General features: G+C 34.7%; 2 protein-coding genes and 8 non-coding genes across 14 annotated transcripts in view; 3 read left to right on the top strand and 7 right to left on the bottom strand.

Annotated features, from left to right (window-relative positions):
• Positions 1–63,367, bottom strand: part of LOC138702989 (titin homolog) — a 914,774-nt gene extending 851,407 nt beyond the window's left edge. For 2 of the 5 annotated variants that reach the window (XM_069830459.1, XM_069830463.1), the window contains exons 1-2: positions 63,204–63,367; positions 52,601–52,766 (exon numbers count right to left, since the gene is read on the bottom strand). In XM_069830459.1, coding sequence (XP_069686560.1) covers positions 52,601–52,766; positions 63,204–63,222 — 185 coding nt within the window. In that variant the 5' untranslated portion in view covers positions 63,223–63,367. Of the gene's footprint in view, positions 1–9,677; positions 9,755–9,825; positions 10,023–52,600; positions 52,767–63,203 lie in introns of those variants that run through there. The other 3 variants (XM_069830460.1, XM_069830461.1, XM_069830462.1) reach the window with 3 other exon arrangements.
• A 6,184-nt stretch (positions 63,368–69,551) lies between these two features.
• Positions 69,552–112,169, bottom strand: MnM (myomesin and myosin binding protein). The gene is made up of 9 exons (XM_069830458.1): positions 111,988–112,169; positions 96,558–96,674; positions 89,246–89,514; positions 84,682–84,904; positions 82,000–82,287; positions 80,054–80,181; positions 77,636–77,808; positions 74,769–75,307; positions 69,552–72,017 (listed from the first exon to the last, which is right to left on the bottom strand). The coding sequence occupies exons 1-9, from the start codon at positions 112,061–112,063 to the stop codon at positions 69,661–69,663; spliced, it is 4,170 nt and encodes a 1,389-aa protein (XP_069686559.1). The 5' UTR covers positions 112,064–112,169; the 3' UTR covers positions 69,552–69,660.
• Positions 112,170–119,302: 7,133 nt separating this feature from the next.
• TRNAL-CAG (transfer RNA leucine (anticodon CAG)) lies at positions 119,303–119,385 on the bottom strand. Its single transcript has one exon. It is a non-coding gene; the product is annotated as a tRNA-Leu (tRNA).
• A 69-nt stretch (positions 119,386–119,454) lies between these two features.
• TRNAL-CAG (transfer RNA leucine (anticodon CAG)) lies at positions 119,455–119,537 on the bottom strand. The gene has a single exon. It is a non-coding gene; the product is annotated as a tRNA-Leu (tRNA).
• A 69-nt stretch (positions 119,538–119,606) lies between these two features.
• On the bottom strand, positions 119,607–119,689 carry TRNAL-CAG (transfer RNA leucine (anticodon CAG)). The gene has a single exon. It is a non-coding gene; the product is annotated as a tRNA-Leu (tRNA).
• A 195-nt stretch (positions 119,690–119,884) lies between these two features.
• TRNAL-CAG (transfer RNA leucine (anticodon CAG)) lies at positions 119,885–119,967 on the bottom strand. Its single transcript has one exon. It is a non-coding gene; the product is annotated as a tRNA-Leu (tRNA).
• A 69-nt stretch (positions 119,968–120,036) lies between these two features.
• On the bottom strand, positions 120,037–120,119 carry TRNAL-CAG (transfer RNA leucine (anticodon CAG)). Its single transcript has one exon. It is a non-coding gene; the product is annotated as a tRNA-Leu (tRNA).
• Positions 120,120–135,678: 15,559 nt separating this feature from the next.
• On the top strand, positions 135,679–135,761 carry TRNAL-CAG (transfer RNA leucine (anticodon CAG)). Its single transcript has one exon. It is a non-coding gene; the product is annotated as a tRNA-Leu (tRNA).
• Positions 135,762–135,831: 70 nt separating this feature from the next.
• Positions 135,832–135,914, top strand: TRNAL-CAG (transfer RNA leucine (anticodon CAG)). Its single transcript has one exon. It is a non-coding gene; the product is annotated as a tRNA-Leu (tRNA).
• A 69-nt stretch (positions 135,915–135,983) lies between these two features.
• On the top strand, positions 135,984–136,066 carry TRNAL-CAG (transfer RNA leucine (anticodon CAG)). Its single transcript has one exon. It is a non-coding gene; the product is annotated as a tRNA-Leu (tRNA).
• The last annotated feature ends 8,113 nt before the right edge of the window (positions 136,067–144,179 follow it).

Here is a 144,179-nt window from a genome sequence, read left to right as displayed (position 1 = left end):
GTTTTACATGAAGTACTCTTATTTAATTACACAATCACGTCAAGGAGAAACTGAGCTTTACAGGAACGTTGAAATAATACAATAAACTCTGAGTCTGTTCGTAACAGGAACAAATCTTAGTTTAATCCTTGTTTATGTTGAACATTTTTACTCACAAGGGAATTAGAGGATGAATATTAAGCACAAACACAGCAAGCTGAAGTTACTAAACAGTGGTTTCCGTCTCCGGAACACGTGTTGGTTGGCTAAAAGACTCTATTTTGAATGCTAACAGGCAGTTTCTTGAAGGAACTGACGCATTACCACTGCCTCCCACATCTACACTGCCTCTCGTTTCATGCCTCGGTATAAGGAAATGCACAGACTTGCTGATTTAACTCACTTTTAAGACGAGAATGCGCACAACAGAAGGAAAATGAGATCGAAAATGTAAGTTGAGAATGCGGAGTTACTGTTACTATCGACATACCACGAGCATTGCGACAAGGACGAGGTAAGGACAAGAAGCAAGAGAAAAAAAATAGAAATATAAAGTAAAAGGAGGAGAAAGACAGTATTATAAAAAGGAAAAGGAAAATTAAATAAAGAAGAGAGAGAAAGAAAATTAGAAAAAGGACAGAAAAATAAAAACAAAAATAAGAAGCTGAAGAAGAAATAAAAGAACATGGCGAAGAAAACGTACAAAGGAAGTGAAAGATAAAATGAAAGACAAGAATAATGGATGAGAGAGAGGAAGAAAAAATGAAGACAAAGAGGATAAAAACGGGAAAAGAACAAAGAGAAGGAAATAAGATGAAGGGAGGAAAAATAAAAAGAGATAAAAGATAAAGGGACGAGAATTAGAATTTAAAGAGAAGGAAGTAGTCTGACAAGGAGGAACCGAAGAATATGGAATAGAGAGAAGATTCAAAATAAAGGGGGAAAAGAGGGAGAAGAATATGAAAAAGAAAAGCTAACAATAATGAAAGTAGAATAAGCGAAGTGAAATAAAATGAAGAGAAGTGAAGAGAAAAGGGACCGAAAATAAAAATAAAAGAGAAAAGAAACTCGAAAATGTGAGGAGAAAGACAGAGAGGGAAAGGCACGAAGAAGAGAGTATGAAGCATATGTAAAGGAGAAAGAGAGTTGAATAAGAAATAAAGTGAAAATAAGGACGAAAAGAAATGGATCGAAAGACGGCGAAGATGAATAATGTTGAAATAAAATGAGAATAGAGAAGTAACTAAAAGTGGGAAGAAAAGGAGAAGATGAAGAAGAAAGGACAACAAGAATTATAAAAAGAGAATAAAAACGTATGAGAGAAAAAGAGATAAACATGGCATAAAGGAAAATAAATGGCGAAAGAGAAGAGGAAGAGAAATATAGAATAAGAGGAGGAAATGTATGTGGGAATAATCTAAAATAAGCAGGAGAAAGAATGTTGAGAGGAGAATAAAAAGAGTTGTAAGAAAACGAAGAGAAGGGGAACAAGAAGAGGACAGAAAAGAAGAGTAAGAAAAAAGACGAAAGAGAAGGTGAAAGGGAAGACAGAATAAGAAGGGAAAGGCAAGAAGAAGAGAATCTGAAAAAGGGCGATGGATAATGATAGGAGAATAAATAGAAATAAACGAAAACGAAGAGAAAGAGAAGACGAATGAGACAGAAATGAAGAATAAGGAAAAGAGCAATACGAAAGACAAGATGAAAAGAAAGATAGAATAAGAAGACAAAATAAATGAGAATGGAAATCTGCAAAAGAAAATAACAAGAGCAAGGAAACGTAAAATAGGAGGGCCAATAGAAGACGAATAAGAGGAAAATTGAAATTAAGGAAGGAAAAATGGAGCATGAGGCAGTGGTGATGTGTGAATGAAATACAAGGACAATAGGGAGGTAAAGAAAATGGGAAGAGAAAGAGACAATGAAGAAGGAAAAAAAGAGACTAAGAAGTAAAAGGAAAACAGAAACAGAAGTAGATAAATGATAACAAAGAAAGGAACAATAATTACGAATAGAAATTACAAGAACAGATTGGAGAAATGGGAAATAAATATTGCAGATAAAGAAATGTAGAAAACAAAGAAGCGGTGTCAGAATAAATATCAAGATAAAAATGGAGTAATATGAAAAAGGTGGAGGAGGAGGAGGAGGAGGAGGAGAATGACAAGACGGGGGAAATACAAAGGCTGAGGTAAAGAGAAAAGTTGGCAAAGCAAATAAGCAGAAGAGATGTCTAAAACGGGGGAAGAATAAAGAAGACAAACAAGTAGAGGAAGAAATTAAAAGGCAGTTGAACAGCGGGGTAAGAAGTAATGATATGTCGACATAGATTTTGAGTTAAGTGGACTACTTACATTTAGAAGATTGTAAAACACAACCTAAGTGCAGATGTACACAGGCGTTCATTAGAAATCACAGACAATTTTTAAATCCCAGTAAAATTTCATTCTTTCACGGCTGCTTTGGCATGTAAACAAATGGAATGCCAATATTGAATATTTGGTACGCCTCAACATGTTTAGCTGACATCCGCTGATGTTTACCTTCCACTCAAATCAATACTTAAGTTACAGCATTATTTCAATTTAAAAATATTTAATTATATTACATTTTAATTATTTTTATTTACTTCGCTTGTTAAATATAAAGTGACAGAGGATTCAATGAATTCTTATAATTAAGTGAAGTTTTTATACTGTACGTGACAGTTATTCTGAGCATGTTTGGGATTGTAAGGATGTTTGGAATTTTCTTTTCATTTCTGTCTTCATACTCCCCGCATTTAAATTTAACACGGCTGAGCCTTCTCGATAACTATTCCATAATTTCTTCTTCATTCTATACCGCCTAATCTCGATACAACAATACAATTGGTAGTAGAAACGATTCACACATCAATACGATGTGAATGAATTATTTGAAATTATAATGAATAAGCAACTACTCTTTCAGTGTGAAAAATTGTCTCGTTCGGAGATTTATATTATATACATATTATTATAATCAGAGAGATAGTGACTTGAGGTAAGTTATGACATGTTTAGACTTGAACATCACGTGACCATTTTGGTCATAGGTAATGAAAGTTAAAATAGAACCATCTGCCGCGTAACGTGAGTTACGAAAATTATTTATATCATTACAGAGAATTGAACTCATCTGAAATTAATACCACATTTAAATACTTCACAAACTGTGTTAAATTAACTATTCCTGTCTTTATACTCTCTGCCTTCTCGTTAATTAAGCTTACTTCATAATCGTTTCCTCATTCCATGAGATCTAGTCGCGAGACAACAAAGCAACTGATAGTCGAAAGATTCACACATCTATATGACGCCAATGAGTTGTCATTACAGAGAATTGAATTCATTCCAAAATCAATACTACAGTTAATTACGTCACAATTATACTACGTTGAATTAAGTAGCATATATTTGTCTTTATACTCCCCGCATTTATTAATTACGCCTATACGCGTACGAATAATATGAATTCATTAAGATTTCACTTTCATTTGTTCACCTTTTATCTTTTATCTCGGTTGGCTGGATTCGAAGTTAATTTGTTTTAACCTTCTGAGTCCAGAGAGTATAGTATACTATAATATACTTCATACATGATTATGATATAAGCTGTATGAGCTGAGACTCGAAGTATAGTATAATATACCTGCATTTGTGTCCTAACTGTAACCTACAGAATTTTTTCAGCATATTTCCTCATGTCAGTGATTTTATTTTGAAGTGTAAAATTATATTGACCTTTAAAAATAAAACAACAAATGTCTCAGGACTCGGGAGGTTTTAAATCTCAGATCTCGGGGAATTTTCCTGAAGAAGAAAAATTCCCTAGGTGTCTAGGCTGAAAATTTGTATGAATGCGATTGTGTCGGGTTATTAATTAACGAATCTTCAAAATAAAATGTAATTTATCAGGAATATTGCTGTTCAGAAACCTGAACACACATTTCAACGTCACATTATTGACAAGTAACGCCATCAGTGAGGAAAACCAGAAAGCACTCAGAGATGCTAGATAGTTAAAAATAAATAAATAAATCCTAGGCCTACTGTAAAATTAATAGTGCCACCATATTAACAGAAAATGTGACTAGATTTCTCGAATATTAAGCTCATAAACATTTCATGTTAAAAGTAACGTTCCATTTTTTAATTTGTTGTTAAGTTTATTTATTTACGTTTTAACTAGAGTCGGGCAGACTGCCTCATATTATCGCCCGTTCTCGGTTGCGTAATCACCGCAGTCTCGCCCAGTGCGCGAGTACCTAACGTAGCCAAATGACTCATTGATAGAGAACACGAGATTCTCTTGCTCCCGAGATTACCGATACTAGATCACTCCCGACAGTCTCGGACGTCTATGCGGGACTGTTGTACTGATAAGCAAGCAATATCGCTCGGGCCGTGCTCCTATAGGAAGCATTGGCTTATGCATTTCCCGGTTCTTTAAATATATATCATGTCGTAGCTCCTATAATACTTAATCAATCGCGCTGTAATTTTTTGGATTGATAGCTCAATGTCTAAGGAAAACATAGGAAAAAAATCGAACTGAAAATATTTTTTGGAAAGTGAGAAAAAAAATATTAACTTCGATGGAGATTGATGTGTTCAGAATAGACATTTGCAACTTCACCTTTCACCTTTGAAAACTTTTTTGTTTTTCACGTTAGATGGGGGGTCAAAGCGAGAGAAATGTTGAGAAAGGATGGAAATTACTTTTAAAAGTGATGGCCACTCAAAATTTTTACTGGTTCTCGAATAACTGCGAGTTAACCTGTTAGCGCACGACTCATGACTCAAACGTTTGTTCCGTAAAATTTGTACGGAACCTTTCAACGCATGAAAACTCGTTATTGGACGGATAGTATTAATTGATATTTTAATAAAGATAGTTGAAAATGAGGCTATATAGTCCAAGATGGTTTACACTTTATAGTAATTAGGCTATCTTTTATAGCAACTAAATAAAAAAATTGTTTGTAACACAATGATATGAAACATGAAAATATTAAAAGCTGGTTCACAATAAACCGAGAACGGAAACGGCAACGAGAACTAGAACGGAAATATTTTTAAAATAAATGTATTTAAAGGTAAGCATTCACAATTAACTATTCTGAATGCTCACATTTAATACTGTACATTTATTTTAACATTATTTCCGTTCTCGTTTCCGTTCCCGGTTTATTCTGAACCAGCCTATACTATAGAAAACTACACTTTCTATTGGTGTGCACGTTATAAATTATTGTTACAGAACAATCATTATCGTATTCTAGCCATGTTACAATATAAAATTATATAGGCCTATATGATTTACAATAATTATCCTATGTTATAGGAACGAGAATAACAAATTAAGAATTAATCAGATTTCTAATACTTGTACCTAATGATAACTTACAAGACAGTAATAAATAATAACCATCATAATAATCCTGATAATCATAATCTTAATCATCCTAATGATTACGATAATGATGATAACGGTAATACTACTAATAATAATGATATAATGATAATAATAATAATAATAATAATAATAATAATAATAATAATAATAATCGCTGTAGAGTAAACGGTTAGCACACCTGACTGTGAAACGATCGGCTTCCGGTTCGAATCTTGGTTGGGACAAGTTAAGACTGGTTCACAATAAACCGAGAACGGAAACGACAACGATAACGGAAATATTGTTAAAATAAATACATTTGAATGTGAGCATTCACAATTAACTTTCACGTTCCCGTTAATCTTCTCGTTAATTGTGAATGTTCACATTTAAATACATTTATTTTAACACTAGCTGTACCCGTGCGCTCCGCTGCACTTATTAGAAATAAATATAAAGTAATTACATAATTAAAATAGAACATTGGGTCCAGGGAACATTCGTGTTTGATAGAAGAATAAATCGTTTAATATGTTACTTAATTTAAATTGTATTTAAATAATTAAAATGCTATCATTTTGATCCAGAGACCACTCATTTGGTGCAAATATAACTCGTTTAACATTTTTCTAAATTAGTCTTGAATGCATCCTTTAATAAATCACTCCAAATTAATAGAGTTGATTGTGTAAAAATGTAAAAATTCACGATCTTCTATGCACTACTGCCATAGAACGAATAAATTTGTTTTTCTTCCTACTAAAAAATTTAATAGTTTGCACATAGCAGTTACGGAACAACGACGCTACAATCTGAGGCGGCGGTGGAAATGTATTGTTATTTTAAAACTCTTTTATATCCTTAAATATCAGAGCTATCAAAATTTTGCCTGGAATAAAACTTATCGAAAATCATTTTTGAAGAACCTTCTGTTATGTAACATTTTTCACAAAAATCAATAATAAGCGAGATATTTTGGTTTATTTAATTCAGGCACCCTTACAACCGCCCTTTTAAATAAAGTATTTTGAATGCTACATAGCCTAAAATCTAAGTTACAACGAACTTAATTTATATTCAAATTTTCACTGAAATCCATTCAGCCATTATCGCCTGAAAAGGTAACTAACATCCAGACAGACAGACAGACAGACAGACTTAAATATCAGTCCTATCAAAATTTTGCCTGGAATAAAACTTATCGGAAATCATTTTTAAAGAAAGTTTTGTTATGTAACATTTTTCACAAAAATCAATAATAAGCGAGATATTTCGGTTTATTTACTTCAGGCCCCCTTATAACCCCCCCTTTTAAATAAAGTATTTTGAATGCCATATAGCCTAAAATCTAAGTTACAACGAACTTAATTTATGTTCCAATTTTCATCGAAATCCGTTCAGCCATTATCGCGTGAAAAGGTAACAAACATCCAGACAGACAGACAGACAGATATACAAACAAAAATTTCAAAAAAGCGATTTTCGGTTTCAGGATAATTAATTAATTATATATGTTAGGACCAATTATTTTTGGAAAAGCGAAAATTACCAGAAAAATTTCGCTTACAGATTTATTATTAGTATAGATTATTTCTCGTTGTCGTTTCCGTTCCCGGTTTATTGTGAACCAGCCTTTACCTGGCTGAGGTTCCTCGCCTCAACCCATTGAGAGCAAATTCTGGGTAACTTTCGGCACTGGACCCTGGACTCATTTCGCTGGCATTATCATCTCATTCAGACGCTAGATAGCTATAGCAGTTGATAAAGCGTCGTAAAGTAACTAATTTAATAATAATAATAATAATAATAATAATAATAATAACCCTCATTTATTCTCTGTTGTTATGATAAAGCAAATATAAATTACACTCAGGAGGAAACGCAGAATAAATATGGGGGGGAAATGCCTGTTATTATTCGGTTGAGAAGCTTTTGTCACCCAGCCTGCTCTCAAAAAACTTGAAAGTTAGAATTTATAAAACAGTTACATTACCGGTTGTTCTGTATGGTGGTGAAATTTGGACTCTCACTTTGAGGAACAGAGGTTAAGGGTGTTCGAGAATAAGATTCTTAGGAAGATATTTGGGGCTAAGAGGGATGGAGAATGGAGGAAGTTGCACAACGTAGAACTGCACGCATTGTACTACACCTGACATAATTAGGAATATTAAATTCAGAGGTTTGAAATGGGCAGAACATCTAGCATGTATGGGCGAATCCAGAAATGGATATAGAGTGTTAGTTGGATGGCCGGAGGGAAAGGACGTTTGGAGAGGCAGAGACGTAGATGGGAAGATAATATAAAAATGGATATGATGGTAGAGACTGAATTAATCTTGCTCAGGTTAGAGACCGATGGGGGGGCTTATGTGAGAGCGGCAATGAACTTCCGGGTTCCTTAAAATGCATTTGTAAGTAATTATGATCAATTTGTGAAAGGATCTACTCTATTTCGTAATTCTGTCCTTCCTCTTGCAAAAGTGTTTCCATTTCACATGCAGCATTTTATCAGTTGGGAAACAAAAATATCTTTTGTCAGAGTCTTTGGTCCTTTATAATATAAATAAGTATTAATTATTTTATTTCGTCCTTACACAGCACAATAATTACCCATGCTGATGAAGATGCCGTTGCATAACAACCAAACATCCAGATGTGAACGCGCAATATAATAATACAGTCGTGTGTTATCCATTACTATAGCGTATACAAAACACTTCGAATGATTAAATATGCAATGTCAACGAAATGCTGATAGCGAGAAAGTATATCATAGCTCCAACCATAACGTGTTATTGTTTTAGACTAGCTTAGGATTAGGTAACGACTGAAAGTGCTGCATTATTTTGCTTCTCCAGAAAGGCAATAAGTAGTTCATTAAAATAGTGTGACTTCTGTAAGAATGTCGACAATCATAATGTGCTGTATTATTGCATACCACACTGCTGTGCCTTCTTAAATTACTTTATGAACATTAATATTTCAGAAAGAGTCACGAATTTCAGTGATGAGCGGCAATTAAGTCGGCAGTCAGTGTACGCATTTCGTAACGATAAGTCGGCCGTGCGATAACAGGCCGGGACCCGGTATTCCTCGTTCCCGAGAGTGCCAATCTCGAGATTACGATTCTCGGAACTGGCGTTATCGGCCAGCCAGTCTCGCCTACGAGACGAGCGGGAGTAAGAGGCTGTTTGCCCGACTCTAGTTTTAACATCTGTGGTTATATCGCGTAGCATCTTTGGGTATATCAGTAGGCCGTTTTTTACTATTTTTGACTTCCTTTTTCCATTGTTCTGTGTTATAGATGGCTTGTGTTCATGTAACTCATTTAGATTCTAATTAATGTTTATGACATTGGTGACTGAGGGGGTGATAGTCATGGTAAGTAAATTTCCAATTTGGCATTTGCCTTAGCAACGCATTTGCTTTTGTGACTGAGGAAACCCATGAAAAACCCTAGTCAGATTGGCCAGCCACGAGGTTTGTTGTTTTGTTATTTTCAGTTGATCATTTTATTTGCATAATTTTTAATATATCGATCTTACTAATAACAATAAATATATTTTACTATTCATTATGAAATATTATATAAAAATAAAAGCTTAGATGCATTATAGATACCGCCAGCCTATTTGATAGTATCGGCTCATATTCTTATCTGGAAATAGTACATTATCGATTGTTTTTCTAATATAGCCAACTTAATAAAATTAATTCTTTTTTTATATATTTCAATAATACGTAATGCCACTCCTTTCTTCAAACTTATTCATTATTCATTACAGTTTTTTATGCAAATATTTTCCCTGCATCTTTTAGTGTTTAAATACCCGCCATGGTGACTTGCAAACAAACAAACTTTGGTTCTCAATTATTCAAACAATAGGTATCGATAATTTAATTTATCGAACTGCTATTTCCGTTGACATTTTTAGGAGATATATTAACTGGCGGTACTATAATGCATCTGTTCCAAAATAAACAAGAACAATTAATGAAGTTGGCATTTAAACTAATCACATTTCGGATAATTCTTCATAATTAATAATGAATTCTGGCCCCGCCATGTTTCCTAGAGTCCTCGAAAAACGATATAAAAATTTACCGGGATTTCTAACGAGCACCAGTGTACTACTACAACAAGGGAAGAATGTTATCCCGAATCGTGTGGTTGTCACTGGGGATTGCTTGCTCCAGGCTGCGACATGTGCCGAGAGCTTGCGTTCATGCTCATAACATTGACTGGGTTTGACGTGAAACAGAGGCATCTTACGAATTACCTTAACAAAGCGGCACGGAATGCTGCAAAACCAAGAGAACAAAAATATATAACGTGAAACATATTATTCTTGCAAGCTTCGCAGCCAAGGAAACCATCACCACAAGCATTAGAGGTCCAGAGAACGGCATGCTATTGCAGACACCTACAGCGGTTCTCCGAAATAAGAAGACGCCGAAGAGGCGGAGGTGGGCTTGTTGTTGGACGATTGACACTTGCAGCACTGACTGCCCATCCTCAGCACCGCACCGGACACTCACGCACCAGGCACCTCGTATGCCTCACACCTCGCACCACCATCTCCTCGCTACAACTGCCTGCCTGCCGGCTCTCTGCCCACCCCAGCACTGAACCCGCGTCCGTGAACGGATATTTTTGTCGGTCTCCTAGCAACAGAGATAGAGAGAGAATCTCCACCAGCGACGCCATCTCTCTGCCTCCGTTTTCATTGCTTACATGGTGCTATTTGTGTTGTGAAGCCATCTTAAAAAGTCTGTCCCGGTATGTACTTTAAGGTCACAAAGTGAGCTATGCGGGCTACATACTGATAGGAGGCCCATACGTCTAGCCTCGCTTATAAGAGGGATTTCTTTTTGTTCGCTATAATTTCAATAATGCGAACAAAACCGGTCATTTCCAAAATAGTATTCTTTTTTCAGGAAGTAGAAAAAACTGTACTGAGCCTTCATTTTACCCCAAAGTGAACGATAATTTTGTGTCGTACATGTTAGGTACGTCCGTTGTTCTAATGGTGTCAAGAATCATGATTTTAGTCATTTTCTGTGCATTTTATAGACAAAAATATTTTGAAAATGTCCAGTTTTGTTTGGAAATATGAAGGAAATGTTCACTTTTGTTCGAAAAAAAGGTATTTGACATTTATAACAGTAAAACATACATATCTTCCTACATATTCGTTTTCATTCTACTGTACCATGGAAAAATGAATTATGTTATAACACATTTACAATAATTTTAATTAGCAATAAAATATTATCATTCTTGCACATAGAAGTGGAAATGACCGATTTTGAATGAATTGGTAATTGCAACACAAACTGAATGTTGGAAATGTCCGTTTTTGATATAAAAATTCAATTAAAATATTGGTATTAGTATGATATGGAGTTATCAGATTTTTTTTATTGAAAATACAGATTTTACCATACTGTTCCTCATGAAAATGAACGAGTTGGAATAAACACAGTTAGCCTAACATATTCAGAAAGATGCCTCTTTCAACATTACCGAAACCTAAACAACTCATTTTTTGTTTTCGGTGGAATTCACCGATTTCGTTCGCAACCTCCACAATTATTCACCTATCTCTTTAGTTTTTAGAAATGCCACTGGAAACAAATGTTTAACCTGTTGACAATGTTAAATTATGTCTTACATAAGAAAATTTTTCTCAAAAATTGTTGACATAGACAGCCAATTTTATTACAGCCTATGAACACATAACTTGACTTTATGCAGAAATAGTTTTTTTTTTTTATTTAGTTAATCGAGAAATAATTTGTTCCATATTCATATATTTTTTCAACGATTTTCAGTGCATTATCCCCTGTAACATCTCCAAAATTTAACAAATTGAAAGAAACATTGTTTCTATAATATGTAAAACATCCGAATAAACAATTCATGAAAATTTCAGCTTTTTAGGAAGGTTCGTTTTTGTATGAAAAGACTAAAATTACGGAAAATAAGCGTTAAAGTAACATATAGGCCTACATATATAACTCCCCGTGCTAAGAAAAACGAAAAGTTAACATGGATATAATTTCCGTATATATTAGCCAAATGTGATATGTCATTTTAAAGATAAAAAATAAAAGAATAAATTGAAAAAATAAAATAATATATAATTTTCCGCTAAAAATCAGTAAATTTATAAAAGATAAGGTTAAAATTAAAACTTGTGCATCTCTTCTCAGAAAATCGAAAAATTAAAATGGATATAATTTGAGTAAAGTAATATAGGCTGCCATTTTAAAGAGGGGAAAACCAAATAACATGTTGAAAAAAAAATGTTAATAGACATTTTCACTCAAAATCCAGTTCCGTTATCCCTTAAGAAGAACTGCGGACTACACTAAATTAGACAAGAAAAACATAGATATTTTGAATGGTTTGAAAATTGAAACCTATTTCAGAAAAAATTAAAAATTATAGACAGAAATGGAAATCTCATGTACTCAGAATGGCACCTGCAAGAATACCACGCCAAATAATAAACTGCCGTCCGTTGAAACGATGAATTGAGACAGTAACGGACCACTAGACCTAATAGATGATAGGAAGAAGAAGAAGAAGAACAAGAAGAAGAAGAACAACCAGTTTTTGGACATTTTTATCTATTCTTTAGGATAATTATTTTTCCTGTATTTTATTTTCGTGAAAGTTCTGCATATTCTTTTGTTATCTCTTATACTAAATAGACTATAAAACATCGGCATAATTTCTTATATTTTTTTCAATTTTCGCAGAAAAAAAAAGTTTTTTTATAACGTTAATCAATATATTTTTGTTTTATTTTTTTATTTTTTTTATTTTATTATTGTAAATATTTTTGTTTTATTACTATTATTATTATTATTATTATTATTATTATTATTATTATTAATGAATTAATTTGTATTACTACCTTTGTATCATCTCCTTCACGGATATTCTATTATTATTATTTTATTATTATTATTATTATTATTATTATTATTATTATTGTTATTATTATTGTTACTATTATTTCTAACATCAACTTTATTATTGATCTCTTTAAAATTTATGTAGACTACTGGACTGTACCCGAGCACGAGCAGATGCTCATTTCGGGTATATATTCATATGTATCATTTCAAATGTAAATTGTGAATAAATTTGAATTTGAATTTGTTTATTTTTACGTGTAATGTCTATATTCGATCTATAATAATATAAAAAATTAAGAATTTTGTTGAAAAGAAATTTGACTTCGGTTTCCATGGAAATAATTACATCGTAAATATAACATTGTATTATAAATACAGATACAATGAATCTAATTTAAACATTTAACTACACATTTTTCTCCTTTGCATTGAATAAAAGCTCTTTAGAAAAATCAAGCCAGTTCAGAGTTTATATGCAATGCCTTCTGTGTATCTCTATTATTTCTATTGTTTCTTAAGTGAAGTCCTCGTAACGCGATAATATTTCAAATCGATAGCGACTTCGACTCAGCATTTCTTTTGCAGTCCAGTGCAACTATACGTTTTATTCATTGCTGTATGTTATATTTTCTAGAGCTTGACTTTTTCTTTGTGTTCTATATTTCATAAATATTCAATACTCTGCTACGATATTCCTTTCATCTACAATTTCAGCCTCCGGCGTGGCTCAGTCGGTTAAGGCGCTTGCCTGCCGGTCTGAAGTTGCGTTCGGGCGCGGGTTCGATCCCCGCTTGGGCTGATTACCTGATTGGGTTGGGTTTTTTCCAAGGTTTTTCTCAACTGTTAAGCGAATGTCAGATAGGTAATCTATAGCGAATCCTCGGCCTCATCTCGCCAAATATCATCTCGCTATCGCCAATCTCATCAACGCTAAATAACCTAGTAGTTGATACAGCGTCGTTAAATAACCAACTAAAATAAATAAAAAAATCTACAATTTCTTCTTGTAATTTTAAGTTCTAGACGTTAAATTTATTTTATCATCCCTTTGTTTTCTAAATGTCGGTTTTGTTGTTTCAGTTTTAATTTCTTACAGTTGGCTCGCTCTTGTTACGAATGACGCAAACTTTTACCATGGCAACTGTCCCATCTTTGTTCTAACTTTTGTGAAGATACCCTTTGTACGCACTAGAGGTCTCCAGCTTATAAAAATATATTTGTTCTGAGGCGCCTGATTAGATCCTTTCTCTTAATGATTTTTTTTTAAGAACAGCCAGTGAAAAATTCAAATGATAAATGCGGTATTCGTCAGAACTAGGGAGGCAGACTGAGTGGTCTATTTTAAGGCAGAATTCCTGAATTCGTTTCGAATGTTACACTGTAAACATTCACAATTTTCATTTTAAAACCGACCAGCTGACTGAAATTCTGGGCTAGCGAGAAAAGAATGCATGTTTTTAGACACTATACCTTATACAAAACAATAAAAATTATTATAAAACGAAACAATTGGATTTAATTAATGATGTGGCTTGCAATTCAAATTATTTTATCTTGTGTTTCGGATTTTAATTTAATTTCAACTTTATTTTGTAAGAAGAAACTGATGAAGAAGTAGTATTTGTATACTGCAAGATGGGTCTAAGTGGATTATGAAGATTGTTTAGTAACAAATTTTAATAGATTGTTTACACTAGCATTTTCTTACGATAAACTCACAGTGACTCAAGAAATGATACTATGAAACTATTCTCAACGGTTAGGGGAAACTCGGCTAATTCCGCAGTACAGGTAATTCTACAGTAGTGCATATATGATATTACTGCGGCTTTACAATAGCGTGAACGTAAGTTTTGAGAGGCTGTCAACAGGAGGCATGTCCTCTGCAGTGCTATAGAAAAAATCAAGGATATTGGTCGACACCTCTGTCGGCAATACAGTGAAACATCGAAAGTTGGCTGTTTTTCGTGTTTTGCTACACAGTTGTGAAGAAAGTGAGCATTGTTACATATAAATTATTCCTTTTATGTTACTTTCATAATGTATTTCATATTTATTTACGACTGCGGAATTAGCCAAGTCCTATTGCGGATTTATCCGCACTGTTGTGGAATTACCCGAGTTGTTCTTTTTCAACTGTAATGTATGTACAACTAAATATATTTGCATTTTAATAGGTCTCTTTATCTCATTTGGTAATGAAAGGTTTCGTCCATGTCTACATACCTTGATAATATTTTTCAATAAACATTTTGATAAAAATATGATAGATTTACTTCTTAATATTGCGGAATTAGCCGAGTCTCCCCTACATCTTATTGACGGATAGGTTAAAGTTTCACGGAAGAAAGATATGAGATAAGAACTTCTCTAGCGAACATTCTTATGTTAGCCTAATGGCTCTATGTTTGGGTTTATATTTCTTTATTTATTTTATTTTATTTTGCTAATAGTTGTAACATAAAATATAGTATATACAGAAAAAATTTTAGCTCACTCCTGAAAGAGTACAACTCATGCTCAGGGGCGGATTCCTGATTTTAAATTAAGAAGTACGTATATAATACAATAGTAGGCCTACAGTAGTATGCATTTATTGTACAAGTGAGAAAACAAAAGAATGTAGCAGACAATACAAAAACAGATAAAGTTAAAAAGAAATTTAAAACTAAAAATGAGGGACAACCTCCGTGGTCTGGTGGTCAGCATGCTGGTTTCCAGAGCTGGAAGTTCCGGGTTCGATTCCCAGGCTCAGCTCTCGGAGAACTTTCCTTGAAGAAGAAAGGTTCTGTGGATGTCTAGAGTCTGGAAATTTGTATGAACGTGAATGTGATTGCAAGTGTGTCGTTTTATTAATTAACCAATCTTCAAACTATGAAATAATAATATATCAGGCCTGTCGCTGAGCAGAAACCTGAATTTAAGCTTCAAAGTCAAAGTTGACAAGCAACGCCATCAGCACAACCATAAAGCGCTACCAAATGCTAGAGTCAGTTAACAATGATTTTTAAAAATGAATAAAAATGAAGAACCCGAAAGAAAATATAATGCTACGTAGGAGAAATTTGGAAAACCACGTAAAATGAATGGTTCAGAAGAAGATATTTAATTTCATTTAGTGTTCTGCCCTAGGGCAACTCTTTCATTGCAAACCCAGCTTTCTCCAATTTTTCCTATTTTCTGCCTTCCTCTATGTTTCCTCATATGATCCATATATCTTAATGTCGTCTATCATCTGATATCTTCTTCTGTCCCGAACTCTTTTCTCGTTCACCATTCCTTTCAGTAGACAGTTTCTTCTCAGCCTATGACCCAACCAATTCCTTTTCCTCTTTCTGATCAGTTTCAGCATCATTCTTTCTTCACCCACTCTTTCATTTCTGTCTGTACACTTCAAACGTTCCATTCTTCTCCATAATCACATTTCAAATTCTTCTTATCGGTTCTCTTTACTTCATCGTAATGTCCACGTTTCTGCCCCATACAATGTCACACTCCATACAAAGCATTTCACTAGTCTCTTCCTTAGTTCTTTCTCCAGAGGTCCGCAGAAGATGTTCCTTTTTCTATTAAAAGCTTCCTTGGCCATTACAAGCATTAAATTCATTCAGATTTAGTCCTGAACAGCAGCTTTTGGTGACTATTCCAACATACGGGTTTGCTTTCATATCTTCTTTTTGAATGGAGCTTATTTTTACGTCTACATTACAGTGCAAAGAAATCTCACCATGTTGAATATCGTTAGAATCTTAAATCATACAGCGGTAAAGAAATAGGTCGACCAAGAAAGAGGTAGGCGGATCAAAAATGCTGGAAGACGTAACGGACTTTCTAACTTACTAGTGCGTCATGTAGGAGAAAATGAAAAAGAAGACATTCCATGTCTGAACGCAGCTAGCAATATCGTTAATGTTGTGCGTGCACACGTGACTCCATCTCACCGTGAACTTGGTGTCAGCCGGGTGACAATTTTAGACTGTATATTTAGCATAGTTTAGACGTCATAGGAGAGTGAAACTAATAGTTTAAAGCGGAGGAGACAGAATTTCACATTTGACTTCTAGCTACAAAATATCAATTCCATAAATTAAATTTTTACAGCCCTAAAGATAAGCTTGCCAGGAATTTCTCATAAAAATAAGGAAAGAAGACAGAGAACGGACAATGGAAAGTTTTCTTTTCTCAATCGTACTATCAGGGACTGGAATGCTTTACCTGCAGACTTACTAAAGGCTTTACCAACAACCAAAAACGTATTTAAAAATAGGCTTAAGGACTTTACTAATAGACGATAATTATACACAGTATGTGAAGGATGTAAATTATATTTTGTTATTGAAGTGAAGAATTATGTTGTGTTAGTGATGTTGTGTCAGTGAAGTGTGTTGTGTCAGTGAAACGTGTTCCTGTCAGTGAAGCTTTATAGTTTATAGTGGCAGTGCAAAGTATTTGAACAGTGAAATGTTTTTGAAGTGTTAGTGAAATCAGGATAGAATCAGTGAAATGTGTCGTAGTTCCAGTGCAGTGAGTGAGTTGACAGCGAAATGAGTGTAAAGTTGAAAGGTACTTGTGCAGATATGAACATATCATACTCGTGGGTTTTAGTTCGAACTTAGATTTAAGATACAAATTAGATTTATTTTAAATGTTATTTTAAGTGATAGTGCTTCATTTAATTTAGGATATTTCCTATTATTATTATTATTATTATTATTATTATTATTATTATTATTATTATTATTATTATTATTGTTATTATTATTATTATAATTATTATTATTATTATTATTATAAATTATTGTTAGTATTAATTATTGGTATTATTAAGTGTATTTTAATTAACAAGTTTATTATTGTCATTATTGAGTGTAATTAGTTACCACTGCCACCGGGTATTACCCATTGCAGTGTGAATAAATACATACATACACTTTTACTACAGACTATTTTTCATGAGGTAATTTAAGTTAGAAGTTACTGTATAACGTAATAAGAAAGACAAAAACAAGAGATTTAACCAAAAATAAAAAGAACATATTGCCTTTAAGCAATGTTATTTATGTCAGTTCATTTATTTCACTTGAGAGTACTTTGAACTTATCTTTTTGTCTAATAGTAGCCTACTTTTCGTACAGAGTTCATTCATGTTTGCTAATTTAAAAATCAAACACTTAGAAACATTTATACAAACAAAAACAATAATTTAATATGCAATTTCGAAAAGGGCTCATATTCAATTTTTTGGCTTATCGGTTTTTTCACTGATATGTATGTATTTATTTACACTGCAAGTGGGTAAGCACCCAGTGGCAGTGGTATATACAATATAAACAATACACAATAAAATGATAAGCAATACACAATAAAATTTACAATACACAATACAATTTTACAATACATATACAATTTTATACACAATACAATAAGAATACACAACACAATTTAACACAATAATAATAAAACATAAATAAAATACCTAATTTTACAATACAACCTACATAATTATGTACAGGCCCTATATAAGTTTCAATAGTCTTTCACTTTACTCTCATCTCATTCCCTGTAGTGGCACCATGACGCATTTCACTGACACTCTCTAACACATTTCACTGACACTATAGAACACATTTCATTGACGCTATAAATTATCACTGATCGGAACTGTTCACTGCACTGTAAAACCATAACTTCACTGACTCACCTCGCTTCACTGATACAACAGTTCAAATAAGTCAAATAATTACATCCTTATGCATACTTATAAACAGAACTACATTTAAAGTAAACATTTCTAGTCTAAGGCCCTCTTACACGCTATTTTTAAATAATTTACAATTCAAACCAAGGAAGTAACTCGTCAGGCTAGATAAATACATGTCACCTTAAAAAAAATTAAATGTTAAATGTCACCTTAATTTTAATTTGCACTTTATACACATCTTTTTAAGCTATTCTTGAATCTCCTTAAGGAAGTACAGACCTCAAAGACCGCTGCAGGTAGGTCATTCCATTCATTTATAGTTCTATTTAAAAATGAGAATTTACCTACATCCGTTTTCTGTTTCCTACATTTGATTTTAAAATTTGTACCCTAATTACGTCTACACATAGTTTTGTTCGAAAAGGGCACATTACTAATATACGCCACTGTCAGAAATGCTTCCAATAACAATTGAATCGGGGATTACACAAACAACACATGTCAATACGCCACACACAGTGACATGTGTTGTTTCTGCAATCCCCGATTCAATTGTGAGAAAGGCACAGTATGTCAATCTCATGGAAAAATTCAAATTCCAAGCGAAAATTTGACATAATACAAATAAAAACAGAAGAGATAATCGCCTTCAAAAAATGGTTTCACCTCAACTTTAAAGCAAAATCCCTTTCTGTGAGAAGCTATGGAAAACAAGTACCAAAGGACCAGAAAGTAACATTTCGGTTATCTTCGTTCTATGAATTTGTATTCACCCCAGAAAAACCAGGTGAAGTGATTGCAAAAAAATACTGCAAAATAAAAGGTCGTTGCGCTCCACTATCTAACAACACAGACTACCCATGTTATAATGGCAGTTCAAACAACGAAAATAGCAGACATTGCAAAAGTGGATAAGTACATACCTTCAGAATTCAAAGAGTTTTATTTACTATTTTACTAGGAAATATTGCAGTTGTCATCTACGGCGTCCTGTCATGCCAAAAGAGTAGTTCTGATTGAAATTTTGTATGTTATTTTTCTTGAAATACTCATTGTCATCTAATATTTGTCAATGAATACAAATGATATGTTTTTCTGTATATTATACCTTGTGTTCTCTCACTCTGAGAGAGGAACATAGGTTCAGGGTCTTTGAGAATAAGGTGCTTAGGAAAATATTTGGAGCTAAGCGGGATGAAGTTACAGGAGAATGGAGAAAGTTACACAACACGGAACTGCACCATTGTATTCTTCACCTGACATAATTAGGAACATTAAATCCAGACGTTTGAGATGGGCAGGGCATGTAGCACGTATGGGCGAATCCAGAAATGCATATAGAGTGTTAGTTGGGAGACCGGAGGGAAAAAGACCTTTAGGGAGGCCGAGACGTAGATGGGAGGATAATATTAAAATGGATTTGAGGGAGGTGGGGTATGATGATAGAGACTGGATTAATCTTGCACAGGATAGGGACCGCTGGCGGGCTTATATGAGGGCGGCAATGAACCTTCGGGTTCCTTAAAAGCCATTTGTAAGTAAGTAAGTAAATTATTATACCTTGTGTTATTGTCTTAATCATTTTTGTTTTTAAATTATCGATTATTGCATGAATACCGCTTTGTTTTATTTTGCATTTTATTGTTAAATTCTGTTCCATGCTGTAGCATCGTAATATAAAGAATCATATCTAGGATACGCGTTACGGAATGAACAACGGTTCGAGTTCTCATGGAGAAGGAATTTTCTTATGAAATTTCGGCCAGTACATGAGACGATAGTTAACGAAATCCGGTTTCAAAAACCAGCTATAACGGCTGAGGGAGGGGTCATTGTGTTGACCACACGATACCTCTGTACCGTTTGGATGATCGTTTACCTCTGCTAAGACATGTGGACATGAGGCTAACAGCCGGCTGTTCGACCTTGCCCTACATGCTACAGATTGGATTGTTACGTTTTATCACTGAGGATGTTTTTTTTTTTTTTACTCTTTAACATGTTTGTTGTTTTTTATTTTTAGTTATTAAGGATATGATTAAGGGTTTCTTTTGTAAGTAAAATACAAATCAAAATATAAATGAGTTTCCGGATGCAGATAACGTTAGTTGCTTACTAGATAACATTTGTCACCTTTTTTATTTTAATTATTGTATTCCATAGATCTTACATTAATACTGAAGCTTTAAGATGTGGAACAAGTCAAAATTTTACAAGATTACAATTTTTTGGCGAGATGTAGTGAAATGAGGCCGAGAATTCGCCACAGATTACCTGGCATTTGCTTTATGGTTGGGGAAAATCTCGGAAAAACCCAACCGGGTAATCAGACCAAACGGGGGTGAAGTGAGGTGAGGCCGAGGACTCGACATAGATCACCCGGCATCCGCCACAGTGCTGGGGAAAACCTCGGAAGAAACCAACCAATCAGCCCAACAGGATATTATTTGCAAGTAGGTTACACAACACTCTACAGATGACAGCACTCGTATGTTTTGGCATGTGCAGCATCTAGCGGAGAATTTTTGAATCAAGGGGTCCCGGTTTTGATTCCCGGCTAAACCCAAGAATTTTTTCAAGGATATAGTGTGTGGAACAGGGTCCATCAAGTTTCGTGACTGAAAAATTAGGGAGTGATGATATTTTCTAAACTCCGGTTAAAGAAAACTAAGCCAACTACACCTACAGGAATCGCGGCAATGACCATGCAGGAACCCATCCCCTATTGGAAGTTACGCCGCTGACTACCAGATGGCAGACGCTCGGCTCGGACCTGTCCTTTGCTGTGCTCTTTCTTTCCATCAAATGAAGGAAAAATAACCTTGCCCAAACCCTTGGATTTCGAAATCTTCATTGAAATTAACGAAGGAGCTAGATAATATCTATTTTTTCTCCACGTGAATGAGACACTTGAACAAGAGTTGAATCATGGAAGTGACGTGTCACATTAAAAAAGTTCCGCAATCTTCCAAGTCTGCCAAGAGATCTTGGCTCACGATATCTGTGACGAAGATATGAGTCTGTTGTGGTAACGAGAATCTTCATCAAAATCTTTTATGAAATACACGGCAAGACAGTCGCCTAGTAACGAAGTCTGAAGGACATTTTGTGGATGAACACACATGCATTCTTCATATCTTTTTGACTGAAATTAGAGTAGCTAATCTGAACTGAAGATACAAAGGACCGATTTCACCAAACATACTTAACTTTAATCGTCACTTAAAGGAACAATGCATTTCACCAACACAGATTGTGCTTTAAGGTCTCATTAAACTGCATGTAAGTTAATTGGTCAGTGTTTGGTCATTTAAATAATTAAACCTGCATTAGCGACGATAATTTTTATAATGGCGAAGACAATGATGGATTTGATATTTGAAGATGCTGATTTCTTATTTGGAGGTGATTTCTAACCAAGGTGGGCGAGGATAATTTCCCAAAGAGAAGATTATATATATATAGTACACTAGACGAAAAAAAAGACTTTAAAATGCGGTTTAGGTTAAGTAAAATATCATAAATTGATATTCTGAATAGTACAGAAGGTGATTTAGAATGTTCAAGTGATAGCATCAACTGATAGTACTTCATATTTAAATTATATACATATTTATTGAAGACACGTTTAATCAATCTTCGGTTGCGTCAATCACAGCAACTAAAGTCATATGAATAACAAATTCATTACGCAATATTATATATTAAGGCATTAGAATAGTAACTAACACACTCTATATATTAATATTTTGAGACTATTCTTTTTATAATTGTTACTAAACTCATCTTCTATCATATCACCACATGTAATATAGTTTATACTTGTAAAGCTAATGTTGAAAAAACTGATTGACGTCAAAACCATTTAACATTTTCTCTTGATGATTTAGTTAATTTTTAGGTTAAGCCTATGTTGCAAAGATTAAACACTCCAGTAATAAATGTTTCTCAGTTTATGATATTTTATTGTTGTAAAATAACAAATGAACTCACTAAGTACCTACATAGATAGGGAATTTTTTACATGAAAATTTTACTCTGACATCACTCATGTTACCATGGAAACAGAACTGTAAGATTAACTACGTTGTTTTCTACGCGGTCCGTCCCGCTCCACTCTCAGTTTTTATGCGCCTTGAGATTTTTCACATGGCCATTCAAAACTCTCTTAAGTTCTTTCAACGGAACGAAGAAATGGAGTGAGAAAAGTGACCAAGAAGCTTACTGTATAGCTCACGCAAATCCACAAATCCCCTTGGAAGAACGCGTGATCGCGTACCTTTTAATTATTTCTCCTCCCATTTGCTCCTCTTTCGTAGCGTCAATCCATACAATCCATCTCGCTTCATTATCGAATTATTGGATAGGATGTACTTATCCAGCCTGTGGTTGTTTTTATTTTGTCCTTAAATCCATCCTTACCTAACGTAATAATTGAGGCACTGAGATCAAAAGCGGGACTAGTCATTCAGAGAAAACACACAAAAAAACTTCACAAACTGCATTGTGTTTGTTTTAATCCCCTGTTTTGGTAACTTATTCTTATCTTGCATTTTGTCACATCCGATTGTCTCACAAGAAATTAGTTTGTTACAGAAGACGGAAAATATAGCAAAATAGGCTTGAAAACTTCTGATATGTTCCCTTTTCTATCTAAAGAAACAAACTTTCGTAAAAAGATAATACATTAATTAAAAATGACAACCAGTTTCGCTATTATATTATACTGTATATATATTCTTATATTCTCCTGAGTTCTAGGAGTATAGTATACTATACCACAGTCTAGTAGGCCTATATACAGTCACGAAGCTTGAGTTGTGAGGGTACTAGGAACAATAGAATATGCCGGTACTATTTCGCATTGTCTGTGATTAGGCGATAGTAGCGATCCTAGTGGTTAGCAACTATCTGAGCTATGGGAGCATATTCCCTACGTATTGAGCTTCGTGACTGTATATACTAGACTGTGATTATACTATACTATACTATACTATACTATAGTATCCGCAGTTGTGCTCGTGCGTGGGTTCGATTCCCGCTTGAGCTGATTATTTGGTTGATTTTGTCCGAGGTTTCCCCAAACTGTAAGGAGAATTTCAGGTAATCTATGACGAATTCTCGGCCTCATCTCGCCAAATACCATCTCGCTATCACCAATCCCATCGACGCTAAATAACTTAGTAATGGATACAGCGTCGTTAAATAACCAAATAAAAAAAAGAAGATTGTTCTTTGCAGCACTCGACTCATTGCATAAAAACATTCAAGTTGGAAGTACAATGCGCGCCGCTCGTGTTACAAGAATTGAGAGCGCCTGTCGGAAAGATACCCTGCGTGCCAGACGATTTGTCTGCTCAAATCTCAAAAGATCATCCGCGGATGGAAACTTCATCCGTCAACAAACTGTCTGAAATATAATTAGGGCATAACATGTGATGAAGATATTGACTTTATATAAATATAAACCGTCTTTCATTGTACATTTCGGTCAGGAACATACCACAATGTGCCGTTTTAGTTTCGGCACACTATCTTCCTTTCTTTCTTTTCTTTTTTTCTTTATTCTTGTTGTTTTCTTTTTATTATTAGTAACCCTTACTGTTCATATGTGGCTTCCTTTCCCTCCATTTTTAGTCTTTCTTCCTCCTGCAGATAGCTTGTTTTATTTCCGCCATTCTTGGTCTCCCTTTTCTCACGTATAAGGAGCGAATTTAGTTATCACGTGACAGGGGCTTTGATTTTCATTGGCCATTTTTGCTTTCATTTTTTCTTTAGCGTCGGTTTTCCTGGGGGAGAATTTCGACACGTTAGTTTGGGGGGAGACTCTCGTGGAGTAAGGTTGGACGACAGCTGTGGAGAGCTGTGGGTTGGTGTAACGGCTATCCGTGTTGGGATCACGGATAACCCAGTTCGGGAGGGACGTGGACTGCTGTAGTCTGGGATCGAATGGGGTTTGTGACTTACTACAGGCAGAAACGTAGCCGAGCTGCGGTGAAGAATGCTGTGTGATTATGGAGGCGTGAGTGTTGAAGAGAGACCATTGTTGTTGTGGTTTCGAGACTGGCCTACCAGGAATCATAACAGGTTTTTAATAAGTCAGTAAGGTTAAGTTTGGTGTCATTAGTAGAAAGATTTTTTCTTTGTACCACTTTACCAAAGAGATAGTCGACCCTATCATACCTTTCGACGGCAGGGTAATACTTAATTGTTTAAGTATTGTTTGCTTATTATTTATAACAACTATTCAAAGCAGACAGAGGCCCAACGTTGCAACAACGCCGCGCCTGTCAGTACGAACAATGAATGTTGTGGTTTACCTGAGCTCTTCAAGGCATTGGCTATCGTAACGGCTTAAAAATAAACACGCCCGTCGCCATACACCACAGCTTAGCAATAGCGTGGGCCGAAGTTCAGTGCCTCTTTGAGAATCGTTACTGTTCGCTAAAAAAAAAGTAACTGATAAAGAAATTACTTGACAATTGATCTCAGGCACTTACGACAGCTTATAGATCGTCGTTACGTAAACGGCATGTAAGGTTAGCGTTAATATTCTCGATGGAAGAAGAATTCTCAGTATCCAATAGTGATTTTGGACATTTTAGAATTAATTCAGATTCCATCATCAAAATCTTTTCACTCAAGATCTGACGAATCGCCTACTGGATCTAGCACGTCTCGCTAGTCCAAATAACTGGACACTAATACTGTATTCTATCCTATGACTGAGGTTCTGGCTGATATGTACAGTAGTGGCAAAAAAACCGGACCGACCCTTGTAGCTGATTTCAGAGTCACAGATTCAAATTTTGCTAGTTACAAAACACATCCATCTTGTATAATTAATCGTAACAATGAAATTTATTTAATTTGTTCGATTCTTACTGTCTTTTGTTTCCTTCAGTGCCTAAAACTTACAGACGAAAAAACTTTGAGAGTTTTATTTTCATCTGGCATCAATATTACATTTCTACCTCTATTCGGCAAAGATAACTGCGTATTTTTACATCAAATAGCAATACATACCTGGCTTCATTATCCATATTGAAATTACCACAGTTTGACACAATACACAGCACAAGATTCTTTTGTATCAGCTACAAGGGTCAGTACGGTTTTTTTACCACTACTGTACATCTATTATTTATCAAGCAGTACATCTCACTTGACGAACTGACAGAGGAAGAACAATTGTTTGTATACATCTGAAGTCTGACTAGTGTAATATGTAGTTAGTCGGCGATGTATGCAAAGGAGGGGGAAATGAACTGACCACCCTACCCATTATCTCCTGGCCTAGTTGCCTAATAAGTGGTGCCTTCTTGGTTTCCCTTGTGAGGTACAGACTTGTCTTCGATCAGTTGACTAAACAACAACAACAATACTGTATTCATTCATACTTTTCTGTACAAGGGCAGGTCTTTCACTGCAAACCCAGCAGTCTATTGTAAAATATTCTCTTGTAAATATGACGTTCCATCACATATTTATGTAGTACTCTAAAAAATTTAAATAGTGTATTTTGGAAATTAATCTCACTCATGCGTCAAGCTGAAAATCTCAAGAAAGGGGAAAAAGCAAGCAAATTTACCCCCCGCCACAAACCGTACAACCGAGATGATACAAATTAATCCCATCCGATCTTTACAGTCTTATTAAGTACACAGATGATGCCTTTCTTGGAAATAATGAAGCCACGTTCTTTACAGGCTTCTATTATTTTCACTTAACTGTACTTGGCATCGGAAAGGATCGTAATGAACCCATCCCAGAAAGGCTCGATTTTCTTGGGCATTGCTGCTGTAAGACACAGTGCACTCTGACTATGAGATCACTCACTACTGGTCTGTCACCTCTCGCCACAGTTCAGCTGTCGTGTGACTGCTGATGCACATGACGTCATTCAAAAGTCTTTTCCAGAGATCGAAAACAATCCTCTTTAAAATCAACTAGAAAATATTACAACCGAAGTGCTTTCAATGCACTGTTTGTATAATACACAATTCAAGCTAAATTTTAGAACCTGTCTCGACATAAGGTTCTTGAAAAATACTGCATCCAGCTCATAGGCGGAGTTATGGGGGGACGACAGGGGGAAGCACTGCCCCCCCCCAAACTTATCTGAACTCTTTTTTTTATATTAACGTTAGAAAATATTGAATTCAAAAGATCTTTTTTTGCTTTTGTCTATGATAACGTTTCTATGCTTAAATTGATGAATTAATATCTTCAGATCATGTGTATGGACTATAATATTTATTTTAAATTTTTAATGTATAAGAATTGCTATTGACGTGAATATGTTGGGAGAAAAACCACAAACGATTAGGGAAAACACGGGAATTTTACTTGAAGCAAGTAAAGCGATAGGTTTGGAAGTAAATCCGGAAAAGACAAAGTACGTATATGATTATGACTCGTGACCAGAATATTGTACGAAATGGAAATATAAAAATTGGAGATTTATCCTTCGAAGAGGTGGAAAAATTCAAATACCTGCGAGCAACAGTAACAAATATAAATGATACTCGGGAGGAAATTAAACGCAGAATAAATATGGGAAATGCCTGTTATTATTCGGTTGAGAAGCTTCTATCATCCAGTCTGCTGTCAAAAAATCTGAAAGTTAGGATTTATAAAACAGTTATTTTACCGGTTTTCTTTATGGTTGTGAAACTTGGACTCTCACTTTCAGAGAGGAACAAAGGTTAAGGGTGTTTGAGAATAAGGTGCTTAGGAAAATATTTGGGGCTAAGAAGAATGAAGTTATAGGAGAATGGAGAAAGTTACACAACACAGAACTGCACGCATTATATTCTTCACCTGACGTAATTAGGAACATTAAATCCAGACGTTTGAGATGGGCAGGGCATGTAGCACGTATGGGCGAATCCAGAAATGCATATAGAGTGTTAGTTGGGAGGCCGGAGGAAAAAAGACCTTTGGGGAGGCCGAGACGTAGATGGGAAGGTAATATTAAAATGTATTTGAGGGAGGTGGGATATGATGGTAGAGACTGGATTAATCTTGCTCAGGATAGGGAACAATGGCGAGCTTATGTGAGGGCAGCAATGAACCTCCGGGTTCCTTAACCGCCAGTAAGTAATAGTAGTAAGAATTGCTACACCTCATTTGAGGCGTGTAGTTGCAAAATCAGATACATCATTTTTTTTTCTTTCGAAAATGAGTTAATGTTATATTTTATATCACCATATGATTCTATAACTGCTATACCACTGTTATGCTCCAAAGCCGGATACATCACATGGATTTGTATGATGAAAGAATAGTACTGGTTGCAAATCCTTGGTTCCTTGCAAACATATTTCCTTCATACTGAAAAATTATGTCTTAGTGATGTACCTAAACGCCTCATTTGAGGAATGGAAGTGCTGTATTGGTTCTTTTGTAACAGCCTGTATTCAAGTGTCAGAAGTCTGCAGGTGTTCAGGCCGACACTTGAAGATGTACGTGGTACAGTCATTAAGTTCTAATACTGAGCGCATAGTGGCGTTGTGGTGCACTATAGCGCATAGGTGGCGCCATGGTATGATACCTTGTCAGTTAGTCTCTCGACCCAACAAGAGACAGTTGAGTGCATGCACTGTAAGCAGAACTACGGTCTTTGTTGTGACGGTGATTTGAATGCGCACGTCGGAACCCGAGATGTCACAGTTTGAGCAACGGGCAAACATCAATTTCTGCCAGAAATTAGGCAAAACTGCTGCCGAAAAGTTTCAAATGATGCAGCAAGTTTACGGTGAGGACGCAGTGAGTCGCAGTGTTGTGTTTAGGTGGCACCGACGTTTTTTGCAAGGAAGAGACAGTTTGGAAGATGATGTGCGTACTGGTCGGCCACAAACAATTCGAACTGAACGCAAGATCCAAGAAGTTGCAACGTTGGTGCGTGCTAACCGCTCCCAATCAGTAGACGATATCGCAGCAACAGTAGGGGTCAGCCATGGTACTTGCTACAAAATTCTGTCTGATGACCTGAACATGTCTCGTGTTACCCAGCACAGTATGCCACGAATCCTGTCGCAAGACCAACGTGATGATCGCATGACGATTTGTGGTGACCTCATCAGTAGTGCTGACGATGATCCGACGTTTCTCAACCGAATAATAACTGGAGACGAAACTTGGTGTTTCCTTTACGATTCGCAACTGAAACGACAATCCGCCACCTGGAAAACGCCGTTATCACCACGACAGAAAAAACCGCGACAAGACAGGTCAAAGCAAGGTGATGCTTGAACTGTTTTTCGATTCAAATGGAATTGTTCACATGGAATTCATCCCAAAAGGTGCAACTGTGAACAAAACCCGCTACAAAGAGATCCTTGGCCGTTTACGAGATTCAATTCGCCGTAAGCGACCTGAGCTATGGCGTACAAAGAATTGGCTGTTGCTACATGACAACGCCCCTACACATCGCTCTGTTCCTTGTCCAAGAGGAACTTGCAAGACAACAGGTGACAGTTCTTCCACACCCTCCGTACTCACCTGATCTCGCACCATGCGATTTTTTTCTCTTTCCTCGCATGAAAGCAACCCTACGTGGGGTAGATTTCATTCTTCCGAAGAGGTCATGACTGCCACAAGAGAAGCCATACGGGACCATCCTGCCAACATCTTTCAACGGTGCTTCCAGCAGCTATACCAACGTTGGCAAACGTGCATAACGGCCAACGGAGACTATTTTGAGGGAGGATGTGGTTCTGTTTAAATGTACGCCGTGTTATGCGGCATCTTGTGATACATCCAGATTCTTGTGGGAGCCTACCCTCCAGGCGTCAAGTCTTAGAACTTAATGACTGTACCACGTATGAATAACATACTTCAAAACAATGCAGAAAAAAGAAAAGTGATCCCGGTATAATGTGTAAACTTAAAGACAAGATTAAGTAAATAGAGTTTACATTTCATATTCTTCAGGATCCAGGAAGGTAAGCTTAATGTAAAAAAGTTTCTGTTAGCACTGTTACATAGTTTTATTGATGCATACATGTGTTTCTGTACGAGAGAGAAAAAGAAGGAGATTGTTTTAAATTATGCCTTATGATAATTTGTAGTAGATCTACAGTTCAAGCTCTATTCAACTCGATCCGAAACATCGTGGATATGGATGTAACACTGTAAGAAACATGCCCCCAGAAAATACCTTTATTAAATTACCATATTCCGACATACTGTACCATGGTCAAGCTACAACGGGGGGAGGAGGTAAATGATGTACCCCATAAACCTGTTATATAGGGATTCTATGGTTTTGCTTTGCCCCCCAAAGCAAACGGTTCTCTCTCCGTCTATGATCCAGCTTTAACCTATACGCAGAACTAAAGGAATATAATTTATAATCTGCACAGGACAATGACAAAAACTTTCCTTTATTGTGTAAGAAAGATACTCTGGAATGTGCAGACTAACCTCGTTTTACGATTATTATATGTGTACTTATAATTTATTTATATTCCTTTTAAAATACATAAGAAAATAAGTTACAAATAATTACCTTACAATGCGAGCCGTTTCCAGAATCGTTCCAAATTTATTCACCGAATTGTGAATTCTGCAACATCTTTTCTCCAATTTACTATCAAATCTATGTAATAGCAGCACCATTAGCAATGTACTGTAATGGCCCGAATTTAAGGCGGGACATGAACAATTGAATTGGTAGCAGAGCATTGTTGCCAACGCGTTTCTTAAAAACCCACTATATAACAATGGAGATGGTGCAAAATTCTTATATTATTAATGTAAAATAATAATTGTTGGATTATTTTGTCGCTGTGAGTGTTAAGAAATCCAAAATCTGAATGTCAGCAAAGCAAATTTGATCAATTTTACCAGTTAAAACAAAAAACACCACATCTAGCGGTTTTCCCGCTGAATTGGCAATCCTGTTATAACGACAGAGCATTAGCCATGCCCGAGATAAGTGCGGATAATTACCAACTTAGGATAAAATTGATTTGACAAAATTTACTGAATCCATAAAAAACTGACCATTATATTTATTTCTATTGTCCTTGGTTTTATTTTAGAGCGCCTTTGAATTGAAACTTAAATGTGTAATAAAAAATATTTAATCTCAGACTGTAGAATGAAAATACGCGAGCATTTTCCACTATAACCAAGACAGACTAAAATACATCACTTACAGTATATTCGACAGCTACAATAATACAATAATACTATCAATAGTGCTCCACAATACTATCTCTAACGTGAATACTGTTATGATTTCAATATGTTACGAAAGAAAAGTGGAATTGCAACAACAGGATCGAAAAACATGTGGCAAATGATTACGTAGAGTTGGCAACGAGATAGTTTGTGGGACAAATGTTTGGTGGCTCATCCACTAGAGAGCAGCAAACATCTCTTTGGGACCGCAACCTGCTTTCAAATGTACCGGCTGTGCGGTGGGTGGAGTTAAAAATAACTACAACGGAAACTAAATTAGATCTAATAATTATTGTATAAACAATTATAAACCATAAATGACCTATTTTTTGGTTTCTGATATTGCTAGCGATACAGCAATCGTATCTGGTTAGGTCTGAATATTCTCGTCCTTAGATGTCTCGCTTCTGTTTGAATTTGTACGTAAAATATAGAGAAAACAATTGAAGTGGGAGAATTATTTTCGCTGCAATGATAAAGTTTACCTAATAGGTATTTCTTTCTTTTAAAAAAGTAAAAGGTAAGGGAAATTTTGAAGGAAATCCGAAATGAGGGATAAATAATAATCCAAACTGTTAAACAAAACAACATCAAATATTTATTGTTAAATGAATAACGTTTATGAACAAAGGAAAGGAAATCGCCGCATTTACCGCCATTTATGCAGTTAATATAGCCGTGAGTGATCTAATCCAATTTATTACATTCTTGAGTCTTAAAAAGAAACCATTTTTCTTAAAGGTTTTTAGAATTAAGAACTCTGTGAATTTTAATGGATTATTGTGAATAGTTTATCTCAATTCTGTGGGAGTATGTTTTAATACTGACATATAAAAGTTACTAGTTCAAATGGTGTGTGCAATGTTTAATGCTCTATTAAGCGACTGCAATTTTATTTAAAATTTCTTTTAAAATAGTGTAACATAAGATTGATAATTTAAAAAATCAAACTGTTTACAATTGAGTCTTGTACGAAAAATAGTGTATGGTTCAGAGTTGTGCAACAGCTGTTAACTTTATCGATAAGAAGAAATGCATCGTTGGCAGAAAATTTCACCACATAGAATGTTCCAGGTTGACCAAGATTTTGCAAAGCAAGGTAAACACGTCTCAACATTTCCTTTCTGCTTTAATTTTAATTTGTGCATGTATTTCTGATTATCATGGCAATAGTATAGAACTTAATCGTTTATTAATATTCTGTTGGTGTAGAAGGTCATTGAAAGTAATTTTAATGTTTATTATGTTAAAAGAATTTTGTTCACAATTCTAATTCTTTTATTTTCATTTAATTCGGCTAAAGATTAAAATATTATTTTAACTTCAGTAAATATTTATGCAGGAAAGCTAATTTATTTGATTTATAGCCTATAAATGAAAAAGTTCATTTTCAGAAATTTAATTGCTGCATTAGCATGATTTATTCAAATAAAAAGGGTAGCCTACTTGAAAGAATAATTATTACATGTTAAGCACTGGAACGCCATTTCGTAATTACCATTAAAAAACATGCCAAATGAATTATCTTCACACCAAAAAAAGATGCTCCCTGGACCAAATGATCGTATTTTAATTGTCTGAATGCAACAGAAGCCACAAGTCTTGCTAAAGATGTTGATAAATCGCTACGAAATGGCGTTCCTGTGCTTTTCATAATTATTCAGAGAACTGTATTGTTGGTACTAGACCTACTGAAAGAATAAAAAATTATATACTTGGTCTACTCGCGCAATGATTTTTGTGAATTTTTATTACGAAATAATTATGAGATACATTATGAAATTTTTACACCACTAAATTAACATTAATTTAAAAGAGCAGAATTCAGTTTTTGAAAATTATCTCCCATTTAACTATTTGTAGAAACTAACCTAACCTAACCTCATTACCGTTATTTCCTGAAGGCTCCTTAAAGAAACCCAATAAATTTTCTATTTTGTATGTAACTAGTCCAAGATCAGCCATATTGATCTACAGAAACTGTAATTACAAAAATATTATATTCTAAAAAGCCCAAAAACATCAAATTATCTTATTACCTCTTGGTTATAGTTAACGACTATCTATAAAATTGATTTTATTATTTTATTTCCTGAGTTAAAGGATCTTAAACTATTAGTTTCAGTTCTTTTTGTAATCAGATCTTAAGAAATACAAGTCTTTTGTTGTACCTTTATGTTATAGGGCAACAAATAGGTTATGTAACAATCTTATAAACTCTTTTCTTTCCATCGGAGTCAAACAAATGCTCGAATAAAAGCTAAATGAAGAGAAACACGTGTGTTACGTTTTCCCGTAAATTAATTTTTTTGAACGGTAGGTAAATTAGTAATAATATTATTGATCCAAACATCCTCCTCTAAAAGTAATATATCGAGAAAAAAAAGTGTTCTCCTGGACACTGCCCTCATTTTGGCAGCTGAAACGGGAATAACTCCAAGAGCCTTTGCTATTGTCTACTAATCTGAATTAAATTCGCTGAGATTTGAAGCCGGGCATTCCGTAAGTTAACGCTCTATTCGGCTGATCAATACCGTGTATAAAATTTAAGCAGATATCCATTTCCTATCAACATAAAAATCTATTTATATTGCATGTTGTCTTAAAAAAGAACTAGGAATAAATGTCTAAAATTGTTAATGTGTGTAATAGTCTGCTTGCAAGACCGATTTGTTTCATAAAAGTACAACCCTCTATTCAAAGACTTTTAGTGACACACACTGAGGGAATGGTAATTTTATTACTTTTTTCATCCTCCATGGAAAGTATCTAAATCAGGTCCTTCGTGTTGTACAAATTTAAACATTGTTTCATTACATAAGCTGCATATATTACGTCGCTTTAGATTTTGGCTAAGTCGTATGGCAGCTGTTCTTGTTCATTGTCCAAGCTGAGGCGACGGCAGTGTGTGACGTATTTGTTGCTCACGTACAGGGTGTGAATTTCATTCAAGATTTAGGTACCTCTTGCCTTTCTGTTGAAATTTTAGTATGGATCTTTTATATCAATAATTTAAATCACATCTTTCTTTTCAAATCCCATACATATGAAACATAATTTAAGATTTCACTGCCATTTCACACATTTACCAATTCATCAATGGAGTTTAATAATCCGTTGAATTTCAATCAATCAGAGCTATCTATAACTGCAATATTATTTATTTCATATTGCCACTTATATCTTTGTTCTCACAAATCAATGAGGTACAACATAACGTAATTATCAATAAACTCAAAAATAAATAATCAATCAAATTCAATTTTCTCTGCACAAAATACACCCAATAAATTCATGACTACGGAATATTTCTTTTAGAATTGCACATTTAAATTAAATCTCTGTATTTTAAAACTGCATCGTTTATAATAAAATTTTGAATGACCATTTGTCAATTATTGTTTCTGTCATTCTTGAATAATCATCAGATAGCGCTAGTAGGCCAAATATCTTGTAAATATTTTTTTTTATTATTAATGCATTCTATTGGAGAAATAGCCTTATTAAATATCAAGAGAGGTTTTAATTTGTCAACAAAATGAAAACTTCTTGTGAATTATATATGAAGGTACACGTTTTCAGTACCTCAAGTTATTTTTATGGTACATATTTAATATTTGCCATCAAGAACTGCTAACGGCCGGCGTTGAACATCACAATTTGAGAAAATCTGCATTAAAGAAATATCAAGTTACTCAAAAGAAAGTTGCATTTCAAATTTCAGATTATTTTTCAAATTAAAGTGTATGCAAACAATAATAATTGTAGAATTACTCCGAATGAAAAAACCGTTTGTTTCAAAATAGTTTCTAAAAAAAAAGCCATTGTATTGATATTATCTTATGAACCTGCTGGCCAAGAATCGAAAAAATTCGTATGTTACGAATGCCAAACAGTTAATTAGCAATTTTTACACCGGAATTTAAATGTGGTGTGTATGTTTGTGTGTGTATGTCTGTGCATATATACTGATATTAACACTACATAATAGCCACAAATTGCAAATTCAGAATTATTTTTAAAGTACTGAAGTCGATGAGTTCTCGTAGTAGTCAATACGCAAGAAATAAATTTTTAAATGTTTATTATCAAACTCATTACTATGGTAACGGAAGCTACAATATTTTTTAACAACGAACAGTACTCATTGTTTTACTAATACAATAATTTACTTACTTACAAATGGCTTTTAAGGAACCCGAAGGTTCATTGCCGCCCTCACATAAGCCCGCCATCGGTCCCTATCCTGTGCAAGATTAATCCAGTCTCTATCATCATATCCCACCTCCCTCAAATCCATTTTAATATTATCCTCCCATCTACGTCTCGGCCTCCCCAAAGGTCTTTTTCCCTCCGGTCTCCCAACTAACACTCTATATACATTTCTGGATTCGCCCATACGTGCTACATAATTATTATATTATATTTTCTTTATTTTTAGTATTTTTCTAAGTAATGGTATTTTCAGAAATGACTTTCTTCTGATTAACATTATGTATAATTTCTAAAAAAAAAAAAAAGTATAACGAATGGAATTAGAACCACTGACCAACAGCGTGAAACCTATACATAGATCTCTCCGTACACTGGTATAAGCAGACCCTTAAATTACTGAGAACTTACAATATTATAAGGGAATACTAAATAATACCATGATTTATCTCACCTTGGGCTGTAGTTTTCACTTCAAAATTTGGAGAAGGCTAATCAAATGCTGTGGAAAATCCAATCTTGTACTAGTCTTCACTTAACCATAGCAGTTTTGAATACAATTAACACTTGGAGAAAACTAATCAAATGCCGTAGCACATTTTTATTCACGTACGAGAAAATACAGCATACTTAAACACACTTAACACACGACATATCACTTCACACTTATTTTGGTCTGTATGAGCTACTGTATAGTTTTCGTAACTAAATATGAAATAGTTACTGATTTATTACTACCAAATAAAAAATCTCGTCTGTACAACTAGGGAAGCAACTTTCCGTTTGGTTGTTGGTTCTTTGGTCTTTCTTGTATGAAACCATTTACGTGGTTTGTACTTCCATCTCTATAGTAAGCAATGTGGACGCCAAATGGAAGTGTGGAGATAGTTTCGTTCATAAAGTATGTCGACATCGAGACCGCAAGAAAATAAATACAAAAATAAATTTGAACGAAGATAATTAACTCGATAAGCACTAACTTAAGGTCTAATCCGACCTAATATACTTACTAGTACCTACTAGAAGTAGGTAGGTACCTATAATTTCACGAGTCCTGCCAGGTAACCCAACCTAACCTAACCTGATTAATAGTGCTTAGGCTACTAAAGCACTTAAATATTTCGCATTCCTATTATCCTAAATATTGATATAATTAAAATGTTCTCATACCTAATGTTCGAATTTGCAATATTAGATGGTGAGCAATGTTAATTCGTGACAGCGGAAACGCCACACAAGGACTGTATAGATCACAGATAGAAGTAGGACAAACCTCCACGCACTGAGGTCACTAATTTGGTATTTCCTAAGTTGAATTTCTGCAAATGGGTAAACACCCAGTACAAGTGGTAGCCTACTAATTACTAATCTATGCATAATACACTTAATAATAATAATAATAATAATAATAATAATAATAATAATAATAATAAATAATCCAATGTGAAAACCTAAATTAGAACGAGCTACCTAACTTAGGGAAAGAATTTAATAGCTTAACCCTACCATTACAACCTAAAAACAGATCCCAGCTAAAACCGACATGAGTGCGGGGAATCATTTGACAACTTACGTCAACTAAATTAATTTCATGTCAAATTAATTAGGCCCATATGAACTTAATAACTGCATATTAAATTAACGACTTATCGGTATGCACATTATCTCAATTAATTACGCAACATAATTACACATCAACTTAAGTAATTATACATCAACTTAATTAATTATACATTAACTCAATTAAGTTACACATCAACTTAATTAATTATATTTTTTATTTTATTGACTTATTTTACGACGCTGTATCAACATCTTAGGTTATGAATGACGGTGATAATGCCGGTGAAATGAGTCCGGGGTCCAGCACCGAAAGTTACCCAGCATTTGCTCGTATTGGGTTGAGGGAAAACCCCGAAAAAAACCTCAACCAGGTAAAGGCTGGTTCACAATAAACCGGGAACGGAAACGACAACGAGAACGGTAACTGAAATATTGTTAAAATAAATGTATTTAAATGTGAGCATTCACTATTAACTATTGTAAATGCTCACATTTAAATACATTTATTTTAACATTATTTCCGTTCTCGTTCTCGTTGTCGTTTCCTTTCCCGGTTTATTGTGAACCAGCCTTAACTTGCCCCGACCGGGATTCGAACCCGGGCCACCTGGTTTCGCGGCCAGAAGCGCTGACCATTACTCCACAGGAATTAATTATACATCAACTTAAATAATTACATATCGACATACACCAATTTAAGTACATGTTAACTCAATTACATATTTTAACTACATAAAAGATTGAATAATTAATCATGTGGAGACTAAATTAGTCACACATCAACTTAATTAGCTAATGTACATAATACCTTAAATATCTTATAAATTTCCCTAGGGAAGGATAGCCCTCAAAGGTCAGTGCATGCGGCCCATTTCAATTTTCTATGATTATATTCTATTTAGAATTAAAATTTATCAACATCCGCTCTCTGTTTAATTTTGATTTTAAAATATAATCACTGATCATCCCTTCCAAAACAAGATAGTACTTCTACCTATGCTATTTGACTCATCTAGACCCTTTAACATGTGCGTAACCTAGCGTTTTTCCAAGTTTCTGAAAGTTCCTATTCTAATTCGTTAACAATTTAGCCCCCGGCTGGGTGTGAACTCGAGAATATCGGAGATGATAAACAAAGGTAGCCACTATATATCACTGAAGACGACTACGGCACGAAAGACTGACAACCAAACGGAAAGGCAAACCCCAATTCTGTTTTTACCTCACCGCAAAGTTTCGGAGTTGTGTAGACATACAGTACATACTGAAACTGTCATACTTTTTTTCAGTCTTCCTGAAAGAAGATTAATAAAATGCCATTCTTACGATAATTGTGAAATTACGTTAATTGAATTGTAACACGTGATTAGAATAAAGTAACAGGACCGTCTTGTAAGATAGATGAGAAAAACACTGTTAACTTCGAAAGATTACACTGGACTAGCGCAAAACAGAGAGCCAGCTAAACACCCTAGTCACTTGCTACCAGTAGGTCTGTATCGTCTGTCTCAACCCTTGAATTTCTCACGATCGAAAGTAGCCAATAGGACGCTAGATGCATACGGACAGGAGAGTCCATGCATTTGCGTCTAAAAAATGGGGACGTAGTTCACCTTCTCTCCTCGTAATATATCTACTTATAGGTTGTACTGTAGGAGTAAATATAGAGTCAACAATTCTTTTAAAACAATAATAAAAAACAGTGTCGTCAGGTTTCTTATCTGTCCATCACTTGTACATCGCTTGATAAGAGCTGGAATACGAATACAATATCTTAAAGCATAACGATATGGGTTAGTATATGTGAAGGTCTCGGTTCGAATCTCCTCACTTCTTTTTATCACTTCTTACTGCAGAATGATATTTTACGTACTTTCCCATTATAGTTAGCCTACGTACAAAGATAAAATATTATACTGGCTATTTCGTTTATATGACATAATTCCATTTTCGGCCAATAAAGTGTAATGAAATTTTGAATTCCAACCAATACATCGCGATAATTTCTGCAGCTCGATTTATCACTATAAATTTATCGCATGGTCCTTCTTTTGTTTCGTCAGTGTCGCCAACTGTTTCAACGTAAATCGATGAGCATGAATGCATTGTACTAAATAAAATCCGAAATCCTACTTCCACATCTTCATCTTCTAATTTCATGCCCATTGTATCTAAAAAATGCCATTCCTTCATAATTTTTAGTAGGTTATTTTACGACGCTTTATCAAGCGTCTGAATGAGATGAAGGTGATAATGCCGATGAAATGACTCCGGGGTCCAGCACCGATAGTTACCCAGCATTTGTTCATATTAGGTTGGGGGAAAACCCCAGAAAAAAAACCTCAACCAGGTAACTTGCCCTAACCGGGATTCGAACCCGGGCCACCTGGTTTCGCGGCCGGACGCGCTAACCGTTACTCCACAGGTGTGGATTCCTTCATAATAAATTTTTCATTTAATTATTAATATATTAATCAGGTTATTTGAAATTATACTATAAAATGTTTTAAATTAAATTATGATTTCAGCAGATAATGAAAACGTATTTCTGTTACAATAACAAGAGAAAAGCGCAGTACATGTAATTAACATTTTTAAACCTGTATTTCGCTTTCTCAATTCGCATTACTGAATAACATTCAATTTTCTTATTGCAATAATCGTTATTTATCTATTTCGACTTCACAATGTCTGAATAGGTTAAATGTTCGTAAATATACAATTATTGGCTGTCCGGTGGAGCAGTCAGTAGCGACCTGGCTTGTCAGCCCTGGGACCCGAGTTCGATTCTCGGTGAGAACAATTTTAAGCCCCGCGCCGTGGCGTCGTGCTCTAAGGCATCCTCTCTAGAACTCGCGTTACGGAATGCGCGCTGGTTCGAGTCCTCATGGGGGAAGACATTTTTAAATGAAATGTCAGCCAGTGTACGGGACCGGTGCCCACCCAGCATCGTGATGCACTTGAGGAGCTACGATAGGTAGCGAAATCCGATTACGAAAGCCAGCTATTACGGCTGAAGGGATCATCATGCTAACCACACGATACCTTCAATCTGGTTGGATGATCGTCCACCTCTGCTTCGACATGTGGACGTGAGGCCAGCAGTCGGCTGGTCGGTCATGGTCCTTCATGGACTGTCGTGCCTCGGATTATTATTAGGCTATTATTTATTATATACAATTATTAACATTTTTTATCGAATTTTGGGTATGTTCATATTCATATTTATTGTCATCATACGTCTTTCAGGTAGTGGTTTCCCTCACATTTCTGCATAAGGTCCATCACTACCTTGCTTACATTCCATCATATATTCTTTATATTTCTCTTATCATCTATGTCTCCCCAAATCTTCCAATTATCTAACGTTTAACTCTGCTTCTGTCTATTTCTTCCGCCATCCTTTCTGATGTACAGTATTTACAACTCTTAACCTTCTTTATCTTCCCTCAATATAATTCCCGAATGCTATGCAATACTGCCACGTTCACGTCTACATCTACTCCTCCATCTCTACTACTATCATTGTCATCTTTCAATAGGCCTACTGTTATCCCTACTTTTATGTTTATCGTTAAAAACCATTTTATCTCTGACTAGTATTCACTAATATTTCTACTATCTCATCTACTTTATCTTATTATATTATTTGTCTCAATTATTATTGCAATGTTCAAATGTTAGTGATACCTCCTTGCTATTTCTTGTTCGATTCACTTATCACTTTTTCAGTCTATTGGATAACTTTTACGGTTACATACTATCTCCTACTCTTATTAGTCTCACTACCATATTGCTTTTCTTCTCTCTAAATTTTAGGGCTATATTATTTATATTTTTATTTTATTCACGAAATAGTTCTAATAAATGTCACTCGAGGTCTGAGATTACTATAGATAATTATCTGTAATTACCAAAATATTATATATATATATATATATATATATGATGCCGCTCTGTAAGTTGCAAGTGTGAGAAAGTAGCCTATCTATTTTAAGGATGATGAAAGTCTTTCAACAGAAGGAACTGCTAGAACTGTAGGAGTTACTGTACTTAGTGCAGCTGAGGCATTGTGTGTGTGTTCTTGTGCCAATAGTCCAAACAGGTCTCACGTCAGTCTAACGGGTCAAAATATTGTTAAAGTTACACATATATGCTCAATCTGTTTCTCGCGATTGCACTGTGTAACCACGACCTTGAAACGTAAAGGGTGCACATTTGTGTTTTATTCACTTCTTACAAGGGAAGGGTTTCGGCTCGAACAGGAATTTTTGGTTAAAAATTTGTACAGACGCTTACCTCATAATGGTGATGAAGACCGTAAAAGCATTCATTTGTGTAACTCTCCGTTTGGTTGGTATTGGACAATACACTTCTTTAAAAATGTACATGAGAATTCTCTACAAAATGCATGAAACAGCATGGAGCAGAGCAATAAGCACAACACGCAGAAGCAACGCCTGAACAATCTTCTGAACCACACTCCAGTGCTGAAAAATCAAATGCCACCTGAATTACATGTTTGAAGTCCGAGACTTGTTCACAATTCACGCAACGAGCCAGGAATACTGAAGCATAGGGCGGTATACTGGAGCAGACAACTGGTTATGAATAACAGAGCGCATTTTCATTATAAACACTCGATTTTCCAAGTTAAGTTCTGGATTTTCAGCAAGAGTCCTTATGCAGTCTGTTATCCTCCGAGCATATATTTTGTATTGTCTAAGGAAATAGATATTCAGAGGCTGGATATATTTAGTTGTTTTAGGTGGAATGATCATACATTCCATGTCCTAGCCTTGGAATGATTAATTTATTAAGGTTGCGTCCTTGTGCACATTAAATGACTCACACAACAGTGTACACTTTTGATTAGCTGCAATATTTTCAGACAGAACGTTGGAAAAAAATGTTCTTAAATGGGCTTTAGACACTTCACCACTCGCACTAGCTTCTAGGCTAGGCTAGGCTTACGGGAAGGTGTCCCATCCCCTTAACTTGTGCAGTGCTCTCCCCACCCCTCAACTTGTACAGTGCTCTAACAGACAAACCACACATTACACAAACGAATGCTTTAGGGAGCTTTACAGAGATGTAAAGATGGGCCTGTATACAAATTTTGGATACGAAATTCCTGTTCGAGCTGAAACCATTCCCTTGTTAGTTCTTTACCGATATTATACCGGTATGTCAATAATACACGTCAATACCAATAAAAACGTTCTAAACTGACGTCATATCGGTATTAAGGATTTTAGATATTCTTTATCGGTATTGAAAAGTACCGAAAAAATACCGGTATTTACCGCTATAGGCACGGTCTCTGTTTATAGGCCTATAACTCCTGAAGAAAGGTTGGCATTCAGCAAGTGCTTCAGCCTGTGGAAATTTCTAGGGAATTAGTATACTTGTTTGCATGTCCGAAACATACCTAAAATAATTATAAGCAACGGCAGTAAAAAAAAAATATCGCGTCGAAGATAAAAATAGTTTTATCAGAATTTCTGTAGACTCGTCGTCTATTAAATCAGGAAGTGTCGACGCTTGCAAGACTCTCATGTTCAGACTTGAATGCAGGCTTGTTTCTGTATAAACAAAAGTGGTGTAAACGCCGCTCCTGTGAGAGGCTCGTTGTGATATTTTGCCCGCAAACGAAGCCTGGCCAGCTGAATGACTGCCGTGTTACTCATCACCGCTTTTGACGCGGTGCAACGACACTGCAAGCAGACGGAGTCTCTCCTTCTCCCTCGGAGTTCGAGGAACGATCTGTGTCACATGTCTTTTCAATTATCCTGCACGGAAAAGGTTTCGACCTCAGACGTGTCACAGCAAGGCGCCCAACCTTCAGTCAATGTAGTTAGTCATTTATTTTAGGTGTCCAATTGAATGATCCAGTCAGTTATCCAGCCTCTCAGTCAAAGTCCAGGCAGCCAATTTAAATAGCCACTGGTTTTTAAAAAGTAAGTGGTAACTATAGTTACTCATAATTTTTTCAATCTTAAAATTTCTGGCACTGGCTGATTACACAAGAAATTAGATTTTTGCATCACCATGTATCACAGTAGCAATGCCCAAGAAAATGGAGCCTTTTTGAGAGGGGTACATAACAACCCTTTCAGATGCCAAGTACAGTTACGTGAAAATCATAGAAGCCTGCAAAAAACGTGGTTTCATTATTTCCATGAAAGATATCTTCAGTGTTGTCATATTTAGCGATAAGTCGCTAAATCTAGGGAATTTTGATTCAGTCTCGACGACAATTTTTTTTTTAAATACGATTAGCGACTTTTCTGCTGATTATTTATATTCTTCCACTTTTTCCTTTCTTTTAAGTTAAAACATTCAACTGAAGTCGTGCACTTCTTAGTTTTAGAAGAGGCACGGGTGCATGACTGAGTCGTCCAATGATTCATACGTGAAGGCCCTGATCTCATATAGGCCTATTTGTGATCAGTGATCAGGGGTGAAAGATGCTGGTTCAATGATTCTCACGGGTTAGGTCTCTCTCAATGCTACTGCTCCAACACCGATAAACGGTGGCAACTTTGATTGGCACGTGACGGGTCGCGAGCTCCAGCTGATTCTTGGTTCTTCCCCGCAACGCGGATATTTTCCACTCCGAACCGACCAGGGCAATTGAGTTTTGGAATTCTGCGCCGATAGTCCGTGTGAAGCAAATAAGACTGTAGTTTTTGCTGGTTTTAATATATTTTAATATATAAGATTTAAAAAGTGTTAGATTTCACAAAAATAGTGGTCAAACGTTTGAGTGAAAATTTCCACACTTACAATTTGCCAGAAAGTGTGCCTAGTGTCAATGACTGGATCAAGTGCAGTGTATTCACAGTCAGCTGTTCCCACACCTTCCACCTCAACATCACAGCCGTCAACAACACAACCAGACTCTGCAGGAGAGGGTGACGACGAGGAAATGATATTTTTCCTCGCATATGTATATTTTTCTTATTTTTATTTAGTTCATTCATTCATTCATTTATTTTATTCCATAGATCTTACATGAGCAATGAAGCTTTAAGATGTAGAACATGTCAACATTTTACAATATTACAATTACAATTTTTACAAATTTTTATAGTTTTACAATTTAGTAATTTTCTACAATTTTTACAATTTTGTACAATTTTTTTACATTTTGGCGAGATGTAGTAAGATGAGATGAGGTCCGAGGATTCGCCAAAATATTACCCGGCATTTGCCTTTTCGGTGGGGGAAACCTCGGAAAAACCCAACCAGTTAATCAAATCAAAGGGGTTGATGCCAAGGACTCGCCATAGACCATCCGGCTTCAGTCCCACGGCTGGGGAAAACCTCCGAAGAAACCAAAGTCCAAAGGGGGATCCAACCCAAGCCCGAACGCAGCTCCGGATCAGCAGTGATATTTATTATTAATTTTTAGCGACATTTCTGGGGATTTTTTAACAAACTTTGGAGAGATTTAGCTACTTTTTGTTGAAAAGTTAGCGAGATTATAGGGCGATATGTTGGCAACAGTGGATATCTTGTGTGTACCTAGTACGAATACTGGCAAAGCTCCGATGGGATTAATTCCAGAGTGCAAAAATCAAGCAAATCCACCCCCCGTTACAAGTCGCCGCACCCCACGAGATATTACAAATTTATTCCACTCGAGCTTTACCAATTTTATTAAGTACACAGAAGATGCCTTTCTTGGAAATAGTGAAACCTCGCTTATTACTAGAGATGGCCGATATTTCACAAACCGATATTTTGTCACACGTATTTTTTTGTCACAGATAAACCTGTGACTGATGACGCGAAATATCTGTGACGAAATATCGCTATCGAAATCTGCTTCGTATTCAGTACTCTGTGACTGATATTTTCTCTTCTACGTCGTAGGTTTGCGCGTGCGCATGATACAATAACAGCAATCTGGCGGTAGTTTCTCCATCTTATTATAAATGATGTAGTTATTACGCGATTTAAATAATAACACCATTGGTTACCAATATTTAATCTTGTGTAAAATCCTGTGTGAACAACTGTTTTGTTATGTAGTTATTTTCCAATGTTTTTCCGAATACTTATGTTTAATTAATTTTTATTCTATAATGTTAATGCACGACTTAAAATAATTTATCCATTATATTATATTCAATAAAAAGGATCAATTTTTAAAACGATTACGATAATCACATAACCTCAATTTCTCCATACCGAACTACATTTAAAAAATATCAACTGATTCAGTATCTACAATACAACTTCTTGGTACATGAGGTTAACTTTTGACATGTTACTGTTCAGTTAGGTAAGTATTTATTTGTTAATGGTACATGTACATAATTTATTTGTTGGATTTTCTCATATAAATCGTTGCTGTGTGGCGTGTATAGAGAAATCAAATCCTGTCTGAACAACTGTTTTGTTATGTAGTTATTTTCCAATGTTTTTCCGAATACTTATGTTTCATTAATTTTTATTCTATAATGTTAATGCACGACTTAAAATAATTTATCCATTATATTATATTCAATAAAAAGGATCAATTTTTAAAACGATTACGATAATCACATAACCTCAATTTCTCCATACCGAACTACATTTAAAAAATATCAACTGATTCAGTATCTACAATATAACCTCTTGGTACATGAGGTTAACTTTTGACATGTTACTGTTCAGTTAGGTAAGTATTTATTTGTTAATGGTACATGTACATCATTTATTTGTTGGATTTTCCCATATAAATCGTTGCTGTGTGGCGTGTATAGAGAAATCGTAGTCACATTTCACTGCTCTTCAATATTTCCTGTTAATTTTTATCGGTGTGACAAAATATCGGTGTAATTCATGCATATTGTGCTTACTTACCGATATAAAATATCGGTGTCACAAAATCACCGATAAAAGTCACAGATATTTAATTGTCACAGTCACAGTTGCCACAGATACTTGAAAATATCGTTTAAGCTCATCTCTACTTATTACATGCTTATTTTAATTTTCAATTAACTACAGTACTGCTATGTCACCTCTAGCCGCAATTCAGCTGTGGGTGCGATTCCTGACGCACATGACGTCATTCAAATTCGTTATCAGAGATCGGAAACAACCCTGTAGCATAGAAATATTAAAATTTTCACATAAAACTGAGTTGCGTAACAGAATGGCGTGACTTATCAGTAACTCAGGTTGCTTCGTGAACTGACCTGTGCTTTTCCTAGCCAAGCTATTTATAAAAGAAATGTGTTGTCATGCCAACCGCTTCAGCTGATTTGTTGATCAGGAATGCGCGGTCACTTCGCTTCACTGACTGATTGAACACTCATTAAGATCGCGGCACCAGATGTCGTACGGCCTTGCGACGTCCTTTGGGAATTGTGATGTTAGACAGTGTTATTTAGAAAGTCTGATTTTATTTTGGGTCTAGTGCGAAAACACAAGTTTCAGACATTTAGACAACTTCCTGATAGTGGAATAAACTGTAAGAAGGACCAAGTGGTTCTAATAGCGACCGTAGCGCTGTGGACTATGTACACCCCTTATAACGATAATAATCATCAATAGGGCTAGGATTTTGATGACCTATAAATCATGAAAAAATGTCCTAAAAACAATGCATTTATGACCTAAAAATCTTTCAAAAATGCCCTTAAAATGCCCTAAAAATTGATCGTACATAATTGGCTTATTAAGAAAAGGTTTTGTACTACTTAATATTTAGACTAGTAATTAAATTAAATTCTAGTATCAACATTTAAGTTTATTTAATTTTACATATTTTTTTCTAAGTGGTACACTTTAATTATTTTACATGATGTAGTTTTCATGTAGTCCACCACAAGGCCACTCTTATCCGGAATTAGCAGGTATAAAGGAGTCTATATTGAAGGGGTGGTTGGAGTGTACTACGTTAAAATGGCAATATTTGTGTAGAAAAACGATTAAAATATTATACAAAATAATGAGCAGGGAAAGGATTTATATGTAAATACATATTTACTTATAAAGCTAATATAATTTATATTTTGCATTATCTTTATGTTTCACAATGTGTAGGGTTGAAAAATCCTACTTTTATTTTCCATATTTTTCCATATTTTAGAGTTTAGTACATATTTTCGTTAATTTCCATATATTTTCCATATTTCATATAAAACAGTCCATATTATATTAGGTTTAACAATAAAACAAAACAAAATTCCATTAACTTTTAAAAATACATTTCAAAAATAGAGATTTAAACACATGTTCAGTAATCCCTTTAACATCAGAGTTATTTGAAAATTAGCAGTCCTATCAACAATGGGAAAGTAAGTTACAAAACTGTATTAATTTAATTTAAAATTTTTAACAGACTTCAGTTGTGCAGCTCAACAGTTAAATGCCAGTCAGAGTACACATAGGTTCAGTTTTGTAAATCATACTATAAAGACGGTAAATATGCCAAAAGTACGTCATTCAGTCAATTTAAAATCAAAACTAACAAGTTACATTTCAGAATTTAAAGAAGATGGTTTATCAACTGACAATAAAATATTATTTTGTAATTTGTGTCAGTGTGCAGTATCATCTACACAAAAGTTCCTGGTGCAACAACACATTACAACTAGTAAACATCAGGCCAACAAACAACTAAATTCCAAGCAGAGACAATTGTTTTTAACACAACCAACAACATCGAATGTAAGATCTGAGTTTAACATCGACCTGTGCCGTTCTCTCATCTCTGCTGATATTCCTCTCTACAAACTAAAGAATAAGGTCTTCAGGGAATTCCTTGAAAAATATACTCAACATACAATCCCGGATGAGTCAACACTTAGGAAGACGTATGCTCCATCCATCTACGATGAGACAATACAGAAGATAAGAGATGAAATTAAAGATAGTTCAATTTGGGTTTCCATTGATGAGACTCCCGACAAAGAAGGTAGACTTGTTGGTAATGTAGTTATCGGTTTGTTAAGTGAACAATATTCTGAACGAATTCTTTTACATTGTGATGTTCTAGAAAAGTGCAATAACAAAACTATAGTTAAACTGTTCAACGAAGCTATGGGTATCCTGTGGCCAAAGGGTATTATGTACGATAATGTGTTATTCTTTATTAGCGATGCTGCCCCTTATATGGTCAAAGCTGGACAAGCATTATCTGTTGTATATCCTAAATTGACTCATTTTACTTGTGTGGCGCATGCATTTCATCGTGTGGCAGAAGTGGTCAGAGACAATTTCCCTAAAGTAGATTTGTTGATTTCATCAGTGAAAAAAGTATTTCTCAAAGCTCCCAGTAGAGTTAACGTGTTGAAAGAAATGTACCCTGAAATTCCATTGCCACCAAAGCCAATTTTAACTAGATGGGGTACATGGCTAGAAGCAGTTGAATATTATGCCGAACATATAGACTCTATTAACAATGTTCTCCTTGCATTGGACTCTGAAGATGCAGTCTCAATTGATACTGCGAAAACAGTTACCTGTGACATAAGTGTGAAGAATGACTTAGCTCACATTCAGCATACATTTTCATGCATCATAAAAACGCTCAAAAGTCTCCAAAATAGGCACCTTTCACTATCTGAAAGTTTTGAAATTATAAATAGTACTGTGGAACAACTGAATCGTGGTAGAGGTAAAGTTGCAGATGCAGTAAGAGCTAAGGTGGACACTGTACTTTCAAAAAACCCTGGATATGAAGAACTACAAAAGGTTGTTGCTGTGATGAGTGGTGAATCAACAGTGAAGATTAACTTGGACTTATCCCCAGCAGACATTGTGAAATTGAATTATGTACCAGTTACTTCTTGTGACGTCGAACGCTCTTTTAGTCAGTATAAATCTATCCTCAGAGACAATAGAAGAAGATTCACTTTTCAGCACTTGAAGGAAATGTTTGTAACCTATTGTTATGGTAACAGACAATAAAAATTGTGTTTTGTTGAAACTACATTGGAAGATAAGGTACGTCCATTATATTTTTTGTTTAGTTTGATTAAAATGTACCAATATTTAACGTACATAGTCATTTTTTTATAATTTTAAGTCCATATTTAATTCCATATTTTGGTAAAAATCCATATTTAATTCCATATTTTGGTAAAAATAACTACATATATATTTACATATTTCATATATTTTTAGTCCATATAAATCCGTTCCCTGATAATGAGTATTAGCCACCGGCGTAGCTTGGTCGGTTAAGGAGCTTGCCAGCCAATCCGGAGTTGCGCTCGGTCGCGGGTTCGATTCCCGCTTGGGCTGATTATCTGATTGGATTTTTCCGAGGTATTTCTCAACTGTAAGGCAAATGTCAGGTAATCTATAGCAAATCCTCTACCTCATCTCGCCAAATATCATATCACTATCACCAATTCCATCGACGATAAATAACCTCGTAGTTGATACAGCGTCGTTAAATAACCAATTAAAAGAATAATGGGTATTAATGGACAAAATATATAGACAAAATATCAAAGAAAATAAACATTATTTTATATTAATAATGAGGATTTATGGCCAAAATTAAATTAAAATGCCTCAAAAATGTCCGAATAAAACAAAAGATGCTCTTATGAGTTGTAAGAGGCAAAAAATGCAAAAAAAATGCCCTAACAAATAAGTCTTAAAACACTCAGTTTATCACATAACATATAAATACTAAAGCAGCAATGTTTCTGGCTTACTAGAAAAAAGATGCAATTTCATCAAAATCCTAGCCCTAATCATCAATAAGGTCATCATAAGGCCAATAATGGAACTATTTCTATCTCAATATCCATTATAACAGTGGATATTTTTGTATATGATGCTGTGGATAAAAGAGTATTTCTACGCTTTTTTTTTCAAGTATAAATTTTCGCGATATTAATGACAATAAATTGTTTATTAGACGATATTCTATAAGCAAATATTATGTTTTGATTCAGATTTAATAAACAAAGCATAAATTATAATTATGAACGAAGAAAAATCACATTCAAAAGGTTAACTAAAATTCATTATTATTTGCAGGTTCTTAGTACTTTGTATCTGTTAGAGTACACCATCTTCTTGGCATTGATATAACCAATTTTTTGTGACTCCAATTTAATGGAAGTTCGTTACCTATTTGCTAGACGCCATGAGCTAGATTATCTGTTGTTTTTTAAGGTCCTCAAAGGAGATATATCCTGTGACTCCTTCTTAAATAATATTATCTTACGTATTCCAACGAAAGATATGAGAACCCACAAACTTTTCTATAATGGAAATTCAAAATTTGTTTCACCAGTCTTCAGATGCATTAAGAATGCCAACATTCATGGCTGCGAGTTCGATCCTTTCAATGTATAGACATAGTTTGCTCTTGGCAATAATTTATCATTTACGTATTCTTTCAGACATTATATATAATTATCATTGTATCATCACTATTATTCTCATAGTATTCTTGATTATGTATTTTAAAGTCATTCATTATTTTGTCCACTCATCGTCATTATTGTCATTAATTGTAATTGTCTTTATGTGTAATAATTATTTTTATGCATTTTTTTATTATTTTGTCATCAATTTTTTCATATTGTAATTATGCTTTGTGACTGTTATTGGCCACTGGCTGTTGTACAGCACAGTAAATAATAGTAAAATAAAAAAAAATAAAAAAAAATAAAAAAAAAATAAGTAAAATTTCTGAAATCTGGCGTTTCATCTAACGAGTCCCGTCTAATATAATAATAATAATAATAATAATAATAATAATAATAATAATAATAATAATAATAATAATAATTCTGCTGTCAAAAAATCTGAAAGTTAGAATTTATAAAAGAGTTATATTACCGGTTGTTCTTTATGGTTGTGAAACTTGGACTTTCACTTTGAGAGAGGAACATAGGTTAAGGGTGTTTGAGAATAAGGTGCTTAGGAAAATATTTGGGGTTAAGAGGGATGAAGTTACAGGAGAATGGAGAAAGTTACACAACACAGAACTGCATGCATTGTATTCTTCAACAGACATAATTAGGAACATTAAATCCAGACGTTTGAGATGGGCAGGGCATGTAGCACGTATGGGCGAATCCAGAAATGCATATAGAGTGTTAGTTGGGAGGCCGGAGGGAAAAAGACCTTTGGGGAGGCCGAGACGTAGATGGGAGGATAATATTAAAATGGATTTGTGGGAGGTGGGATATGATGATAGAGACTGGATTGGTCTTGCTCAGGATAGGGACCAATGGCGGGCATATGTGAGGGCGGCAATGAACCTGCGGGTTTCTTAAAATCCAGTAAGTAAGTAAGTAGCCTAAGTAAGTAATAATATAATAATAATAATAATAATAATAATAATAATAATAATAATAATAATAATAATAATAATAATAATAATTGTCAAATTGTCATTCCAATGATTTCGTTATCGATTTCGTGCAGTAACACAAATTTCTTTAAAGAAAAAAAAAAGCTTCTGTAGACCTAAGACCGATAATATTACCAGACTCATTATCAGAATTACTTTTACCTACTCATCAATAAATCAACACCAATTTCTTGCAAGATACAGCATGAACTGTTATGTTCAATGTTGATAATCGTGCACTTAACCCTAGCAATACCAACGGGGGAGGGGGGGTACTTTGTGCTCACCTTTTCCAAAATTTATATTTTAAATGTGTAGTTTATATATAAAAGATATGAAAAAAATTATTATTTATTGTCACTTATGATTTCTTATATTATAGTGTTACTGTTGAATTGTTTTCATTGATAGTTTTACTAAAATACGAAAATATGTCAAGTGGAGGAAAAAATCCCCCCTCCTTCAAATAATTGTTCGAAAATATATTTTGAAATTTCAATTTTTGTATTTTATTATAGTAGACCTACATACCATTTGCTAATTATGAATTTAAAAAAAATGTTCAAAATCTATACTAATAATAAATCTGTAGCCGAAATTTTTCTGGTAATTTTCGATTTTCCAAAAATGATTGGTCCTAGCATATATAATTAACCATCCTGAAACCGAAAATCGCTTTTTTGAAATTTTTGTTTGTATGTCTGTCTGTATATTTGTTACCTTTTCACGCGAAAATGGCTGAACAGATTTCGATGAAAAGTGGAATATAAATTAGGTTCATTGCAACTTAGATTTTAGGCTATATGGCATTCCAAATACATTATTTAAAAGAGGGGTTATAAGGGGGCCTGAATTAAATAAATCGAAATATCTCTCTTATTATTGGTTTTTGTGAAAAATGTTACATAACAAAAGTTTCTTTAAACATAATTTGCGATAAGTTTTATTCCTTGAAAAATTTTGATATGACTGATATTTAATGAGATAAATGAGTTTTAAAATTAAAATAACTGCCTCTAAGGCCGTGTAAGGAATTGAAAAACAAATGACTTCGTCTATAAGGGGCCTTGGACAGCAACAATCGAAAGCTATGAAAGTTAGCCTACAGAGAATATTTCTGTGTTTGTATGAAGTAATATAGGAAGCTAAATTAACCGATTTGTATATTAATTATTATGTCACCATTGGAAAGTATAGTTTCTCTAGATGTACATAATGCTATAATGTTATTACAGTAACTGCTGATATGATATAATATAATATAATATAATATAATATAATATAATATAATATAATATAATATAATATAATATAATATAATATAATATAATATGTAATATTATATAATATAATTTAAGTTATTTGAAGGGTTCAGAACCATAGTGGGCCAAGCGCCATTTACTGAATACGTAGAAAACAAGGGTTAAAATTAAGTTCTTACCATAATTCAATGGAAACCTATAACAAGTAAAATAAAATATACACATTAAATCTAAATAATGTCAATCTTCATTAAACTATGGTTGCATGTAATAAAAATTAAGAAACATGTTGAAGGAATTGTCATTGCACCAAATGAGTGTCTCTGGACCAAAATGATCGCATTTTAATTATTTGGATGTAATTTAAATTAAGTAACATATTAAACGAGTTATCCTTCTATCAAACACGAATGTTCCCTGGATCAAATGTCCTATTTTGATTATGTAATTACTTTATATTTATTTCTAACGGGTGCAGCTGAGCACACGGGTACGGCTAGTTAAGCAATAAAACTGTGGTCTGTTCTATATGAGTAGGGTGTGAAGAAAGTGATGCATAACATTTTCCTGACTGTTATATTGAAGCAATTGTTCGAAAATTTACAATGACATTTCAATTTTTCTCCTTTATTTTAGTACATACTATTTGCTGATTAAAAATGCCAAGAAATTGTTCAAAATTAAACATTTCTGTAATGGTCACAAAGTACCTCCCCCCCCCCTTGGTACTGCATGTTATTTAAAATAATTTGGCATTGCTAGAGTTAACAACACTAATTGAAGAATTTCACTTGGTCCACATCTGTGTAGTAACGGTTAGGGCGTCTGGCCGTGAAATCAGGTGGCCCAGGTTCGATCCCTGGCCGGGGCAAGTTACCCAATGTGAGCAAATGCTGGGTAAGTTTCGGTGCTGGACTCCGGACTCATTTCACCGGCATTAGTATCTTTAGCCAAATAACCTTAGACGTTGATAAAGAGTCGTAAAAAACCTACTGAAAAATAAATAATTTCACTTACCAGCTGAAACCCGTGGGAGCACCTCCGTTAGGTGACAGCTCTATTGTTATGGTGACGTCAGTTCCCTCGCGCGCCGTAACGCATTGTTGGGCTTCCCCCACGAAACTCGGAGGCTGAAGGTTGCCAGCACCACCGGTGGCGGCGCTGGGCTTCCTTTCCATTCCTTCTGAAGACAAGAACAGGAAATAAAAACTATTTTACAACCTCATCCAGTACCACCGGGTTGAAGTGTTTGCTAGTGAAACCATTGACTGAAGCAACTACATGCATGGCTAAAAATATAACTAAAAACTCGGTCGGGTGGCCGCCACAGTCGCGACATACAGCTCGGCCGAACAGTCTCGTCGTACAAGCCATTCCGAAGGCTTCATAATCAGCTCCACCTGTCCCCCATCAATTCATGCCGCGACTCTGTTTCTTCCGGCACACATTAGGTTTTCTTGTAATTGATAAAGGAGACGACACTGTGTATGAAAGATACGGCATGCTGTCCTATGATCGTGTTACACTTTCGGTTGAGCAATAATTGTGCAGTAAGCGGGATGAGTGGGCGTTATTCGTCGGCGCCAGCCAAACTATGAGAATCATCTTGTTTACATTCTACCCTCTGTATTTTCTAGAACACTTATTACTTTTGTGCGAGATCGTGCGTATTTGCTTGGTTTCCGCACAAAACCAATCCGCGGAAAGTCTAAAATTCCACATTCAGTATTCCCAACCTAACGCACATAACAATTTCCCTCTTCTTACCGCTTAAGCGTCATATTCATTTCACTGCTTTAGGCTTTTAACATATTATTTTTAGAGACGTTCAATATAGTAATAATTATAAATTGGAAACTTACCACTGCAATTTCACCTAAATTGCACTCTTAATTATTGTTTTTAAATATTTGCAAACATTAAGTAAACTCTACAACTCCACTAAAGTTACTACATTCGTGATGCAACTAACATTAAGGAAGCCGTGAAAAAATCAACAAGATTCCAGACTCATCATAGACTGGGGGGAAAAAAAGACAGACGTATATCACGGCCTGCTGGAGTAAAGTAAACACAGAAAACATTTTAAAGCAACAATGTTGAAGATAGATATTTTTGTTTTGCAAATTTGCCGTCATTGAACAGAAACCAAGATGGAGATTTCATTGCAACTAATTAGAAATTTCTCTTTGAGGTATGTAATAAACGATCTTCGCACAAAATAATGTACGATACACGAGCGGTATGTTTTCTTTCAATTCTCGGAAATTAAAAAAGCTCAACTACGTTTCGCTTTTTCAAACTTTTCCTCGAACATGAAAACTTCAACATACCGCTCTTGTAACGCATATTACTATTGCAAATTTAAAACCTTCAGATTGATTTTAATAACACGTCTAACAACACGAACCAATATAACCTAGTTTTATTTTGATTGATTGATTTTTTTTCATTTATTTATTTCACAGGTTTACAATGTCTTTGACACCTTCCTGTATCCATTTCAAGAATTTATAACCACTCGCCACTCATTCTATTCTCCCACTCTCCCTCCTCTAAACTTCTCTCACTCAGGGCCGGTATTATAAACGCCATTTAAACCTTACGTTCAGTTTAAACTGAAGTTTTTCGTTCTGTTTCGTATTATAAACCTTAACTACCAGTTAATCTTGAGTTAATTTGAGTTTAACTTAATCGGCAGTTTTCTGCCGTTTAAATTGCAGTTCAAGGCTCAACATTGCAAGATGGCGGTTCCCGCAATACACATGGATATTGCAGATGTTTTCCAAGAACTTATGAGTTACTATATGTGAGTGATTAATATTACATGGCGGCCAAAAATTTTTCGAAATAGAGTGCACCACTTTAAAATAGGTTAAACTAGGGTCTGTTGAACAGTCGGGCATGTTCGATACTCTGTACTTTAACGTGTTACCTCGCCACTTGTGGGCACCACATTCTGCTAGAAGTTAATGACGGAAGTAGCCCCACTCGTGTCTACTTCCGTCATTGACTTCTAGCAGAATCTGGTGCCCACAAGTGGCGAGGTAACACGTTAAAGTACAGAGTGTCCAACATGCCCGACTGTCCAACAGACCCTAGTTTACCCTATACATTAATGAACATAAGTTTTAAAACAGATCGAGGCTTTCGAAGCAGACAGTTCTAACCTTCAGAAATAGACTTATAGTCCTAACCTTGTTTCGAAAAATTGAAACTCCGATACAACATGCAACAGAAAAACGAGAAAGTGCAAAAATATGTGTTTTAGGGTTTGAATTTAAAGATTATTTGAAAAGGTAAATGATTTGTTTTTTATTTTTGAAAACATTCTGTTGAATCTCTCATCAGTTACTAGTTACGCTGCACTATTTTTCCTCTGGTAGTAGGATACTGAAAACGATGGAAGATTTCGAAGGTGTCCGTAAATCTACCATAAATCTATTGCGCATTGTACTGTGTGTGGCAGACAGTCTCCTGGTAAAATTTACTATCGGGCCTGATTTATAAACACACTAATAATATTAACTTACCTACTTTACTAGACTCATAAAAATAACTTTATTGTTTGACTGAATTCTATTTCATAAATATTATAGACAACACATAAAATACGCACTCTAATATTATTACTTCATTACTCAGTTGATTCTATATGGAATTACGTCGCGGATGATCATGCAAGGTTAGTTTGGCTGCACTGTGTTTGGGAGTATAACGTTGATAGCCAGCATTAAGAAACTAGTTGAGGTTAAGTCTGACAAGCATACTGAAGTACGCGGTATTGGCCCTCTCTAGGTTTTTTTATGATACTCTCTCTGATGTCGAAGAACAAAGATGTTTCTTAATGAAGATTCTCCACGAACGTCGGCTATTTTAAATCAATAATATAATTAAACAGTTGCGATCGTCTTCTTTTCTTTCCTAGCAGTAATACCAATCGTATTCCACTACGGTTTAACTTAACCGAGACTCTGTAACACTGCACGTTGAGTTAAACTCGTGGTTAGGTTTAGTTTTTTTACAGTGTAGTCGTAGTCTATATTCGAAAACCATAATTTAATTTTAAGTGAAAAACAAAAAAATAAAAAATAGATAAATACAGACAGCATAAGCAAAAAATGTAAAATGTATTTATAAATTAAAATTACAGAGTATACTCGTCTTAAGGGGAGAGAATGGTATTTTTTTAAACTTGTTTCCTATTTGGTGTAAAATATTAATTTTTTTGTATGTAGAGAGCTCATAGCTGTGGCAACTCAACCAAATAAAAATATTTAAAAAAAATTATTTGGGGGCCCAAATTTGAAAAAAAAAATATATACCCAATGCAGGATTGAACTTAAACCGATATATCTAAACCGTTTTTAAAGATAGGTTCAAACAGGTTTTTGCAATGTATTTGCAAAAGCATGTTCTACAAACTGTCTGTAACAGAATTTTGATATTAGTCCCTACGTTTGTAAAATAAACAATTAAAATTTAATAACAATTTTCTGATTTCCTTTCTTGCAAACAAACGGACGTATTTTTAAAATGGAATCAATTAACAAAATTCTGTTACAGAGAAAAGTTTCCTAATAGTCTAAAGAATGTGTGTTCTAAATTTCATGCATGTATCTTTAATAGTTCAGAAATTATATCCATTTTTGTCTGGCAATGTAGCAACAAAAAATGAAGTTACTGGAAACTGATAAAAGCGGGTGTGTGATTTAAAAATCTATAGCACAGGAACTTTAAAAATGACGTCTCAACATCCGATAAGGGCACAAATACCCACAAAATGTTATGCAATGCATTCCACACATAGGGTAAACTAGGGTCTGTTGGACAGTCGGGCATGTTGGACACTCCGTACTTTAACGTGTTACCTCGCCACTTGAGGGCACCACATTCTGCTAGAAGTCAATGACGGAAGTAGCTCCACTCGTGCCTACTTCCGTCATTGACTTCTAGCAGAATGTGGTGCCCTCAAGTGGCGAGGTAACACGTTAAAGTACGGAGTGTCCAACATGCCCGACTGTCCAACAGACCCTAGTTTACCCTATCAAAGGGTATTTTAAAGATTTTTTTTTTGAAAATTTAATTTACCGGGAACAATAATAAAAGTGGGCGAGTGAATTAAAAATCCATAATGCAGGAAGTTTAAAAATGGCGACTCAACATCCGATAAGGACACAAATACCCACAAAATGTTATGCTATGCATTCCACACATGTCACAGAGTATTTTAAAGAATTTTTTTTTTGAAAATGTACTCATTTTTTCACCAAAAAATACCATCCTCTCCCCTTAACTCGCCTATCATCCGTAACAGTTTATCCTGATGATATTTCTTTACTTTACACAGTAAGTGCGCCAGAAGAATTACAACCGTTGATATCTGGTCACGTGTTTTAACCATTCCAAAAGTCTTCTAGAAAATAGAAAACAAATTTTAAAAAGAATTAATTGTCAGTAATATCTTACTCTCTAACGTCTTACTCTCATTGTGATTTCAGATATCTGCCGGTTCATTTGTTATTATGTGGAACATAAAATAGGTAAACGAATTTTCCCTTTGTAGGTCCAAAATAATTGCTACGATTTCAGCCAGAATACCGACCCAGGATGCAATGTTATTTATTGTTAATACTAACATAACTACAACTACAGCCAAGTCGCCTGAAATAACAAGAATTGTTGCCAATTTAGCACAGATGCATTATTTTTTGCCCTACATTCAATGAATGTTGTCCTATACACGTCTTTATTGTACTACCACGATTGTATGTTTGATTATAATAAACTGCATAATACTACTTATTTATCAAATAGAACTAATTAAATAATGTAATTGGATGTAATACAAGTGTTCTACTATTAATCATAAAAAACGTACTGTTATCCTAAATTAATAATTTTTTAACTAAAACGTACCTACAAAATAAATGTTTATATAAAATACCTATATCTGTTGTTTAGTCAACTGTCCGAAGACAGGTTTGCAGCTCATAAGTAACACCAATAAGGCATCGCTCATGAGGCAACTAAGTCAGGAGATAATGGGGTAAGGTGGCCAGTTCCTTTCCCCCTCCAATGCATACATCGCCGATTAGCTACATATTCCACTAATCAGACTTCAGATGCATACAAATAATTGTTCTTCCTCTGACACATATCGTCAAGTGAGATGTACTGCGTGATAAAATTTATTTAATAATAGATACACATATCAGCCAGAACCTCAATCACAGGTAGTACCAATGTAATAGACGTAATATGTAGGCTAATCTTAGCAAAATGAAATTGCATGGGTATGTTATAAACGTATCACATATATAAATATACTAGTGGCTTGTGCAGCAAATGCTGCAAACTAAGTTCATTAGACATTCAAATAAACATTTTTCAGATTTATTTTCAATGAAGAATACCAGATATTCGGAAAATTATTTGCTTCCATAACAATGAAAGAGACTCTCTCTCGAGCCAATACTGAAGCGAACCACGCATATAAATATCTACACCACACCGCCATTAAATATATGAAAAAGACCCAACTCCACTTGATTAATAATTATAAAAATACTTGATTTTTAATAATTTAATTTAATTTAATTTCTTCCTGTAACCACTACAGGTTGCCGTCGACAAAGAGTACCATGATACAATAGAGTAAAAGCCTTGAGGCTTAGTGATAAATTGTTGTTTTATAGCTTTCAGTAATATATACTATAAGTTATAGCCGCCACTCAGTAAAATATAGAAATCAAAATCTAATTTAAGTTATTCTCTGCATCTACTTATATAACCCGAAAACGTTTCACTTACATATCATCAGTATAGCATTAATATGTATAATTAATGAAAAATAGTCACATCATGGCATTAACTACAATAATATTTCATTTCTAATGGTAATAATGCCATCAAACCACCTCAAGTTTTGTAGTTTTTAATATCCAATACACAGCTGTACCCAGAAAATTACACACCACAGAATCGAACCTGTAAATTATTTTTAGTAAGTTAAGTTTTTAATAACCAATTTAATTTGAGCTCTAAATATGTCAGCATTCTTGCAGATCATGGCCTTCATGTAATAGCCTATTGTTTACTGTAGTATGTGTTTTGTTTTATTCTGAAATTCGACACGGCTGACTTGATGCTCGCTTCGCTTCTCCTTTACAAAAAAGCGAAGGGAATATCAAGTCGGCCGTGAATGCTATTAGCTAGTTCTCAAAACTGACGACAGATGGATTTTGGAAAATAGGAAAGTTATGTTTAAAAATTGACATTTCACTGAAAACTACTATTTTTCCGAAAAACTTTGAGTTCCAAGCTTCAAATTGAGGGGTCATTTATTAAAATCCGTCCAGCCGTTTTCCCGTAATTTCCATTACCAGTTCAAATTATATATATATATTTATATATATATATATATATTTTTCAATTGGTTATTTTCCTATGCTTTATCAACTGCTATGGTTATCTAGCACCTGAATGAGATGAAAGTGATAATTCCAGCGAAAAGGCTCCAGGGTCCAACGCCGAAAGTTACCCAGAATTTGCTTTTATTCGGTTGATGGAAACCCCCCCTCCGAAAAAAACTCAATCAGGTAACTTATTCCAACCAGGATCTGAACCTAGGCGACCTCACTTCACAGCGGTAGATCGTATCATTTATTGAATTTTAGCGTTAGTGTATTGGATATGCTCATATTTTCAGTAATTCTGTTACGAAAAGCAAAAGATAAGGGATTGTCTATGACAAATGAATATCCCAACAGTGAAACGTAAAAAAAATCATACTATCATAACAACACAACAACAATAATGGAAATTGACGTTGTACCATTATAGTTAAGGTACGAATTAACGAGGAGATGGGGGGATTTTCCCCCTGTTGGAAAGTTTCATCTTTATGCAAAAGAATGCCATAGGTTCTCCGTGATAGACGTTTCTAGCTGTTCGATTAAATAGTTTTAGTTAGCGTGTGTCGAATTCCAGCAACCTCATTTTTATAGATTGTAAAATGTGTTCGCATCTATTATAGAACAATTTTGTTTAATTGTATTGCATTAGTTACTTAATTTTAGTTGTTTGGAATCAAAACACACACCTTTCCTTGTCCTGCTTTACCTCCTTGTTTCATTACCTACTTGAAAGTCAATGCAGTGTAGGGGAGGATATATCCTAGGACCAACAGAAGAGAGGTATACATTGCGGACATCCCTGGTTGTGTGATCAGCACGGTACAGGGCCACGGCTGAGACAGCATAGAACAACACAGAACAAACGACAAATATCCAGTCCCTCAGTAATCTGTGGCTGTATCTTTCACTCCCAATAATATTTCGAAATGTATATTTTCGTGATATAAGTGTGAAGAAGACAGCTTAACGCGAATTAAATTTCGTCAATATTGTGTTAAAAGTACAGTTATCCTCTGTTATAAGAGTCTTAGTAATTTTAGTTTACAATGTTCAAGAGAACAGACGTGAAAATATAACGAATGTTACAATCAATGCAACTTGAAATGCTTACAATTTTGCCCCAGCCAATAGTGAAAATTTCGAATAAAATTCTGTAACTGTCGTTTATTTCTTACAGAAAGCAATAATAACAATGGCGCAGTGGCTCCAACTTTTGGAAAACATTGAGTGGGCTCAATTTTCAAGGTTTTTATTGTTAAGACCGTCAGATTATAAACACAAATATGCTGTTTTTTTACATAATAGATTAACGTTTTCGGTTTCACTGAACCATCTTCAGATCATTAATAAACCTACAGACAACTTATATTGTAAACAAACAGTGTAGATATGGGTCTTAAATGTGAAGTAGGACTGAGTATATATATATATATATATATATATATATATATATATATATATATATATATATATATATATTTAGTAGGTTATTTTACGACGCTTTATCAACATCTTAGGTTATTTAGCGTCTGAATGAGACGAAGGTGATAATGCCGGTGAAATGAGTCCAGCACCCAGCACTTGCTCATATTGGGTTGACGGGAAACCCCGGAAAAAACCTCAACCAGATAACATGCCCCAACCGGGAATCGAACCCGGGCCACCTGGTTTCGCGGCCAGACGCGCTAGTCGTTACTCCACAGGTGTGGACACCTGAATATATGATAGAATACAATGTTATATATGAAATCACAACTAGAATGGGTTAAAATGTTAAACATTAGCAATAAAGGAATAAAATTCTTAAAACATTATTATTAAAATAAAATAGAACTGTGTAGAGAAAGATAGCATATAGCAGCGTCTAAGGACGTGTAGTCTTACAAATAAATCCATATAAAATATAAAAAATTTCATTCTGCACCTGTTATATAATTTTACAATAATGGATTTGTTTTTAAGACCACACTGACGCTGCTATTTGCTATCTTTATCTTTGTCTACACAGTTCTATTTTGTTTGAATAATCATATTTTAACAATTTTATTCTTTTATTGCTAATGTTTAACATTTTAACCCATTCTACTTGTGATTTCATATGCACCACTGTATTTTATTATATACTCAGGTCTACTTCACATTTAAGACCCATGTCTACACTGTTTGTTTACAATATAAGTTGTCTGAGGTTTATTAATGATCTGAAGATGGTTAAGTGTAACCGAAAACGTTCATCTATTATGTAAGAAACAGCATATTTGTGATTGTCACACTTGTGATTTGATAAGTCCGACGAATGGTTTTTTTGACATTTTCTGTTTGTGAAGGTGCTTTGGGTTTATCTATTTTAGTTTCTATAATTCGTAGTTATTGTAATGATTACTTTCAATCATATGTTATATTACAATGTTAAAATTCCTAATATATTTAATTTTTTTAATCCCTTTATGTTTATTAGGTAATTCTTGATGAATAATTCAGTCATTAATATTTCTTTCAAGTTTTTTATTTATATTTTCTATATCTGGTTTATTTTGTTGGGGTAATTTAGGTTACTTGTTTGGTAGAGATTTAATTTCCTTTGGTCTAATTTTGTTGAGATTATGAATTTGTGTGTTAATAATTATAGCGAGAGAATCTATTTTTCGTTATAATTATTATAGAAACTTTTTTTATTTATTGTTCTTATTTTGATAATTATACTTTATTGTACTTTTGGCAGATTAAGAATATTTTCATTTTATTTATTTTTTGAAGGTAGTCTTATCCCAACCCTTTTTTGATTTTGGGTTGGGGTTACCAGCCTGAACGACTTCAGGCTGGTATTTATTTATTGTTTTATACTTTACTAGCATCTTTACCGAACTTAAGAATAAATACCTTGATAATTAACATAGCTTATTGGACCCAAAATGGTTTTCAAATCAAACACTTGCGTTACAAGTTAAAATAAATAAATCTCATAACTAATAATAATAATAATAATAATAATAATAATAATAATAATAATAATAATAGAACAAATCATTGGGTGGGCTCTGGCCCCACAGGCCCTTATAAGTTGGCACCACTGAGTAACAGTAATTATGTCCAATTAACATATTGTTTGTAGAGAATTTTCCAATATCATTCAATTATGCTAGTTATAATTTTAATATGAGTATAAACATTAATAAATAAAACAAAAGTATGTTCCATTTGTTACTTCCATTTATAAAATGATTGCAACATGGATATCATTTTACGTATATTATAGAACGAATATGTAGGCAATGAACCTGAGGGTTCCTTAAAAGCCATAAGGAAGTAAGTAAGTAAGTTAGTAAGTTTGTTACCGAAGACACTTAAGCCTCTTTAAGGTTACTTTTTTTGTCCATTCTTTGAGCCTTTCCGATATGATATGAAATGGAAACATGACGGGATTCCAGGGCACAACGAAAGTCAACACAGAACGTCACAATGGTCAGAAACAGGTATCTGTAATCACAAACGGCACTCGAACCCTCGACCGAAGCTTTCATTCTGCCTAAAATTGCTCACCTTGGTCATTGCATACATCTGAGCCTGATATTTTTATTAATAATTTATTTTGTTAATTATTCGTGAAACACGTTTTAATAAAAATGCCACGTTAAAAATGTGCCGGTACACAGGTATTTTACAATGACCTGAAATATTTTCCTTTATCAACACTTTCAAAACAATGAATATAAAAATTATGGATTCTATACGATTTTAAATGCGTAAATTCTAAATGCTAAAATTTTAATTTCGAAATGCTAGACATTGTCATCTCTATAACTGAGACTATTTTATAGTCCTTCCATAAATTATTTGCTTTTATAGCCGCATCTACGACACGGATAATGTGCGCCGAAAGTCGTTAATTTAATCCTGTAGGGAAAGAATGTGACGTACGCTCTGAAGACAGCCGAAAAATTGTGGGAATCCCCGAGATTAGAAACGCTGCATATCAGTCGTGACTCACGATGAGGCATCATATTTACATTTAAGGTTCTAGACAGTGCGCTATGAAGCGATCGAATGCATCAATGTCACGGTAAAAGCCAGTAATCTGTGGTTGTCTATTTTTGTTTGGCCGGGACCGTGTAGGCACATGATAGAGTCATGTCTTGGCAACGATTCTGCCTACCAGATCGAGAATAATTGAAAAAAAAAGAAGCAAAGAACATCGCCTTTACCTGCAGTGACTATAGTCATGGTGCGGGGTCAGGGGTCAACAGAAGTTGCAGAAGAAAGCAGTAGAAGAAGAAGAAGAGTGCTAACAGCTGTCCCGTGGAACATCACACACACGCACACACCACCACACCACGCGCACCACCGTCCATCCGTCCACAACAGAGCAACGACGACGACGACGGTGGCGCCTAGCGACGAGCTTGAGCTAAAACTGTGAGGATACCCCGCGCAGGCGCGTGGCGGCGTCTGGTGACGTCATTTTGAAACATTCCAACGCTAGGTGCGAAAAGCCAAAATATCTCCCAAGTGCGACGAAGTGGGGAGGATGTTAACATTTAACGAGAATCGGAGTACGTTAAGCGATGGCATTCGCGGGATCGCAAAAATAGTGAGCCAAAACAAAATACTGAAACAAATTAGCACATTCATATGCGTGGCGTACGGCATGGCTCGCGAAAGAAGGGGACTCTATAAAAATCACATGGATGAATTCCTCTAGTGTTATGCGTAGAACTACGAAACACTTTTTCTTCGCATTATCACAGTCTAGTATATACAGTCGCGAAGCTCAATACGTAGTAAATATGCAAACATCAGATAGTTGCTCACCACTAGGATCGCTAATATCGCCTCATTACAGGCAATGCAAAATACAACCGTCACAGTCTATTGTTTCTAGCACCCTCAAAACTCAAGCTTCGTGACTGTATATAGTAGACTGTGGCATTATGCTAAAATTTACGTTTCAAGGCCATCGACCATGCAGGGTAGGGCAGCAAATTCATAGGGGCGACAAAATTTTGATGAAAGAGTTGAGCTGAAAATAAATTTTCACATAGTATGAAAAACTACTTGCGTGCTTCTCACACTCAGGACCGTTTGAATCATTTGGCTGTGCTAGCAATGAAAAAATATGACTGTAAAACTGGACTTCGAGAATGTGATTAATGTGTTTGACGATAACAAGCCAAGAAGAAAACCATTCAACTACTGATATTCTTTGTTTCCTCGATGTTGCTAATATTGTGTTGTATTGTGTATCAGTAGGCCAATATGTTTAGTATTTCTATTCAGAATTTTGGACACACTGCAACCAGCATGGCATTAGTTAAGGACAATCTTTCTACTCTGATTTCAAGATTAGTCACCCTTTAAGGATAATCTTTCTACTCTGATTTCAGCATGACAGTTATGGACAGTCTTTCTACTCTGATTTCAAGATTAGTCACCCTTGAAGGATAATCTTTCTACTCTGATTTCAGCATGGCAGTAACAGACAATCTTTCTACTCTGATTTCAAGATTAGTCATCCTTTAAGGATAATCTTTCTACCCTGATTTCAGCATGAAGTTACGGACAATCTTTCTACTCTGATTTCAATATTAGTCACCCTTTAAAATCTTTCTACTCTGATTTCAGCATGACAGTTACGGACAATCTTTCTACTCTGATTGCAAGATTAGTCGTCCTTTAAGGATAATCTTTCTACTCTGATTTCAGTATGACAGTTACGGACAATCTTTCTACTCTGATTTCAAGATTAGTCACCCTTTAAGGATAATCTTTCTACTCTGATTTCAGCATGACAGTTACGGACAATCTTTCTACTCTGATTTCAAGATTAGTCACCCTTTAAGGATAATCTTTCTACTCTGATTTCAGCATGGCAGTAACAGACAATCTTTCTACTCTGATTTCAAGATTAGTCACCCTTTAAGGATAATCTTTCTACTCTGATTTCAGCATGACAGTTACGGACAATCTTTCTACTCTGATTTCAAGATTAGTCACCCTTTAAGGATAATCTTTCTACTCTGATTTCAGCATGGCAGTAACGGACAATCTTTCTACTCTGATTTCAAGATTAGTCACCCTTTAAGGATAATCTTTCTACTCTGATTTCAGTATGACAGTTACGGACAATATACCTCTTCATAGAACATCTTGTTATTCCTCATCTTTTACAATATCCACCTCGCGTCATTGGAATTCCTTGTCACAAAGTATTAGGGGCTGCAAGACAACAAACACCTTTAAGAACAGCTTAAAAGATAACTTTATTAGCATTTCACTCCAATCATACTGATTTAAAATATTACTGACTACACTGTTGCTTTTTTCTTTAGACATCATCCTGATTGTGCTGCATTTTCAAAATTGTCTCATAATAATCTCTTTCTATTATCTAATATCATTTGAAATATATTAACATTCTATGTATTTTAGTTTAATTCTGCTACACAGTTTATTTCAGTGTTTAATCAATAGTTCATAGTATTTTGTTGTTTAATTCGTAAATAACTCTTGTATACATGTAACTTTCATCTAAATCAAATTGTTGAATTCTTTGTAAGTTCATGCATATGTATATACACTTTCTGCTGGTTGAGTGGAAGAGAAGGCCTTACGGCCTTAACTCTGCCAGCTAAAATAAATCATTATTATTATTATTATTATTATTATTATTAATCTTTCTACTCTGATTTCAAGATTAGTCACCCTTTAAGGATAATCTTTCTACTCTGATTTCAGTATGACAGTTACGGACAATCTTTCTACTCTGATTTCAAGATTAGTCACCCTTTAAGGATAATCTTTCTACTCTGATTTCAGCATGGCAGTTAGGGACAATCTTTCTACTCTGATTTCAAGATTAGTCACCCTTTAAGGATAATCTTTCTACTCTGATTTCAGCATGACAGTTAAGGACAATCTGTCTACTCTGATTTCAAGATTAGTCACCCTTTAAGGATAATCTTTCTACTCTGATTTCAGCATGGCAGTTAAGGACAATCTTTCTACTCTGATTTCAAGATTAGTCACTCTTTAAGGATAATCTTTCTACTCTGATTTCAGCAATGACAGTTAAGGACAATCTTTCTACTCTGATTTCAAGATTAGTCACCCTTTAAGGATAATCTTTCTACTCTGATTTCTGCATGACAGTTAAGGACAATCTATCTACTCTGATTTCAAGATTAGTCACCTTTGCTTCAATGTGTTTTACTTGGGATATTTTCCTATTTCACAGATGCCTGCTTTAGATGGTAGCGTATGTTAAATTCTTGTTACATACCACTTCTTTTACAATTCGATTGCTAAATATCTAAAATTTGCATAAGTTAATTAGTGGGGGCGAAAAAATTGTTCGGGGCCCTGGACGTATCACTACCTAAAATATGGCTGATTATAGGTGTGCGATGTGAGTGCCATTGGTTACACGGCAGATATCAAGATGGTAGTCTGATATCAATAACACTGTTTAGGATATGTAATTGAGCTATCCGATTTACCCGCAAAGCTGTACAGGATTTTAAAAATGTGGGGTAATTTGAATATATTGTGACACAATTTATAGCCTATGTGTATAAATTAAACATCCTATATTATATTATATTTGTATTCCATAATTTCGGAATATATATTTTTTTCATAAATTGTCCTACTTTATTCACGTACGATATTATTCTTCTCTTTGTTAATATTATATTACATAATTTCATTGTAGCTGTAATTTTAATTCTAGTTCCTAATTTATTTTATCTTCTATATTCTTCTTATATTATATAATTTCACTGTAGCTGTAATTTTAATTCTAGTTCCTATTTCATTGTATTTTGTATATTCCTCTTATATTAATAATATATATGAACTGCGACCGAACACGAGCGCTGCTCATTCGGCCCTCATATTTTGTTAATATTATGTATCCTCTTTTTATATTGGTTGCATTATTTTATTTCTATTTATATTGTCGTAATTATATTCTGTAGTGTGATATATTGTTCTGTATGATATGTTCTGTTCTGTATTACTATATAAATAAATAAACAATATGAATAATACGAAATAAAATTAGGAAAAATATTATTTTCAAAATCAGTTTTACTTTAATACTGGATAATTACCTCCAAATTACCTTCAGGTCCAATAATGCACAATAATGAACAGGAAAAATAAATGAAATAATTATCTCTTTTGTCACTATACTGAAATTTGCTACACATACCGACAGCAAACAAACTGCTTTCTCTCTTCTGCTACAACAGAACAAACGTGGTACCAAGTTTTGCAACTGTGACAACGAATCCAGTTCCGCTTTTTGGAAGAAAGTTCAGAATAAAATCTTCTGTTGCAGAATCCACATTTCCAGCCATCTTCATTGCTCTCATGCCGTCAATCGACGTCTCTGGATTCTTCCATCACAAGCTTCCTTATTCCCATCCTCGGTTCTGTCTTCAAAATAAAGAGTGAGTAACAAATAACTGATTATAAATTACTAATTGTGTTGTGAATATGTTATTCAAATTGCCCCTTGCAAGAATATTCACATTTCCCCGCTCGTCGACAAAACAGAAATTCATCATAGTATGAGGCTCATATTAGTACATTATGCAACGAGCCTATAATGGTAGTAATTAAGACGCCATTTCTCGATCTACCGACATAATATAACTCGGGTTTTTATTTTATTTCTTAATTAGTATAATAATATCAACATCATTATTTTATTTTATCAACATATTTATTTGTCGTGTTAAACAATAAATATATAAATATACTTATATAATTTTGTTACACTTCCACCAGTGGGTAACAATAATTGTAGATCTACACACTTATTCCAGTCTGACCAAACTCATTTTCAATATCTTCACACGGTCACATTTTGTCTTTCTTCGCAAAAAAAAAAAATATATATATATATATTTTTTTTTTTTTTTTGTATTTCGTGATTATGTAAAACATACAAAGGAATAGTTGTGGTCCAATCAGAATCAGAGTGTCTTTCTGGGGCGAAAGGAGGGAATAGGGGAGAGGCAAGCTGTCATTTTTATGCAACAGTAACATCTGTATGTGTGTATTAAATAATTCAGAGTTTAAAATAGCGAAACTTCTTGCTATTTGACGAAATTTAGAACAATAGAGCATAATATATTGAATTTAACTACAGAATTTTTTCGTTCTATTTTAAGTTGTAATACTGGTTTATAAAGTCAAAATTGTATACAAACCTCTCGCGTATAATATTTGATTGAAGCTCCGACTATATTTTTCCCAGAGAAGCTTTTTCTATATTTAATTTCTCCATTGCCGTAGTGAGCAGAGAGGAAAGAATCCTATATTCATAATAATAAATCGTGGACTATTCAAGTAAAAGTCAATCATTTAGTTACGTGGTCTCTATCACAACGAACTGTTTGAAAATAGCAAATTTGGATGTGTCCAATCAAGATTTAAGCTATTTCTAAAAAAGATTTATGTATGTAGTCCAGTAAACATACTTCTTCCTATGTATCGATATTAAAATATCAACTTTGTAAGTATATTACTGCATATCTGTTGCAAGTATTGTGTCCAATTTTAATACGGTGCTTGCGTAATTAAATGTATAGCTAATAAAATTACCTCTTTTCTAAAAGCAAATAAAAATGTTACTGTTGTTTTAATGTAACCAATCTATAATCAGTCGTTTTCGTGGTACGACCTATGTTTCTGGCATTCTTTCAATTAAAGCTCCCAGATTATTCAGGCAAGAAAGTAAAATTGGTTGGTTTATTGTATATTTCATTTTAATAGTTTCGTTCTGTTGCTCCCTCATCCAAGGTTAAGTTTATATTAATGTCAAGAGTCTGAAATATGCATCACCTAACTTCGTTTCCATTCCGAGGGGATTCATGCTAAATATTCTCCTTAACCTTCCTTAAAGACTCCGCATTCTATGTCGCATTTAAATTCGCGATTTTTTAATCTAATTCGATCACTGACGGTAACGTGAGTATCGTAAGTTACAGTGAAAAGAAATATACAGGGTGTCAGCAAATTATATTTACAACGTCAGCTCTAAATAACAAAATAATGGAGCAAGTTATCACAGTTATTTTTTTTATTTGAAAGAAACTCTCTCAAATTATTGTTTACTTTGGTGAAGGGGAGAGATTACATTTGTGTAAAATGACTAGTCAACAGGACAAGACACGGTGTGTTTCCTGGTTCTTAGAGACAAGATCACTAGTTCAACGACATTTCAATTACTGAAGAGGTAGAAACTAGAGCGGATATGGAAGAAAATCGATTTTCGCCTTAATATCATAAGGGCAACGAAGGAGGCACACATAAAGATGCATTCAGATGGTAAACAAAAGTTTCAGAAATTCTCTTTTAAGTGTAAAAACAGGACTGCAATATCTCGTTAAATTATTTTATTATTTACAATTGAAGTTGTAAAGATAATTTTGGGACACGGTGTAGCTATAGCCTATTCGATATCCAAATGATGTGAACTGCTTTCAAGTATTGGACCACGTTGGGATTGTGAAAAATTTCTGCATTTAACACAAACACTTCGGTGCAACGGAAAGAAATAGTTTATTCGAAGCTCGACATTTACAAACAAGGAAGCACATACAATCACAGTTTTCATTTTTGTTGGAAAGCGGGAACGGGGCAGTGTCTTCATTAGCTTTCGGTGTTTCGTCTCCATGGTAACTGGGGCATCTTCGGTATCCTTCTTCTGACGGCCTCAATTACTTGGTGGAAGACCATGAGTGCGAGAACTGGAATAGCGAGGCGCTCGTCCTTGAATGCGTAGAGCCAGCAGGCTACTAGGAACATAGCGAGATCTGCCAAGTAGCCAACGACGGATCGCCACTTCCTCTCCGTCATGTCCTGCTGCGGAGGGGGAGGCTCCTCCGGCTTGAGCAGGATCACGGGTCGTGGCTTCTCTTTGACCGGTTCCTCTACGCTCGGCTCTGGCGAGAACCTCCGCTTCACGTCGGGAAATTGCTTGGACAGTTCCGCAGCAAACCTTTCTGTGGATGGCATACGAGATCTTGAACGATCTCTTGAGGACTGTCGAATAAGAACGAGTTCAGGTGTCCTGGACTGTCTTCGCGGTGTCGTTGGTCGTTGTACAGGCGCGGTGTACCTGTCGTAAGCGCTTTTTTCTGTAATCAGGGTTTGGTCCTCTATGCTCAAAGCCTCAAGTTCCGGCTCTGGCTCCGGTTCCGGCTCCGGTGTTGGAGCTGGAGGAGGTTCCGGTGTTGGCAAGCTCCTCTGCTGCCTTCTGGATGCGTACGCAGCTGCCTTCATTTCAGCCGTGTTCATGTATCTCTTGATCGGCGTTTTGGGTCGACCGTATTCTTTAATAATGTCACCATATAGATCCGCCACAGCTCTGCTTCCTTCTCTGTCTTCCTCCATTGATGCCCTTCTCAACAGCATCCTTTTCTGCCTCTCTGATTCTGCAGCTGAAATTTTTGGCTCTGCAGGAGGAGGTTTCGTCGCTGGACGGCTTATTGTTTGTTCAGCTGGAGCTGGAAGTTCTTCCACTTTTGGGCTGATCTGTACTGGTGGAGGAGCAGGTTCTTCTGTCTTGAAGCTGGATTGTGGAGGTGGAGTCACAACTTCTTCTAACTCGAAGCTAGGCTGTGGTGAAAGTGCTACAGGTTCTGGTGTCTGGAAAGTAGGCTGTGTAGGAGATACTGCGAGATCCTCTGTAGAAACAGCTGATTCCATGGAAGAATTCATAGATTCTGATGCTGATAAGTATTGATCGCCTTTCGGAGTGTCATGTTCTTCTGAAGTTCTAACCGCATGCCGGAATTCATACCCTTCAAATCTCTCCCTGGTTTGCATCTCATGTTCTTCTTCTTCCTCATCCTCTACCTGAGGCACTTCAGGACTGTACGCTGGGGACTGAGGAGATGGCGAACGGCTTCTATCAGATATGAACGATGGCATCAGCTCTTTTGGTAAACTCTCACGGAACGATTTCGGAGGACTTCTTTCAAGCCGTATCCCGTTTCCCCTCTCTACCATTGCGTCTAGCTGTTCTTGGAACCTACTGTTATATTTGAGGATTGATTTTGGGACAAAGCTTGGTGGTTCATTGCTTGGGCGTGGTGTATCCTGCCTTTCCAGAACTTTCGCTATATGTTCCTCTACGCTTACAGCTGTTGGAGTCATATTTCGAGGATGATATGTTTCCACTTCCTCTTCTTCAGCAAACCTGTCAACGTGTCTAATATGTGAATTATCTGGATGATATGTACCCTCTTCCTCTTCCATGCTTTTGTACAGCTCCTCTTCTTCGTCAAATTCACTGTTTTCTTCTTCAATAGATTCCTCTTCTTCCAACTCCTCGTCATGATAGTAGTCTTCTTCGAGTTGTAGCTGCATTTCATCGTCCAGTTCTTCTTTCTCTTCCTTAGTTATTACAATATCCTCCACTTTGGGAGGTGTAATCTCTTTCTCTTCTCTGTGACGCAATATGGAGCGAGGTTTGATCTCCTCGGCGGGTTGTGCAATCTTCTGACGAACTTTATCAAACACAGCTTCCTCTTCTTCTTCTGTTGACAGCTTCGTTGCTTCTTTGCGGCTCAAGATGGATTTGAGATTAAGTTCAGGCTGAGGAGATCCTCTCTTCATAGCAGTGGCAGTTTCCCAACTATCTCTTCTGTCTAGGAGTTTCCTCTGCTTTCGTTGGTGCCACGTCAGTTCTTGTTTTGAAGGAGGTTCAAGAGTCTTCGTCTGCTGTTTCTTCGGCTCGATATCCTCCGTTTGCTTGATCTTGTCTGGCTCGGCAGATTTTCGTTCCAAGTTCTCCTTTCTCTGTCTCGCCTTCTCTGCCTCCTCCGCAGCCACGGCCTGATAGAATCTCGCCATGGCCTGCTCGTGTAACAGCTCCGTTGAACTCACAGCGTTTCGCAATGGCGATGTTACCCAGGACTCTCCTCCTCCGAGTTCAGGAGCTGATAGGGACATGGGAGGCGGTACAGCTGAATCCCCAAACATATCTGTACTTCGGTCCTGATCTGTTAACAGTAGAATATAAAAAATACTGTTATTAAAAAATATTGAGTATGGACAGTCGTGACATCGTGATCTTATAACTTCTCCAAATTGAAATATTTATTTAATGTAAATTTGTGCTACTGTAGAAAACACTGTATGACACATATTCGCAAAGTTATCTTTTTGGCTCTAGTGTGTTTGTGAAACTCGGCTTCACCTTGTTTCACAAACTTTACACTCGTGCCTGGAAGAGAATCTTAACGAGCTTGTCTCGTAAATAACTATTAAATAATGTGTTTTTAAACTGTTATACTAAGAATGTACAAATTCGAGTCAACTGAGAAAATAAGAAAGAAACTGAGGGGAGAATTAAAAACAGCAATTAATAATTCTGAAAATGGAGGGTAGACAAGAAAGGAATAGAGTAATGAAAAAAAAAAGGATTGAATAATAAAGAAAATCACGGAAGAATTTAACATAGCAATTAATAATTCTGAAAAATGTACAAATTCGAGTCAACTAAGAAAATAAGAAAGAAAATGAGAGAGGAATATTATTAAAAATAGCAATTAATAATTCTTTGAAAATGGAGGGTAAAAATGAAAGGAATAGAGTAATGAAAAAAAGGATTAAATAATAGAGAAAATAACGGAAGAATTTAAAATGGAAATTAATAATAATTGAAGGGTTCAGTGCCATAGTGGGCCAAGCGTGATTTATTAAAAACGGAGAAAGCAAGGGTTAAAGCTAAGTGAATACCATAGTTTAATGAAGATTGACATATCATTTAGTTTGAATGTATATACTTTATTTTACTTGTTATATAGATACGAAGATAATATTAAAATGGATTTGAGGGAGGTGGGATATGATGGTAGAGACTGGATTAATCTTGCTCAGGATAGGGACCAATGGCGGGCTTATGTGAGGGCGGCAATGAACCTCCGGGTTCCTTAAAAGCCAGTAAGTATGTTTTCATTGAATTATGGTAAGAACTTCATTTTAACTCTTGTTTTCTACAAGTTTAGTAAATGGCGCTTGGCCCACTATGGTTCTGAAACTTTCAATTCTGAAAAGTGTACAAATTCCAAAAGAAGAAAGAAAATGAGGGAAGAATTAAAAATAACCATTAATAATTCTGAAAAATGTACAAATTAGAGTCAACTGAGAAAAGAAGAAAGAGAATAAGGAAGAATTAAAAATAGGAGAAAATTTCAGTATGCGGATTCCTCACTGAAAATTATATCTTAAAATACTGAAAATAGCAGATTTGTCTGCGTTTGTCAAATGTGCATCATCATGCTTACGAAAAGGCACTTTTCAGTGCCAATAATTTATTTTGTGTGCACAAGCTTGGAATTTTGAAGTAAGAGGGAAAGCAAGGAATCCGTGTTCTGAAATTTATCCAAAAATAGCAATTAATAATTTTGAAAAATGTACAAATTCCAGTCAACTGAGAAAAGAAGAAAGAAAATAAGGAAAAATTTTAAAATAACAAATTAATAATTCTGAAAATAAAGGTTAGAAATAAAAAAAACTACAAAAATGAAAAATATAAACAAAATGAAGGATTGAGTAATAGAGGAAATGGTGGAAGAATTAAAAATAGCAATTAATAATTATGAAAATGTACAAATTCGAGTGAACTAAGAAAATAAGAAAGAAAATGAGGGAAGAATTAAAATTAGCAATTAATAATTATGAAAAATGTACAAATTCGAGTAAACTACTTCGAGTGAACTAAGAAAAGAAGAAAGAATATGAGGGAAGAATTAAAAACAGTATTTATTCAATATGAGAAATGTACAAATTCGAGTCAACTGAAAAAACGAGAAAGAAAATGAGAAAAGATTTAAAAATAACAAATTAATAATTCTGAAAATGAAGAGTAGAAATAAAAAAAACTACAATAATGAAAATTATAAACAAAATTAAGGATTGAGTAATGAAGGAAATTGGGGAACAATTAATAATAGCAATTAATAATTCTGAAAATTTAAAAAATCAGAGTCAACTGAGAAAAGAAGAAAGAAAATGAGAAAATATTTAAAAATAACAAATTAATAACTCTGAAAAGGGAGGGTACAAATAAAAAAAATACTACAGTATTGAAAAACATATACAAAATTAAGGATTGAGTAATAGAGGAAATGGAGGAACAATTAAAAATAGCAATTAATAATTCTGAAAAATTTACAAATTAGAGTCAACTGAGAAAAGAAGAAAGAAAATGAGGGAATAATTAAAAATAAAAAAATTAATAATTCTGAAAAGGGAGGGTACAAATAAAAAAAAATACTACAGTATTGAAAAACATATGCAAAATTAAGGATTGAGTAATAGAGGAAATGGAGGAACAATTAAAAAAACAATTAATAATTCTGAAAAATTTACAAATTAGAGTCAATTGAGAAAAGAAGAAAGAAAATGAGGGAATAATTACAAATAAAAAATTAATAATTCTGAAAAGGGAGGGTACAAATAAAAAAATACTACAGTGTTGAAAAATATATACAAAATTAAGGATTGAGTAATAGAGGAAATGGAGAACAATTAAAAATAGCAATTAATAATTCTGAAAAATTTACAAATTAGAGTCATCTGAGAAAATAAGAAAGAAAATGAGGAAATATTTAAAAATAATATTAATAATTGTGAAAAGGGATGGTAGAAATACAAAGGATACAGTAAAGAAAAGATTTTTAACAATAAGGATTAAGTAATAGAGAAAATGAGGAAAGAATTACGGATGAAAGCAATGCAGTAAATACCTCTGTCGCCCTGGCCCTGCTCCGTATGCGGCAGCAGCACCAGCATCAGCTCCGAGCTGCCGTGCAGCAGGCTGTCGTCCTCGCGGGGCATCAGCGGCGACGTGAAGCTCTGCTTGCTCTCCGTGTAGCTCTCCTCGGACACCCCGGAGTCCCGCTCCCCGGAGCTGCCGCGGCGCTTCGTCACCGAGAACTGGAGCGTCCCCTTCACGCTCTTCTCTATGTCCGTCCTGGGCGGCTTCTGAGGGGCTTCGGACACCTTCTGCCTCTTCGCCATCTCGGGTGTGGCTTCCCGCTCCAGAGTTCGTCGCTTCGATTCCAGCTTCTCCAGCAGCTCGCTCTTCAGCTTCTTCCTATCCTCGCTCTCCTTGTCCGGGGTCTGCTCTTTACTCTCGACCTCCTTCCTCCTCTTCACCTCCGGCGTTTCCCGGCCTACTAGCGAGTCCTTTGAGCGTCGGTGCTCCCGTTTCGTGGCTGTTGGTTGGTCAGGCAGTGGGATATCAGATCGACTCCCAGTCCCTCCCGCAGGCCGTTCCAACAATCTGCAAAATTAACACAACGTGAATTGTTATGATTTATTGATCCAACAATAGCTTTGTATTTTGATGTGTGAAATTTTGTCATACAACTACTGTACGTCTTTCTCCTCACTAGTTACGGAGTAGGAATTGACAGTGACATGCAACCTCCTCTGACCCTTGTTTTCCTTTATTCTCCTTGTTCTCTTTGTATTTTCCTTCTTCTCCTTGTATTCACATTGTTGTTCTTGTATTCCCCTTGTTTCTTTGTATTCCCCCCTTCTTCCTCCTTCATGTATTCCTCTTGTTATCCTTCTATTTCCCTTCTCCCTTTATTCTCCTTGTTCTCCTTGTATTTTCCTTCTTCTCCTTGTATTCACATTGTTGTTCTTGTATTCCCCTTGTTTCTTTGTATTCCCCCTTCTTCCTCCTTCATGTATTCCTCTTGTTATCCTTCTATTTCCCTTCTTCCTTTATTCTCCTTGTTCTCCTTGTATTTCACTTCCTCTCCTTGTATTCACATTGTTGTTCTTGTATTCTCCTTGTTTCTTTGTATTCCCCCCTTCTTCCTCCTTCTTGTATTCCTCTTGTTAGCTTTCTATTCCCCTTCTCCTTTTATTCTCCTTGTTCTCCTTGTATTTTACTTCTTTTCCTTGTATTCTCATTCTCTATGTATTCCCCTTGTTTTCTTTGTGTTCCCCTTGTTTTCCATGTACTCCCATTGTTATTATTATATTTCCTCTACTCTCCTTGCATTTTCTTTGTTACCCTCGCTCTCCTTATATTCCCCATGTCTTTCTTGTATTTTTCTTGTTCTCCTTGTCTTCCACTTGTTCTCCTTTTATTCCCCTTATTTTTCATATATAGCTTTATTCTCTTTGTATTCCCCTTGATCTCCTTGCCTTACACTAGTTATCCTTTTATTTCCTTAGTTTTCCATATATTTCCTTTGTTCTCCTTGTATTCCCCTTGATCGCTTTGCCTTCTACTTGTTTGCCATGTATTCCCCTTGCTCTTCTTGTACTCCCCTTGCTCTCTTTATATTCCCCATGTTTTCTTTGTATTCCACTTTTCTCCTTTTATTCTCCTGTATAGAGGATTTCAAGTTAAGAAAAAAGCATTGGGCGTATGGGGCTATTCCATTAAATAACCAGTTGCCATAGAACGCCTACCTACCACATAGCTTGTACAATGTACAGTATTAGGAAAGGGACATAAAACCAATGCTGTATAGCTTAATGCGAAAGTTGATAAAAAGTGGGCCTACAATGCACGTTTCTCCTAATTTGAAAAAATTATCCACATATTATGCCTGAAACCGGTAATAGGCTCTACCATTAATTGACTTTTGAGTTCTTCTTAACTCGGAATATCGTACATTTCAAATTGTAAGTTATCTTGCTCTGTGTCAGGCATCTGTTTTGCTTCTCCAGAAATATTATTTGTTTGTGAGAGTGTTAAAATCTCCACCAAGTCACTTGTGCCGGTAATTGTTTTGGATAAATATCGGAAGATTTCCATCCAATTTCTTATTTTAGAAACAATCTTATTTCTCATTACCAATCATTTAACTTTTTCTGTTCACTATTGTTTACTATTTGGGCCAGAACTAAACATTGACGGGCCACTTGTGTCTCGTCGGCCGCCTATTGGAAGTCGCTAACATCTAGCCTACTTACAAATGGCTTTTAAGGAACTCGGAGGTTCATTGCCGCCCTCACATAAGCCCGCCATCATCGGTCCCTATCCTGAGCAAGATTAATCCAGTCTCTATCATCATATCCCACCTCCCTCAACTCCATTTTAATAGACTATTATCCTTTCATTTACGTGTCGGCCTCCCCAAAGATCTTTTTCTCTCCGGCCTCCCAACTAACACTCTACATGCATTTCTGGATTCGCCCATACGTGTGCTACATGCCCTGCTTATTTCAAACGTCTAGATTTAATATTCCTAATTATGTCAGGTGAAGAATACAATGCGTCCAGTTCTGCGTTGTGTAACTTTCTCTATTCTCTTGTAACTTCATCTCTCTTAGTCCTAAATATTTTCCTAAACACCTTATTCTCAAACACCCTTAACCTCTGTTCCTTCCTCAAAGTGAGAGTTCAAGTTTCAGAACTATACAGAGCAACCGGTAATATAACTGTTTTATAAATTCTAACTTTCAGCTGTGTTGAAAGCAGACTGGATGATAAATGCTTCTCAATCGAATAATAACAGGCATTTCCGCTGACATATTCAGATCTTAAATAATACTCCACGTATGCTTCAGAATAAATTGCAAAAAAGAAAGGTTCATTAGATGTTATAACTATTGTCAAGTATCAGTAACGAACTGTTACACTCACCCTCGCTTGGGATCAGGGATGAACACGACTTCTGACTCCAGGCTGGGATCACTCACGCCGTACGGGTTTTCTGCTTTCACGCGGAACTTGTACTCCGAGCCCTCGATGAGATCACCTAGGGTCGTTTTCAGCTGTCTGCATGTGGCAGCTTTCAGCCACACGTTCCAGCCGAGCTGACGGCAAACAGATCACAATAATTTAGCCTCTTAAATAGTTCGGTAATAAATGTATTATTATTCAATATATCATACAACTTCTAACCATAGTAAAATACATAATAATTTTATAACTCTGAGACTATTATCTGAAGTATAATAATAACAATAATAATAATAATAATAATAATAGTAATAATAATAATAATAATAATAATAATAATGGCTTTATTTAACCTGGCAAAGTTAAGGCCGTAAGGCCTTCTCTTACACTCAACCAGGATTCAAACTTGCTTACACAGTTGAACATAAAACTGGATCGGAATTAAGTAATTACATACTGATACAATTTAGGTACATAATGAGATCAAAAGAGGTAGTTACATAAAATTTACCTCATAAAATTAAAATAAACATAGTGAAATACATATTAATGTTGTTAGAATCAAATACGAATCACATAAAAACAGAAGCAGATAATTCAATAAAAAAATGTACACAGTAAAAATAAAAATAAACACATTAGTTTACATATTAGTATTAGATTAGAATTAACTAAGATTTACATCATTAAACCAGAAACCGACAATTGAATAAAATGTACACAAAAAATAGCTTAATAATAAAAAACAACAACACAGTGGGATACATATTGGCGTTAAGTGATAAATAAACACGATTTAGATAATAAAAATAAGAAACAAAAATAATAAATACAGTGGGACACATTCCATTAAATAGTTGCAACGCGTTAGGTCTGGCAACTCATCATGAGATATTTTTCTAATTTACATTTAAAGGAAATTAAAGTTCGGCAGCCCTTGACTTCAGGCGGCAGAGAATTCCAGTGACGAGAAGTAGCAACAGTGAAAGATGAAGAATAAAGAGATGATGTGTGCAGTGGTATTTCTAGCGTGTTATCATATTGTGACCGAGTATTTAAGTTATCATACCGAGAAAGACTGTGGAATCGGACAGATAAGTAAGAGGGAGTAGAGGTGTGCACTTAAAGATATTATTTTATTATTCTGAACGAACTTTTTTTTTGGGGGGGGGGAGGAATATAATTATTATGTATTGTTTCATTTGGTGCTATATTTAATGAAACATATAACAAGTAGTATAATGTATGCACATTAAAATTAAATTATATGTCAATATTTATTAAACTATGGTATTCACTTAACTGTAACCCTTGCTTTCTCCGTTTTTAATAAATGGCGCTTGGTCCACTGTGGCTCTGAACCCTTCATATAATGTATAGTGAGGATCATGTAAGTGTAGGTCTAGTTCCTAAAAGTCTAATTTCGCCTTCTCTTCAGTGTTGCCAACTAATACCAGTTATCACCAAAGAAGAAAAAAATCACAATGCTACATACTGAAATAATAATAATAATAATAATAATAATAATAATAATAATAATAATAATAATAATAATAATAATAATAAAAATAATAATAATAATAATAATAATGGATTAGTATGATCTAATATTAAAATTTATTTTATCTGGTAACATGAAATTCATTGCTTTAAATAAACAGTTTATGGTTCACGAGACCTAACCTAAAAATGTAGTCTGAACACGTGAAATGATTAGTAAGCATCCCGTAAACAGAACACGACTTTAAAATGTATAGCTTACTTAAAATATTTACAAGCACTTTCTTTCTTCAAGAAGTCGCTACCATGCTATCTTCTCTCCTGGACATTTTAATAAAAATCTAACACGAAAGAATTTCATTAAAATGTCAAATATATTTACGTGCATATTTCATACGAAATAGGTCTATAAGCTATTTCTTATTTAATTGTACTTATCTGAATATAGAGTTGAATTGGAATCACAACGAAACAGAACTGAATTGTGTATTGATATTAATATTAATACTCAGTATTACTAATTAATTATTAATTCACAAGTCTAGGTACTTGCATTTTCATCAGCTTACTTTACTGCAAAGCGAAGTTATTGCTGTCAACATAACAGAAAATAACTGCCAGTTGTAGTATTTGTCAGTACCCGAAATTCGAAACGAAGTTGGTAAAAGAAAATTCAGCCTGAGAGCTAGAAAATCACTTATAATCCACTAACATATGTAGTAACAGGGGGAAAATTGGTTGGGTTTCACCCGTACGGTATTAAGTAAGCTGACCTGGACTATATCCATTGAGCATGTACATCACCTGTACCACCCATGCACACGTCTATGTTAAATTTAATACTTATGGTGTCAGTTACGGTGACAACAATGGCTTTACCCTGTAATACTCGACGATGTAGTTCCCGATCTTGCAGCCTCCATCATCGTCGGGCTCTGTCCACGACAGAGTCACAGATCGACCCATGATCGTCACCACCTTGGCTCGTCCTGGAGGCATCGGCCGATCTGGTGGGCACACAAAAGAAATCCCTTCCTTCAATTATAGTGGAGTAACAGTAAAAGTCAAGCCGTACGAACACTGCTTAATATCTCAAGCATCACACCCACAGTTTTCGTGGAGATATACAGAGTAACACGCAGGTAACACAATATATTACCCGACCATTCTATTTGTGGAACGACAGTTGCTTGTGCTAATACACAGCGCGCCGCTGTTACGTCACCTATGCAATACGATCGCTCTCTTAATCTACAGGATGTCCATAAAGTCTGGAGTCATAGGAAAATGACTATTTTGAGTTGAGTTGAGATGTGTGAATGGTTCCTGCGCCAAATAACAGTAAATCCATCTTTTCTGGAAACAGTGATGTTCTCAGACGAGGCAAATTTTTAAGTATGGGAAGGTCAACGAACAAAATTTGAGGTATTGGTCACAAGCAAACCAAAACTGGTACATCGACAGTAAAAGTCAAAGCTCTCCAAAAGTGATGGTATGGTGTGGTTTATGGGACAATAAGTTTATTGGTCAAATTCTTCTTTGACTCAACAGTCACTGGAGAACATTATCTCAGGATGTTAGGCGATGAAATGGTACCAGAATTTCATGGTATCGGCTATCCAGAGTGATTTATGCAAGATGGGGCCCCACCTCATTATGCAGGTTTCGTTCGGCACTGGCTGGATGAAAAAATTGTAAAAATTGTAGAAAATTATTAAATCGTAAAACTGTAAAAATTTGTAAAAATTGTAATTGTAATATTAAAAAAAAAATTTGACTTGTTTCCACATCTTAAAGCTTCATTCCTCATGTAAGATCTATGGAATAAAATAAATGAATGGATGAAATGAATGAATGTTTCCCGGACACTGGATTGAGAGAAGGGCCCTGTGGAATGGCCACCAAGGTCACCAGACCTTGGAGGACTGTGATAGCTGAGGTGTAGGCAGAAAAAATTCGAGATGTGGAACATCTCTGTCAAAGAATTTTTGCTGCATGTGCTGCTCTTAACCCACGTATGTTGAAGACTTTATGGAGACCCTATAGTCATACGGTCTTACTAATAACCGTGTACAGTTCTTATACGAGACTTATGCGGAGTTGAGACAGAAAACATTACTAATAAACCATGCATGAGTGTTGGATGTATAAACAATCTGTAACTATACAATGGAAATTGCTTTGCAGTAGTTATATACACGAAACCCCTTGTTTAAACGTTGTATATAGAGAGAAAATGGCCGCCCCTCTAACAGCTGTTCGTATCGACTGTCATTTTATGATGATAGATGTAACCACAGAAGAACACACCAAAGAGCATAAAATAAGTAGAATAATATTGCTGTAGCTTGTACTCTTTGACCAAAATATAGTGTGTAATCGATCAGAGCCAGTTGTACTATCGATACTTAACACAGCACACTAGAACGCTCTACCGGATGCAATGGAGAATCTCAGATATTCTATTACCTTTTGTAATGAAGTGATGACGAAACTATGATGTAGCTGCGTTAACAGTTATACTGTTACACATGATTATTAGTAAGGAATTTACACGCTACTTATAAACGAGCTACTCATTGTGTAAGTATAAGACAGTTAAACGTCTGTATATAGAGTTTTTATTAGTAAGACCGATAGACTATGTCTATTTCTTTTCCACAGAGTAACAACATAAGATCGCATCGCCGCTGTTTATGATCCACATACAAAAGGTCACCTAGTAAAACGTGTGATGTTCAATAAAATGTTGATAATAATAATAATAATAATAATAATAATAATAATAATAATAATAATAATAATAATAATAATAATGTCATCACCTGTGACGGTGACGAGGAAGGAGACGAGATCCTCGCCGAGTCGGCTGGTGGCCCGGACCTGGTACTCGCCGCGGTCCGCTCTTCGAGCCTCGGAGATGCGCAAAGCCGAGAAGCGGTCCGTGTTGGTGACCTCGTAGCGGCCCCCGAAAGGGATGAGATCTCCGTCATGATGCCACGTGGCCCGAGGTAGGGGACGCCCTGCTACCGACACTTTAAGGCGGATGACCTCGTCTTTCTCGAAGAGCAGCCCGTCCTCATACTGCCGCGGTATACGAATTCGCGGCGGCGCTGGAACCGAGAAAACATTCGACACTCGATTTATTCAGTACGAATTAATAGTGATGAAACTAAAGTGACATCATAAATTTTTTCCTTGCATTTTTTAACTATGTTATGATTGTACCTATGCAGTGTAAAATATTACCATGGCAACTAAAACTTACGATTAAGCAAAGCCTGCATGGTATAGTAAAAAAACAAGGTACAATAGAAATGTAAGGAAACAGTTTTTGATGTCACTGTAAAAGGAAAAGAATTAATATGGTAGTTATGGGAACGTTACTAAGAAGATGAACGCATCCTTTTTTCATTTCATTGTGCCTTATAGCTCTGAAATGTAAAGAAGATAGTAGAGGATTCGTAGAATCCCTATAGGCCTAATTGGTTAGAACGTTTAAATAGTTGGTGGTGAGTATCATAAATAAATAAATAGATAAAAAATAAATAGATAAATAAATAAATAGATAAATAAATAAATAAGTAAATAAATAAATAAATAAGCAAATAAATAAATAAATAACTAAATGAATAAATGAATGAATGAATAAAAATAAATAAATAAATAAACGAATGAATGAATAAATATAAATAAATAAATAAACAAATAAATAAACAAACAAATAAATAAATAAATAAATAAAACATAAATAAATGATAAATAAATAAATAAGTAAATAAATAAATAGATAAATAAATAAGTAAATAAATAAATAACTAAATGAATAAATAAATGAATGAATGAATATAAATAAATAAATATAAATAAATAAACAAACAAATAAATAAATAAACAAATAAATAAAAAATAAATAAGTAAATAAATAAATACGGTATTCGCTGCCAAGCCATTAATATGTATGTTGAATGTAATACATATGTGATGATATTCAAAATTAATTTATTTTTCCAATATTGGTGTGTTGCGGGTTACATCGGCGCGCTCTTTTTAAGAAGCATGATGCGCATAGAGTGTTACTGAAACGCTAAAGAATATTTTTTCCTAATAGGTGTCCACTTAAGCGTTCCACTTAAAGAAAAACAATGATAGGTTTTGATTTGATGCTTCTCGGTTTACAATTCAATATAGTCTCTGGCAAAATTTATAGGCAGTAGTATTTCATCTGAACAAATGTAACATTGTAAAATTTCTTTCCAAAACGAAAAGTTACATTTGTTAGGATAAAATTTCTGCACATTTAGAGGACAAAACTAAAATTCTTTAAAATCATTCATTATCATAATACACGGCTCTCTTAAATTGACTGAGCATATTGGGAATTAAATCAATTGCTTTCCCAAAAAACACAATGAAATGTTTCATATAAAACAGTTTTTATCTCGAAAAGGAAGGAAAAAATGAGCAAAATTGTATTATTTTTTTATTTGAATTATCTCAAAGAATAACCTTAACCCTTAAATTTGACAATGTATCCTATAAGATACAATAGGTAGGAAAATAATTGGTAGGAAAATTAAATTTAACCAAAATTTCACAATACCATAATGTTGTACAACATATAAAAATATGGTCATTGCGATAGTAGTTTTCTTTACAGTCCGACAAGGTTTAATAAACTAGTGTGAGAAATGTATCGAATATGAATGAGGTCTCGCCCACCTCATTACATTTTACACGACTAGTATGACTAGTCAGTTTGTTTTTATACCATTAAGTACGAGAAAAATTCGTACCGGCACCGGGAATCGAACCCAAGACCTCTCAGCTGTGCGCGCTGGGTGCTCTCTAACCAACTGAGCTATGCCGGGACCCGATTATGCCAATTTAAAGTTTAATAACGTTACTTACGGTTATGTATATGTACTAAATGTAACAAACTTATTCCAATAGTGTAGGAAAAATTGCTGTATGCAAGCAGATGGGCAGACGACATGCATAAAACAAATTTTTCTGTACGAAAGATGCCGAAAATGTATGTTCCTGTTAAATGTCTGAAATCAGCTGTTACAGCATCTCAATATTGTCTCATTTATTTGTTATAATGAGAAAGAAAACTGATAAAGAGACAAAAAGGACGACTAGGGATATAGAAGTATAAAATAAAACAGAATGATTGAATTAAACCAGGAAATCTGTATGGAGATGAAAGAGAAAACAAAATGAACTGAAAGAAACATAAAACGGTAAAGACATAAAAAGAAACAATGGTACAGGATGGAAAGAGAGAAAATAGAAAGGAAGGAAGAAAAAAGAATAAACAGAAAGAGAGAGGGAAAACAGAGCGAGAGAGAAAAAATACAGAAAATGGAAGAAATAAAAAAGAAAGATAAACAGAAAATAATAAATAAGTTGTCAATAAATAATAATGTAAAAATCTTAAGAAGAGGAAGAAGAAGAAGAAGAAGAAGAAGAAGAAGAACGAAAGGAGAGATGCAGGACTTCACCTTCGAGCCTCAGCTTAGCCCTGGATATTTTGTGACCCGCGCGATTCGTCGCTGTGCATTTGTACTCGCCCTCGTCCGAGAACGCCGCCTGAAATATGACGAGGGAACTCCTGTCGCTCTCCACCGTCACGCGCATGCGCCGGCTGCTGAAGATCTCGAAGCCATCTTTGTACCATGACACCTTGGGCGTGGGGATGCCGTGGTAGTGTACAAGAAATTCGGCCTGTAACATGTAAAGTTGATTATTAGAGAAGAAAAATTCGCTTCGGCGTCGAGAATCGAACCCGTACAAAGTGCTCTAATCACTGGGCTACGCCGAAGTTCAATCCAGAATACCGGATCGAATCCCTCTCCTCTAGTGTATTTCCCTTTGTGGCCTGACTCCAAGTTCGACATATATGTTGACGTAAATTAAGTTAACTGACATTATACAAGGAGCGCACTCAATTGAGTGACTTGGTGGCCGGGATTCTACAGTAATATGCACTGTTAGGCGAAGAATCTACGTAAAGATTAATTTTTGGTCCTACAGAATATATCTGTTATGGTAACAATGATTGTTATGGGTATGTTCCCCGGCGCCGAAGCGAATCATTGTTACCATAACAGATATATTCTATAGGACCAAAAATTAACCTTTAAATGTAAAGTTGTTAAGCTTAAAGAGAAGTGCATTTGTCGTTCTTCTTGCTTTCATTTAATATAATTCATTGTTGATGCTTTGTAAAATTTGTTAAATAAACAACTCTTTTTAACTTTCTTCTGTTAATCATGAAACTACTAAGGTAATTTTACCTTAATTAATGACTAGTTTTGGCTTTCTTTCCGCCTTCTTCAGATCTCTACTGAGGTTCTGCACTTGTTTCCGGTTTCTTCTGCTGGTATCTTTGGTGGGGAGGGGTATGTCTATGTTCGGTAGTGTTGTGTGTTGTGTCGAAAAATGTGTGCGTTCTGAAATTTAATTGAGTGTTGGGAATATGATGCGCATGTTTTTTTTTTTTTTTGGTATGTCAATATTTTTTATTCCTCTATTGTGTTTATTTTCTGTCTTTTCAGTTTAATGTGTAGAATTTCCATGTCTGTTTCTATATTGCTGTAGTCGTGATTGGTGTTAGTGATCTGTTCTGCGTAGGTGGATGTACTGTTCTATTATTAACACGGGAAACTTAAAAAAAGTTGTTTATTGAATAAAATATTAGCGATGCAAGTGTTAAAAGTGTTTATTGCAGATGTCTAATTTATTAATGATCTTCTTTCCCCCCTGAAAGGATAGTTTGTATAGTATTCAGAATAATGATGTGAGAATGAAAATTATCTGAATTGGAAAATTTTCCCCTTTATTTTTCGGAAAAATTTTCCGCCTCATCAAATTGTTGCTTGCTTCGCTCCTTGCTTACAGCTTCAAAAGCTGCATATGTATTATAATACTTATTCAGTGTTCTCATTGTCAAACGTAAATCATTGCTATGTCAACGCTGACTCCAAAACAACGCCATTGTCAAATTTGTTTACCATAACATTTACACCGATCAAGAAACAAGCGCTGACCAATATCTGACAACTTTACTGGTCTCATCTACATAGTTATAACACTATTTGCTTTGTACGGAGCTATTTCTGTCTATAATTTTAAAATAATTATTTTTCCACGACAGTGTTCTTTCTGTATTTACAGATATTGTTGTTAGACCTTGAAAGTTAGAATTTCCACATAGAAACTTGTTGCTAGGGAAACGATATATCATAACATAAAAATATACTGAAATAGACTCATTACAGTGCACTTATTGTTTTTTAGTGCCCCTGGCCCATTACAGTGCAGTTTTGCGAAGGCTTTGGAATAATATTGCTCTAAATTTTCAATGCAAAATATATTGTATTTGCAATTTCAGAAATATGATCGTGCAAAAAATTTTGTACAGTACACGTTTGTGAAGTTCATTACAAAATCTCGGAAACTGAAAAACACGCTCTGTTCGTTTTTCAAACTTTTATTCGGTTTTGTAAAAAGTACTTCCCAACCTTGTATCGTAAAATACTATTACTGTTGCCTGAGGAAAACATTAATATTGTTTGTAGTTTGTGATTTCCAGACTTTGTTATTTTAGTGGACACACTGTACTTTGGTTGTTACAATTTATTCACAGCTGAATCAGTCACCCATACTCATAGCAAGAGCGAAGCTCTACGTTGGATTTTTAAGAATATATGAGAGGGTCCTGTTCAAAACCTGCTAAATGCATAATTTTAAATATTAAGATATAGGGGAAAATTATATAGCTCAGTAACCATGAGTAATCAAATTTTTTAAACACAAGTTTGCAAACATGTGTTCTTTTCTATTACAACTCAAATTGTCAGTACATTCGTTCAATTAGTTTAGGAGGTAATGATGATTTAATTGTACATTAAGCAGGGTTTGAAGCGGAGTTTCTATGAATCATCAATAAAATTAAATTTACAACGGTTTATTTTACTGAAATACATAATAATTGTTATACATTTTTTCATAAAATAGTACTATTTTTAACACTAGAAGGACCGTACTCGGTCATTGTGACCGCTTAAGCGTCCTTTAATGTTTCACAAATAGCACGAGATATGTTAGTGTCTTTCTCTATTCAATGTCTTTTATAAAATTTTAATTATTAAACTTCCCTGAGAAAAAAATAAATCCCTAACACGTATGTGAAGAGCATTGTAAATGTTTCTAACCTAAAGGATCGTCACAGTTCATTTTTACCGGTAGAAACTAATCGTGTTGTAATGTTTAATATGCAATAATGAGCCTCTTAAATTTTTCATAGTTTTATTTCGCATAAATAAATAAAGAAATAAGTGAATAAATAAGTAAGTAAATAAATAAGTAAATAAAACAAAAATGAATAAGTGAGTAAATAGATAAATTAGTAAATAAATAAATAGATAAATAAGTAAATAAAGAGATAAATAAGTATATATATATATATATATATATATAAGTATATATATATATATATATATATATATATATATATATAGACAAATAAATAAGTAAATTAATAAAAGCATAAATAAACAAACAAATAAATAAATAAAAATATATAAGTAAATACGTAAATGAATGAATGAATGAATTAATTAATTAATGCATGAATGAATGAATGAATGAATAAATAAATAAAAGAAATAAGTAAATAAAACAAAAATAAATAAATAAAAAGATAAATAAATAAATAAATAAATTAACAATAAATAAGTAAGTAAAGAAATAGACAAATAAATAAGTAAGTAAATAAATAGATAAATAAATAAGTAAATGCATAAATAAACAATCAAATAAGTAAAAATATTTAAGTAAATACGTAAATAAATAAATAAAGAATGAATGAATAAATAAATAAATAACGAATGAATGAGTGAATGAATGAATGAATGAATGAATGAATGAATAAATAAATAAATAAATAAATAAAACAAATAAGTAAATAAAACGAAAATAAATAAAATAAATAAACAAATAAATAAATGGATAAATAAATAAATAAGTAAATAAAACGAAAATGAATAAGTGAATAAAGAGATAAATAAGTAAATAAATAGATAAATAAGTAAAAAATAAGTAAATAATAAGATAAATAAGTAAATAAATAGACAAATAAATAATTAAATAAATAAATAGATAAATAAATAAGTGCATAAATAAACAAACAGATAAGTAAAAATATATAAGTAACTACGTAAATAAATAAAGAATGAATGAATGAATGAATGAATGAATGCATGGATGAATGAATAAATAAATAAATAAGTAAATAAAACAAACAAATAAGTAAATAAAATAAATAAGTAAATGTATAAATAAATAAAGAATGAATTAATGAATGAATGAACAAATAAATAAAACAAAAATAAATAATAAACACATAAATAGATAAATAAAAATTAAATCCAATGTTGAAATGATTACTAATGCTCGCTTCACTTAAGAAAAAATAACAACACTCCAGAAAGACTTGCTTAAGTCTGCAAACATTATTATATTGCTAAGGAAAACACGTCTGTCAATATCGAGCTTAAAATATGTATTCTTAGTTGTAGTTGCATTAGGTAGATTCTGATACGGAGGATCAGCACTACTTCACGCATTAAGCAGGTTTTGTAGCGGAGCCTTACTTTTATACGCTTTTTTATATGAGAATACGGGGTATAATTTGATATCCATAGTTACTACATTTAATAGAGTGTATCCCAGAATACCTGATTTTGTATATAATTCAATTTCATCAAAAACTACATTAAGCAGATTTCGAAACTGACCCCCTCATGTGTGTATATACATATATTTTTGACAAAGTACCAGCTATAAGGAAAAATTTTCATTTAATTTAGTGAAGTTATTATGACTACGTTAGTGGGAAGGACTAGTGTGCTAGGTTCGGTGGTAGAGACTGCGATAAAAGCTGAGGGAGGTGCGGTGCTTTGTTGTGGACGATGCCTCATTTCCAAAAAATATTCTGATCATCAGTTATTTTTCCCTTCTTGCACGTTGGGAGGGACCAGCTGATGGAGTGGTACATGGTACCTTCTCGTTCTCGAGGGCGGTGGTATCCCGTAGGTCCAGGCTGAACTGGGGCGCCATAGTGGCCGGTCGGTAGGCCCGCGCTACGGTGAGGGGCTGCGAGAGCTCGCCGGGGTCTGATAGCAGGTCCGCGGCGTTCTCCGCTGTCACGCGGAACTGGTAGCGCCACCCCGGCTCCAGGCCGCTAAGTCGCAGCTCAGGCTCCAGCACCAGGTCCGTCGTCGAGCGCACCCAGTGCGGAGTGCCTGTCTTCCGGTGCTCCACCACGTACCCTGCAACACAACCCCACTTAGTTGGCTCTCATCTGATTACCGATTGCTATAACAACGTAGATTTTGAGAACGAATAGCTCATGTTGTATGTAACAAAGAAACATAATATCATATTGGTGAAAATTCCATAGTTTTCTCAGAGAAAAAAATTCTCAAATGTTTAATACCCTCTTTTTCGGTAACTGTTGAGAGCAGAATCGTGATTTTTGTCTACAGGATGTAACAGGATGACTATTCCTAAATTTCTAATGTGATAGAGGGCATGAAATTAAATATTTTTTCTTAATAAAGTAATGTCCGAAAATGCTTCGTTTTCAAGTGATAGCGGAATGAATGAAAAATAATGGATCGATATATGGACAAACGAGGCATATTTTTCAATACATAGCTTTCTTAATACACACAACTGTCACATTTGGAGTGACACAAATCCTAAAGCTATGGAGAATCTCTGCAATCAATGGAAATTTTCTGGAAATAATTGGGTTGGATTGGTTGATAACTATCTAATGGGACTATAACTTCTCTCTAAGCATAATGAACATGTTTATGATCGTTTTCTTGCGGAAATGCTTCCGGAGTTACTTGAAGATGTCCCGATTAATATTCTGAGAATTATGATCTTTCAACACGACTGTGCGCCCGCATATTTCGGCTTAAATTGTCGAAATTATTTAAATGTACATTTTCTGAATCGTTGGATAAGGAGAGCAGGTCCAGTTGATTGGCCGGCACGTTCCCCAGATGACTCCAGTTTATTTTTTGTGTTTGGGGTCATATTAAACAATTGTTTATGAAACACCCATCGACACAGCAGAAGAATCAATTGTTAGAATTATTCTTCTTTTGACCATCTTCGTAACCGACAACAGATATTTCGAAGAATTCGTCGTTCAATCATGCTGCGTTATATTTTGTGTGTCAACAATCGCGGACGCAATTTTGAACAGTTCCTGTAGTTTGTCAATATCATTTTCTTAATATCTGGTATTAAACAAAAAGAATTACTGTGTAACCATAGAAAGCAAATAAAGTAACTTTCCAAGTTGGGATTCTTTCATTTTTTTCCTTCATATCTATCATTTTCTTCCAATACAACGCCAATCCTTGTCTAAAAGTTTGTGTTAATGTGCATGTAACTTGAAAACTCGCTGAGTCCGTAGACCTATGTATAAAAAAAACTATCCCAGTCCCTTCATAAAAACGGACTTAACACGTTTTGGATTCATACTCTTCAATATTGGATTACAAAAATGGTTGAGTTACAAAGATATCGCATCCCGTTGTTATGTACGTGTGGGTGGATGCAACAAACGTTGGGAATGGTACAAAAGCTTGAGTCGCTAGATTTGCCAGATAATATAATTAACCGCTGAGGGACTGTGAGGCGCTGAACAGGTGAAATCGACACCCACACGTGGGCAACACGTGCTCTTAAAGAGAACTGCCAGAAAGCAGCAGCGAGGAAGTGAGTGTTCCTGTGTCAGGCGTGTTGGACGACTCAACTAATGAAGTTGCCCAGCCAAATAGTAACCAATATTCAGCAGAAGTCGATGGTCCGTTAGATTGAATTAAAAGGAATTTTAAGTAAAATCGAACTTGGGACGAAATACATTTCTTCCTGTAACGCTTACACTGCTAAAAATTAGATAATTTTGAAAATCACGGAGATGTAAGAACTGAAGAATTTAAAAGAATTGTAATTGCGAGCATAATCGTGATTTTTGTCCATATCGATAGAAAATCTAATAAAGAATAATTTATCCCTCTGGCGTATTTCAATAGCGTGCACAGTTTTTGTGTAAATTTAATTTTAAAAACCTCTAATTTCAAGCCACTGAATGAGACCAGCTTGCGACACTGTAGCCAGAGAGGGAGAAGGAAGGTAGTTCACCTAGGGAGACAGACCTGAGTTCGTTGACCTCTTACATCTGTATTACGAGAAGAAATAGGAGTATGTTAGCGGCGATGTTACCAGAATGCTGAAACTTACAACTTAGTTTTCTAATTAACCGTGCATTTAAACACAAAACGTAATATAGATTTTCTATTAATTTAAATGTAGGCCTACCCTATCATCCCTTTCAATCTGCAGGATTATTTCATTTTCACCCTGTATATACATATTATATACAGTATAGCTGAAAAAGTAAGAAAATCTTCAAATTCTAAACTGACTTCCTTGTTTTCTGAGTTTGGTATCATTTCCGAAATTGAGGTTATCATTTCCGAAATTAAGTTATTTTTTTCTGAATACGAATGAATTATTTCCGAAATTGATTTAAAGAGTGCAATTACTTTTGAATTGTTATCTATTTTAAGTAACATAGGCGGAGATAAATTTAAAAATAATGTTATTCAATCATATGACTTATCTTTAATGTAAATTATGCAAAGAAATTTACATTGTATTTTAAAATTGTTTATGCTCGACCATGCCGAAATGTAGTAATTATACACCTGGTAGCAGTTCTTTAATGCATGTCATTAAAGTACACCTATTCATTAAAGTTCAGGTTTTCGATTATTCTCAGATATGGAATCGAAAGACAACTAGCAAAACGTCACGCAGGCTGGAAATCCAATACTGTCGCAGAAGGTTATGTTCCGTTACTATAATAATTAGTGTTAATTGTAAATAATATTCAAATAAATTCAAATTGTCATCTCGTTTTTTAATGTCGAATTCAATTTCAAGGTTATATCAAGTTTAACGTTTATCTTACTCTATAAATTATATCAAGGTCGTCGACATTCGTTGCCCGGAAAAAATCAATACTTACGCGTCTGCGCACATCTCACAATTTACGAGATTGCACAAGGTCAGTTCGCTCCCCAGTCACATAAGAATAACATGAATACTTATGAATAATTTCAAGTTAGAAATATGGTCGAGCATAAAAAGTCGTATGAAACTTGCCTATAATGGTAATTAAGATGCTCGTATGAAAATTATGAAACGAGCTTGCGCTCGTTTCATAAAGATCCTCGCGTCTTAATTACTATCATTATAGGCTCGTTGCATAATGTACTAGGCTATAACGTTTTCGCCATTCAGTGTAGCATATTCAGACATTGATAATTGGAGATAACTTATGAAAAAATACTTTGCGTTAAAATAATTTTAGTGAAGATTTTTACATAATATCAAAGCATAGATTGTTGATTTCAATATTAAAAATATTAAAAAACGGTGAAACACTTAGGTGTACCAATAAAAGCAAATTTCAAATATGTATGTTTAATCGAAATTAAGTTAGATAACCATAATATATTACGCTAAAATAAATGTACATACACATTTGATTAATAGTATTCATGTGCGTTTATTTTACCGTAATATGATATGGTTACTTAACTTAATTCCGATTAAATATGCATATTTGAAATTTGATTTTATTGGTACACTTAAGTGTTTCACTGTTTTTCAATGTTTTTAATATTGAAATCAACAATCTATACTTTGATATGATGTAAAAAATCTTCACTACAATTTTAATGCAATGATTGTTTTCACATGCTACCTCTAATATCAGTGTCTGAAGATGCCATACTGAATGGTAAAAACGTTAACAATCTATACTAATAATAAATCTGTAGCCGAAATTTTTCTGGTAATTTTCGATTTTCCAAAAATAATTGGTCCTAACATATACAATTAACCACCCTGAAACCGAAAATCGCTATTTTGAAATTTTTGTTTGTATGTATGTATGACTGTCTGTCTGTATGTTTGTTACCTTTTCACGCGATAATGGCTAAACGGATTTCGATGAAAATTGGAATATAAATTAAGTTCGTTGTAACTTAGATTTTAGGCTATATGACATTCAAAATACATTATTTAAAAGGGGGGTTATAAGGGGGCCTGAATTAAATAAATCGAAATATCTCGCTTATTATTGATTTTTGTGAAAAATGTTACACAACAAAAGTTTCTTTAAAAATAGTTTCCGATAAGTTTTATTCCTTGAAAAATTTTGATAGGACTGATATTTAATGAGATAAATGAGTTTTAAAATTAGAATAACTGCCATCTAAGGCGGTGTAATGAATTAAAAAACAAATGACTTCGTCTATAAGGGGCCTTGGACAGCAAAAATCGAAAGCTATTATTTCTAACGGGTGCAGCGGAGCGCACGGGTACGGCTAGTTTTAAAATATAATGTAAATTTATAATTGCATAATTTACATTAAAATAAATCATATGATTGAATATCATTCTTTTTTCAATTTATTATTCGACTTATTAAAATTAAAAAAAAATGAACTCAAAATAGGTGAAGATGGTTGCCTTGACTGATTCCTCTATTAATTTTAACTGAAATATTATCTATTTCACTTTCTAAGTCTGTGTATTTTAGTTCGCAGTGATACAGACCGCGTATTACTCTTTTATTTGGTTACAATACTCTTTCCTTTATTTTCCATAATTTTACAGTTCCACTATCAAAAGCTTTTCCGTAATCTGTTTATAGCATATTATGAGTTTCAAAATCATATCCCATTATTCTCTTTCATTTTTGTAGTATTGCAACACCATGGTAGAGTATCCCACTGTGGATATTTTTATTCCAGCACCCGGAAGCTATTAGGCGCTTCATGAGAGAACGGTACTTCCGTAAACGAGTAATGACGTCACAGACGTGAATGATAAACGATGTGGCGCTTCGGTGTAGCGCCAATCTGGTTACGCTAAAAGGGATGGATGGACGCTTGGACGGGTGAATTCCCATATGAATAATTTTTCACGTTATAGTCGTTACTTATTCCCTATGTTTTATCTCTTATTCTTTTGTAACATTAAGGAAAATAATATATCTTAAATATTTTAATTTTCTCTGTAGGCCTACATATTACGAAGAGCAGAGCCAACTTGATACTGAAAAGGATTCACCGCTGTGAGTAATGGTTAGCATGTCTGGCCGTGAAAGGAGAGGGCCCGGGTTCAAATTCTGATTGGGACAATTTACCTGGTTGAGGTTTTTCCCGGGTTTTTCCCTCAACACATTAAGAGCAAATGCTGGGTACCTTTCTGCGCTAGACCCTGGATTCATTTTGCCGCTATTATCACCTTCAATTCACTCAGACGCTAGGTAACCATAGCAGTTGATAAAGCATCGTGAAATAAACCAATTAAAAATACTGGACAAAAATATCCTGATAGATAACAACGCAAGAGATTTTCATTTTTTCGATAAGTACATGAGAGGGAAAAGAAATTCAAATCTTGCTTGATATTTAATAAGATTATTTTGCGAATAAATAAATAATGAAATTGAAATAATGACGCTTAATATTAAGTGTTGCATAAGGTTTTTGATTTAATTTAATTTTCTGTCACGGTTTAAAGAAAGAATGAATAAATTTAGATCTATTTAGAAGCACTACCAGGGCCATCTAGTGTCAACTAATCTAACTACACTACAACGGAACAATGGACAACGAAGTAATGATATATTTTTTATTAAAACAATGAAATTTAAGAAGATCAAAATTAGATTAAATGTACACTAATTATTACTAGCTTCAAGTAAAATTTCCGTGTTTTCCCTAATCGTTTGTGTTCAAAACCTTATTCCTTTGCTGTGGTCGTGCCAGAGAATCAGTCCTATTCCGAGGCTTATTGTAGGGATTCGTAACAATGCGTGTTATTATTCGGTTGAGAAGCTCTTATCATCCAGTCTGCTGTCCAAAAATCTGAAAGTTAGAATTTATATTACCGGTTCTTCTGTATGGTTGTGAAACTTGGACTCTGACTCTGAGAGAGGAACATAGGTTAAGGGTGTTTGAGAATAAAGTGCTTAGGAAAATATTTGGGGCTAAGCGGGATGAAGTTACAGGAGAATGGAGAAAGTTACACAACACAGAACTGCACGCATTGTATTCTTCACCTGACATAATTAGGAACATTAAATCCAGAAGTTTGAGATGGGCAGGGTATGTAGCACGTATGGGCGAATCCAGAAATGCATATAGAGTGTTAGTTGGGAGACCGGAGGGAAAAAGACCTTTAGGGAGGCCGAGACGTAGATGGGAGGATAATATTGAAATGGATTTGAGGGAGGTGGGATATGATGATAGAGACTGGATTAATCTTGCACAGGATAGGGACCGATGCGGGCTTATGTCAGGGCGGCAATGAACCTTCGAGTTCCTTAAAAGCCATTTGTAAGTAAGTAAGTAATTATTATCAATGTGAAAGTGACATTTCGTAAAAGTAAATTTATTTGGCATACATGATGCTAAGAAAATTTAGGCTAATTGATTATTTTTGAGTTTATTGGTAATAAGGTTATAGTGTTTCTCATGGATTTATAGACGCATTACAATTTCCATTGTCTTCTAAATGACATGGCCTACTATATAGGGAACAATTGCAAATCACCAGCGACATGACAAAATTGACAGTGATAGATGGCTCTTATTAGTTTATTATTGTTATTATTATTATTATTATTATTATTATTATTATTATTATTATTATTATTATTATTATTATTATTATTATTATACCATTATGTAAGAAAATTGTCTCAAAACTTATGAGTTAGATAATGTATTACCACTTGATTTATTAATCATCCGTGTGAAATAACCCTTAGGCGAAATTATTTTTTTTTGTTGGTAATGTCTCACTAATCTGATAAATATTTTCAAAGTAGAACCTAGGTCCAGATAACTTGACGGCTGAAGCAATAGACCAATGTAAACGATTAACTTGTACGTTGTTATTCAGTTGTAACGTTGTACCAATAAGTAGGCCTGTATGGGTTAGTTGGTTTAAGAGAGGAGGTGTACCATTGGCCTGCAAACATTTAATGAAATTAATTTTTCTTTTATGTCTCAGCTATAATAAAATCTAAATGATCAAAACTTTTCATGCTTATTATACATACATTACACTTTACAGTTTTGTTCATTTAGCTTTTATAGTAGCTGAAATAAAAAAAAAATGAATTTCACTAAATTATTGCAGGCTAATGATGTACAGTACCTCTTTGATTAAAGAAAATAATTCAGTTATGAAATCGTGTACATACCTGTGATGGGGGCTCCTCCATCATCGGGCGGTGGATCCCAGCGGATGGTTACCACATCGGGTTGTGTGTTGGGAGACCCGGGTACGAGATGTGGTTTTCCAGGCGGCCAAGGTGGCACTGAAAACAACATGATTTCGTCATTCAATGCATGTGTTCATTTCCAGCCTACTATTCACATGTTACTGTTCCCTGGTAATACACAGAGGAAGACAGAAAATAGGAAAAATTGGAGACTGCTGGGTTTTCAGTGAAAGACCTGTCCTTGGGCAGAAAACTATGAATGAAATGAATGAATTGGATGTGAACTTACCAAATATTTTAAATTATCTACAGCTTCAAATATATGTGTCTTTGCTTTCTTTATCTCTTTTACTGCACTTGGTTGCCTTTGGTCTGTCATAGATCATGTTATTTTATGCACTGTTGACTTCTAGTATGTAGTAAAATTATTACATTTGATATGAATCATTCCCAAACGAATTGGCTTGTAGATTGAATATTAACAAACTCCGACCAAAAGTTAAGAAATGTTACAGTCAGGAATAGCTTTCCAGGCAAGTATAAGGGGAGCTCACCCTGCTTCATGCAGGAGGCCCTTGCCCTAATGGGATGTTGTCGGCTTATCTATTTGTTTGTTTATTCATTTATTTATTTATTTACTTATTAATTTACTTATTTATTTATTTACTTAATTAATAATTTACTTATTTATTTATTTATTTATTTACTTAATTAATAATTTACTTATTTATTTATTTACGTAATTAATAATTGACTTATTTATTTATTTATTTATTTATTTATTTATTTATTTATTTATTTATTTATTTATTTACTTACATAGTTACTTATTTACTTAGTTACTTATTTACTTAGTTACTTATTTACTTATTTAAATATTTACTTATTTACTTATTTAAATATTTACTTATTTACTTATTTAAATATTTACTTATTTACTTACTTATTTATTTATTTGTTTATTTATTTATTTATTTATTTACTTACTTACTTATTTACTTATTTATTTATTTATTTATTTATTTATTTATTTATTTATTTATTTATTTATTTATTTATTTATTTATTTATTTATTTATTTATTTACTTAATTAATAATTTACTTATTTATTTATTTACTTAATTAATAATTTACTTATTTATTTATTTACGTAATTAATAATTTACTTATTTATTTATTTATTTATTTATTTATTTACATAGTTACTTATTTACTTAGTTACTTATTTACTTAGTTACTTATTTACTTAGTTACTTATTTACTTATTTACTTATTTAAATATTTACTTATTTACTTATTTAAATATTTACTTATTTACTTACTTATCTATTTATTTATTTATTTATTTATTTATTTATTTACTTACTTACTTATTTACTTATTTATTTATTTATTTATTTATTTATTTATTTATTTATTTATTTATTTATTTATTTATTTATTTATTTATTTATTTATTCATTTATTTATTTATTTACTGTATACAAACCATCAGAGTACTCGCTTGACATCAGAAATAGTGAAATGCTATTTATCCGTTAAAAGTCTCTAAATTGAGTATTTCTATAGCACTACTACGCCAATATATTTCCTAACACTTCTTGTAATGGTAAAGTAAGACCTGTTTATTTTTAATTGGTTGTTTTACGAAGCTTTAGCTATCTATTCTAGCGTCTGAAAGAGATGAAGATGATAATGCCAACGAAATGTGTGCAGGGTCCACCACCGAAAATTACCTACCATTTGAAGGGTTCAGAGCCATAGTGGGCCAAGCGCCATTTATTAAAAACGGAGAAAGTAAGGGTTAAAGTTAACTGAATACCATAGTTTAATGAAGATTGTCATATCATTTAGTTTTAATGTGTATACTTTATATTACTTGCTATATGTTTCCATTGAATTATGGTAATAACTTCATTTTAACCCTTGTTTTCTACGGTTTTAGTAAATGGCGCTTGGCTCACTATGGTTCTGAACCCTTCATTTACTGTTAATGGATTGAGGGAAAACCCCGAAGAAAACCTCAAGCAGGTAACTTGTTCCAACCAGGATTTGAACGCGGACCCTCTCGTTTCACTGTCAAGCATGCTAACCGTTACTCACAGTGGTGGACAGGTCTGTTGAATGTAACATATTTACGAGAAGAGAGAGATGCAGCTAGGGCTCGGGAATCGCCACCCCTACGCACCCCAGAGTGCTTGGATACGTGACTCAGGCCGGAGTGTTTGATAGGGTGTGGAATTTGTGAGACGGCCTTCCCAGCACGCGGCAGACGCCGGCAGGGCCTGCAGTTTGGAGCAGGTCCCGAAATAAACCCCGCTCTCGGGCTTGGCAGCCTCTGCCCCAGCTATCGAATCTGTTGTTCCGTGGCCAACACCGAAGCGAAACATTTCCGAGAACACAGCGGCACTACCAATTGTACGTGACATCCCGCGGAAACAAGAATACACAATAAATATGTACTGACTTGAATATTACATATTACATATGATTTATAACTTTACTTTCGATTTAGATTTGACATGCGTCCTTAATAATTCTATGAGTCAATCAGAGAAATTCAAGTTGCAACACCATGTTCATTGAGAATGGAAATGGAAATTAAAAGAGTCGAAATTCATTCACAATTATTCTGTCCAGCATGTATCAAAATATCCTTACTGTACGACAGGCATTTATTTTGATTGTTTTGTAGATATGGTTATGCTGTTTTAGCTCTTAATACCATGTTTGTAAATTTAACTTAATGCTTTATGAAACTTTAGCTGTTACTAACATAATAATTATGAAAATTACATTAATATATTCTTAACTTTACAGCTCTAAGTAACATATGCCGAAATTAATTTAATATTTGGTGACGCTTTCAGCACTTATTGCCGTGTATGAAAATTCAATTTAAAATTTGGTGAAGCTTTCAGCTCTTATTACCATGTATGGAAATTCAATTTAAAATTTGGTGAAGCTTTCAGCTCTTATTACCATGTATGGAAATTCAATTTAAAATTTGGTGAAGCTTTCAGCTCTTATTACAATGTGTGCAAATTCAATTTAATACTTGGTGATGCTTTCAGCTCTTATTACCATGTATGGAAATTCAATTTGAAATTTGGTGAAGCTTTCAGCTCTTATTACCATGTATGGAAATTCAATTTGAAATTTGGTGAAGCTTTCAGCTCTTATTACCATGTGTGGAAATTCAATTTGAAATTTGGTGAAGCTTTCAGCTCTTATTACCATGTGTGGAAATTCAATGTAATACTTGGTGATACTTTCGGCTCTTATTACCATGTATGGAAATTCAATTTGAAATTTGGTGAAGCTTTCAGCTCTTATTACCATGTATGGAAATTCAATTTAAAATTTGGTGAAGCTTTCAGCTCTTATTACCATGTATGGAAATTCAATTTAAAATTTGGTGAAGCTTTCAGCTCTTATTACAATGTGTGCAAATTCAATTTAATACTTGGTGATGCTTTCAGCTCTTATTACCATGTATGGAAATTCAATTTGAAATTTGGTGAAGCTTTCAGCTCTTATTACCATGTATGGAAATTCAATTTGAAATTTGGTGAAGCTTTCAGCTCTTATTACCATGTGTGGAAATTCAATTTGAAATTTGGTGAAGCTTTCAGCTCTTATTACCATGTGTGGAAATTCAATGTAATACTTGGTGATACTTTCGGCTCTTATTACCATGTATGGAAATTCAATTTGAAATTTGGTGAAGCTTTCAGCTCTTATTACCATGTATGGAAATTCAATTTGAAATTTGGTGAAGCTTTCAGCTCTTATTACCATGTATGGAAATTCAATTTGAAATTTGGTGAAGCTTTCAGCTCTTATTACCATGTGTGGAAATTCAATTTGAAATTTGGTGAAGCTTTCAGCTCTTATTACCATGTGTGGAAATTCAATGTAATACTTGGTGATACTTTCGGCTCTTATTACCATGTATGGAAATTCAATTTGAAATTTGGTGAAGCTTTCAGCCCTTATTACCATGTATGGGAATTCAATTTAAAATTTGGTGAAGCTTTCAGCTCTTATTTCCATGTGTGGAAGTTCAATTTGAAATTTGGTGAAGCTTTCAGCTCTTATTACCATGTGTGGAAATTCAATTGAATACTTGGTGATGCTTTCAGCTCTTATTACCATATATGGAAATTCAATTTGAAATTTGGTGAAGCTTTAGCTCTTATTACCATGTGTGGAAATTCAATTTAATACTTGGTGACGCTTTCAGCACTTATTGTCGTGTATGAAAATTCATTTTAAAATTTGGTGAAGCTTTCAGCTCTTATTACCATGTATGGAAATTCAATTTAAAATTTGGTGAAGCTTTCAGCTCTTATTATCATGTGTGGAAATTCGATTTAAAATTTGGTGAAGCTTTCAACTATAATTACCAGTATGTAAATTCAATTTAAAATTTGGTGAAGCTTTCAGATCTTATTACCATGTGTGGAAATTCAATTTGAAATTTGGTGAAGCTTTCAGCTCTTATTACCATGTTGGAAATTCAATTTAAAATTTGGTGAAGCTTTCAGCTCTTATTACTATGTGTGAGAATTCAATTTAAAATTTGGTGAAGCTTTCAACTGTTATTACCAGTATGGAAATTCAATTTAAAATTTGGTGAAGCTTTCAGCTCTTATTACCATGTGTGGAAATTTAATTCGAGCTAACAATTATTGAGAGGCCTTATAATTTGTAACTGCATAACAAAATTTAATTCTATTCAGAATTGTAACCATATCTAGAAATTTAATTTACTTTAATAGCTATTAGAGAAGGATTTAGCTTTTATATGAAAATTTAATTCGTTTTAATAATATTGCAGGAAGTTGCAGACTTTGTAACCGTGTATGCAAATTTAATTAGATCTGATAATAATAACGCAGAAGGTTTCAGACATTGAAAACATGTGTGAAATTTTAATCCGCTTCGTAATCGTGTTATGATAATTTAATTCGACTTAACTTGAACTCGTGTATGAAAATTTAATTTCATATAATAATTAGTGAAGGTTTCAGACTTTTAAACAGTGCATTAAAAATTTTAATCAGTGTTATAATAAATGTATGAAATGTCCGTTTTGTAACTTTATGGCTACTTAAAATCAGAAATTACTGAATACATCGATTATCCTTGCTGGTTTTGTCGTTGTCATGCTAGATGTTGTATTCGAGGTTCGAGTGTTCAAAACCGACCTAGGTCTATGTATTTTAAAGACCGATAAAATAATATTATTGTCGACATAGAATGTTTTACGCTCGTTTGTGTTGAGAAAACATATTGTTAAGCTTTTGTATTTCACTAGAAAAACAATTTTTCATAGAATTAAACCATTGCCATATTTGGTGACTGAAATACGGCTAAGCCTGAAATACAGCATTAGTAGGAATGTTATATCAATATGTAGCGTAATTATAATTGCGACAAAATAGCTAGTAAGAATTGATTTGTTAATTGGGAGGATGATAAAACCACTGTAAACTTAATGAGAAGAAGTACCTACTGAGCTCTAAATTCTAAACTTCCGGGAACCAATCCGGTATAATATCTTGTGATCAGAATCCTCTGTACTATGAGAAGGAATTTTTCTGACAATATTACTTAATCTAAGTGTGTGACATTATTAACATAGCTTCTATCATCACTAATTTATTTTTTAAGTCCTACCCTCGCTCGCGAACCTCTATCGAACAATGGTTTGTTCCTTGTTTTTTATTACGTTTTGGACATTCTCCAACTTCTTACGCCTTTTGGCCGGGATCAAAACACTTCTAGTTTACCTAAAGTCTTCCATCAAATAGAAAGTGTACAAAACAGTTAGTTACACAGGAAATAGGCTACAAACAATCGCTATCTCGACGAACAATATAGTCCGCAAACTATGACGAGCTGAAATAATTATATTTACACGTTTGTTTCTATGTACGTGTGGAAGGTTTAGCAGTAGAATTTTATTTAAGGATGCTTTCAACTGTAGACGATTTTCAGCATCGAAATTCTATGTGCGCGAGAAATAGTCGAAACTTTTGCCTGGAGCCCTCTATCAAGAAAAAGGTTTTTTTAGGTGCCTTTAAAATCTAATAAATTTCTCCCAGCTTCATATCATTACAGGAGTAAACCATACTAGTGGTTTTATAAACCTTTAAGATCCATAGCCCCGGCCGGGTTTCAACTTAGGAACTTCGGATACAACAGTAATCAATGGTAACCGCTAGATTATCAAGCACGACTGAATTTATAACAGAGAAGGGGTTAATAGAACTTACTGATCGTAATATATCCAAAAATAAATCTCGGTGTAATGCATGCACACTATGATATTAATCCATCCTCTCATTCATTCATTCATTCATTCATTCATTCATTCATTCATTCATTCATTCATTCATTCATTCATTCCACACCTGTTGAGTAACGGTTAGCGCGTCTGGCCACGAAACCAGGTGGTCCGGGTTCGATTCCCGGTCGGGGCAAGTTACCTGATTGAGGTTTTTCCGGGGTTTTCTCTCAACCCAATATGAGCAAATGCTGGGTAACTTTTGATGCTGGATCCCGGACTCATTTCACCGGCATTATCACGTAGATGGGAAGATAATATTAAAATGGATTTGAGGGAGGTGGGATATGATGATAGAGAATGGGTAAATCTTGCTCAGGATAGGGACCAATGGCGGGCTTATGTGAGGGCGGCAATGAACCCCCGGGTTCCTTAAAAACCAGTCAGTAAGGAAGTATTATTATCAGTATTATTAATTGTATTTTTTATTAACTGTGTTCATTATTAATTGTCATTATTGAGTGTAATTAGTTACCACTGCCACCGGGTATTTATCCATTAGCAGTGTGAATAAATACATACATACAATTTTAAAACCTATTTGCCAATTACGTTCCGTTTTCTAAGAAAATTTAAATCATTATGGGGCAAGTAGCTAAATGTGGCCAAGTTCAAGGTAACAATACCAAAAATATGGGGTTAAAAAGTACAATGCTGTTTGTAATGTTTTGTGTTTTTTTCTCAAAATTACATCTGCAAGATTAGTCCCGTTTTAGTCCGTGTCTCAATTATGATGTAATGATATGTTTTGTGATAATAACGAAAAAATTACGGCAAGAATGATGACAAAAATGATGACGAAATAACTATTCAAAAATGTGTAAATGGCGTAAAAAAAAGATAAACTTTAAATTGCAATTTATTCAAGCCTGACTAATAATATTTAGAGCGAATTACAGAGCTTTAAGCCGACAAAGTGGATCTTCATTAAATGTGATGCTGCTGTAACCTTTATGAAATCTTGGCTCGCCCACGGTGTCTGTACAGCGTGCCAAGATACGCAAGGCTTGCATTATGAATGAACATCTCATCACACATATCGGCTGTCTATTGACGTTTAGAATTTAATTCAGAACGAATGAGGGAAGACGCTAATGTTAATAAATATTAATCACTGTTGTAGAAAAAGTTCGTATGTTCACTTGCCACTTCAGCTTCAATTTGGATCCACGTGTGATGCACCTCAATTACTGAGGGTGATTCACTTCCGTTTCCTTATTTCGTTGCTTTGATTTTCTCTTTTCCTCCTGAATATCTTCATATCTTACAAGATTTTTTTTTAATTTGCTCTTTTCTACTAACATTTTTTCTCTCTTTCTCTTGCAATGTCTTTTTCTGTTATTTATTTATTTATTTATTTATTTATTTATTTATTTATTTATTTATTTATTTATTTATTTACTTATTTATTTATTTATTTATTTATTTATTTATTTATTTATTTATTTATTTATTTATTTATTTATTTATTTATTTATATTTTGCTTCCTTCTTTTCCTATAGTCCTGTACTCCTTGTTTCCTCTTCTGTCTTCTGTCTTTGGCTTTCTTTCTATTTTTCATCGCTTATTTTTTTATTTATTTCGATCTCTTTTTACTTTTTCCGTTATTTTTATTTCAGTTCTTTCTTTCTTTCTTTCTTTCTTTCTTTCTTTCTTTCTTTCTTTCTTTCTTTCATTCTTTCTGTTTTTCTTTCTTTCTTTCATATTTTAACGTCAATTCTCATGACATTCGAGAAATGTGGCAACACTGTCTGTTAATACGGCAACATTAATTAGACTACAGTAAGCCTTGCATTGCTGAAAATAGCAAGTGTTTGAAATAATTTCGAATTCAGCCAGCCGTCATAAAACATAAAGGAAAACAAATAAATACGATACTTTAATAAATTCATTATTATTCGTACACAAATTGGAGTAATTAACAAGTGGGGAAAGTAAAAGGACAGAAACAGCTAATTTAACATTCTAAAATACTTAACTGTGGTATTAATTTCAAAAGGAATCCAATTCTCTGTAATTAGGCATTATTCATTACAATTAAAGCGACTTGTTGGCGTCACTTTGATGTGTGAATTTTTTTTTAATTTTAGTTGGTTATTTAACGACGCTGTATCAACTACTAGGTTATTTAGCGTCGATGAAATTGGTGATCGCGAGATGATATTTGGCGAGATGAGGCCGAGGATTCGCCATAGATTACCTTGCATTCACATTACGGTTGGGGAAAACCTCGGAAAAAACCCAACCAGGTAATCAGCCCAAGCGGGGATCGAACCCGAGCCCGAACGCAACTTCAGACCGGCAGGCAAGCGCCTTAACCGACTGAGCCACGCCGGTGGCTTTGATGTGTGAATCTTTTGACTGCCAACTGCATTATTGTCTCTAGACTAGGTCTCATGGAATAAGAAAGCAATTACGAAGTATTTAACGAGAAGGCTCCGCCTAGTTAAATTTAAATGCGGGGAGTATAAAGACAGAAATGAAAATAAATATCAAAATTTTATTTCAAATCCCAAACACCCTTACAATTCCAATTATGTTCACAATAATAACCACGAACAGCGTAAATGTTACACGTAATTATTGGAATTATTTATTTATTTATTTATTTATTTATTTATTTATTTATTTATTTATTTATTTATTTATTTATTTATTTATTTATTTATTTATTTATTTATTTATTTATTTATTTATTTATTTATTTATGTATTTATTTATTTATTTATTTATTTATTCTGTTGTAGTTAAGGCCATCAGACCTTCTCTTCCACATCACCAGAAATACAAATACAATAATAGAAATAAAAAGAAAAATCACACTATAAACAAAGTGAAGCCACCCAAAAATATAAACAGGTTGCAGTCACTTAATGCCTTGTCACTTTTCTTTTGTCTATTATTTAATTTAGTTATTATCTCTCCTTTGCCTTTATTTATTTTACATCTAAATTTTTTACATCTTCTTTCCTTATTCCTTATTTTTTATCTCTCTTCCCGTTTTATATTTTGAAAACTTTTCGTTATATCGCTTTACATTGTTTCTTAAACTACGTAACCTTCACTCAGTGCAACGCCTTGCCAACCGGCAACTTATGTGACAGAACTGTGAAGCTGACAAGGCTATCCGATATATATACGGGCGAAGTGTTTTAAGAAACCAGTTATTCTAATAAGCATTTTTTTTTCCTTCAGTTCCAAATATAATAATTGCAACTACTGTAAACAGCTCTCATATCTGGCAAAATATGTGCTTAATAATGTTTAAAGCGTTTTTATTTGTCATCTATTTAAACAGGTATTGCTCATGACATAAAAAAGTCGAAAAAAAAAATCACAGAAAGTTTTTTGCGACAGTTAGTGACTGAGTTTTGTGAGAATGTATTTTCCACAGATGGAATTATAATATTAGGCCTATTTGTTCGTGTCATATTTTACTATTAATATGACGATTATTTTTCTAAATTTTAATGTCATATTTTCATAAATTTAAGGTCATTAAGGCTAGAAATACCACTGCACACATCATCTCTTTATTCTTCATCTTTCACTGTTGCTACTTCTCGTCACTGGAATTCTCTGCCGCCTGAAGTCAAGGGCTGCCGAACTTTAATTTCGTTTAAATGTAAATTAGAAAAATATCTTATGATGAGTTGCCAGAACTAACGTGTTGAAAATATTTAATGAAATGTGTTCCACTGTATTTTTTTTTTTTGTTTCTTATTTTTATTATCTAAATCGTGTTTATTTATCACTTAACGCCAATATGTATCCCACTGTGTTGTTTTTTTATTATTAATCTATTTTTTGTGTACATTTTATTCAATTGTCGGTTTCTGGTGTAATTATGTAAATCCTACTTAATTGTAATCTAATACTAATATGTATACAAATGTGTTTATTTTTATTTTTACTGTGTACATTTTTTATTGAATTATCGGCTTCTGCTTTTATATGATTCGTATTTGATTCTAACAACATTAATATGTATTCCACTATGTTTGTTTTTATTTTATGAGGTAAATTTTATGTAACTACCTCTTTTGATCTCATTATGTACCTAAATTGTATCAGTATGTAATTACTTAATTCCGATCCAGTTTTATGTTCAACTGTGTAAGCAAGTTTCAATCCTGGTTGAGTGTAAGAGACGGCCTTAACTCTGGCAGGTTAAATAAAGCCATTATTATTATTATTATTATTATTATTATTATTATTATTATTATTATTATTATTATTATTATTATTATTATTATTGTGTGGATTTTAGGTCATCAACTTCCGAGCCCTAATTATAACAAATTTCTGATATGGTCAGAGTGGCGTCAGATCATCACTGAACTATCATCAGATCCCCATTCATTATAGAAGACAGCAGAGTACATTTTCCTTCCGGGAGTCTAACCCGGGATTTACTGAATTTTTAGCTGGACAATGAAACAGATCAACCACAGAAATGGGTTTCAGTTATGTAATAGTAATATGCGTTAAAAGAGCGGTATGTTGAAGTTTTCATGTTCGAGGAAAAGTTTGAAAAAGCGAAACGTAGTTGAGCTTTTTTAATTTCCGAGAATTGAAAGAAAACATACCGCTCGTGTATCGTACATTATTTTGTGCGAAGATCGTTTATTACATACCTGAAAGAGGAATTTCTAATTAGTTGCAATGAAATCTCCATCTTGGTTTCTGTTCAATGACGGCAACTTTGGAAAACAAATATATCTATCTTCAACATTGTTCCTATGAAATGTTGTCTGTGTTTACTATACTGCAGCAAGCCGTGATATACGTCTGTCTTTTCTTTTCCCCAGTCTATAAATGCGAACTTAAAGCAAATGGCTTCCTTTATGTTACATGCATCACGAATGCAGTAACTTTAGTGGAGTTGTAGAGTTTACTTAATTTTTGCAAATATTTAAAAACAATAATTAACAGTGCAATTTAGGTGAAATTGCAGGTGGTAAGTTTCCAATTTATAATTATTACTATATTGAACGTCTCTAAAAAAAATATGTTAAAAGCCTAAAGCAGTAAAATCAATATGTCACTTAAGCGGTAAGAAGAGGGAAATTGTTATGTGTGTTAGGTTGGGAATATTGAATGTGGAATTTTAGACTTACCGCGGATTGGTTTTGTGCGGAAACCAAGCAAATACGCACGATCTCGCACAAATGTAATTCGAGTGTAGGGATTACGATGAAAATGCATTGAAATACTTGTTATCGCATATTTACGCCCATATCCTAGAATAAAAGCGCCACATGTTGAAGCAAATCGGAATTCTGGGCTGGCAGAGAGTGACGAACAACTAAAATAGCACACCAGCCCTGTGATTTGTCGGGCCCTATAGCTATCTGAATGATAAACAAAACAATTTCTTGCTGCATGAGACGTTCTGTATTGAGAATCGTAAAAAGAAACACGTCATCGTTTATTGGGCCTTTTCGAATAGTGACGTATGGCTCATCCGTTTGTTGATAGTGTCTATTTATAACGTGGCAATGAAAGTGTGGGCTTGAGCCGCGCAAGAATACAATGGCTGCGTATCCTGGGGTTTCCTTTCGTCTAACTTGTCAAAAATAAAACCAGAAATCTGTGACGTCATGCAAGAATGTGTAAAATTAATAGTAATCACATGGATGATACAGCACATTTATTCCATAACCAACTTGCATAATGAAATAAACAAACAGTCCCCAGCCGTGGTAATGTGGATAGATTAGGTTATGACGCTTCTCAACTAAACAGTCAGTGGTTCGATTCTCGAAGTGGGCATCTACGGAACTGGTTGTATGTCTCTTATAATAGGAGAAACCTAGCAAGGGGACACTCGTGCACATTTAGCTTACTCTAAAGGCTGGTTCACAATTAACCGGAAACGGGAACGACAACGAGAACGAGAACGGAAATATTGTTAAAATAAATGCATTTAAATGTAAGGATTCACAATAGTTAATTGTGAATACTCACATTTAAATACATTTATTTTAACAATATTGCCGTTCTCGTTCTCGTTGTCGTTTCCGTTCCCGGTTTATTGTGAACCAGCCTTAACTCTTTATCCCTTAGAGGCTTAGGTACAGCTTACAACAGTAATTTTTTTGGAAATATGCAACATTTTTTTTTCATCCATTACTGTATCTTGTACAATAATGAAAATTGGTATGTGTAAAACACTGTCCTTCTGCTATACGAAAAAAAAAATATTTTTACGATTTAAAAATTTCTCTTTTTTTTTTCAAAATTCATAATGGTGGTAGTTCACTGTGCAGTGATGAAGCTTTTCCGTCATAACTCATAAACTTGTTAATTTTTTCGCGTTCTCTCTCTTTTATTTTATTGCTGAAACTCATGTTTACAATATCAAGCTCTTTCAACTACATTCCTTAATAAATAATATTTTTTTTTTTATTTTGTGATAGAAGAAAATACTGATATTTGGCCATTTTTTAAATGAATTTATTTTTATCAGACAATCTATCAAAGTTAGAGAAGTGATTTTGCATCATATTGTAGATATGACATGCATAAATACTCACAAAAAATGTCATCACAGAATGTTGGAGAATTTTTTAGTTATGTGGGAAACGCTTCATCACTGCACAGTGAATTGAATTTTGAAAAAAAAAAAAAAAAGTAAATAATTGTTTTAAATCGTAAAAATATTTTTGTCACATAGCAGAAGGGCAGTGTTTTACACATACTAATTTTCATTATTTACAAGATGTAGTAATGAAGGAAAAAAATGTTGAATATTTCCACAATTTTACTGCTGTAAGCTGTACCTAACCCCTTAAAGGATTTATTGATTGATTGATTTCCTGTCATGTGTTATTTCAGCGGTGACTCTATGCCCTGATGACCACTCTTTCCTGGTGCTGATCAAAAGATTAATCTAATTTATGTATTACAGTTGACTTACAGTCTTACTAATACACCGGGTATAATATTTATACGCGACTTATGCATAAAACGTTACTAATAAACCATGCATAAGCGATGGAAGTATGAGCAGTGTGTAACTATACATGGGAATTACTTTCCTGTTGTTATATACACGGAATCCCCTGTTTAAGCGTTGTATACAAAGAAAAAAATGGTCGCCTTTCTAACAGCTGTTCGTATCGATTGTTATTTTATGATGATGGTTGCCTAGTAACCACAGAAGAACAAATCAAAGAGCACAGAATAATTAGAATAATATTACTGTAGCTATACTCTTTGATCACAATATAGCGTGGTAATCGATCAGATCCAGTTGTACTATTAATACATGGCGCGGCACAATAGCGCACACTATCGGATGCAATAAAGAATCTCAGTTATTCTGTTGCCTTTCGTAATAAAATAATGACGAAACTATGAAGTAGTTCTATAACAGTTTTATTGTTATATACGATGTCTATAGTGATTATTAGTCAGGAATTTACACATGAATTATAAACGAGCTATTCGCTGAATAAGTATAGGGCAGTTAAACGTTTATATAAGAGTTTTTGTTAGTAATACTGTTACCGTATAAATATAATGGGTATAATTGAAGGAAACTAACATAAAATAATATTGCTTCAAAGTTAATAGCCTACTTTATCAATTGATTCAAATTATTTATTGTTAGTATTCAATAAGACAAATAAATTGCAATGAAATTTTAAAAAATAAAATGCTGTCAAATTTAATTAATTTATTAATACCTAAAGCCTCTTAATATTAAATGCTGTATGTTTAATAAAGCTAAAAGTGAATTAATGTGAAATGGAAATGAAATTATTGCATAAGAAATACTCAGAAATTATATATGAAAAATAAAATTATACGAAAGAACAGTAAAATAAAAACTTTCAATATCAATTAAAGTTAATTAAAAATTTAGAATGTATTATTCATAAACATGAACTGCAATGTAATAAAATTTAATTAATTTAAGATTATAACATATAAAAATCAGTAGACCTAAATGTAAACATTAACTGAATTAAAAATTAATTACGAAATGAATACGATAAGTAAAATAAAAATTAAATAAAATTAAATTGGAAACTAATTAAGTAATTAGCTAAAGTTTAAATTTCGACAGGCAAACGAAATAATCATACATACACACACAAACAACACGCATATACGCGTACATAATATACATACATACATACATACATACATACATACATACATACATACGTCGGCCTGGGTAGCGTAGTCGGTATAGTGCTGGCCTTCTGTGCTCGAGATTGCGGGTTCGATCCCGGCCCAGGTCGATAGCATTTAAGTGTGTTTAAATGCGACAAGTTCATGTCAGTAGATTTACTGGCATGTAAAAGAACTCCTGTGGGACAAAATTCCGGCACACTAGTGACGCTGATATAACCTCTGCAGTTGCGAGCGTCGTTAAATAAGCCATAATTATAATTAAATTACATACATACATACACACATACATACATACGCGTACATACATACATACATAAAACAGATGGAAGGAACAAAAGTAGAATAAATTTCATTAATCAGACTTGTATAGGGAAATAAGACAGAATAAAATAAAAAATGCAGGAAATAATAAGAACTCGAATAAAATAGTTAAAGCCCATAAAATAACTTCTCTAGTACCACAGCAACAAAAAAAGTCCATTTCTAAATGAAGCATTTCCTTCCTTTCTTTGTACTACATCTAATAGCAAAACTATACCTTCACTAATAGCAAGATTTTCTGGTCATGTGACCAACATGGCGTAAGACCAGCGCTTGAGATAACATATCACAAACAAAGGACACACCTCAAATCCTTTTGTGTTGAAACGTATAATAACTATATCCGCAAGGATCAGCTTTTTCAAAATTCACACTCTGGCTCCGAAATGTAGTCTTTAATGACATACAAAATGTGTCACACTAATTTCTTGTCGTAAACAAAAATATTTTCCATGCCACTAATAAAACCTCTTCTGAACTTCACACAAGCACCCACCACTGTCTTCTTACGTCAGTATGCGACGCGAATGGTAAGTTTTGATTACCGGTAGTCACAGCACTAGTCGTCGTACGCGGTGCTTACCTGCTTGGTCCCAGTGCACATATTTCTTGTGGCCCCTGTTCTTGTGTTGAAGCCCCTTGGTCGGGGCGTTGCCCATGACAACGGCTTGCGACCCGACCGACGACGGCCGTCTCCCGTCTCTACATGCCTGCCTGTGGCTACCGGCACGGATTTAGCACCTCTCTGCCATCCCAAAACAGAGTGAGCCACCGTCCGCCTTCCTCCCACCAGGAACGCGCAGCAGACAAAATGTCAGTGCTGCATACTACTTCTTCTTTTCCTCCTCCTTCTTATTCTTCTTCTCCGGTTTTTTTTTATGTTTTAATATTACTTGCTGGGTTAGAGAGAACGATACGTCTATGACATTTTTACATCTGTTCATCTATTTTTCAGTCCACTAATGTGTATTTTCTCAGTGGTTTTATAAGTTAATTCTTATTGTGCTATCTATATATATATATAATTTGAACTGGTAATGGAAATTACGGGAAAACGGCTGAACGGATTTTAATAAATGACCCCTCATTTTGAAGCTTGGAACCCAAAGTTTTTCAGAAAAATAGTAGTTTTCAATGAAATATCAATTTTCCTACATTATTTTTCTATTTTCTAAAATCCATCTTTCTTCAGTTTTGAGAACTAATTGCATTTCAACACGGCCGTGATTTGAGAATAAAACAAAACACACACTACAATAAACAATAGCTATTACACGAAGGCCATGACCTGCAGGGTTGCTGACATATTTAAAGTTCAAATTCAATTGGTTATTAAAAACTTGAAGACTCGCTAATTTACACGTCTGATTCTGTGGTGTGTAATTTTTTGAGTACAGCTGTGTATTGAATATTGAAATCTACAAAACTTGGAGTGGTTTGATTACATTATTATCATTAGCAATGAAATTTCATTATAATTAATGCCATGATGTGATTATTTTTCATTAATTATACATATTAATGCTTTACTGATGATATGAAAGTGAAACGTTTTGGGGTTACATAAAGAAGATATATATGTTAAATTAGATTTTCATTTCTATAATTTACTGAGTGGCGGCTATTATATATATAAAATTTACGTAAGATAATAATATTGTTAATAAAAATCAAATATTTTTATAGTTATTAATCAAGTGGGGTTGGGTATTTTTCATATACTTAATGGCGGTGTGGTGTAAATATTTATATGCATCATTCTTTTCAGTATTGGCTCGAGAGAGCGCGAAAATTATAGTTCCTAAGGAAAGACGGTATTACTTACTGATAAAATAAGAGACCTACAAAATTTTATAGTCTCTCGATCATTTCAGTAAGATCTCTTAGCAGGATAAAATGATTTTACCTTCTACATTTCAAGCTCTACATGCAGCAGCTATACCAAAATGCTATGTCTATTGTTCCAAAGCATAGCAAACCTGACTTTTACAATCCACAATGACCTGAAACAGCTATTGCTTTACTCCCACATGAAAAACCCGCTGATCGCCCTGACATTGTTACTTGCGTTTTCTCGTTGAAACTCAAGAGACATATGATACATAGGTTCAAGAAAACGTATTGGACATATAAACCATTCAGAGGGAATATGTTTCATTATTATGGAAGCAAATAACATTAAAAATACAGTATCTGGTATTTTTCATTGAAAATAAATCCGAAAAAATTTTAATTGAAACGTGTAATGAACTTAGTTTGCAGCATTTGCTGCACAAGCCACTAGTCTTCTTATAATTCATTTTTATACAAAGTGGAAGGTGTTCAATGACACTCCTTTTAAGGAACGAATCATGAGTAGGCCTATATTATGAATGTAAAAACCCCTCTTCCATTTTGTTCCTGTGCGCTTAAATTTCTATAAATTATTTTACATGATAAATTTCGATATTATCTTTTAAGTGTACACTGATGTGGAATTTTGTCAATTGTGTTAACTTTCACGTTCTTGTTCTCGGGCTCTGGCAAGCTTCTCGCTAATTGTGAATGCTAGCATTTAAATACATTCGTTTTAATAATATTTCCGTTTTCGTTCTCGTTGTCGTTTCCAAGCCTGGTGTACTGTGGACCAGCCTTAATAGTTTTTAGATTTTCTCCTAACATATTCACGTCATCCACATAAACAAGCAGCTGGTGTAACCCGTTCAATTCCAAACTCTCTCCGCTATTCTGGACTTACTAGGCATATTCTGGAGCAGGGCTGGGCTTCGAGAGCGGATCCAGACTCTAAACGGGGACGCTTAATATTCATCCGTCACTGAATCAACGCTGCGTGGTGTTCGGCGGGGAAGAAAGGGGATGAAGAGAAATCATATGACTCCCCTTGAGAGAGTAGAATCCGCTCTTGCTGCCCGGCTCTGTTCTAGAGCGAAGGTGAAAAGTAAAGATGACAGTGCATCTCCATGCTTTAGCCCGCAGTGAATTGAAGAAGCGTCCAGTAGAAACTGGCCTATATGGACTCTGCTGTAAGTTTCACTGAGATAGGCTACATTTTAATTAATCGAATAGTTTCTTGGGAATAACAAACATTTTCCTGGATTTAGTTATCAGTTCGCACAATTCCTAAACATGAAGTTTGTTTACTCTTGTTGCAAAACTTTTAGAAGGAAATATAATTATCGCTTATCTTATCCCAAGTGGGGATCCACTAGGGAAATTATATGACCAAAATATTGAATTATCTTAATAATTACCTCTGATTGAGGTTCCGGTAGATATGTCCAACCTTTTACAATGGTCGCTCTGCTGTAACATGAATTTGTATCGTTCGTATCGAATATGAATGAGGTCTCGCCCACCTCATTACATATTACACGACTAGTATAACTAGTCAGTTTGTCTTTAATACCATTAAGTACGAGAAAAATTCGTACCGGCACCGGGAATCGAACCCAGGACCTCTCAGCTGTGCGCGCTGAGTGTTCTCTAACCAACTGAGCTATGCCGGGACACGATTCCCGACGCCGGCCGAACTCCTCTCGTAGTATCATGTTACGGCCTTACTTCCTGCATTTAAGACGATACACGTCATATATATATATATATATATATATATATATTATATATATATATATATACAGGAGCGCATATTAAATGACTTTATGGCCATATTCAACAACAGTTTCTTAAAACTCTTAACATCATATATGTATCGAATATGGATGAGGTCTCGCCCACCTCATTACATATTACACGACTAGTATGACTAGTCAGTTGTTTTTAATACCATTAAGTACGAGAAAAATTCGTACCGGCACCGGGAATCGAACCCAGGACCTCTCAGCTGTGCGCACTGAGTGCTCTCTAACCAACTGAGCTATGCCGGGACACGATTCATTGAATATGTTGAATATGGCCATAAAGTCATTTAATATGCGCTCCTGTATATATATATATATATATATATATATATATATATATATATATATATATGACGTGTATCGTCTTAAATGCAGGAAGTAAGGCCGTAACATGATACTACGAGAGGAGTTCGGCCGGCGTCGTGAATCGTGTCCCGGCATAGCTCAGTTGGTTAGAGAGCACTCAGCGCGCACAGCTGAGAGGTCCTGGGTTCGATTCCCGGTGCCGGTACGAATTTTTCTCGTACTTAATTGTGTCGTTCGGTTTAACGCGAGATTAAAATGGAGAAATATTAAGAATCGAGATCTGAGGATGGAGTCACGTCGCAACAGTGACATATCTGTGTGTCACGAAACGACATATTCCCTATGAAGTATTTGCCGCTTAGCGATAGAGCTGTTGCTTCTCGCTACAAAGACAGAACTTCGAATCTCTCAATGTAAAACGCGTCTAAGTCAGCCTGGGTAGCGTAGGCGGTATAGCGCTGGCCTTTCGTGCTCGAGTTGCGGGTTCGATCCCGGTCCAGGTCGATGCATTTAAGTATGTTTAAATGCGACACGCTCATGTGAGTAGATTTACTAGCATTTAAAAGAACTTCTGCAGGACAAAATTCGGGCACACCGGCGACGCTGATATAACCTCTGCAGTTGCGAGCGTCGTTAAATAAACCACAATTAAAACGCATGTAACACAGCCCACACGAAGATTCCTGAGCTATTCCGAGGTAGGGATTAGTCTCGGAACAGAGATCAATTTACGTATTAAAGGGCAGTTCATTTCACTTGACGAAGTGTCAGAGAAAGAATAATAAATTGATTGTATAGGCTACATCTGAAGTCTTACAAACGTGGACAAATTATTAGACCAAATTAATCATATGTGCAACAACGCTGTATTTATCGGCAGAAATAATGAACAAAAATGTATTTTGCACAGAAATAATGAACATAAAATTGAGTCTGGAGGTTACTAATGTTTTGTGAACATTCCCTTATTCCTTCTTAACACGTTGACTTTGTCAGGGATGCTGGAAACCAAAGTTTGACACTTTCTTTGAATATAACCATCATTTAGCCAGATATCAGACAGTGCTTAAATGAGTCCATGTTTTGTTGTAAGCCTCTTTTTGTTCACTTTCTTCTTCAGCATAGATCACAGATTTTCAATTTCGTTCATGTCCGGTCTTCTTGCAGGCCATGGGAGAATATCTTCTGCAGTATATAATTAAAACACCAGTAGTACCAACACAGCCAGACAAAATATACTTAACCATTTAAAAAATATACCGAAAGATGTAAACAATCATATTTACAAAAATAGAGACTCTGTGAATTATACTGATAGTTGATATGACGAGTTATATTATATTTCCAAGAAAAACGTTTTAGTCTAATAATTTGTCCACTTCTGTATTAGTGTAATGGTCTCCGATATATGTAATGGAGGGGGGAAATGAATTGGCCAACTTACCCCATTACCTCCGGCTTACTTGCCTCATGAGTGATGCCATGTTGGTGTCACTTGTGAAGTTCAAACATGTCTTCGGACAGTTATCTAAACAACAATAACAACCTTAATAATGTCTTTGGTAATGCAACAATTCTCATATGCCTTCTTTACGGTATACGTAACCCGCTGTTACCGAACTACAAAAAGAAAGATTTAATATAATGAATTTTAATTCTTCCGACATGTTGTTGATTACAGTCAGATTACCAAAGTAGCAAGAATGTTCATATTACACCTACAAAACTCAAAACTGCTCTGCAGCTACGAGTTCTCTATCAAGAGACATGTAGGAAGGGTAAAGATGCTGTGTCTACATGATACAATCCTTTCACATAGAATAATATAGGTTTTACCAAAGCTAAATCACAGTCTACTATATACAGTCGCGAAGCTTGAGGTGATTTTTTGCAAATCTTGTGATAAAGCGCTCCGAGCGGTTAGCAACTAGAAACAATAGACTGTCCACGGTCGACTTTGGACTGTGTCGTATTTCAATTGAGTGCTAGGTCGTTGCGTATTTCACATTGATGCTTGTGAAATGTTCGTTATTGGTTGTAATGAAAATGTTAATGGCTAAAATACAATAATTGGAATAATAATATTTTACTAGAGACGTAGAAAAATTAAGTTTGTTTTAATGAAATTTATTATTGATCACGTTTTATTTTCAATTCTGGTGGGATTATTATTGCTTAGGCCTACTTTTTTCTTCAAAGGATATGTTTTTAATTATAGCTGTTAATTTTGTTGTTATTTTTATTTGTTACTTTACTAGAGACGTAAAAAAGTCTGTTACAATAAAATGTATTGATCACGTTTTATTTCCAATTCTGGTGTGATTATTATTGCTTAACCTCATCCCACTTTGTTAACTACGTAAGCCTACACTACAAGTACCGGTACACGTAAGTTACTCCATTAATTCATATTTCCATTATTATTGTTGTAAAGGGAAATGCAAATTATTATTTATTGGTTTCATAGTTAATTATCGCTATAATCTTGAATGAGTGAAGCGATTATAGTAAATTTCAGTTCGTTTTGCACAAACAAAAATAATATTAACCTATTTCTTGCAGGTATCTTCGAGTTTATGGTTGAATTTAATATACTTCATTAAATTAATAAATTAACTTTATGCATTTAATATTTCAATAATGGAAGGAAGGTGTAAATTTTTCCAAAAGAACACGACAACGAAAGTGTAACATATTTTGTCGTCTGCAAGGAGAGAGATCTGCGATGATGAGGCGATAGTAGCGATCCTAGTGGTGGGCAACTACCCATGTTTGCATTTTTACTACATATTGAGCTTCGCGACTGTATATAGTAGACTGTGGCTAAATTCTGAATCCCGCAGATTATGAATTCAGCTAAGTCGTGGCAGCAGTAGAACAACTGTCTTCTCCGTAATGTGCTGCTCTCTGTGATGACGCTACTAACTAAGCATTTGGTTACGTTTGCTTCATCGGTAGAAGACGCTGTCTGTCTGTACTCGTATCTGTACACAAGCGTTACTCCTGAAGTATCTTGCGACACATTACTTCCAGTTTAATTTCAATTAATTACCACACACATTTCTATTTCTGCACTGAACACATTTTTGCAAAGGTTCAATGGCCAGGGAGCTTTTGAAGTTCTCGAAAACGATCATTGGACATTACCACAAAAGAAGGAACTTCCGAACCTGCGCTTAACTAACACAATAAAATACATAAATAACGGATAAAAATCCATAATCTGTTCGGAATTAGAACTATTAATCGTAGAATTTCCCCAGCATGTTTTAACTACTTCAGCTACCGCTGTCATCTCAACATTATTAATCTCACTAACTTTCTTCAGGGTGTTCAGTTGAATCTTTGCAAAGTGCAAGATTATGTGATACAGCTTTTTCATTTTTTATTTCCATTTATTGTGCTCATAGAAAATCATTCCATATATTTCGTGTGAACTTAATATCGAATTAAGCGTTCAGTCAAAAGTATCCACACAAATGCAATCACCTAATTATTATCCCTGATCATATACAGATTGATCAGTCTAATGGATTTCAAGGCAACCACTTTTATCAATAAGTGAAGGTTTAAAAAAAGAAGAACCATATTTCAAAAAATGCAAAATTTGAGATGTTAAGCATATGGCAAGCGTATTGTAGCAGCCATCGATTGAATTAGTTGTTGGGGGGACACCATAGTTCCGTTATAGGAACAGAAATTTTCAGTTTCTTTATGAAAAGAGTCATAGTCCAGACACGACGATGGTAGCATTTACAAATATCTCGTTCATATCACCTTATTTATTTATGCCTAATATGTGTGTCAGGAGAGGAATCCCAACTCACGCCCACAGAGTGGACTGCGACCTCAACGCAGCGCCTCAGACCGCTCGGCCATCCTGACGATCTGTTTAGCTGTACTTAATCACTTCACATAACTAAAATACAAACAATATTGAAATTGGAATATGTGTGTCAGGAGTGGGATTCGAACCCACGCCCACAGAGTGGACTGCGACCTGAACGCAGCGCCTTAGACCGCTCGGCCATCCTGACGACGTGCTCTTTTCTACTTAATCACTTCACATAACTACAATACAAATACTATTGAAATTAAAATATGTGTGTCAGGAGTGGGATTCGAACCCACGCCCACAGAGTGGACTGCGACCTGAACGCAGCGCCTTAGACACCTCGGCCATCATGACGTTCTACTCTTCTGTACTTAATCACTTCACATAACTACAATACAAATACTATTGAAATTAAAATATGATTGTCAGGAGTGGGATTCGAACCCACGCCCACAGAGTGGACTGCGACCTGAACGCAGTGCCTTAGAGCGCTCGGCCATCCTGACATTCTGCTCTTCTGTACTTAATCACTTCACATAACTACAATACAAATACTATTGAAATTAAAATATGATTGTCAGGAGTGGACTGCGACCTGAACGCAGCGCCTTAGACTGCTCGGCCATCCTGACGTTCTGCTCTTGTGTACTTAATCACTTCACATAACTACAATACAAATACTATTGAAATTAAAATATGATTGTCAGGAGTGGGATTCGAACCCACGCCCACAGAGTGGACTGCGACCTGAACGCAGCGCCTTAGACCGCTCGGCCATCCTGACGATGTGCTCTTTTCTACTTAATCACTTCACATAACTACAATACAAACACTATTGAAATTAAAATACGTGTGTCAGGAGTGGGATTCGAACCCACGCCCACAGAGTGGACTGCGACCTGAACGCAGCGCCTTAGACCGCTCGGCCATCCTGACGATGTGGTTTTTTCTACTTAATCACTTCACATAAGTACAATACAAATACTATTTGAAATTAAAATATGTGTGTCAGGAGTGGGATTCGAACCCACGCCCACAGAGTGGACTGCGACCTGAACGCAGCGAATCCTTTACCCATCGAAGGAAGATTTCTGTACCACGCCAGGTTTCCTAAAGTCCTCGGAAAACGATATAAATTTCTGTGAAGAATAGGCTACTAATGAACGCTTCTGTACCAATGAATGTTTTATACGAAATATTACAATACATTAGGACAGTGGTTTCCAAAGTGTGGGTCGCGACCCCTTGGGGGGTAGTGTGAAGAGCTGAGGGGGTCGGAAATTGTTACAAAGTAAAACAAAAATACCTTATTAACATTCATTTATTTTGCATTTAGAAACATAAACAACTTTGAACATAAAAATAAAAAAAAACTATCAGTAGTTATAAAATAAAAAATAATTAAATGTGCTCGTTTTCCAGAACGTGACCTCTCAAATCCGGACTTATTATTCGATATACATAGTGATATCGCAGTCTAGTATCTACAGTCACGAAGCTCAATACGTAGGGAATATGCATCCATAGATAGTTGCTAACCACTAGGATCACTACTATCGTCTCATCACAGACAATGCGAAATAGTACCGGCACAGTCTATTGTTCCTAGTACCCTCAAAAACTCAAACATGACTGTATATACTAGAAATCTCGCTTTTGTTTCGATGGAAATGATAGAAGAGAATGAATGAGAGATTGCAAATGTTAGAAAAAACATTTAAGAGCTTCCTTTGCAAACTCGAGGTATTCTTTTGTGCGAGATCGTGCGTATTTGCTTGGTTTCCGCACAAAACCAACCCGCGGAAAGTCTAAAATTCCACATTCAGTATTCCCAACCTAACACACATAACAATTTCCCTCTTCTTACCGCTTAAGTGACATATTAATTTTACTGCTTTAGGCTTTTAACATATTATTTTTAGAGACGTTCAATATAGTAATAATTATAAATTGGAAACTTACCACTGCAATTTCACCTAAATTGCACTCTTAATTATTGTTTTTAAATATTTGCAAAAATTAAGTAAACTCTACAACTCCACTAAAGTTACCACATTCGTGATGCAAGTAACATTAAGGAAGCCGTGAAAAAATCAACAAGATTCCAGACTCATCATAGACTGGGAGAAAAAAAAAGACAGACGTATATCACGGCCTGCTGGAGTATAGTAAACACAGAAAACATTTTAAAGCAACAATGTTGAAGATAGATATTTTTGTTTTGCAAATTTGCCATCATTGAACAGAAACCAAGATGGAGATTTCATTGCAACTAATTATAAATTCCTCTTTCAGGCATGTAATAAATGATCTTCGCACAAAATAATGTACGATACACGAGAGGTATGTTTTCTTTCAATTCTCGGAAATTAAAAAAGCTCAACTACGTTTCGCTTTTTCAAACTTTTCCTCGAACATGAAAACTTCAACATACCGCTCTTGTAACGCATATTACTATTGTTGCAAAACTGGTCAACACTTTGCAAAAAAAAAAAAAAAAAAAAAAGGTACAATTTCAACATTCCATCATAGGTACAAATTTCAATGAGTTTTTCCTTCATATTTTTTTTTTAATTTCAGCCACTTAACCATTAAATTCGCAAAGTATCCTGTAGGATACAACAGGTTAATAGGCTATATGCTACAATTTTAATAGAACAATAGAAAAATGGTAGGAAAATTAAAATTTCATAATACTATAATATTGCACGACATATAAAATATGGACATTGCGATAGTTGTTTTCTTTACAGTCCGGCACGGTTCAATAAACTAGTGTGAGAAATGAAGTTTTGCTGGTTGAAGGGTTAAGCTCGAGTCATTACCGTAATTGTTTTGAGTTTCTTTCGGAAAATTCAAAGAGCTGTTGTTTAAAATCGTACTTGGGGTGTTATCCACGGGTTTTGAGTAAAATTATAGTTTACAGTTTTACAGGAATTTGTTCTTGGAATGGAGTCAAGAACCGGTACGGTAATGGGGGTGGGGGTCGGAAACTGAAGTTTCCCCCAAAAGTGGGTCGCGTCTTCAAGAAGTTTGGGAACCACTGCATTAGGATATAACCGCAAGTCAAGAAGCTTCAGTTGTGAGGGTATACTCTATTTTATTTCAAGGAGTGCAGTTCGGTGGTTCCTTTGAACACCCACTTACAGATTTATGACTTCCTACATAATCACCTCTGGCAATTCCATCCTGTCCCCTCGTCCCAACATTGCACAGTTGCCACAATCCTGTCAGAATCCTGGTGACCCTCGACGGGATTCTTGGAATTTGGAAAAGACGCGGCAAATCTGCCTCCACGTGGATTTGACGGGAGTCTGTCAATTCTTCTGAACGAGGGTTGTGATTGGTTACTGACAGGAGAAGACAAGATTTCCGTCACAGTAAGGAACACATTTATTTATGACAACCAATTAGTAGGGGGCAGTATAAGGTCTGTCGGCAAAGTCCTTTCTATGAAACTGCACTCCTTGAAATAAAATACAGTATACTAGGAACAATAGACTGTGCCGGTACTATTTCGCATTGTCTGTAATGAGGCGATAGTAGTGATCCTAGTGGCTAGCCACTATCTATGGATGCATATTTACTACGTATTGAGCTTCGTGACTATATACTAGACTGTGATATAACCTCGTAAGGTAGGACCGCGCGCCACCCTCGCAGGTGACAGACTCTTGCTGTACCAGCGCCTCACCTCGTCCAGCCGCTTGAATCTGGGTCAGCTCCGAGAAGCGATCGGTTCCGCATCTCCTGGAACTTTCCGTTAAATTCTTTACCGAGAAAAGCTGTAATGCTACATGAAGAGCGTGACCCGCGGTAGCAGACTGACCCAGAGCCCAACCCCCGAGTCATGCACCAGTCTAATAATAAACAGAAAGCAACACTTCTGTTCATCTTCTTGGTTTTTTCCTTTCTTTGTAGATAGATTTACGACAGTAATTCACTACCGGTTTGGGCAGGGCATGGCTGCGCCCCATGGTCAGATAAGATGCAGTAGATAAAAAAGGGTCCCTGTTTTGTGGGCATAGTTGCTCCCCGTTCCCATCAGGTAGAGAAAAGGGGCATGGCATAGTTGCGCCCCGATGAACTGGGTAGAGAAAAAGACATTACGGGAACTCGAGACTCGTAATCAACCAACCTTATTGATTTCTTATTCGATTTAATATTCATTATCGATACCATTAAAATGAACACCATGAAGTTTGCAGTACTTTATTAACTGTTTTTCTACTGTTTATGCAGTGATTATCGATAGCCTACCGCTAAAATGAACACCATGAAGTTGGCAGTACTTTATTAGCTGACAGATTCAAATGAGTGAGTCGTTGGGATTTGGGGCCTTAGCAATCTTGACATTTTATTAGTGATTTTCACACCGTCTGTGGCGTATAGTGAAGTTAATTTAAAATGAATGTTAAGTTTAGTGAAAAGAGTAAAGAGTTAATAATTCACAATGGTTCTAAGTTTCGATTTGCGAAACCCTGTACCGTAGGGTTAAGATATCGGTCTACAAACAAAAAATATAGTTCCTTTATTGTGTGTGATCGATAAAAACGTGTCATTTTAAATAGCAAAATTATTGATCATATGCTACCTGATTTCAGTGCAGCTACCACTATAATATTTTTAAATAGGTGTAATTTATTTATTTTATGACAATCACTTTCGTGTGTACTATGCCCATCGGGGCGCAACTATGCCATGTCCATTCTGCTACCTGATTTCTTCGGGACGCAACTATGCCATGTCCATTCTGCTACCTGATTTCTTCGGGGCGCAACTATGCCATGTCCATTCTGCTACCTGATTTCTTCGGGACGCAACTATGCCATGTCCATTCTGCTACCTGATTTCTTCGGGGCGCAACTATGCCATGTCCATTCTGCTACCTGATTTCTTCGGGGCGCAACTATGCCATGTCCATTCTGTTATCTGATTTCTTCGGGGCGCAACTATGCCATGTCCATTCTGCTACCTGATTTCTTCGGGGCGCAACTATGCCATGTCCATTCTACTATCTGATTTCTTCGGGACGCAACTATGCCATGTCCATTCTGCTACCTGATTTCTTCGGGACGCAACTATGCCATGTCCATTCTGCTACCTGATTTCTTCGGGGCGCAACTATGCCATGTCCATTCTACTATCTGATTTCTTCGGGACGCAACTATGCCATGTCCATTCTGCTACCTGATTTCTTCGGGGCGCAACTATGCCATGTCCATTCTGCTACCTGATTTCTTCGGGGCGCAACTATGCCATGTCCATTCTATTATCTGATTTCTTCGGGACGCAACTATGCCATGTCCATTCTGCTACCTGATTTCTTCGGGACGCAACTATGCCATGTCCATTCTGCTACCTGATTTCTTCGGGGCGCAACTATGCCATGTCCATTCTACTATCTGATTTCTTCGGGACGCAACTATGCCATGTCCATTCTGCTACCTGATTTCTTCGGGGCGCAACTATGCCATGTCCATTCTGCTACCTGATTTCTTCGGGACGCAACTATGCCATGTCCATTCTGCTACCTGATTTCTTCGGGGCGCAACTATGCCATGTCCATTCTGCTACCTTATTTCTTCGGGACGCAACTATGCCATGCCTAGGCCTCCCAATTGACCGCGGGGCGCAACAATGCCATACCGACCGCCTTTCTTGCGGATCAGGTTCGATTCCAACCAGAGAAATTGGGGCAGGTTGTATTTTCCTTGTCCTTTGGTGTCTCAAATGATGTTCATTAATACGACTATTTTATTGACACTTATTATTTCCTTATTTATTGTAGAATTATCACAGTCTAGTATATACATTCACGAACCTTGAGTTGTGAGGGTACTAGGAACAATAGACTGTGCAGGTACTATTTCGCATTGTCTGTGATGAGGCGATAGTAGCGATCCTAGTGGTTAGCAACTGTCTATGGATTCATATTTACTACGTATTGAGCTTCGTGACTGTATGTACTAGACTGTGGTATTATTTCCTGACTTGAAGTTTTTCATTAATCATAATTTAGATTCTTCGTAGAGCTATCGATTTAATCGAAATAACTAACTCATTAATTTATTTATAAATTGATTCGTTTATTTACTAAAATTTCTTTGTTTGTTATTTTATTCTTTATGACTACGTGCCAAGGGAATTAACCTAAAAACCAGCGGAGTAGCCTGATTCAAATCTTGGACAAAGCGATACTACTTAGAGCTATCGATTTAATCGACGCGACTAACTCATTAATTTATTTATAAATGTATTATTTTATATACATATTTATTTCATTTTATAATTTTTTTCTTTATGACTACATGCTGAGAGAGCTAATCTGCAAACGAAAGGAGTTGTCTTCTTTAAATCTTGGCCAGAGGGATTCTATCGATTTAATCCAAACGACTAACTCATTAACTTATTTATAAATGTATTCATCAATTTACTTAGTTAGATTAATTATTAATTGCCTCTCTATGACTACATATTTTGGGTACTACTTTAAACACGAGCGGAGTTGCGTGCTTTAAATTTTGAACACAGCGATTTTTCGTAAACCTTTCGATTTAACCGGATGGACTAACTCAAATGTATTTTTAATTTTATTTACTTATTTACAAATTTATTTTATTTTATTACTATTTGTTTATGACTACGTGCTGAGGGATCATGCCTAAAGACGAGGGGAGTTGCCTGCTTCAAATCTTGGGCAATAGTAATTCTTCGTAGAGCTATCGATATAATCGAAAGGACTATATCGTCAATTAATATATATTTTTTTAATTTATCCGCATATTTAATTTATAGCCTATTTCTTTACTTTCCTTTACTTTTAATTTCTTTAGGAATTCTTGCTTAGGTAACTAATCAAAAGACGAGGGGAAAAGTCTGCTTCAAATCTAGGACAGAGCGATTCTTCGTAAAGCTATCGATTTAATCGAAACGACTAACTCATTTACTCCTATATGAGTACGTGCTGAGGGAAGTAACGCAAAGACGAAAAGAGTTGTCTGCTCTAAATCTTGGACACAGCGATTCTTCTTAGGGCAAACGATTTATTCCAAACGACTAACTCATTAATTTTATTTACAAATTTGTTCATTTATTTACTTATTTATTTTGATTTATTTGCTACTTTCTTGTGACTACGTGCTGAATTAACTGTCCTAAAGACAATCGCAGTTAAATGCTTCATATTTAGTTGCTGCGATTCTTCATAGATCTATCGATTTATTCGAAACCACTAACTCATTAATTACCGGTTTTTTTAATAAAATTATTAATTCATTTACTTATTTGTTATTTTAATTATTTACTTCTTTATGACTACGAGCTGAGGGAACTAATCTAAAGACGAGCGAATTTACCTGCTTCAAATCTTGGACACAGCGATTCTTCGTAAAGTTATCGATTTAATCGAAGCGACTAACTCATTTATAATTGGCAATTATTAATTTACATGTTGTGCTGCAGGAAATATTATAATTATACTAATTTTAATCAATGATCATCAGAGCCTAATTGTAAACAAGAATTGAAACCATAATTCTGATGACAAAATATATCCTCATTTTCTGGAATTATAACCACAAATTTTCACCAACTTTGTAATTATCTGTAAGTTACCTGAATTAGGCCTAATATAAGAAAAAATATTTATAATATTAGGCCTACACTAAAATTCCCGCTCCGTGGCGTCGCGGTCTAAGCCATCCTGCCTAGGACTCGCGTTACGGAATGCACGCTGGTTCGAGTCCTCATGGGGGAAGAAATTTTCTCATGAAATTTCGACCAGTGTATGGAACCGGTGCCCACCGAACATCGTGATGCACTTGGGGAGCTACGATAGGTAGCGAAATCCGGTTGCGAATGCCAGCTATAACGGCTGGGGGGATCATCGTGCTAACCACACGATACCTCCATTCTGGTTGGATGATCGTCCACCTCTGCTTCGACATGTGGGCGTGAGGCCAGCAGCCGGCTGGTCAGTCTAGGCCCTTCACGGGCTGTAGCGCCACGGATTATTATTATTATATTACACTAAAAGGAATTGTAAAATTAAAAGAAAGGACAAAACAAAAAATTCTCTACGGAGATTCGAAGCATGCTGTGGAGGTAGCCCAAATCAGCGCCTTGTATTATGCAGTTAACTAAAGCGGCGCACGGAGGTTTACGGTAGTGAACTGCGCGCTCACACGAAGGGACTTAGAAAATTTTCACAGCTCAAGAGACCGGGCCACTTTCATTTTGATCAATTTCGAAAGGGGATTTATCCTGGAATGACTGTTGTTAGACTCTAATCGAGCACCAGCTTCGTAGAGACATTGCAGTATGAGTGCAACTTTCCAGTATTTATTTTTAATGGACGGTTATGATACTGATGACGAGCTGTGATCGTTTTTGATGGAACATCCGATGCTGGTGATAGCGACAGGGTCCACGTGTAGCGGGACTCTCACCTCGCGCGCTTCAGCCAATGGAATGCCACATAATTCACGTTTTATTACGTACGGTATTACTGTTTTATGAGGTACAGCGTGGATACTTGTACTTTATAGGTAGTATAGGGTGTTTCTTTGGGAGCATATCTGAAGAAGAAGAAGAAGAGGAAGAAGAAGAAGAAATAAAGACGGAGAAATGAAAGAAAATTTTGAATAAACGTATAAGAAAGAAAGAAAGAAAGAAAGAAAGAAAGAAAGAAAGAAAGAAAGAAAGAAAGAAAGAAATGAAAAACTATGTGAATGAAACGTAGAACAGCATGAATTCAAGCTTTTGTATTGTATTGTATTTATTTACATTCCATAGTATTCGTACATCGCTTCACAGCTAGAATATAATAATAATAATAATAATAATAATAATAATAATAATAATAATAATAATAATAATAATAATAATAATGGTTTATTTGGAACTTGTAAAAAAGAAAAAGAAAAAAAAAAGAACCTGAATAGTAGCCTACTACAAAGTCTTAATGAGTTACGTACAGCTTAAAGCAGTCAAATCTTTGGAAATATTAAAAAATATTTTCCACCATTACTGTATCTTGTACAATAATGAAAATTGGTATGTGTAAAACACTGTACTTCTGCTATATGAAAAAAAAATATTTTTTACGATTAAAAAAATTATTTATATATATATATATATATATATATATATATATATTTTTTTCAAAATTCAAAACGGTGATAGTTCACAGTCCAGTGATGAAGTTTTTCCTTCATAACTCATAAATTTGTTAACTTTTTCATGTTCTCTCGCTTTTATTTTATTCCTGAAACTCATGTTTACAATATCATCCTCTTTAAATTACATTTACTTAATAAATAATATTTTTTTATTTTGTGTTAGAAAGAAATACTGATATTTGACTATTTTTTAATGAATTTATTTTTATCAGACAATCTATCAAAAGTAGATATGTAGATATGACATTCATAAATGTACACAAAATATTCATCACAGAATGTTAGATAGTTTTTGAATTATAAGGGAAACGCTTCATCACTACACAGTGAACTGCCACCATTTTGAAGTTTGAAAAAAATATATAAATATGTTTTTAATCGTAAAAGTATTTTTATCATATAGCAGAAGGATAGTGTTTTACATGTACTAATTTTCATTATTGTACAAGATATAGTAATGGAGGGAAAAAATGTTGAATATTTCCAAACTTTTACTGCTGTAAGCTGTACCTAAATCCTTAATTCACGGTCACAGTCTCCTTGAAATGCATACAAAAGGATTTTACAATATTTACTAGCACAATACAAGGGGTTAATATTAATACTTAACACTAAGACAATGCTTTAACTTGGCCCTAAATAATCTTATGTTTTGAGTTTGATTTTTTATATCCGTATGGCAGTTATTGAAAATTTTACTGCCATATAACGCACTTCTTTTTGAAAGCACGATAGACTTGCCGATGGAGTATGAAAGCCATTTTTTGACAAATATTTAAGCTATTAAGTGTTGAATTAGTTGCACAGCTTTTACGATTGCATAGGAGGAAATTTATTAATGAGAAAATATACTGACAAGGCAGGACCTTATTTGTAGTTTTACAATTAATAATAATAATAATAATAATAATAATAATAATAATAATAATAATAATAATAATAATAATAATAATAATAATAATAATCAGTGCTGTTTTTTTCGCCACCGGCGTAGTTTAATCGGCTAAGGCGCTTGCCTGCCGATCCGGAATTGCTCTGAAGCGCGAGTTCGATACCTGGTTGGATTTTTTTCGAGGTTTTCTCCAATTGTAAGGCAATTGTCAGGTAAACTATGGCGAATCCTCGGCCTCATCTCGCATCACCAATTCCTTCGACTCTAAATAACCTCGTAGTTGATAGACCGCCGTTAAATAACCAAGTAAAAAATTCAATGTTGTTTAGCGAATGTTTGAGTACTTTCTGTTCATACCTGTGAACATATTGGAATCTGAGGTGAACCGCGAAATCTAGTCAGTGAACATGCTTCAAACAGTACAATGAAGTCGGAATTGAGGTCACGAAAACGACGTAATAAAAGCCACTGAAATATCTATTGCTGGATTGAGGTCAGAAGTCTTAAACGCATGTGAAGGCTTTGAAGATTTTTTTGGACTATTTTCACGGCTGTAAATATTTTTGTAAAACGAGACATTGCTTCGTCAACAGGAGGAACGCAGGAAGAGGTGGGAACGCGCTGGTTCTGAATCATCACATAGTTTTTCCAATTCACTGACAAGATGCAACTTTTAACTTACTTACTTACTTACTTACTTACTTACATACTTACTTACTTACTTACTGGCTTTTAAGGAACCCGGAGGTTCATTGCCGCCCTCACATAAGCCCGCCATTGGTCCCTATCCTGAGCAAAATTAATCCATTCTCTATTATCATATCCCACCTCCCTCAAATCCATTTTAATATTATCCTCCCATCTACGTCTCGGCCTCCCTAAAGGTATTTTTCCTCCGGCCTCCCAACTAACACTCTATATGCATTTCTGGATTCGCCCATACGTGATACATGCCCTGCCCATCTCAAACATCTGGATTTAATGTACCTAATTATGTCAGGTGAAGAATACAATGCTTGCAGTTCTGTGTTGTGTAACTTTCTCCATTCTCCTGTAACTTCATCCCTCTTAGCCCCAAATATTTTCCTAAGAACCTTATTCTCAAACACCCTTAATCTCTGTTCCTCTCTCAAAGTGAGAGTCCAAGTTTCACAACCATACAGAACAACCGGTAATATAACTGTTTTATAAATTCTAACTTTCAGATTTTTCGACAGCAGACTGAATGATAAAAGTTTCTCAACCGAATAATAACAGGCATTTCCCATATTTATTCTGTGTTTAATTTCCTCCCGAGTATCATTTATGTTTGTTACTGTTGCTCTCAGATATTTGAACTTCTCCACCTCTTCAAAAGATAAATTTCAAATTTTTATATTTCCATTTCGTACAATATTCTCGTCACGAGACATAATCATATACTTTGTCTTTTCGGGATTTACTTCCAAACTTATCTCTTTACTTGCTTCCAGTAAAATTCCCGTGTTTTCCCTAATCGTTTGTGGATTTTCTCCTAACATATTCACGTCATCCGCATAGACAAGCAGCTGATGTAACCCGTTCAATTCCAAACCCTCTCTGTTATCCTGGACTTTCCTAATGGCATACTCTAGAGCAAAGTTAAAAAGTAAAGGTGATAGTGCATCTCCTTGCTTTAGCCCACAGTGAATTGGAAACGCATATGACAGAAACTGACCTGTACGAACTCTGCTGTACGTTTCACTGAGACACATTTTAATTAATCGAACTAGTTTCTTGGGAATACCAAATTCAATAAGAATATCATATAAAACTTCTCTCTTAACCGAGTCATATGCCTTTTTGAAATCTATGAATAACTGATGCACTGTACCCTTATACTCCCATTTTTTCTCCATTATCTATCGAAGCATCTTTTAACTACAATGTATTAATAGTAGTTATCCTGCTGAGTAGTGTAGTGACGTTTTAGGTTTTAGTTCTACTTCTCAGAGAGAGGCGGAGATTTATGTATCTGTCTTCCATATGAACTGCGTGGGTGTCCTTTGTCTTGTTTTAATTCTGTTTCTAACTTGGGTGGTAACTTTGCGACATGTTAAATATATTACCAGGCAGTCCAGACGTTTATTAATGTCTTGTGCTTTGTTAAATCTGAATAAACATGCTCTTTATAGTGGTTATTTAACAACACTATATCAAATGCACAGTTATCTAGTGTCGATGGAACCTGTGACAAGTTAGTGTTTGGCGAGATGATTCCGAGAATTCATAAGAGATTAACTGTATTCGCCTTGCAGGTGGAGAAACCTTGAAAAAAAAACTAGATAATTATCCCAAGCGAGATTTGAACTCACGACCAAACGCACTCTCAAGGCACGACTCTGGCTTGCTACTCCTGGACCACGCCGGTGGTAAAACAAGTGTGTTCAGAACCAGAAATCTGATTGACTTTTAAGAATTTTTAAAGTCTAAATACAATACGAGTCTAGGTTGATGTAGGTTAACGCTAAAATACAATAGAACTGTTTGAAAAGAGTACGGAGTTTTTCATTTTTCAGAATCAGAAATTGTTCCTTCGTACGTTATTTTACGACGCATTATCAGCATCTCAGGTTATTTAGCGTCTGAATGAGGTAAAGGTGATAATGCCAGTGAAATGAATCCGGGATCCAACAACGAAAGTTACCTAGCATTTCCTCATATTGGGTTGAGGGAAAACCCCAGAAAAAAACTCAAACAGATAACTTGCCCCGACCGGGAATCGAACCCGCGCCAGACGCGCTAACCGTTACTCCACAGCAGTAGACATCAGAAATTGAAGCGGTGAGATCAATAACCATTCAAGTCCACTTCTGATCATATATTTTTGCAAATTTGAAATTAAATTTTGGATATTTCCACAAGTGTTACTGCTTTAAAAGTTGGTGTACTTCTTTGTCTTGATCTCTACAACAACCAGAAATATTATGTGCAAAAAATAATAATTAGATAAGAATTTTAAAAATGTTTTTTTTTTCTCTCGAAACTTGTGCAAATGGACTTGAATGGTTATTGATCTCACTGCTTTAATTGTTAACTTGATGGACTTTCTTCCTTTTTTTTTTTTTTTTTTTAGTGTTTCAAATATCACGTCATTACATTGTTGTTTAGTCGAAAGTCCGAAGACAAGTTTGAACCTCATAAGCAACACCCATAAGGCATCACTCATGAGGAAACTAGGCCAGGAGATAATGGGGTAGGGTGGCCAGTTCCTTTCCCCTTCCAATGCATACATCGCCGATTCCACTAATCAGACTTCAGATGCATACGAACAATATTGTTCTTCCTCCGACATATATAGCCTATCGTCAAGTGAGATGTACTGCCTGATAATAGATAGGCCTATACATATTATCAGCCAGAACCTCAAACAGAGGTAGACATTACATTGTACATGTTTATTGTAGTCAGGACCCTTGTGGTCACTCAAATTGTTTGACCTGATGTCTTTAATGAATAAATAAATAAATAAATAAATAAATAAAAATAGTTGTGAAGTGTGCTTTGAATCGAAAGCAATGAGGGACACGCATAGACTGCAGTGTTGCCAATTTAGCGATTTTGCCGCTGAATCTGGCGACTTTTAAATGTTTTTCGACTACAATTTCTTTTAACTTTTCTATTAAATATATAGGAATTACGCGACCTTTCAGCAACCTCTATCGACGTAATAAGGAATACAGCTACATTTGAATAACTTTTTTCTGTTAGGTCTATTCAATTAAAAAAAAAATAGGCAAATTATCATAATTTTACTCCTGTTATAAATTTCATTTAATCAATCTGGATATTTTTAAACAGCACCATTGCTACTGGTATGTTAAGAAGAGAGTTATGCATTTATTTTTTTAATAATCCCAGATTGCAGAAAAAAAATTATTATTTGTGAAATAACCCCAATATTTTAAAAAATTATTTTTTATGCCATATACATATTTTTTTTCTTTTAAATGTTGGTGAGTTAGAAAAAAAATGCATGCTCAAAATTGTTAATATTGTGGTATAGTGAATGTAACAAAATGACGTTCTTAGCTACAAATTTGTAGGAACCTTAGTGATTTGGATGTAGAGAAATGATCAAAATAGCTTTTATAGCGAATAAAAATGGCATTAAAGTGGACACTTCAAGAGCACGGACCTTCACGAACCTTTAATTATGACATCTCTAGTGGGCCTAGAATTTTCAATCGTGTTACGCACTTGAAACTACGGAAACGTATAGAGTAAGGTATTAGGAATGATTTACTTACTTACTTACTTACTTACTTACTTACTTATTTACTTACTTACTTACTTGCTGGCTTTTAAGGAATCCGGAGGTTCATTGCCGCCCTCACATAAGCCCGCCATTGGTCCCTATCCTGAGCAAGATTAATCCATTCTCTATCATCATATCCCACCTCCCTCAAATCCATTTTAATATTATCTTCCCAACTACGTCTCGGCCTCCCTAAAGTTCTTTTTCCCTCCGGCCTCCCAACTAACACTCTATATGCATTTCTGGATTCGCCCATACGTGCTACATGCCCTGCCCATCTCAAACGTCTGGATTTAATGTACCTAATTATGTCAGGTGAAGAATACAATGCGTGCAGTTCTGTGTTGTGCAACTTTCTCCAATCTCCTGTAACTTCATCCCTCTTAGCCCCAAATATTTTCCTAAGCACCTTATTCTCAAATACCCTTAACCTATGTTCCTCTCCCAAAGTGAGAGTCCAAGTTTCACAACCATAAAGAACAACCGATAATATAACTGTTTTATAAATTCTAACTTTCAGATTTTTTTGACAGCAGACTGGATGATAAAATCTTCTCAACCGACTAATAACAGGCATTTCCCATATTTATTCTGTGTTTAATTTCCTCCCGAGTATCATTTATATTTGTTACTGTTGCTCCAAGATATTTGAACTTCTCCACCTCTTCAAAAGATAAATTTCCAATTTTTATATTTCCATTTCGTACAATATTCTGGTCACGAGACATAATCATATACTTTGTCTTTTCGGGATTTACTTCCAAACCTATCTCTTTACTTGCTTCCAGTAAAATTAAGTAAGTAATGATTTACAGAAAAAAAAAGAAAAATCCATTTTTGTCCAAATATGTCACATTAGTTTCTCTACGGATCTCCGTTTAAGTGTTCTTTCAAATAACTTGATAATTTGACAAAAAAAATAACAACAATATTTTTAAAGTCTCTTACTTTTTGGAAAGCCCTCTATACTTTCAATAATTGGCCTTAAATTAAGTATTGAAAATTATTTAATGATGGACCTGTGAGATCGTTAATAACATTATAACTTAATCATTATTTAGTAAGGATGGGAAATAAATTGGCTGCAGTATACATCGTGGGAACAGAATGATATGAGGGAATTTTCGAGGTTTGCAATAAAAGTGAAACCACAATTCAAGGTCGCTTTCACGAAAAGAAATCCACTGCTGTTTTCAATTGTTTTTATCTGTGTCGTTAAACGTGAATTTACCATCATCGTGGAACAAATTGATCGGATAAAGATTGCAGTCTTTACAACCACTGAATGACTCGGCTCAACGATTACGGCACCACTTCAACGCTATGTTGATGCCGTAGGTTCCACTTCAGAATAAGGCAGGAGTGTCAGTCCGTTGCTACTGGGTTTCCTGATTTGTTTTATGTTGAGTCCTGACTTCGTACCAACTTTATATCACCGGGGTCATTCATATTCTTCTCTAGGCTGAGGTTAAGCGAAGAAATGTAAATAAGAAATTAGGGAAAGTTTTTTAAATCGCTTATTATACAATTCTGTATCAACTACCAGGTTATCTAGATGAAATTGGTGTAGAGATATGAGGTCATGGATCCGCTAAGGGATTGTCTGACGTTGAAAAAAATCAAATTTATTTATTTAATACATTATACTTGAGCTACATTAGGCACTGCAGTCCGAAAGAGCAGAAGCTCGTGTTCGAGCGCAGTGCAGATCAGTTATACTAAATTGATCACAAAATTAAGAGAGTTCATTGAGCACAATAACATTAATATAATATGATAAAATACATACAGCTTGTAATAATATATACAAATAGAAAATGCAAAAGTACATGACTATTAGAGTATCTATTCTATTACCGGTATAAGGCGCTGCGTTCAGGACGCAGTCCGCTTTGTGGGCGTGGGTTCGAATCCCACTCCCGACATTCGTATTTTAATTTCTATAGTGTTTGCATTGTATTTATGTCAGGTGATTAAGCAGTACCAATCACGACTTCAGGATGGCCGAGCGGTCTAATGCGCTGCGTTCAGGTCGCCGTCCACCCTGTGGGCGTGGGTTCGAATCCCACTCCTGACATATATTTTTAATTTATATAGTGTTTGTATTGCAGTTATATCAAGTGATTAAGAGATGTTGCTTTCATTGTCAGGATGGCCGAGCGGTCTAAGGCGCTGCGTTCAGGTCGCAGTCCGCTCTGTGGGCATGGGTTCGAATCCCACTCCTGACATACGTATTTTTAATTTATATAGTGTTTGTATTGCAGTTATATCAAGTGATTAAGAGATGTTGCCTTCATTGTCAGGATGGCCGCGCGGTCTAAGGCGTTGCGTTCAGGTCGCAGTCTACCCTGTGGGCGTGGGTTCGAATCCCGCTCCTGACATATATATTTTAATTTCTATGGTGTTTGTATTGTATTTATGTCAGATGATTAAGCAGCGTTACTCATAACGTCAGGATAGCCGAGCGGTCTAAGGCGCTGCGTTCAGGTCGCAGTCCAGTTTGTGGGCGTAGGTTCGAATCCCACTCCTGACATGCGTATTTTAATTCCTGTAGTGTTTGTGTTGTATTCATGTCAAGTGATTTAGCAGCTTTGATCACGACTCAGGATGGCCGAGCGGTGTAAGGCGCTGTGTACAAATGGCAGTCTACTCCTGACATACATTTTCAAGATTTCTCTAGTACCATATGTAAACAAGCGAACTCATTTTGTGTTACAGTCGAATAGTGACTTCAGATAAAAGGAGTTTGGAAAGACTGAATTCAATGGAAAGTCTTCAGACAACCTATTTCTAGGAAAAGTCTATCATTCGAGAGGTTATATGTTATGTTCAGTCCAAAGAAATACTAGGTTGATACAGAACGTTGTAATACAAAAGTGCATGTGAACTTTGAATTGCCATATTTTCTTCGTAGCTCATCTGCTTTATAGATAGCGCCTTACTCATCACTTGTATGTATTGTTGTTTAGCCAACTCTCCGAAGTCAGCTTTGCTGTGGTCGTGCCAGAGAATCAGTCCCATTCCGAGGCTTATTGTAAGGTTTCGTAACAACCTGTCTTTTACGGTGATTGATTGTTAGCCCTTTACCCACCCCTTATCGGCTGGCCATGACTGCTTATTCAATGTATTCACAGCTATCCTACACATGAAGAGTCTACTGTAAGAATGATGGATGTTATTTGGAATACATTTTGGAGGAGAAGCAATTGAAAGTTTGAAATGCTTAGCTCTCAAAGCTTAACTGTGATTTTCCGATCATTACTGGACAGTGACTATCAGTGTCAATGCCATATCGTCGCCTGAATGCAAGAACTAGGTAACTCGAAATTTGCGTTTTTGGGTTACCTCTTTTATAGCATAACAAAAATCGCACAAAATGTAATCCAGGATCTAGGTAACTGTTCGAATGATACCAGCGACATCTATTTTCCAATATAACAACTAGGTAAAAGAAAACGAGACATATTCCTTAGAGCAATAAATAAGTAAATAGGCAATGTCACAAAATATGAAAAATCAAGTTACCTAGTTCTTGCATTCAGGCGACGATATAACTCTCTTTGTACATTATATATGTCTTAAGCTATGCATTGACAGTCTTAGTTCATTTTCGACAAGAAAGTGACATCCATCATTCTTGCAGTGGACTCTTCATATCTGGAGGCCGTCTCCTCTATCCGCAACGTGAGGACGCGCCATGCCGTGGTGATAGGGACCCACAATACATGGACTGCCAATCTACAGTTTGAAATTGTATTAATAAACTTTTCAAGGTGAAATGAATGTGATATTTTTAAAATGTGCTATCGTCGCCTTGGATAATGACTGTTTTCACAAAAAAAAAAAAAAAAAAAAAAAAAAAAAGTATTTTGACTATGGTTGTTTTGAGAAAAACACTGAAAATTTCCACTCCTATAACATAGACCTATGAGAAGTAAAAACTAAGGTATAAACATAAATATATATATAAATAACAAATAATAATTAAAGGGTAATAGTTTTTGTTAAGAAATAACTAATTGATTGTACGCATTATGAAGTATACTGGGTGTTCAGTTCAAAATGTGTCACGGCTCGCTGTATGCCGTCATGTGGCTAGCCGATGAGCCTAGAGAATTCAATCTTCCTACACTTCCGCAGAGGTGTATAACCTAAGAGGCAGAGAAGTTGCCTAGCAAGTATGGCGTTCATTCTAAAGAGTACGTACCTATAAGTACGGTAACGCCGGTAGTGGCAGGAATGTGAACTGTTTGGAAATACGTACTGTCGGGATATGGGGAGAGGGTTAAGACGATTACTTACGTATTTGACATTAACTTCGACGGTCAACATGGACTCGGAGCATTTGATTTGTGTTGTGGAATGTTACCGTACGCAACCGATGATAACAAATACCCTGCGTACGACTTGCCGGCGCAAAACACAGTTCGAAAGAGGTTATGGTAGCACACAGACCGTACAGACCGCCATCTGTTGCAACGACGTTCAAGTTATACCGTACACGTTCTCAAGTTCAGATTGAAGAACGCCTTAAATAATAGGCAACTTCTCTAACATATAAGCTGAAACTCGCTTCAAATCGGTGACCCAACAACAGTGACGTCATGACACACTTTGAAATGAACACCCAGTAGTATAGTAATAATTATTAATAGTAAAATGTGGTTAAGGGTAGGTTCCTGGAAAACGGAAAATAATATAACAGAATCAACCATTGACAAATGATATACAAATTGTACATAATTTTGATGGCAATAAATATATATATATACATATTTATTTATTTGTTTATTTATTTTTGTAACCAAATATTGTTTCGGAATGACATATTTTTATAGACATTAATTCTTTGTTAATATTTGGGGCTAAGAGGGATGAAGTTACAGGAGAACGGAGAAAGTTACACAACACAGAACTGCACGCATTGTATTCTTCACCTGACATAATTAGGAACATTAAATCCAGACGTTTGAGATGGGCAGGGCATGTAGCACGTATGGGCGAATCCAGAAATGCATATAGAGTAAAAGTTGGGAGACCAGAGGGAAAAAGACCTTTAGGGAGGCCGAAACGTAGATGGGAAGATAATATTAAAATGGATTTGAGGGAGTTGGGATATGATGATAGAGAATGGATTAATCTTGCTCAGGATAGGGACCAATGGCGGGCTTATGTGAGGGCGGCAATGAATCTCCGGGTTCCTTAAAAGCCAGCAAGTAAGTAAGTACGTATTTAAAATGCTAGTCAAGGTTGTGTTAGGACATGAATTTCAATCTCTCTACAGCCGATTACCTGGTTTGAGTCTCTTCTTCCGAGGTTTTTACAACTATAAGACGAATGTCATTTAATATCATGACGAATCGTCAGTTACCAACGCTAAATAACGTCACAGCTGATACAGCGTCTTTGAATAATCGATTAAAATAAAATTCGTATTATGTTTTAAGTCTTTGTTTCACCATATATCACTTGTTTTGTACCTTCTCACCGCTCCGTCTGTTTACATCTCTCTGGGACGAAGTAGAGGTGCCTCGCCCTAAGAGGCGAGATCTCAGGTTGAGTGGCACCGGAGCTGAGCGGGGTCGACGTCCGAGCATGACCAAGAGACTGGAGCTGCAGCCTCTCGTCTGGGTTACATCTGCTCCTCTGTGTTATTCCAGTGCAAAGGTCGTGCGCGCCCCTATAAGCTCAGGAGCGCAACTGCAAGGCCGGGACTCTGATCGCAGACCATATCCCTCCTATCGTGCCGGACAATCAGCGTTAAACAGCGTTGCTATTATACTATGAATTTTCGTATCACCATAGTAACTAGCACTTTTAACTCAAGAGAAAGTCCTTCGGAGAATTAGTTATGTCCACATATTCTTACTTTATAACCAAACCGTGACACATAACCATTTTCTCCCTGTTCCTGTATGTGCTAGTGAATTAAAATGATGTTGTTTTTCCACATGTATTTGAGAACTGGTCAATTTAATTTCTTAAAGCGTGATTTGTATTTCTGAAATACAATTGACGAATCTGAAATACAAATGATGCTTTCTGAAATACAATTGATTAGTCTGAAATACAAATGACGCTTTCTGAAGTTCAATTGACGAATCTGAAATACAATTGACGGGTTCTGAAATACAAATGACGCTTTCTGAAGTTCAATTGACGAATCTGAAATACAATTGACGGGTTCTGAAATACAAATGACGCTTTCTGAAGTTCAATTGATGAATCTGAAATACAATTGACGGGTTCTGAAATACAAATGACGCTTTCTGAAGTTCAATTGACGAATCTGAAATACAATTGACGGGTTCTGAAATACAAATTATGCTTTCTGTAATACAATTGATTAATCTGAAATACAAATTATGCTTTCTGAAATACAATTGATTAATCTGAAATACAAATTATGCTTTCTGAAATACAATTGATTAATCTGAAATACAAATGACGCTTTCTGAAGTTCAATTGACGAATCTGAAATACAATTGACGGGTTCTGAAATACAATTGGCGAATTTGAATACAAATTATGCTTTCTGAAATACAATTGATTAATCTGAAATACAAATTATGCTTTCTGAAATACAATTGATTAATCTCAAATACAAATGACGCTTTCTGAAGTACAATTGACGAATCTGAAATACAATTGACGGGTTCTGAAATACAATTGGCGAATCTGAAATACAAATGATGCTTTCTGAAAGACAATTGATTAATCTGAAAAACAAATTATGCTTTCTGAAATAGAATTGACGAATCTGAAATACGAATGATGTTTTCTGAAATACAATTGATGAATCTGAAATACAAATTATACTTTCTGAAATAAATCTGGAAAAGGTGTGGTTGTCAGATTGAATTGAAGTTTTTTTTTTTTTTTTTTTTTTTTTTTTTTTTTTTTTTTTTTTTTTTTTTTTGAGAAAACAACCATAGTCCAAAAACATAAATTTTCAGGAGAAACAAAAACAATCTGGCATGGGTATTGGTATGAAATTCATGACGTAATTTCTTAAGATGTAGAAACTTGGGAAAACTGAAGTACACTTATAACTTAAATTACCTTATAGAAATGCATGTGCAAATGTAGGTAACTGTGGACAATGGTTGTTTTAAGAAAAAGTTCTCTGTTGTGGCTGAAGTGTGCCTCTCTTTTAGTTTTCTTTTTCTTTATTAAATCCTGTTTCTTCTTTCGTCGCTTACGTTTCTTCAGTGGGGTTAATTCTGCCTCTAAAGATGACACCATAACTACTAAAAACAATTCACATGCTAAAATATTTTTCTCTGATGTACATAAGAAGCAGTACTGCCAATCTACTATAGTTTATAAAATCGTATTGATAAATATTTCAAGTTGATATGAATGCGATATTTGTAAATGCTACCATTGTCCTGGACAATAGCTGTTTTCACAAAAAAAATGGACTATGGTTGTTTTATGAAAATCGCTGAAAATTTCCACTCCTATAACATAGGGCTATTGTGTTTTTTTTCCACTAACTACTAATTCAGTAGATGGCCGCAACAATACGCACACCACATTCTCAATATCTCAAATTTGCATTTTTTGGACTATGGTTCTTTTTTTTTCTTTAAAAAACTTTCAATTACAGTAAATTTGTTAAAAATTATTTGCAATGAGAACTTGGCATGAAGAATAAAAAAACGATATGCTGCAAAATTGTAATATATCACCTTTTCTAATAAAAATTACTGTCATGAAGTTAACAATTATTATTATTATTATTATTATTATTATTATTATTATTATTACTACTATTATTATTGCTAAGCGAAGTTAGTGTTCCTGTAAAAGGATAATTTTTTTATTAAATCATTAATGACTCAAGAGAGTACTGAGTATTGTTTCTACGGGATTGTTTTACCTACAGCACAAGTTAGGTTATGAAGCTATAACAGTAAATCTTTTTGTGTTTCTATAGAAACCAATGTTTTATCTGATCTATATACTCGTACATGGTGTATGAACAATGTCGGTAAGGTCGAGAAAAAATAGCCACGATCGTGTAAAAAAATATTATCATAAACAAAAGAATAGAATTAACATCATTACACTTGTCTTCAATTGTTTTATTTTAGTTGCTACGGTAATATTTTCTCCCAAATGCAAAAATAATTAAAGCTTTTCAAATTAGCATTGTACGAGTTAAGGTCAGACGAAAATATATCTCACTCACTTTTTTAATGGATACATAGACATTAGATTATGAAACTATGATAAGACACAGTGGAGTAATGGTAGGACTACAACGGCGAATCAGTCATGCAGACTCTTTGTTTACAACTACTCTCACGGAATCTGTTGAATTGAAAAGCGTGGTGTGTTGAGATGATGTCACGTGAGACACAGGTGAGTCTTTTACGGAGAATTTTGATGCTGCAACATATGGATTCCGAGACCTACAGCGTACCATTTGCAAACAAGGATACCTCAGGCACTTATCTGTATGTTTGTCTACGTACAACGTTTCCTTCTAAACGATTTGAAGGATTTTGTTCATAAGTAATAGATATGCCTGTCAGGGAAATATTCACACGAACATACATTGCTTACTTAGAAATCATCTTACGCTCTTTGAAGATCTTTAGAACAAAAATAGTCCAAGGTGATGTATGTATGTATTTATTAACATTACAATTGGATATACACCCGGTGGCAGTGATATATAATATACAATAATTACAGTAATAACATTACAATGATTACAGTAATAAAATTGCAATAATTGCAGCAATAAAAATAAAATAAACGTAAATTTAATTCTAACTATAAATAAATAAATAAATAAATACAATAAACCTAGGACTATAAATAAAAACTATGCTATAATAACGCCTAGTATAATAGTACATTATGCAACGAGCCTATAATGATAGTAATTAAGACACGAGGATGTTTATGAAACGAGCGCAAGCGAGTTTCATAATTTTCGTACGAGCGTCTTAATTACCATTATAGGCAAGTTTCATACGACTTTTTATGCTCGACCATATTTCTAACTTGAAATTATTCATAAGTATTCATGTAATCCTTATGTGACTGGGGAGCGAACTGAACTTGTGCAATCTCGTAAATTGTGAGATGTGCGCAGACGCGAAAGTATTGATTTTTTTCCGAGCAAAGAATGTCGACGACCTTGATATAAATTCGAGAGTAAGATAAACTTTGATCTTGATATAACCTCGAAATTGAATTCGACATTGAAAACGGGATGCAAATTGAATTTATTTGAATATTATTTACAATTAACGCTAATTATTACAGTAACAGAACATAACCTTCTGCGACAGTATTGGATTTCCAGCCTGAGTGACGTTTTGCTAGTTGTCTTTCGATTGCATATCTGAGAATAATCGAAAACCTGAACTTTAATGAATAGGTGTTCTTTAATGACATGCATTAAAGGACTGCTACCAGGTGTATAATTACTACATTTCGGCATGGTCGAGCATAAACAAAAGTAAACTTAACCTATTAGTACTTCTACAGTATTAAACCCAACTATTATCAACTTCAGTAATTACAATATGTCATCTTTGTTTATTTATTTATTTATTTATTTATTTATTTATTTATTTATTTATGTCAGCCTGGTTGGCGCAGTTGGTATAGCGCTGGCCTCCCATGCCCGAAGTTACAGGTTCGATCCCGAGTCAGGTCGATGGCATTTAAGTGTGCTTAAATGTGACAGGCTCATGTCAGTAGATTTATTGACATCTAATAGAACTCCTGCGAGACAAAATTCCAGCACACCGGCGACGCTGATATAACCTCGGCAGTTGCAAGCGTCGTTAAATAAAACATAACATTTAACATTTTACTTTTTACAGTATTTATTTACTTATTTAGTTATTTATTTATTTACTTAAGTAGTTATTTATTTATTTATTTATTTATTTATTTATTTATTTATTTACTTACTTAAGTAGTTATTTATTTTTTATTTACTGATTTATTTATTTATTTACCGATTTATTTATTTATTTATCTATTTATTTATTTACTTATTTATTTATTTGTTTACTTATTTATTTATTTATTTATTTATTTATTCATTAATTTATTTATTTATTCATTCATTCATACATTCATTCATTCATTCATTCATTCATTCATTCATTCATTCATTCATTCATTCATTTATTATCTTTAGATATTAATCATATTGTACGAAATGGAAATATAAAAATTGGAAATTTATCTTTTGAAGAGGTGGAGAAGTTCAAATATCTGGGAGCAACAGTAACAAATATAAATGATACTCGGGAGGAAATTAAACACAGACTAAATATGGGAAATGCCTGTTATTATTCGGTTGAGAAACTTTTATCATCCAGTCTGCTGTCGAAGAATCTGAAAGTTAGAATTTATAAAACAGTTATATTACCGGTTGTTCTGTATGGTTGTGAAACTTGGACTTTCACTTTGAGAGAGGAACAGAGACTACGGGTGTTTGAGAATAAGATTCTTAGGAAAATATTTGGGGCTAAGAGGGATGAAGTTACAGGAGAATGGAGAAAGTTACACAACACAGAACTGCACGCATTGTATTCTTCACCTGACATAATTATGAACATTAAATCCAGACGTTTGAGATGGGCAGGGCATGTAGCATGTATGGGCGA

Source organism: Periplaneta americana, chromosome 7 (assembly GCF_040183065.1).
Source record: "Periplaneta americana isolate PAMFEO1 chromosome 7, P.americana_PAMFEO1_priV1, whole genome shotgun sequence".
Lineage (NCBI taxonomy): Eukaryota > Metazoa > Arthropoda > Insecta > Blattodea > Blattidae > Periplaneta > Periplaneta americana.
The sequence above is the reverse complement of the archived record's forward strand: the minus strand, read 5'-3'. Positions and strand labels throughout refer to the sequence as shown.

Excerpts from the sequence above, each read along its gene's own strand:
- MnM (XM_069830458.1), bottom strand. The coding sequence starts at position 112,063 with ATGGGCAACGCCCCGACCAAGGGGCTTCAACACAAGAACAGGGGCCAC. Across the intron at positions 82,288-84,681 it reads GGCTAAGCTGAGGCTCGAAG|CGCCGCCGCGAATTCGTATA; the intron begins GTGAAGTCCTGC and ends TCTCGGTTCCAG. Across the intron at positions 75,308-77,635 it reads ATCCCTGATCCCAAGCGAGG|ATTGTTGGAACGGCCTGCGG; the intron begins GTGAGTGTAACA and ends TTAATTTTGCAG.